The sequence below is a fragment of the Nomascus leucogenys genome, chromosome X (genome assembly GCF_006542625.1).
Source record: "Nomascus leucogenys isolate Asia chromosome X, Asia_NLE_v1, whole genome shotgun sequence".
Classification (NCBI taxonomy): Eukaryota; Metazoa; Chordata; class Mammalia; order Primates; family Hylobatidae; genus Nomascus; species Nomascus leucogenys.
Window position 1 is genome coordinate 39,775,789 of NC_044406.1, and position 144,179 is coordinate 39,919,967.

General features: G+C 39.0%; 1 protein-coding gene and 1 non-coding gene across 3 annotated transcripts; one reads left to right on the forward strand and one right to left on the reverse strand.

The window, feature by feature from the left end:
• Positions 1-14,644: 14,644 nt before the first annotated feature.
• Positions 14,645-114,111, reverse strand: MAGED1 (MAGE family member D1). Of its 2 annotated transcripts, none has more exons than XM_030807664.1 (13): positions 114,001-114,111; positions 22,629-22,709; positions 21,220-21,927; positions 19,903-20,571; positions 19,711-19,774; positions 19,406-19,485; positions 19,146-19,237; positions 18,839-18,918; positions 18,705-18,747; positions 18,389-18,451; positions 16,727-16,841; positions 15,061-15,446; positions 14,645-14,853 (listed from the first exon to the last, which is right to left on the reverse strand). In XM_030807664.1, the coding sequence occupies exons 2-12, from the start codon at positions 22,671-22,673 to the stop codon at positions 15,069-15,071; spliced, it is 2,337 nt and encodes a 778-aa protein (XP_030663524.1). In that variant the 5' UTR covers positions 22,674-22,709; positions 114,001-114,111; the 3' UTR covers positions 14,645-14,853; positions 15,061-15,068. The 2 variants fall into 2 exon arrangements, with proteins under 2 accessions (XP_030663524.1, XP_030663523.1); XM_030807663.1 differs by lacking the exon at positions 114,001-114,111 and adding an exon at positions 23,222-23,410.
• LOC115833419 lies at positions 46,051-46,156 on the forward strand. Its single transcript, XR_004028851.1, has one exon. It is a non-coding gene; the product is annotated as a U6 spliceosomal RNA (small nuclear RNA).
• Positions 114,112-144,179: the final 30,068 nt, after the last annotated feature.

The window sequence follows — 144,179 nt, forward strand, 5'->3', positions numbered from 1 at the left end:
GGAAAATATAAAGGCAAAAGCAATACGTTATACCAAATTGAAACACCAAGATTAAGCAGTGTTAACACAGGATCAAAAACACATCAAAAGTAATGTTTCTACACTTCACTCTGAGTGGAATCCTAACAAATGTTCATATAACCTATAGGGAGCAGAGAGAGAGGAGAGAGAGACAGAGACAAAGAGAAACAAAAAACAGAGGGATGCACAGAAAACAAAATGGCATACTTAACCCTTAAAATAGGGACAGTTATTGTAAACATAAATGGTGTAAATATACCAATTAAAAAGAGATTAGACCACCAAGAAATGATAGATGTTTAAGGTGATGGATCTGTGAATTACCCAAACATGTATACATGTATACCCAATGTATACATGTTTCAATACATGTTACCATTATACAATGTATACATGTATTGAAACATCACAGTGTACCCCATTAACATGTATAATTATTATGTGCCAATTATAAATAAAATTTTTTAAATACTTGGCAAAAAAAGAGATTGGCAGTATGAATTTTCAAAAAATCCAATGTATACTATCTACAAGAAATTTACATCATAGTACTTCCTGTACTATATTGAATAGAAGTGGAGAGAGTGGGAATCTTTACCTTGTACTGGATCTTAGAGGAAAAGTTTTTCATTTTTCCCCATTGATTGTGATATTAATTGTGGGTTTTTCATAAATGACCTTTATTTTGCTGAGAAACTTTCCTTTTATACTTAAACTGTTCAGCATTTTTATCAAGGAAGGATGTTGAACTTCGTCAAATGCTTTTTCTGTGTAAATTGAGATGATTTTTGTGTGCTTTTTATCTTTCATTCTGTTAATGTATCACATTGATTCATATGCGTACTTTAAAACAGGCTTGCGTGCGAAGGATAAATTCCACTTGGCCATTGTCTTAGTCTTTTCTGTTGCTTATAACAGAATATCCAAGAGGGTACTTTATTTTAAAAAGGAATTTATTCTTACAGTTATGGATGCTGAGAAGTCCAAGGTCAAGGGACTACATATGGTAAGAACCCTCTTGCTGCTGGGGACTCTGCAGAGTCCTGAGGCGGCTCAGGACATTACATGGTGAGGTGGCAGAGCATGCTCATGTCTCTTTCTCTTCTTATAAAGCCACCAGTTCCATTCCCATGATAACCCATTAGTCCATTAACTCATTAATCCATTAATCTATAAATGGATTAATCCATTCATGAAGGCAGAGACCTCATTACCTATTCACCTCTTAAAGGCTCTACTTCTCAATACTGTCACACTGGGGATTGAGTTTCAACATGAGTTTTGGAGGAGACATTCAAATCATAGCAGTCATCATGTATAATCTTTTTGATATGCTGTTGAACTTGGGTTTGCTAATATTTTATAGAAAATTTTTGTATCAATGTTTATCAGAGATATTGGCCTGAAGTTTTCTTTTTTTATGGTGTCTTTGTCTGGCTTAGGTATCATGGTGATGCCGGCCTCATAAAATATGTTTGGAAATAGTCCCTCTAGCTCTAGTTTTTGGAAGAGTTGAAGAAGTATTTGTATTAATTCTTCTTTGAATGTTTTGCAGAATTCAGAGATAAAGTCATCTGTTCCTGGGCTTTTTTTGTTGGGAGCTTTTAAATTATTATACCACTTCAAACTATTTGTTATTGTTCTGTTCAGACTTTCTATTTCTTCCTGATTCAACCTTGGTAGGTTGTATTTTTTCAGGAATTTGTCCATTTTATCTAAATTATCCAGTCTGCTAGTGTATTGTTCATAATAGCCCCTTATGACCCCTTTCATTTCTGATTTTATTGATTTGACTCTTCTGCTTTTCTTCTTAGTTAGTCTAGCTTTTTCTGAAAAAAATCACTCAGTTTTATCGATTTCTTCTTATTGTTTTTCTATTCTCTATTTGATTTACTTCTGTTCTAATTGTTATTACTTACTTCTGCTAAAAAAGAAATAAAAGGTATCCAAGTTGGAAAGAAGAAAAGTAAAATTACCTCCATTTGCAGATGACATAATCCTATATATAGAAAACCTCAAAGATTCCACACAAAAAAACTGTTAGAACTAATAAATCAATTCAGGAAAGTTGCAGGATACAAAACAATCCCATTTATGGTAGCATTAAAAAACATTTAAGAGTAAATTTAACCAAGGAGATGAAAGACCTGCACATGGAAAGCTATAAAACATTGAGGAGAGTAGATACAAATAAATGGAATGATAGTCCATTCTCATGAAATGGAAGAACTATTAGGTTGGTGCAAAAGTAATTGTAGGTTTTGCCATTTCTTTTGGTTACAGTAAAAACCACAAATAGTTTTGCACTAACCTGATAATATTGTTAAAATGCCCATGCTACCTAAAGCAATATACAAATTCAATACACTATCAAAATTGCCATGGCATTCCTCCCAGCAATAGGAAAAATAATCCTAAAATTTGTATGGAATCACAAAGACACTGAATAGCCAAAGGAATTCTGAGGAAGAAAAATAAAGTTGGAGGGATCACACTTCCTTATTTAAAATTATATTACAAAGCTATAGTAATCAAAACGGTATGGTAGTGTCATAAAGAAACACATAGAAAACAGTGGAACAAAATAGAGAGCCCAAAATAAATCCACACATATACGGTCAACTAATTGTAGATAAGAGCACCAAGAAAACACAATGGGGGAAAAGACAGCCTCTTCAACAGATGGTGCTGGGAAAACTGGGTTTCCACAAGGAAAAAATGAAATTGGACTGTTATCTTACACCATACACAAAACTCAACTCAAAATGGATAAAAAGACCTAAATGACAAAGGAACCAAAATACACATTACAGAAAGGACAGGCACTTCAATAATTGATGCTGGGAAAACTTGATATGTCTATGTATAAGAACAAAATTAGACTCCTATCTCTCACCGTATACACAAACCAACTCAAAATGGATTAAATACTTAAATCTAAGACCTAAAACTATAAAACTACTAAAAGAAAACATTGGGGGAACATTTTAGACTGTTGGTCTAGTCAAAGATTTTTTTAAGACCTCAAAAGCATAGGCAGCAAAAGTAAAAATAGACAAATAAGATTACATCAAGATAAAAACCTTTTGCACAACAAAGGAAACCATCAACAAAGTGAAGATACAACCTGAGTAATGGAAGAAATATTTGGAAACTATTCATCTGACAAGGGATTAATAACCAGAATATATAGGTGATATGGTTTGGCTGTGTCCCCACCCAAATCTCAACTTGAATTGCATCTCCCAGAATTCCCACGTGTTATGGGAGGGACCCAGGGAGAGGTGATTGAATCATGGGAGCTGGTCTCTCCAGTGCTATTCTCGTGATAGTGAATAAGTCTCACGAGATCTGATGGGTTTATCAAAGGTTGCTTCTTCCTCATTTTCTCTTGTTGCCAACATATAAGAAGTGCCTTTCACTTCCCACCATGATTCTGAGGCTTCCCCAGCCATGTGGAACTGTAAATCCAATTAATCCTCTTTTTGTTCCCAGTTTCGGTTATGTCTTTATCAGTAGCATGAAAACGAACTAATACAATGGGTAACTCAAACAACTCATAGCAAAAAAAACCAAATAATCCAATTTTAAAATGGGTAAAAGATCTGAATAGACATTTCTCAAAAGAAGACAAACAAATGACCAATGGATATAGAGAAAATACCCAATCACTAGGAAAATGCAAATCAAAATTACAATGAGATATCATCTCACTCCAGTTAAAATGGCTATTATAAAAAAGACAAAAATAACAAATGCTGGTAAGAATGCAGAGTAAGGGGAATACTGGTACAGTGTTACTGGGAAGGTAAATTTGTACAGCCACTATAGAAAAGTTCCTCAAAAAACTAAAAATAGAACTTCCATATGACTCAGGAATTCCACTGCAGGGTATATATCCAAGAGAAAGGAAATAAGTATACTTAAGAGATATCTGCACTCCTAGGTTTATCGTGGTACAATTCACAATAACCAAGACATGGAATCAACTTCAGTGTCCATCAATGGATAAATGGATAAAGAAAATGTGGTACATGTATACAATGAAATATTATTCAGCCATAAAAATGTATTAAATCTTATCATTTGTAGCAACATAGATGGAACTGGAGGTCATTACCTCAAGTGAAATAAGCCAGGCACAGAAAGACAAGTGCTGCATGTTCTCATTCATTTAAGAGAGAATACTGCATGTTCCCATGCCCATTTAATGGGAGCTTAAAAAGTGAATCGCGTGGAAGCAGAGAGTAGAACCGTAATTACCAGAGGCCAGAAAAGGTAGGGGGGCAATGAAGCGAAATTGTTTTAAGGGTACAAAAATACAGTTAGATAGAAGGAATAAGTTACAGTATTCAATAGTACAGTAGAGAAACTGTAGTTAACAATAATTTATTGTATATTTCAAAATAGCTGGAAGAATCGCAGTGCTCCCAACATAAAGACAACATAATGTTTGGTGACAGATATCCCAGTTACCCTGATTTAATTATTACACATTGTATACAGGTATCAAAATATCACATGTACCCCCAAAATATGTACAACTATTATTTATCAATTTAAAAAGAAATAAAAATACAAAGACACAGTAGGATGAAAGTGAAGGATGGAAAGTGATGTATAATGCAAACATTAATGAAATGAAAGCAGGGGCTGGGCGCAATGGCTCACGCCTGTAATCCCAACACTTTGGGAGGCCAAGGCGAATGGATCACTTGAGATCAGGAGCTCAAGAGCAGCCTGGCCAACATGGAGAAACCCCTTTTCTACTAAAATTAAAAAAAAAATTAGCCAGGCGTCGTGGTAATCCCAGCTACTTGGGAGGCTGAGGCCGGAGAATCGCTTGAACCTGGGAGGTGGAGGTTGCAGTGAGCCACTGCACTCCAGCATGGACGACAGAATAAGACTCCGTCTTAAAACAAAAATGAAAGCAGGAGTATTGATGTTAATATCAAATAAAGTAGAATTGAGAGCAAAGGAAATTACTGGAGACAGAGAGACACTACGTAATGATAAAAGGTCAATCACAGAGATTTACAACGATTTACAAGAAACTACAATCCTAAATGTGTATGCATCAAACAAAAGAGTCTCAAAATATATGAAGGAAAAGCTGATAGAGCAGAAAGGTGAAATAGACACATTTAAATTTATACTAGGGGACATCAACAGTGCACTCCCAGCAACTGATAAAGCTAATAAACAGTATATCTGGAAAGATATAAAAGAAATGAGCAATGCAATCAACCAATATGATGTAATTGATACACATATATAGAAAGAGCACTCCAACTAACAACAGCAGAAAACACATTTTTTCAAGCACCAGTGGAACATTCAATAGGATACACTATGGGGAAAACTTCAACAACATTAAAACAATTGACATCATACAGAGTATGTTCTCTATCCATAAAGAAATGAAATTAGTAATCAATAACAGAAAAACAACAGAAAATCTACAGATGCTTGTGAATTAAACAACATATTTCTACATAATTCATGAATCAAAGAAGTTTCTAAGAAAATTTTAAAAATTTAAAAATTTTAAAAATTTTAAAAATAGAACAGAATGAGAATAAAAACAAAAAATATCAACATGTGTGTAATACTATAAAGCAAAGATGAAATGGAAATTTAGAGTACTATATGCTTACATTAGAAAGAGGAAAGATCAGCCGGGCGCGGTGGCTCACGCTTGTAATCCCAGCACTTTGGGGGGCCGAGGCAGGAGGATCACGAGGTCAGGAGATCGAGACCACGGTGAAACCCCGTCTCTACTAAAAATACAAAAAATATTAGCCGGGCGTGGTGGCGGGCGCCTGTAGTCCCAGCTACTCGGAGAGGCTGAGGCAGGAGAATGGCGTGAACCCCGGGGGCGGAGCTTGCAGTGAGCCGAGATTGCACCACTGCACTCCAGCCTGGGCGACAGAGCGAGACTCCATCTCAAAAAAAAAAAAAAGAAAGAAAAGAAAGAGGAAAGATCTAAAATCAATGATCTAATTTTCTATTCCAAGAAACTAGAAAAAGAAGATCAAAGTGAACCTAAAACATGCAGAAGGAAAGAAATAATAAAGACGAGAATAGAAAACGATAATATTGAAAACAGGAAAATTATACAGAACATCAATGCAACAAAAGCTGGTTCTTTGAAAATGTCAATAAAATTGATCAAACTTCAGTAAAGCTGACAAAAATAAAAACAGAAAACATATAAATGACCAATAGCAAGAATGAAATAAGACTATTACTACAGACCCTTCAAGCATTAAAAGGATAATAAGGAACATGACAAATAACTCAATGCTTATAAAAGCTACAACTTAGAAGAAATGAACCAATTCCTTAAATACTACAAGATACCAAAATTCAACTGAGATGAAAGAAGTATATAACTATTAAATAAAATAATTTGTAATTTCAATGCTCCATAAAAAGAAACCTACAGGTCCAGGCGGCTTCACATGAGAATACAACCAAGTATTTAAACAATTAGTATTGATTTCACACAATATAAGATACAGATAATATAAGAATAGAAAACACTTCCAACTAATTTAATGAGCCAAGTATTTTCCTTTAAGTTAAGGAATAAGACAAGGATGACCACTGCAGCCATTTCTATTCAACATAGTATTAAAGTCCTATCCAGAGCAATCAGGAAAAGGAAAAGGAAAAGAAAAAGTAAAAAGCATCCATACTGGAAATAAAGAAGTAAAATTATCTCTGTTTACAGATGACATGATCTTTCTTATATGCTGAAAACTCTAAAGATTCCACACACAAAAACTGTTAGCACTAATAAACAAATCTAGGAAACTTGTAGGATACTAAAATCAACACACAAAAATAAATTGTATTTTATACAGTAACAATGAACAATTCAAAAAGAAAATTAAGAAAACAATTCCATTTTCAATACAATGAAAAAGAATACAATACTTAGGAATAAACCCAACCAAGGTAGCAAAAAGACTTATACACTGAAAACCATTGTATATATATACAATATATTATATATAATATAATATATATAGAATATATATATAATATACAATATATTATATATAATATAATATATATAATATATATATAATATACAATATATTATATATAATATAATATATATATAATATATATAATATATTGTATATTATATATAATATATTGTATATATATTATATATTATAATGTTTATTTTATATATATGGTACTGGCATAAAGATAGACATATAGACCAATGAAATAGAATAGTGAGTCAAGAAATGAACCCTCATATATGTAGTTAAATGATCTTTGACAAGGGTGCCAAGATTACTCAATGGGGAAATGACAGTCTTCAACACATGGTGCTAGCAAAACTGGACATCCATCTGCAAAAAAGTAAAATAGACCTTTTACACGATAAAAATTAATAAAATAATTTGGAGATTTAAATGTAAGACCTAAAATTTAAAAACTCCTAGAAGTATAGATAGGAGAAAATCTTCATAACACTGGATTTGGCAAATAATTTCTGGTTATGACACCAAAAGCAAAAAATAGACAAATGGGACTACATCAAACAAATACGTTTGTGTATCAAAGGACAAAGTCAACACAGTGAAAAGGCAGCATACAGAATGGGAGAAGATATTTGCAAAGTATACACCCAATAAGGGATTAACAAGCAGAATATATAAGAAAATACTGCTCCACAACAAAAAATTAAATAACTGGCTTGGCACGGTGGTTCATGCCTGTTATCCTAGCTCAGCAGAGGCGGGAGGATCGCTTGAGGCGAGGAGTTCAAGACCAGCCTGGGCAAAATAGTGAGAACCTGTTTCTAAAAAAAAAAAAAAAAAAAAAAAAATCAATCAGCCAGACATGGTGGCATTCACCTGTAGTCCTCACTGTTCAGGAGGCTGAGGTGGGAGTATCACTGGAGCCCAGGAGGTTGAGGCTGCAGTGAGCTACGATTGCACTACTGCACTCCAGCCTCAGTGACAGAGCAAGACCCTATTTCTTAAAAGAAAAACACAAGTAGCCCAATTGTAAAATGGACAAAAGACAGACATTTCCCCAAAGATTATATGCAAATGGCCAGCAAGCACATTGAAAGATGCTAAACATTGCTGATCATCAGACAAATGCAAATCAAAACCACAATTAGATATTACCTCACACCGATTAGGATGGCTGCTATCAAAAGAGAGAAAATAAGTGTCACTGGGGATGCAGAGAAATTGGAACCCTTGTGCACTGCTGACGGGATTGTAAAATTGCGCAACTACTATGGAAAATAGTATGGCTGTTCCTCAAAAACTTAAAAATAGAACTACCATATGTTTCAGTATTTCCACTTCTGGGTATATATGCAAAAGAATTGAAATGGGGTCTCAAAGACATGTTTGCACACTCATGTTCATAGCAATACTATTTAAAATAGCTAACAGGTGGGAGAATTCAAAATATCTATTGACAGATGAATGGATAAACAAAATGTTTTATTATTCAGATTTGAAAAATAATGGACTTTTATTAGCCACATGCTACAACATGAATGAACCTTGAAGACATTATGCTAAGTAAAATAAACAAGTTACAGAAAGACAAATACTGTATAATTCTGTTGATGAGGTATATCATGTAATTCTGTTTATATGAGGTATATCACTTGAGCTTGGGAGGTTGAGGCTGCAATGAGCTGTGATAGTGCCAATGTACTCCTGCCTGGGTGACAGAGCGAAACACTATCTCAAAAACAAAACAAAACATCATGTTGTACTCTGTATATATATATATATATATATATATATATATATATATACAATTTTTGTCAACTGTACCTCAATAAAGCTGAAAAAGAAAGAATGATGGGAATAGAAAGTTATTTTTGCACAATAAATATGGTAATAATTAAAAAAGGGAAGAACAATTAATGGATACTAAAACCAGTCGATGAAAAAAATTGACGTTATGTACGTGTCTAATGCCCCAGGAGAAAGTGTAACCTGCCCAAGCTTGTCTTTAAGGCTTTTCTTCAATCTGGCCTCAGCCTACACTTGTTATCTTGATCCCCTCTGGGACCTCTAGTCCAGTCTGTCTACATCATTCACCTGCCCCTCTCCACATCAAATCAAACTTACTAAAATCAACTCCCACATGTGAGCCCTTTTGCAGCTTACTGCTCTGTCAGAGACAGGAAAGGTTGATGCCAGGCTCCAGATTCAGAGGCCATCCCAGTCCTTCCCCTATCATCCTACTGCACCAGTCTCGCCTCCGCCAGGATATCCAACCAACCATTCAGGGTACCTACCCCAGGACTCTGCTGGGCACACATTATTTTGAAGATATTTGGGCTTTTAGGTGTCTTATCCTGGAAGTGCAGATATCACTTCTGTACACTGGCCAGAAATAGTCATATGACCCCAACACAACAAGAAAGTTGGCTGGGAAATGTAGGGGAGTGTATGAAAATTCAGTTTTTGCCAAATGGTGTATTTCCTTACCTACTTTCATAGATGAGTAAACTAAGACTCAGAGAGGCGAAGATACTTGCTCAAAGTCACACCACTGAAGAAACGTGGGATTAGAATCTAGGATTCTCTGATGGTGAAATCCAAGTTCTTTCCACAATACCCTGCTGCCTTTGCCCTCCTAGAGCTCAGTGTCCAGCCCCTTTGTAATCCATACGTATTCCATTACTTAAGATTTTGTTTGCAAGCAATGATGTGCTGGTAAATGGTTAATAACTGGTTCTCTAATTTTAAAAATTCCCAATTGGTAGTCTGCCATTTTTCACAAAGTAAATAATCCCACCATGGCCAATTTCACTGAAGGCAAAGGTGGGACGAGGTACATACAATACACCGTCTCAAGCTGGTACAAACTGGCTTCACCACATGATTGGTCGCAATCAATAAGAATTTTTTCTTGCCAATGTAAATAAAATGGATTTTGTTAGACAGATGTCAGAGGCTCACAGAACTGGAGGCAGACTGGAGAAAGTAACTTGAGAACTGGATAGGAGCATGAAACACAGGAATGGTCTGATAAGGGTGCTGCTCTGGGGATAAAAATCACATAAGCTTTTTTTTTCACTCTTGTGTCAATCACTTAAGTTTCAAAGTCCAAGGAGAGGGTATGTAATTGACTAAGAATAGGTTGCATGCCTGTCCCTTGGCAATATTGGAACCAGAGAGGAATAATCTGATTTACTCCTTGTCAATAGGGGGAGGAAAACATCTAGACATGTCATTCCACGAAGACTACATATTGGTTTTCTATTAATGCATAGCAAACAGCCACAGACTGAGTGGCTAAAACAACATCCATTTATTATCTCCAAGTTATTATAGGACAGAAGATGTGGCATGCCTTGGCTAGGTTCTCTGTTCAAGCAAGATGGAAATCAAGGTGTCAGCAGGGCTGCCTTTCTTTCTGATGCCTTCCAGTCTCATTCAGATTATTGGCAGAACTCTTGTACTTGCAGCTATAGTTCTGAGGTCCTCATTTCTTTACTGGCTATCAGCTGGAGGCCTCATTAAGCCCATAGAGGCCACTCATATTATTTGCCATGTAGCATCTCCATCTTCAAATCTAGGAATGGAGAATTTCCATGCATAAATCCCTCTCAATCTTCAAATCTCTCTTCCCAAGATGAGTGCAGTACCCTCTGAAGTCTTACTTGAGTAGGTCAGGCCCACCTGATTTTAAGGTCAACTGATTTTGGATGTTAATTACATGCACAAAATCCTTTCACAACAGCATCTAGATTAGTGTTTTACTGAATAACTGCCAAAAAGTCTACGTACACCAGAGGGTGGGGATCTTGTGGGCCATCCTAAAATCCCATTTACTACAATTGGAAACTGTATTATCCTAAAAGGAAAATGGGTGCAATCAGGATACCAACAAGATAAATATTCACCACAGTTCATTTGGCTAACATATACACATATTTTTTTGTCATCCCACACTGAAATTTCACAACAGTGAATGAGGCATTCTGTGGGATCACAGGTGGTGATAAGACAGAAATATTGTGTGTAGGGAAGGCAAATCCACACCTAGAATATTCACTTATTGCCAACAAATCATAAAGCCAACAAACCCCTCCATGATGTAATGGGCCCAATGTAATTAATTTACTGCCAGGTACTGGGCTGGTCCTCTTTGGATTGGTACATATCAGAAACTCAGGATAGTTTTGGAAATTTGCACACTCAGCAGTAGGGGTAGTCATATCAGCCGTTGTGAGAGCCTTTTATTGAGGCCATACCTAGCCTCTGTTCATGCCAGCATAACACTTTGTATAGGTGCCCATCGAGCAAGCACAGGAATAGCTGAGAAGAGTCTTCCTGACCTCCAGTGAGTAGGTAATACTGCTCACCTGATTACTAAGAGCTTATTGGTGAGAATTCACATTTAACACTAAGTCTCATGCTTTGGATCAATCCCAAGAAGTCCACATACCACTTCCCTAGACCTCTTTTTTGGATATTTTCCCACATGTCCTTATTCAAAATCCCTGCTAAATTAGGATGAACAATTATCCCTGGATTTGAATCTGCACGCAACAGCTTATGAGACTTTTGGTTTTCTTGATTTGGAAAGGAGTGAATGCACTTTTGTTTGTATGAAGAATAACTGCATCACGTTGCACAGTGACCTTTTCCCAAAGGATGCAATGTCAAGAAGTGTGTGTAGTACCGTGGAATACTATGCAGCCATAAAAAAGGATGAGTTCATGTCCTTTGCAGGGACATGGATGAAGCTGGAAACCATCATTCTCAGCAAACTATCACACGGACAGAAAACCAAACACTGCGGCCTGTCAGGGGGTGGGGGGCTGAGGGAGTGAGAGCATAAGGATAAATACCTAACATAAATGACGAGTTGATGGGTGCAGCAAACCAACATGGCATATGTATACCTATGTAAGAAACCTGGACATTGTGTACATGTACCCTAGAACTTAAAGTATAATTTTTAAAAATTCCTATAGAAATTAATTAAAAATAATAATAATAATTAAAAGGAAGTGAGCATTTGGTGATAAAAAAAAGAAGTGTGTGTAGTACATGCTAGTCAGATGAACTTCAGTGAATATTTGAAAAAATAAAAGTACTTTTTAAATTTAAATTTTTACTCTGATATAATTGAAGACTTACAAAAAAAGTTGCAAAACTAGTTAAAAAAACTTCCTGTCTACACTTAACCTAGATTCTTCAGTGTTAACATTTTATCACATTTGTTTTATCCTCCCTGTCTTTTGTCTCTCCTTCTCTCTCTCTATGTATGTGCACACGCACACACACTTTCAAAAATATTTGGAGACTAAATTACAAAGACACTCTCTTACAGAAAAAAATAGTATAATCGAAATAAGGCCACTAACATTAATATAATATTTTTGCCTAATCTAAATCTAAAGATTTGTTCTGATTTTGCCAATTGTGCAAATTACACAAGAATTTCATGAGCAGGGAAGGGACAGAATCAAACCTATTCTGGGGTGTGGACAGAGCAGAATGGCCTACTGAAGCCTGGAGTAAGGTGCAGTCCACAGAGCTTCCACAGTCATTAGGCCTCCTCTGTCAGCCCCAAACCCCAAAGATGCACCCTCCTCCTTCTTCAGGTTCCCAAAAACTCCCACGTGATCTTCCACACTCCTGGTGTTGCCACAACCACATTGTCCTCCAGATAAACTTTGCCTGGCACTGATCACCCAAGGCAGTGGCCCCAGGGCTCTTCCACCTCTTCAGCACCTAACATGGCTTGGAGGATCCACAGAGCTACATCAATATTACGTAGATGCGACTGATGTCCTTCGGACCTCAAGAGCTGTGGGCAGCCGTAGAGTTCATCTCTCATCTCCATCCCCATTTACAAATGAGCAACTGAAGCTCAGAGAACTAAGACTGTTAGGGGCAGAGGTAACAGGATGCCCTGTTGGCTGCCTCTTAGGCCTGGTGTCTTCCCCACACATCATTCAGCTGTCTAAATTCCCCAGGCAAGTCATGATCTGTACACAGTATGAAGCTGGGAGTGTGGCTGGTGATGGGGGGAGGTGATACCTCATGGAAGACCTGTGCCTACCTTAGGGACTTATGGAAAGATGGATTGTTCTTTTCCAAGGCTGCAAGGTGGAGTCCATCCACCTGAATGTGGAGGCCGTGAACACACACCGGGAGAAGCCTGAGGTAGGTGGGGGACTCCGTGGCCAAAGCTGGCTGTGGACACAGCACACGGTGGAAGCACCTTCTCCACAGAAAGGCTGCCCCAACCCCACTGAGCCTGGGTGTTTTTCACCAAAAGGTGGAAAAAACAGCACCCAGAAATGCAGGAACTACAGCCCAGACCTGAGGCACCATGGAGATGCAGGGCTGGTGCAATCCCTACCAAAAAGGCCTCAGGCTGAGGTTTCCCCCAGGCCTACCTGAGGGTCAGGATCCAGGCCTGGCTGAAAGAGGGGAGCCTGGCAATGAGGACAACAGGCAGGGGAGGCATTGGGGCCCGGCACTGCTGTCTCCTTCCTATTAATCCTGGGCTCTCTCCTCAGAATGTGGACATCACTCAGGAACCTAAGGAAGCAGTGGACACCATCCCTACCCACTACCAAACCCTTCCTAGGAGGCCAAATTGCCTTTGCTCTTTTTTCTGCCCCAGGAGCTCCTGTCTCTGCCCTTGTCCACATGTGCAGATACCACCAAGCACCCAAGAAAGTTATGGCCTAGGCCTAAGGCCTAATTTTGTCCTCAGTGGGAGAGCCTTGCTTCCAGCATAGAACTCGGCAGCTCAAGCCAAGTTCCTGCTCACAGTCACAGTCAAAGGCTGTGCATGGAGCTTTGTCTTACTTTGTCATTCTTGTTCTTGAGGTAACAAAGTCTTCTCTTTCTCCCTGCAGGAGAGAAGAGGCCATTGTGAGGCCTCCTTCACTGTCCATAAGATCCTGTCTCGATGAGGCAGCCCCAGTCCTGTGCAAGTGGGAAGATTGTGAGGGCCTCCTAGAGGCACAGGATCCTGGGCAGCATTTCCAGAGACGGGGAGGAGTGCCTGTGAGCCCATCCCTTTATGAGCAATGTGACTAGGGGTGTATATTCCTTCTCACCGAGGAGAATCTGGCATCTAACTCACAGTGTTCTCTACTCCTACTCCTGTTGCCCTCCTGGAGTTATTTCACTTTCCACATGGGTTGTATAACCAACACCCTAGAATCAGAGGCCATGGACCCCTTATCTCCAGAATAGTCACCTTCTGTCCCCTTCAACTACCTACTCTCTGGACCTTATCATCACCTGGAGTTCCACCTCCTTTGTGTTCTTAAGTGCAACTGTCTGAGCACCAATACCCTCTCACTATGCGACTTCTTGCAATGTCACTCCAGGACACCTAGCAGCATATCTATCACATGAGAGTCACTTAAGTGATATTTATTGAATAAACTATACTAGTTCTTGGGTCCCGTGTTCATTGATCCTGCCTTTGTATCCCAATCCAGTAGCTGGATCTTCCCACATTTCCACCTGCTGAAAGCTGATCTACCCTTCAAACTAGAGCCGAGGTCCTGTCTCTCCCACATAAACATGATGCTCACTCCCCAAATATAGGGGAAAAAAGAAGCAGACAGCACATCTAATTCACTGTGCAATTTCAATGTTTATTTCTGATACCAAAACTTGACAGCACACAAGGGGAAAAAAAGCAGTAGACAAGGAACAGCAAATAAATTTATCTTGCATGCCACTTTCAGTCAACAGGATGTGGCTCTCTAGATAGCTGTGTTTAGAAGGAATCTGAGGCTTCAGCCTCACACAGGGGAAAGACTACTGCGATTGATAGCAATATCTGTGAACATAAGAAAGAAGAAGTAAAAAAATCAATGATATATATCAAATAATAAGGAATATACATACCAAAGAGTGCTGCCCCATACTTTCCTCATCTCCCTACAATGAGTTTCCTAATACTCCTAGCTCATGCACATAAATATAACCCCATGGACCCTATATCCCCCAGAGACCCTAACTGCCCAATCCAAAGTGATGTACCTACCCAACATCTCACTCAACCCAGAAGAAACCAATGGCACCGAAGTTGGCAGCGAAGTTGGCACTAGCTGTACCACCAGGACCAATAATGGGACCAGCAAAGGTCTGAGGGAATCTGGAGCGGGCATTCTGGTGGTATCTGGCCCAGAAGGTAAATGGAATTCTGGACCAAGGATCTCCAAAATCTCCTTCCTCATCCCAGGTCAGCAGCTCAAACTCAATGTCATCCCAGCTCCAGGGCCCAGACACAGCCTCATCTCCAATTCCCATGCGGGTTCTTGCTTCAGCCCGGGCTTCAGCCTCAGCTGCAGCAGCATCCAGAGCATCCAAGGCCTCATCTGCAGCCTCCATGAACTGTGCAGTCCAGTCACGAGGGTCTCTTTTCTGAACCTGAGATGAGGAATAGAAAACAAAACAAAATCCATTTACAATAGCCAAGATATGGAATCAACCTACGTGTCCATCAATGGATGAATGGATAAGGAAAATGTGATACACACACACACAATGGAATACTATTCAGCCTTTAAAAAGAAGGAAATTCTGCCATTTGCAACAACATGGATGATGCTGGATGACATTATGCTAAGTGAAATAAGCCAGACACAGAAGACAAGTACTGCATGACCTCACTTATACATGGAATCTAAAAACGTCTAACTCATAGAAGCAGAGAGTAGAATGGTAGTTTCCAGGGCCAGGGGTCAGGAGGGATGGGGAGATATTGGTTAAAAGGTACAAAATTGCAGTTAGATAGGAAGAATATGTTCTGGAGATCGACCGTATAGCATGATGACTATAGTTAATAATGTGTTGCTTATTTTAAATTGCTAAAAGAGTACATTTTAAATGTTCTCATCACAAAAAAAAATGTCAGTATATGAGGCTATGGAGAGTTAACTAGCTTGATGTAATCATTCTGCAATGTACACGTGTTATCAAAACATCATACTGTACCCCATAAATATATATACTTTTTATTAGTCAGTTAAAAATAAATGAATGGGCCGGGTACGGTGGCTCACGCCTGTAATCCCAACACTTCGGGAGGCTCAGGCAGGCAGATCACTTGAGGTCAGGAGTTCAAGACCAGCCTGGCTAACATGGCGAAACCCTGCCTCTAATAGAAAAATAAAAATTTAGCCAGGCATGATGGTGGCACATGCCTGTAATCCCAGATACTTGGGAGGCTGAGGCACAAGAATCGCTTGAACCTGGGAGGCAGAGGTTGAGGTGAGCCCAGATTGCGCCACTGCACTCTAGCCTGGGCAACACAGCAAAACTCAATCTTGGGAGAAAATAAATAAATAAATAAATAAATAAATAAATAAATAAGTAAAACAAAACAAAATACTTAAAAATTACATTGTACACTATAAATATATACAATTTTTGTCAATCACAATTTAGTAAAGTTGGGAAAAAATAAAAATACTTTAAAAACCTAAAAAAAAAAAACCTAAAACAAACTCATAATTGTATTAGCTAATATATTAACATATGTTAGCACCTAATACATGTTAAGTTTACCTAACAGCAACAACAAATACCACCAGCAATGCGGCACCTACCACGTGCCATACCTAGGATCTCAATCCTACCCTGGGCCTTTCCCAGTCAGCGATACTTCATCCCTTGACCTATCAATGCTGGAACAGTTCCTCCATTACCTCTGCAATGAATCTCAGCACTTTCATCTTGCTAGTCTCATGGTAGGAACGGAGGCCCCAGAGGAACTCATACTCCGGGGGGTTGCTGTTGGGCACTCGTCTGTAATCCAGGTATCTGAAAGAGCAAAACAGTCTTTGTGTCTACCTACCCAGGCAGAATGGTAGTCCACTAATGAAAAATAATCTTACATTTTTTAACAACAGATTTCAGATAGCAACTCCCCCTCGGGCTCATTCCTGAACACCATCAGGGTATGTACCCCTTAATCATCAAGCCTTGAATTCCTGCACTAGAACACTAAGCACTCACTTAGAGATGAAGGCGAGGCTTGTGTAGGGTCACAGAAAGGACAACATTTCCTTTCACTCCTTCTGCCTCAGCCCTAGCTCCAGATTCTTGTAATCTTGTCAGTGAGCCACAGAGGTCCATTGAAATGATTACAATGCAGTGCAAAAGTGTCAGCCTGGCCCAGCCTTGGGAATGTCTTCTGTGGGGATGGTGGATGGGCTTCACTTGCAAGACAACTACTTAGAAAAGTAGAAAAATTAGAAAAATTCTGGCCGGGTGTGGTGGCTCACACCTGTAATCCCAGCACTTTGGGAGGCAGAGGTGGGTGGATTGCTTGAGGTCAGGAGTTTGAGACCAGCCTGGCCAACGTGGTGAAGCCCCATCTCTACTAAAAATACAAAAACAGCCGGGCATGGTGGCACGCACCTGAAGTCCCAGTTACTCTGGAGGCTGAGGCACGAGAATTGCTTGAACCTGGGAGGTGGAAGTTCAAGCGAGCCAAGATTGTACCACTGCACTCCAACATGGGCAATAGAGTGAGACTCAGTCTCGAAAAAAACAAACAAAAGAATTCACCCGGTACGGTGGCTCACGCCTGTAATCCCAGCACTTCTGGAGGCCAAGGCAGGCGATCACCTGAAGTCGGGAGTTTGAGACCAGCCTAACATGGAGAAACACCGTCTCTACTAAGAAGACAAAATTAGCTGGGCGTGGGGGCACATGCCTGTAATCCCAGCTACTCAAGAGGCAGAGGCAGGAGAATCACTTGAACCCAGGAGGCAGAGGTTGCGGTGAGCCGAGATCACGCTATTGCACTCCAGCCTGGGCAACAAGAGCAAAACTCCATCTCAAAAAATAAAAAAATAAAAACTAAATAAAAAATAATTTAACCATGAGGACTATATGCAATAAATACTCCTGAGGACATAAGTGTTTCTGTATGCACAGAAACACATATGCACAGGTATAGTGTAAGAAACGAGCTTGAGAAGGGCTTTCTTTTATTTTTTTTGAGACAGGGTCTCTCTCTGTTGCCCAGGTTGGAGTGCAGTGGCATGATCACAGCTCACTGCAGCCTCGACTTCCTGGGCTCAGATGATTCTCCCCTACCTCAGCCTCCCAAGTAGCTGGGACTACAGGTGCATGTCACCACACCTGGCTAATTTTTGTATTTTTTGTAGAGATGGGGTTTCGTTATGTTGCCTAGGCTGGTCTTGAACTCCTAGGCTCAAGCGATCTGCCCACCTGAGCCTCCCAAAGTGCTGGGATTACAGGCGTGAGCCATTGCATCCAGCCAGGAAGGGCTTTCTAAAGCTGACCAGCACACAGGCAGAATCATAAGCAGCAGGAAAAGCCCCTTAGGCATCACTTACTTCTGCTTTACAAACTCGTAGGTGAGAAGTTTCCTTAGATCTCCAAGGAGGGGATGTCTCACCCTGAAGGTAAAAAAAGGAAACCCACAATCAGAGGCTATTACCACGCCCAAAGAGCTTTCCAGAACAGAGGTCAGAGATGAGAAAAGAGGCAGAGAGTTCAGAACTGTTTCCCCATCCACCCAGGTCACATCTTTGGGCTCTGAACGTCCCCAAACCAAACCCTCCAGAACCCCAGGTTAATGCAATCCTGGGACCATCCACTGCTGCCAAAGGATGGTACAAACAGGCAAGAGATGAGAGAGCCCAATCATACCCAGGACGCAGTCCCATCTTGCGTAGTGCCTCCCAGAGGACAGCTGCAATGGGAGGCAAGGGGAGACAAGGGACGGAAAATAAGCATGGAAATCAGGCTGTGGCCAACCCCCAGCTGCAGGTCCAGCCACTCACCCTCACTGGCACGGTTGCCATTCATGAAGATGACACCCAGAATCACCAAGAGGAGACCGAGCTTGGGTGTGTCTTTGGTCCTAAGGGAATATAGAAAGAATATATTTTCAGCAGCCATTTGCATGAGAGACCCCAACCAGCTTGCCCATCTAGCCTCCCCAATATTCCTTAGCTAGGGGAGAATTATACCCCAGCTCTGCCCATGACCTGCTATGTGACCCTGAACCCTGGACCCTGATCTACGTGAAACTCCTAGAAAAAAAGCACCACTGACAAAGACCATGTTCCACCTTCTTTCCCATCTTACGTTCCCAGTATGCCAGCCAGGGACTCGGGGGTACTGATGAGAATATACAGGTGTTCTTCTTTGTCAATTTCTTTCAGCTGAATCCCAAATTTCTACAGGGGCAAGAAAACAGACTATGAAATTACAACATCTAGCATAAGCTACCCATAGGCAGACACTCATCTCCCTGAGACTTGCCCTAAACTCCCAGTAGGAACCCCATGAATCTTTGAAATCAAGACTTTCCCCATTATTCCTGTACCCCAGGGCTGCCTTCTCACCTTCTCTAGGACAAAGCATGCACGTTCAATGATTTCTGGATAAACATCAGTGTATTCACGGATGATATCTCTCAGCATTTCTGTAGGAGAGAGGAGGGAGCCATCTGAGCCAAGCAGGGGCCACAGAGCAGCAGTCCCTTTGCCAGCCCTGCTGGGGGTAGCACAGTCAAGGTCCTCAAGGGTGGAAAGAGCCAACCATGGAAAGGAGGGGATAGAAGGGGAAAGGTCATACAAGCAGAAGAATGACGACAGAGCATGGAGTGAAGGGAAGGGCAGAGCTGGGGGAGGGGACACTGGATGCCTACCTGAGCGCTTGATGGGCACCTTTGTGTAGTCCTTAAGCATCAAGTACTTGACCAACTTATTTGCCTGGGAGGGAAAAAGGAAATTAAATTTTTAAGACATTTACAAAAAAAACTTAGTTGAATTATAGACGAGAGGGTGACAAAGAAAAGAGCAAGAGAGGGGAAAAGTGACTGGGGAGTTACAGCTCTTACTCTTTCCTGAAGAAGGGCCACATCTCGGGGCTGTGCAGCACCCGGGTTCTGTGAGGCACGCGAGTTGGGGGAAGGGCGCAGGTTAGGCGAGGGGCGCAGGTTCTGCCAGTCAGGTGGAATTGGCCAATCAGCGGGGATCCAGTCAGGTGGTAGTGGCCAGTCAGTGGGAAGTGGCCAATCGGGTGGCAGTGGCCAGTCGGGTGGTAGTGGCCAGTCAGGAGGACCTTGCCAGTCTGGAGGACCCTGCCAGCCCGGTGGGGTCTGCCATCCAGGTGGGGTCTGCCATCCAGGTGGATTCTGCCAGGCCAGTGGATTCGGCCAGACAACAGGGCCGGGCCAGACAATGGGGTTTGGCCAGATCACTGGGTTCTGCCAGATTACTGGGTTTGGCCAAATCACTGGGTTCTGCCAAGCGACTGGGTTCTGCCAGGCTGGTGGGGTCTGCCTAGCTGGAGGGCTCTGACGTGCTGGTGGGGTCTGCCTGGCTGTCTGGTTTTGCCAGCCCGAGGGGTTCTGCCAAGCCAATGGCGTCTGCCAGAGCACATTGGGGGGTGCGCCAGGTGGGTTCTGAGTCGTCACTGGAACTGGTGCAGACCTCCAGGTTCCTGCAGCCAGTGGGGCCCGCCTCTGATCCCCACTGCTGTTCTCTTCAACATTCAAGTTATTAATCTGCATCATCAGAGAAAAGAAAAGTTCAGAATCACCAGTGGGTTCTGTGTCCTCACCTTATCTATTCCAGGAATGCCCTCTAAACCCTCACCTGTAGTGACAGCCTGACCCACTAGCCATTGGTCACCCTGAGTCCTGGGTTTGTCTTTCACTGTCTTCCAGGCAGGAGTTTCATCTCTGAGCCAGGCCAGGAGCAACCCAAAGATGGGGCCTGAGGCTTCTCCTCTTCCTATGTCCACCACTGGTTCTGCCTGTACCACCCTGAACAAATCACTCAAGTCACTTCACCTCTGTGGCACTTAATTTCCTTCTCTGTAAAATTGGGACTATGATCCCTACCTGGTAGGAGGCGCCTTTAAGATTTGATGAAACAACCTGTGTGAATGTGCCTAGCTCAAGGCTTAACACATGGTGGTTACTAACAAAATGTAAACTGAATTACATACAGGTAGTATATATTATTTGTGTCCTTGTATTATCTCCCCATCAGTTTATGAACATCCGGAGGACAGGAATAAACATTCTCTTCAAATGCCCTATAGCCTAGCTGAATACAGTTACATACATTGTTTTGTTTAGAACAAATGAACACCCTCAGAGAAGAACGGAGAGAGCCCCAAAGCAAAATGAAGTTAGCAGGGATCTCACCTTGCGGGTCCTCTTGCCCCGAATTATTGTCCGGGACTCCAGATTCTGAGCCTGGGAACCATCTGCTGATGTCTGTGCAGTTGCACCGTCAGGTTCAGAGATACCTGGGTCGGTCTCTATGTCAGCCTGGGAAGTGGCCATTTTGGCCTGATTTACATTCTGGGTCTGGGTATCAGCTGCTGGGGCCTTAGTGGTATCATTCCAAGCCTTGAAGGGGGTCTTAGGCCTGCTGTTGGCCAGGTCATTGGCATTGAGAGACTGAGAGAAATTGTAGGTGGCATTTGGGCCCACTTTAGTAGTGGCATTCTGGGCCTTGAAGGCCATCTCAGACTTGTTAGCAGCTAACTCACCAGTGGTTGCTGCCTGGGAAAAATCATAGGCAGCATTTGGACCCTTTGGGGTAGCATTTTGGGACTTAAAGGCTGCCTTGGGCTGCGTGTTGGGCACATCCTTGGCATTATGAGCCTGAGAGAAATCATAGACACCATTTGGGCCTTTTGTGGTGGCATTCTGGACTTTAAAGGCTGACTTAGGCCTAGCGGCAGCTGCTGAAACCTGAATGTCAGCCATCTCATTGGCAGTTGGGGGCTGTGAACTCTGGGGACTGGCAGCTGCGGTGGCCTGGTTAGTAGGTGGAGCCTCTGAGATCTGGATGGCCTCCATCAAGGTCTGCATAAGCAAGGCGCTGTCTTCTACGGAGGCCTCAGCCTGCAAACACAGGGGGGAAAAAATTAAATCTCTGGGCCTCTGAGGCAGGAGGTGGGGTGGGAATAGGGAGCCCGGGTGGCAGCGCAGCAGGGGAGCTGCAGGCGGGCGGTGGGTGCAAAAAACAGGGGGGCTGAGGCAGAGATCTACGGGGCCCGCGAGGGGCGATGGGGGGCGGGGCGGGTACTAAACATGTGGCAGGGGTGAAGTAGGGCAGGGGCAAAATGAGGGGTGGGGCGGTATGCGGAAAGTGGGCACGAACAGGAGCCGGGGACGCTCCAAGAGGCGTGCAGTAGCAGCTCAGGACGGCAGGGGGATCGCGGAGTTGAGAATAAGGGGGGTCGCACAGAGTGGGGAATGCAGAGAGAGGGAGGGTGGAGGCAGGAGGCTGGGGGAGGGGGTGACAGACTGCTCTACAAGCGTCAGGACTCTGGAAAAAAAAAATGGTTCCTTACCCACCCCGCATTCTCTGGGCAGATTGCCCTGACTACTAACAGGGTCTCCCCTCTCTCTGAGCAGGGACTGATGGCTGAAAAGAGACGCCCCTCCCCCGCTTCGATAAACGATGGGAATTCAAAAAGCCCACGGAGTCTAGTCACTAAATAGGGCCAAACCGGATCCCGGCGTTTGGGAGACCAAAGAGGCCCGCGGGGAGGGGTGACTGTCGGCTGGGGAAATGGTGGGGTGGGGAGTGGAGATCTCACCTGGAAGCCGAGGAGGCCCGCACCACAGTCCATTTTCTGAGCCATGGCTCCGGTCCCTCTGGCAAGAGCGGAGCCTGGGGGCTGTGGGAGAGGGGCAGGGCGTTATACTACAGAGGACAAATACGAAGGACCGAATTGGGAGGGGGGTGACTTTGGTCTGACTGTGCGGGCGGATAAGGTGAATGTGAGGAGGAACGGATCGGAGCGGGAAAAGTGAATGGGCGTCCAGATGGAGGTTCTGAACCCCGAGAAGCTACTGACAGGGTGAAGCATCAAATGGGGTTCGGGAAGCAGATGAGTTCTGAATTCGGAGGGGGGTGCGGTTGGGTTGGGATTCGCATTTGGGAAGTTGCATGGAGGTTTTGAGTCAGGAGGAATCATCTAACAGTACAGATCGAGGTCAAGGAATCTGAGGATTTCGAACGATGGGAGGGATCGGACAGGGGTTTTGAATCAGGAAGGATCGGGAGGGGCATGTGAATTGGGGTTTGGGGGGTGGAAGGGGATTCAGAATCCAGGGTGAAGGGATCGGGATAAAAAAAATGGGGGCCCGCACCAGGGGGCAGATGCCCAGTCTGGGGGCTAAGTCTCACCTTGCCTCAGGCCCCAACCCCAACCCCCACGCTGCCTCCCTTCTTCACGACTCAGAGGATCGGGATTGCTGGGCTCGGCTCTCAGCAGCCGCACTCTCTCCTTGTCCAGGAGAAAATGCCAGCGCGGCAGCTTGGGCGACCCCGCCTCTTCGCCTAATATACCACCCACCGCCTCAGGACGTTACGCGCATGCGCAAACACTGAACAGCCAAAGTCAGTCCCGCCTGCTTTCCCAACAAAAGCTTCGTCCTGGAGACCATGATGCGCATGTGCCCTGGAAGGCGGTCCCGCCCCCTTTGCCAACACACCACCCCACCACCAACCAGGTCGACACTATACAACAGCACCTCCTCTTCCTCTACGCCCCCTCCCCCAACAGATGCGCTGTGCCTCTTGGTCCCACCCCTTGCCCCACACACCGGCCCCCTACCTTTTCCGCAATGCGTCTCTATTCCGTCCCTCCCCTATTCAAGGCCCCTCCTGTCAGGTCGGCTTGCACCTCCACCCCCTTGCCCAGCATGCTTAGGTCTCTGTGTGGGGTCTCTAACTGCAACAAGTGTTAGACCTCTGCTGAGGAAACGGAATGGCCTGAGAGGATACACTATTGGAGCTAACAAAGTAGTAGTAGTAAGTCTGTGGTTGCCACGTGACTCCATCATTTCTCCCCCACCCCCTGCCCGCCCCCACAAGCTCCCAGACGCAGAAAGAACGTTAGTTTCTTCCCTGTTCTTTCTGCAGCTCCGGTGATGGACTCATTTTGTGTGTGTTGGGGGAGGAAAGGAGGGAAGGGCACAGCTTGTACATCACAGCAGGATTTGTGCTGGGGCTTGTCTTCCTGTCACAGTAGCCCTGGGAGGTGGATGTCAGCATCCCCATTTTGCAGATCAAGAAGCTGAGGCACAGACACATTGCATGAACTAGACAAGGCCACAGAGCCAGGAAACAAAATGCAAAATTTGGGTCTGGGTCTTCCTGACTCCAAAGCCCACGTTCTGCTCATGCTGGCCTGGGGACTAAGGGTACCCCTCCCTCCTCCATTTGAGCAACAGACCACAGCACCCCATTTGTACCAAACAAGCAAAGTTTGTGTTCTAGGAGGCCCAAGCTCATGCTCTGCATGCAGGAGGACACAAGCAGAGGCCCCCACCTCCCCCTGGACATCTAGGTGTGGGAATTGCTCCTTGGGGTCCACTCTGTGCTCAGAACGTCAGGCCTCTTCCCTATCAGGGATACAATCACACTGTCCCTGAGGCCTTCCTGGTGCCCACTGGAGCAGCCAGGACAATCAGACTTGTGTGTCTGAGCCATGGCAAGCCCTGGTTCCTTTCAGGGCTGGGGCCTGGGGCAGCTGTGGTTTTATGGAGAGAAACTGGGCTGGGCTTCAGAATTCCAGGGATGGAGTGCCCAGCCTGTCTGTCTCGAGCTGTGTGAGCCTGCTCAGGTCACTGAATTCTCTGGGCCTGGTTTCTCAACGTGCAAAGTGGAATGCACAGCAAGTGGGTCCTACCCAAGGACACACATGTTGCTATGCTTCCAGGATAACTGGAGAAACTCAAAAACGCAGAAAATTAAATACAGATGTGAGGTGACTCAAATTAAACTGGAACATTTCCAAAATTCAAGACAGATCTTTGTGCAGTTCACATTTGTTCTGGCATCAACTCATGCCAGACGCCTGCACATGAAAGGAAGCTAATGCTAGGAAGGACTGCAGCATTTGGTCCCCAAGGGCCAACATCAGTTCTGCCTGGCTGGATGACTTTCCTCATCTGTTGCATAGCAACCTCCTCTGTCAGCTGCCTGTTTTTCCTCAGCACTTCCTCTGTAAAGTGTCTGCAGTGAGACGTGATCAGACTCAGGAAAGGAGGTCGGAAACACCATTTTCTATGCTATCTGTTTCCATATCTGTATCTTCGGTCATGACTTGGCCTATGAATTCTAGATCCATAGTAACTACCTACCTCACTTCTCCAAATGGATATCTCTCAGTATTCTCTAAATTAACAGGTCCCAAACCGATTCCTTCATACGCCTCCTCCTTCCCACCAACACAGTGTTTCTCCTCTAGTTATGCCTTTCTTTCCCATTTAGAGTGTAAACCTCTTAGGGAGACAGATTTTTGTTTTATTCATTGTTGTTTCTCCAGCGCCTAGAACCATGCCTGGCACATTTTTATATCCTCAATAAATATTTGTTAAATGAATGAATCACACTCTCCATCCCATTGCTAAAGCAAGAAACCTGAGAGGCAATTTTTCCTGTGATCAATTCACTTATTTTTCCTCATTACACAAATAATGCACACTCATCATTATACATTCAAACACTGCCTAAATATTTTAGAAATCAAATGAACATCAGTCTAAATCTCATAACCTTGGACAATTGCTTAGATTTGGTGCTACCTTTTCATACTTTACGCACATATATGTTGTTACATAAATGATGTGTTATATATGCCAGACCTTAAATTGCATTCTTTTCCTTACTGCTTCCCACTTCCTTTCAATTCTACCTTCACCTGCCAAACACTTGTTTTTAACACCATTTGATATCCTTCCATACTCAAAAGTTGTTTCTTATTTTTACAAATTTAAGATTACATGAACTTTTATGTGTCTGAATTATCTTATTTGACAACAGTCTACCTCTGATTCATTCTTTTAAACGACTGCATAATATTCCATGGTAAGAATGTACCACAATGTATTTAACCATTCCCCCATGGATGGAATCCATTTTAGTTTCAGGATTTTTGTGGGGAGCATGGCACATACAACAATATTGCAATAAAAATACTTGTACATATATTCTTATACTTTAATAATTAGTGTTTGTCTTTATTTCCGTGACACCAGAAGCCCAGGAGTAAGACTGATATACTCTACAAGACTTTTCCAATTTTTTTTTTTGCCAATCTTATGTGTATTTATTGGTATCTCCTTATGGTTTTAATTTATATTTCTGATAAGCAATGTGGTAGAACACATTTTTATACATTAATGAACATATTAGATTTATTTTGTAATATGCTTGTATCTTTTACCTGTTTTTCATTTGGGTTGTCTGTCTTACTGACTTTTAGGAGTTCTTTATATAGCTTTATAGATCCTTACTGAAAACCCTTGAGGCCAGATGTATTTCGATTTTTAACATTTTAGTAAGGTCATATATATTCTTACTTAACAGTTCCAACTGCAAAAGCCGCAAAGGCCAGATATTCACTTCTTCACATGCCCTTGGCAGCTAAGAGAATGTGATCTAGGATTTACCAGTGTGGCAAGCTCCTGAAGACCATCCTCAGATTCAATGATTTGCTAGAAGGACTCAGAGAACTCAGAAAAAGTGTTATGGCTATTGTTTATTACAGTGAAAGGATACAGATTAAAATCAGCAAAAGTAAAATGTGCACAGGGAAAAATTCAGGAGAGACCAGGCACGACTTTTCAGTTGTACTCTCCCAATGGAGTTGTATGGCCGGTGCTTAATTCCCAACAATGATGTGTGAAAATATGTATGAAATACTGTCAACCAGGGAAGTTCACCCAAGCCTTGGTGCCCAGAGTTGTTTTTGGGGTTCAGTCAGACAGGCATGGAGCACCTGTGTGGTTGACCTTAGTTATTCAGTCTCTAGCCCATGCACAGATTAAACTAGTATCTCTCAGCCCAAGGCTCACACCGCAAATCACACTGTTAGCATAAACTATCCAGTGTGGGCCAAGGCCACAGTAAACAAAGACACTCTGATCAGGCAGGATACTCCAAGGGCTTACAGATTATCTCCCAAGAGCTGGTCAAGAGCCAAAGCATTCTTTGCAAAAGACCTTTTTTCGGAAAGCACAGGGTTTGAACATTGCAGACCTGCTGAGTACAACCCTTTCACTGCAGTTACAACTTAGACCTAACACTTTGTCTCAAAGGAGTGATTCAAATATGCAGTGATGGAATTCATCGCCATAGTTGTGGTGGTGGGAGCAGCAGCCACAAGAAAATCCAGTTTCTAGGGGCAGCATTAGCAGCAAGGCTAACATCCAGTGTCTATTGTTCAGTAGCGGCAGCAATGGTATCCAACCAGCTAATACATATGGCATGATTTTTTTTTTTTTTTTTTTTTTTGAGACAGAGTCTCACTCTTTCACTCAGGCTGGAGTGCAATGGCATGATCTCAGCTCACTACAACCTCCACCACCCAGGTTCAAGTGATTCTCCTGCTAGAGCTTCCCGAGTAACTGGGATTACAGGCACCCACCATCACGCCCGGATAATTTTTCTATTTTTAGTAGAGATGGGGTTTCACCATGTTGGCCAGGCTGGTGTAGAACTCCTGACCTCAGGTGATCCACCCACCTCAGCCTCCCAAAGTGTCAGGATTACAGGCGTGAGCCACCATGCCAGGCCCTATGGCATGATTTTTGAAATATAACTGATGCCCTACTGCTTTTAATTAATATTTTATTAATTCTGCTTTTAAAAAACTTTTTAAACTTTTTATTTTGAAATAATTACAGACACACAGGGAATTGCGAGGATAGTACAGTGAGGTTCTATGTACCCTTTATCTGCTTCCCCAATGGTTACATCTGTGTAACTGCAGCACAAAATCAAAACCAAGACACTGACATTGGTACAATATGTGTATATAGTTCTATATCACCCTATCACATGTGGAAGTCTCTACAAACACCACAGCAATCAAGACACAGAACTATTTCATCACCACAAAGATTCCCCTCATACTACCCCATTATAGTCACAATCAACCCTCCTTCACCGCCCCCGTCCCTAACCCCTGGCAGCCACTAATGTGTTCTCCATCTCTATAATTTTATCATTTCAAGGGGTCATGAAAATGTAATCATACAATATATCACATTTTGAGATTGGCTTTTTTCACACTCAGCATAATGCCTGTGAGATGCATCCCAGTTGTCTTGTGTATCAGAGTTTCTTGTTTTATTGTTGAGTACTATTACATGGTATAGAGGTGCTTCAACAGTTGGTTTAACCATTCACCCACTGAAAGACATCTGGGTCATTTCCAGTTTGGGGCTACTGTGAATGAAGCTGCTATACACATTTGTGTACAAGTATCTGTGTGAACCTAAGTTCCCATTTCTCTGGGATAAGTACCCAAGAGTGCAATTGTTGGAGTATATAGTAAGTGCATATTAGTTTTACAAGAAATTACCAAACTTTCCTAGAGTGATCATACCATTTGACATTCCCACCAACAATGTGTGAAGGATACAGTTTCTCCAAATCCTTGCTAGCATCTGCTGGTGTCAGTATATTTTGGCCATAGGTGTGTAGTAATATCTTACTGTGGTTTTAATTTGCATTTCCCTAATGGCTAATGATGTTGAACATCTTTATATGTGCTTATTTGCCATCCATATATCCTCTTTGATTAAATGCTTCTTCATGCCTTTTACCTATTTTTTAATTAAAAAAATTTTGTGGGTACATAGTAGGTATATATATTCATGGGGTACATGAGACGTTTTGATACAGGAATGCAATGTAAAATAAGCACATCATTGAGAATCCATCCCCTCAAGCATTTATCCTTTGAGTTACAAACAACCCAATTACACTATGTTACTTTAAAATGTACAATTAACTATAGTCACCCTATTGTGCTATCAAGTAGTAGGTCTTATCCATTCTTTCTAAGTATTTTGTACCCATTAACCATCCCCAACTCCTTCCCAGCCCCCCATTACCCTTAATTACATTGTTTTCTTTCTTTTCTCTTTTACTGTTGAATATTGAGAGTTCGTGTATTTTATGTACGAGTCTTTTGTCAGATATATGGTTTGCAAATACTTTCTCCCAGTTTGCAGAGACTTTTGCAGGGGAAATTTTGAAGAAATTCAATTTATTGGTTTTTTTTTCCTTTTATGGATTGTGGGTTTTATGTCATTTCTAAGAACTCTTCAACAAGCCCTAGTACCTCACGATTTTCTCCTACGATATCTTCTAAAAGTTTTATGGTTTTAATTTTTACATTGATGTCTGTCATCCATTTGGGTTTAAGTTTTAATGAGGTGTGAGGTTTAAGCTGAAGTTCATTTGGCAGCGGGGAGGGGGCGGGGGGGGGCAGGTGTCAGAGCTATGGATATCCAGTCAGGCCAGTACAGGGTGATTAAAGGGTGATTAAAGGGTGATCCTTCTTCCTTTGAATTGTTCTTGCACCTTTGTCGAAAATCAGCTGGCATATTTGTGAGGCAATTTCTGAGTTCTCTGTTCTATTCTATTGTTCTGTGTCTGTTCATCTACCAAATCCTACAGTCTTGATTATAATAGTCAGTAGTCTTAAATTTGAATAGAATGATTTCTCCCACTTTATCTTTCTTTTTCAAAATTATTTTATGTATTATTCTGGTTCTTTTGTCTTTCCATATATTTCGGGATAATCTTATTTATATCTACAAAACATCTTGCAGGGATTTTGATAGGAACTGCACTTAAACTGTGTATCAATTTAGGGAAAATTAATAATCATTTTTTACGTTGATTCTTACAATCCATGAATGTGACGATATGTGCTTCTCCATTTATTTTGCTCTTCTTTAATTTCTTCACTAACACGTTGTAGTTTTTAGTATAGAAATATTGTATACGTTTTGTTAATTTACACGTATTTCACCTTTTCTTTTTTTGAGTCATTGTATTCTCTTTTTTTTCTTCTTTGTTTTGAGACAGGGCCTTGTTCTGTTGTCGAGGCTGGAGTGCAATGGTGCGATCATGGCTCACTGCAGCCTTCAACTCTTGGGCTCAAGTGATCCTCCCACTTCAGCCTCCCAAGTAGCTGGGACCACAGGTGCGTGACACCATGCCCAGTTAATTATTTGAATTTTTGTAGAGATGTGGTCTCCCTATGTTGCCTAGGCTGGTTTCGAACTCCTGAGCTGAAGTGATTGCTCCCACCTCAGCCTCCCAAAGTGCTGGGATTACAAGTGTGAGCCACTGTGCCCAGCCCAGTATTCTATTTTTAATTTCCAGATGCTCATTGCTAGGATATAGAAATAAAATTGATATTGGTAAGTTGATGTTGTACCATGTGACCTGCTAAACTCACTTATTAGTTCTAGGGGATTTTATTTTTTTGTAGATTTTTGGGAATTTCTACATACACTATCATGACGGAAATAGTGAGTTTTATTTCTTCCTTTCTGATCTGTATTGCTTTTCTTTCTTTACTGAGCTGGCTAGAATTTCCATTATTATTTTGCTTTTTGTTGTGTTTTGTTTTTTAAGAAGCATGCTTAGATTTACCTTTAATTTTTAATTTTTATGGATACATATTTGTTGTATATATTCATGAGTTACATGTGATACTTTGATACATGTATATGATGTATAATGATCTCATCAGGGTATGATCTTGTATAATGATCTCATCAGGGTAACTGAGATATCCATCACCTCAAACATTTATCATTTCTTTGTATTAGGAACGTTCCAAATCCACTCCCCTAGTTATTTTGAAATATACAATAAATGATTGTTAACTATAGTTGCTGTATTGTGCTACTGACTACTAGGTCTTATTCCTACTATCTAACTGTATTTTTGTACCCCTTAAACAACCCTTCTTTAGGCTCCCCACCCCCCACCCTTCTCAGCCTCTGATAATCATCACTCTACTACTTCCATGAAATCAAATTTTCTTTAGCTCCTGCATATAAGTGAGAATACGTAATATTTGTCGTTCTGTGTCTAGCTTATTTCACTTAATATAATGTCCTCCAGTTCCATCCATGTTGCTGCAAATGACAGGATCTCCTTATTTTTATGGCTGAATAATATTTCATTGTGCATATATGCCATATTTTCTTTATCCATTCATCCACTGATGGACACTTAGGTTGATTCCCTATCTCAGCATTGTGAATAGAGCTACAATAAACACAAGAATCCAGCTATCTCTTTGATATACTGATTTTTCTTTCTTTTGGACCTATCTCTCACCATATATAAAAATCAAATCAGAATGGGTTAAAGACTTAAATATAAGACCTATAACTTTTAAAGTACTGGAAGAAAACATTAGGGAAGTGCCCCAGGATTGGTTTGGGCAAAGATTTTTTTAGAAAGACCTCAAAAGCACCTCAAACAAAGAAAAAATGAACAAATGGGATCACATCAAGCTAAAAAGCTTCTGCACAGCAAAGGAAACAATCAACAAAGTGAAGAGAAAACCTACAGAATGGGAGAAAATATTTGCAAACTATTCAACTGACAAGAAATTTAATAACCAGAATATATAAGGAACTCCAATAACTCAATAGAAACACACACACGCACAAACACACCCCAAATACTCCAATTTAAAAATGGGCAAATGACCTGAATAGATAATTCTCAAAAGGCATACAAATGACCAAGGGAATATATTTTTTAAATGCTCAGCATCACTAGTCATTAGAGAAATACAAATCAAAACCACAAAGAGATATAATCTCACTCCAGTTAATAATGGCTATTACCAAAAAGACAAAAAATAATGGATGTTGGCAAGGATGTGGAGAAAGAGGAACACTCATACAGTTTTTGGGGAATGCAAATTAATACAGCCACTTTAGAAACAATATAGAGGTTCCTCAAAAACTAAAAACAGAACTTTCATATGATCCAGCAACCCAATACTATTTTGATAGCAGTGGTGAGTGCAGATACACTTACCTTGTTCCTGATGGCAAGGAGAAATTCAGTCTCTCACCATTAAGTCTGATGCCAGGTGAAGGTTTAGTGCATATCTTAAAAAATCAAATTGAGGAAGTTACTCTCTATTAGTGGGTTGCTGACCGTTTTTAGCAAAAATGAACTGTTGGATTTTCTAAAATGCTTTTTCTTTGTCAATCAATATGATATGGCTGTTATTCTTTAGCCTGTTGATATAGTGGATTACATTGCTGGATTTATGGATGCTGAACCATACATGGAATAAATTCCACTTGGTCATGGTGTATAACGTTTTCTACAACACTGGATTTGATTTACTAATATTCTGTTGAAGACTTTTGCATCTATGTTCGTGAGACATATTAATGTGTAAGTTACTTTCGTGTACTTTGGTTTCGGGATGAGGGTAAGACTGACTTCATAGAATTAATGGAAGTTGTTTCCTCTTATTTTCTGGATGCGATTGTGTAGAAATGCTGTTCATCCTTCTTTGAACAATTGTTAGAATTCTTAATTTCTTTTATAAGAACTTCCTTTGGCCATTATTTTAGGATAGGTAGGCTAGAAACAAATTCTTAGTTTTCCTTCTTCTGGAAATGTCTTGATTTACTCTTCATTACTAAAGGGTGTTTTATTTTCACTGGGTATTTAATTCCAGGTTGATGAGTCTTTTCTTGCAGCACTTGAAAAATATTGTGGCCTCTATGGTATCTAATGAGAGAGCTTCTGTCTGTCATTGCTTTGGTATTCTCTATAGGTAAGGTGTCATTTTGCTCTGGTGGGTTTCAAAATTTTTTGTTCTGTCTTAAGCTTTCAGAAGTTTGAAAATGGTTTCTTTGACTGTATCTTCTTGGGGGGTTGCTCAGCTTCTTGAATCACTGAATCTGTGGGATTGTCTCCTCCACCCCCAAATTGGGGGCTTTTTCAGCCATTGTATCTCTCAACACTTTTTCAGTCCCTCTTCTCTTTCTCCTGTGATTACAATGACACATATTTAAATCTTTTGTAATAGTCCAACAAGTGCCTAAGGCTCTGTTGTTATTGTTGTTTTGTTTTTCAGTATATTTTTCTCTATCATTCAGACTGAATAATTTCTATTGTTCTATCTTCAAGTTCCCTGATTAATTCTTATTTTTATTTTGCTGTTGAGTTCATCTACTGAGGTTTGTTTTTTAAAGTCCATGTATTAAAATTTTCAGTTTTAAAATTTCCTATTAATTTTTTTTATATCTCTGATTTCTTTTAGAGATTTCCAATTTCTTTGCTAAGACATCCTTTTTTTCATTTGTTCTAAGCATGTTCACAATTGCTCACTGAAACATTTTTAGGATGGCTGTTTAAAAATCTTTGTCAGATGATTCTAATAACTGTGCCATCTTGATGTTGATGTGTGTTGACCGTCTTTTGTCACTCAAGTTGTGATTATTACAGTTCTCACTATGACAAGTGATTTTCAGTTGAATCCTGGATATTTTTGCATATTATGTTATGAAGATCTGGGTCTTATTTATATCTTCTGTTTTACCACATGTAGGTGGAAGTCCAGGTTCCACACTCAGATTCCACTGATACCTGGGGTTGAGGAGCTTCCTGTCACCATGGGCTAAGTGACAGTTCCAGCTTTTACCAGTACCACTCTGCTTGGGAGAGACTGGGTGCCCAATTACTTCTCTCCAAATGGCCTCCATTGAGACCACTGATAGACAGGTATCATTGTTACTGTTGGGTGGTGATAAAAACCTGACTCTTCATTAGGCTTCCTCTTGATACCACACCATTTGTTAGGGGAGAGGCACCTCATTATCACTTATTAGGGGTGGAAATCTAGGCTCCCCACATGGTCTCTACTAACTGAGGGGACTAGGATGTTCCCACTCCCCGTTCATCTTACCACTCTATAAGGGAACTAGAGGTCTTATTACAGGCTGGCAAGGGTGGAAGTCTCTCTAGTTGGCCTTTGCTAGTAGGGGTAGAGGTATAGCCTCCTCTGGTATTTAGCTACAGTACAGCGGTCACTGTTTAAAAAATTTTGTCAGCCAGGCACGGTGGCTCACACCTGTAATCCCAGCACTTTGGGAGGCTGAGGCGGGCAGATCACCTGAGGTCACGAGTTCGAGACCAGCCTGGACAACATGGCAAAGCCCCGTCTCTACTAAAAATACAAAAATTAGCCGGGCATGGTGGCGCACGCAATTTCAGCTACTCAGGAGGCTGAGGCAGGAGAATCGCTTGAACCCAGGAGGCAGAGGTTGCAGTGAGCCAAGATCGTGCCACTGCACTCCAGCCTGGACAATAAGAGTGAGACTCTGTCTCAAAAAAATAAATAAAAAAAAAATAATTGCCTTGCTAAGCTGTCTGTTCTTTAGATGAAGAAAGAGTGGATTTACATTGAGGCTTTTTTTTTGTCTGTGCCTTTTGGTGTTTCCAGTTTGCCAGTTTCTCTAGCATCTGGTCTAGGATGTATGCAGCAAAAAGAAAACACAGGGAACTTACCTCCATGTTGATTCCTTGGTTCCAAGTTCCCTAGAGAATATATCATCTTCTTTTCAACTTTCTGGGTCTTCTTATGTTTTGTTTATATATTTTTTCCAGAGATGAATAGGGAAAATACATCTACCCTGTTTACTACTTCTTTCTGGAAGTCCTCAATTCTAGTATTTTATTTTTTAAAAAATCTATTGTGATTTCTTAATGTACAATCACACTATAAGAAAAAGAAATAATTTGATCACTTCTTTTACAATATGAATAGCACTTATTTGGTGGTCTTCTCTTACGTGAGTTGCTAAAACATCAAGAGCAATATTGAGTAATAATCTAAGTAAGTAATATCCCTTTCTTTTTCCTGAAGTGACTTTACCATTTTGCCTATCAGAATAATTATGGCTTTTTGATAAGTAGTTTTAAAAAATCATATTTAATAGCTTCTTTCTCTCCCTATTTTACTTTGGGTTATTCATAATGCCTCTCTCTGCCTTATTCCCCAGTCAAACCCATCACCTATTCCTGTTACCATTTTAAGTACATTTTTATTCCATTCTATTACCTTTTTCACTCTTTTCCACCATCTTGTTAGATGGGAGCATGAAGAGTGGGAGAAATTAGAAAGAAGGTCAAGTAGGAAAGAAAGGAATTGAGGAGGAAGAGAGGGAAGAAGAAAAGAAGAAAGAATATAACAGGAATAAGAAAAGATGAATGAAAATAGCAGCTGGAAGTAAATGGAATTAGGAAGATAAGGAAAAATAAGATAATGCAGAAAGAACGGATACTAAGTTGAAGTAGAAAAAACAAGAGGAGACAAGGTGCAGTGGTTCATGCCTGTAATCCCAGCACTTTGGGAGGCTGAGGCAGGTAGATCACCTGAGGTCAGGAGTTCGAGACCAGCCTGGCCAACATGGTGAAACCCCGTCTCTACTGAAAATACAAAAAATTAGCTGGGCGTGGTGGCAAGTGCCTGTAATCCCAGCTACTCAGGAGGCTGAGGCAGGAAAATCGCTTCTACCCAGGAGGCAGAGGTTGCAGTGAGCCAAGGTCTCACCATTGCACTCCAGCCTGGGCAACGAGAGCGAAATTCCATCTCAAAAAAAAAAAAAAAAAAAAAAGGAAAGAAAAAGAAAAAGCAAGAGGAAAGAGAAGAGGACGTAAGGTAGAAGAGCGTGAGAGGGAAGCAGGAGTAGATAGAGTGGTGGTATGGACAAAATGTTTGTGGCCCCACCAAATTCAGATGTTGAAACCTAAATCCTCAGTGTGACTGTATTGGAGATGGGGATTTTGGGAGGTAATTAGGTCATATGGGTAGAGCCCTCATAATGAGATTAATGACCTTATAAGAAGAGAAGGGAGAAAGCTTGCTTCCTCGGTCTGCTCTCCACCTTGTGAGGACACAACAAGAAGATGGCTATCTGCAAACCAGGAAAAAGAGGGCCCTCAACAGACAGCAGATCTGCCAGTGCCTTTGTCTTGGACTTCCCAGCCTCCAGAATGGTGAGAAGTATATTTCTATTGTTTAAGCCATTCAGTCTATGGTAGTCAGTTACAGCAGCCTGAACTGACTAAGACAAGAGGTTAAGGAGTCGATAAGGAGGGATGAAAAATAAACAAGGAGAGGGGTGAAAAAGAGGAAGGAAGGAGTAGAGGAAATAACCAGGGAGAAAAGAGAAGTGTTTGAAGTAAGAGGGACAGGGACAGGAAGATGAAGAAATGAAGTAGAATCACACCTCACCAACGACAGTGTTTTCATTCTGCAGAGAAGTTGTCCTTTGTTCTCCTCAGATTCTCAGTTCCCTTTATGCTGGTACCCACCAAAATGCCAGAGGTCATTTCTCACATCTCACTCTGGCCTTCAGGTAGGACCACCGTGGTTTTCTACTATAAGAGCCACATATCCCATGTTTTGAGTAGATAAATTTGTTTGAGATACTCAGTGTTTATCACCCACTTTCTGTTGATGATTGTTCTGCAGGTATGGGTATTATCTGACAAACTCCGGTATGCAGGAAATGTAAGTTATTTTCTCTGCAACTCAACATAAATTCTATGTCAAGTTCCCATTCTACCGAGTGGTGGAAACTTAATCTCTAGCAGTATGGAGTCCCCCTCTCACTCTCTGCTTTGGGGTTGTATTTAAGTTCTAGGGATGTTAAATGTGTCAAAACATCAGGATGGGTAACATATGTTGGGTATCATGTATCCATGCTGGCATACATGTCATATTTGTTCACTAATGTCTGTCCAAGCAGGTAGTTGTTGAGTGAGCTTCCTTCTTTACTGTGAAGCTGCTTTGGGTCCAACTCTCTCTTTGGGTATCATATATCACTCATATACATGGAAAACATTCTGCTCTTCCTATGATATGCTGAAGTCTATTAATTTCTGTGAGGCTGTCTTTGTCTCACATATACTCCCGTAATACCCTGAGCTGAGGGAAACCACACGAAGAGGCTCCAAATAATTATAGACACCACACAGACAATTCTATTTTGTAGTCTTGTCCTCTCTGGCCTTAGCCAGAAGGTGAGACACAAGAACACATTGCTTAAGGATCTTACAAACAAACCTACTTGGCGTTTCTTCTCATCCCTAGAATATGGGGCTTATGGTTCCTCCTTTTTAAGGAACCCACAATATCTACTGACTCTTTGCTTCCCCATGCCTTTCTTCCACCACAGAATCAATGTGAGGCTGGAGGCACCAACAACCAGAAAAAAAACCTGGACAAACTAAAAATCAATTACTTTTTTGGACCTGTCAGAGAAATGAAATTTCAGGGCAAATCATCACCCTAAAATCTTGATGGATAGGCAAATCTGGAGTCACATATGCATAATTGGAACATCAGATGGAGAAGAGAAAGAGAATAGAGCAGAAGAAATATCAAGTAATAATGGCTAAGAATTTTCCAAAATTAATGACAGACACCAAATTACAGATCCAGGAAGCTCAGAGAACACCAAATATCTTACTTATAATAGAACAAGAATAATAATTATAGCAGCTTTAATCAGAAACCATGCAAGCAACAAGAGTAAAGTGAAATATTTAAAGTGTTAAAAGAAAAATGACTACCACCCTAGATTTCTACATATAGAAAAAGATCTTTCAAAAGTAAAGGAGAAGAAAAAAAGTAAAGGAGAAATAAAGACATTCTCAGATGAACAAAAATAGAATGAATTGATCACCAACAGACCTGCCCTGCAAGAAATATTAGAAGATTTTCTTCAGGCAGAAAGAAAATGATATAGGGCAGAAACTTGGAAGTACATAAAGAAAGGGAGAGCACTGGAGAGGGAATAAATGAAGCTTTCCTTCAAAGAGCAAATCAAATCTCCAATTACAGAATATTTGAGGATGCTGTAATTAAAGGAAATTTATGTATCTTCCCATTATAAAGGCAGCTACATGCAATTAACAAGAGAAGTATCTTAAACAAAGATACAGCAAAGATGAAAATAAAAGGATGGAATAAGTTATGACATGCAAATAATAAAAAGATGATGTATTAATATCAGACATAGTACTTTAAAGCAAAACATAATAACAACAAAATCATAGCATGAGATTTTAACACCCTTAAGTAAAGGATAGAAAACCATATGAAATAATGGGTCCTTCTTGAAGCCTCTACATTGATAATATACACTGAGGCCCAAACATAAAGCAATGTGGTGCCTCAGAATAAACACTTTAGAATTTTTAAATCCCTCATCCATGTTTTCTAGACTTGAGTCAACTTGATTTTATCTTCTTTATTTATATATGTATAAGAATTTTAAAATAGTTTAAAACTATACCAAGTAAAGTGTTACACATTGTGATAAGTGCTGGAGAAATAATGATGGCAAAAATACATGTATTACCTGTTTTCAAGGATTAATGGATCTGAGTCCAGTCAGATTTCCACAATTTTAATAAAGTTGGCTGGATTTCTGGTGCCAGTTTGCATCATAAGAGCAGACAAAGTGACATCTTAGGATTATATCAAATGCATTCCTATGGCTTCAGTATGTATTTAACAATAATGAATGACATCCAAACTCTGCTTGAACGACCATCCATGATTACTACATTCATAGAGTTCATCACTGCTAACGAATTTTGATGTTAATAGGATCTGAAGCTTGGCTAAAGGCTCTTCAATGCTCTTCACACATTTTCTCACCATCGCAGCTTTCTTGGTGACTTGTAATCTCTTATAGACTTAAATAGATTACACCTTCCTTCATATTGCACAATTCCCTTCCAGTTAATTCCTCACCCCCATCACCACAGCAACTCACATTCCATTAATAAGCAGAAGGTTATCAGAAGAGACAAGGGGAGGAAGCCTGCAAGTAGAACCTCAATGCACAGTTTGGGGATGTTTGTTTGATACCGCATCAGATGACCTTACCATGTAAGCTTCTGGTATCTTGTGACATAGAGTCCCTCTTTGATTTGCACTGGAAAATTTCAAGACATATCTGAATGCTCTCGACACCTGGGGTATGATTTAGTGCCATATGTGTCCTCAATGTTCAGCATCAATATAAATCTCATAAACCACTTAATTTGGCAATCATGGAACATTAACAACAATTAAAACAGATATGTAGCTGGACTCAGAAAAGTCATATGAGTTCAACTGCATAGGATGACATTTCCTGATTTCATTTTATAAAAGAAAAATCATCTGAAAAACATTGGGAATATGGTCCATACCAAGTCTAACATCACGCACATACATGCACAGTTGTAATTAATATACTACATCTGAGATTCTTTTTGTATGTAATGTTTTATCACAATTATCTTGGCATAACATTTTCTATGACATTAAAAAGTCTTTGCAAAATTCTTTATGATAACGTGTAATATCCCATCATATGAACTTACCTACTTGACTAAATAACAAAAATCTTGTTTCCATTTATCTTTGTTCACTAGATTATCATTGTGGTGATTTTCCCCCAACAAACCTCTGTGCATATCTCCAATTATTTCCTTATGGTATATTATTAGAAATGGAATTACTAGTTCAAAGGGGTATGAACTATTTTAAGGCCGTTATTCAATAATACCAAAATGCTTTCCAGAAAGGTTTTTGTCAACACTAGCAATGCAAAAGACTTCTCACATACCCTTAATAGTGCTGAACATTTGCTTTAAAAATATCTTTGCCATTTTTATAGACAAAATACATTTAATTGATTCAAACTGTATTTATTATTATTATTAACGATGGGAAGATACTCTCGGTGTTTCTTAATCATTTGTATTTTGCTGTGAGAGTTCTTTGTACATTAAGGTTATTAACCTTGTATCTGTCACACTTGTTGCAAATGCTTTTTTTGGTTGGTGTCTTGCCTCTTAGTCTTATTTATGAATTCTTGATCTAGGAAAAAATGCAATCTATGACCTTCTTTTCCACCATCATTTTCTCCATTAAAAAAAAATGTTGAGGATGTCCTTTGCTATTGAAAAGCCAAACAAATATTCCTTTTACTAGAAAACGATTCAGAAACGTATATTTAGAGCCTAAAAAACATCTATACTTTCTTAGTAATCTACCTTTGAAGACTATGCTTTAAATTTGGAGTGATAAAAAATCCGATTTAGATGTTTTTAATGGCAGAAGCATGCATCTATTGTAATATTAAATGAGAAAAGGTAATATAAATTTAGCAGGTTATTGAATGGAACTTTCACACTTTCCTCAGAATTTTGGTTAAAGCCATATAGCCTTTAAAAAAAAAAAAAAAGAAAAAGGTACCCAGTGCCTCCACATTCGAAAAAGAACATCCCAGGAGATCTGAACACAATCCTACAGGCCTTACATGGGGAGAGCATACTAGTCATGCTACTGGTATTCATTCCATTCCTTTTCAGCCCATATGTTCATAGAAAGCTAGAAAGAATTCGATAAGAATTTACAGTGTTGTGAGTCCTTGGCTTGGGGAAGAGTGTTTTCCTTTTTCTTGAGGAAAGAGAGGGGCATGCAACTCCCTCACCAAAGCCATGTGAGGAGGGATCCAAAGGAATCACTTACACAGATTGGGGGAGTCTGCATGGGATAAGAACAGAGTGGAGTATCACATTTTGTATATTCAACAGTTTCTCTCCAGGTTGAAATTTCTCACGATTACTCAGGTTTGATTTGTTCCTGAAGGCTTTTTTCCACTGACTGCATTTCTATGGCTTCAGTATGTATTTAACAATAATGAATGACATTTGAACTCTGGTTGAAAGACCATCCACAAAGTCAAGTGAATGTGAAAAGAAAAAAAAAAAAGAAAGAAAGACCATCCATGATCACTACATTCACAGAGTTTCTCTCTGCTAATGAATTATCTGATGTTAATAAGATCTGAAGCTTGGCCAAAGGCTCTTCAATGGTCTTCACACGTTTTCTCACCATCATGGACTTTTCTTGATGATTTATAGTCTCTGAAATTGGTCTGAAGCTATGGTCATGTGACCCACACTATGGGTGTGGGTGTGGGCTTGTCCTGTGTATGGTTTCATCCTCCTGTAGAATGTCTGAGATTAGAGCACAATTACTCTAACACTTACTATAGTCTTGGAAGCCCCCTGGCTGGGAACCAATCCTGTGAATATCTACCCCAAGCCTTAAACATCTATCCTTTGAAAGAAGGTTAATCTCCTTTTCTAACTTGTCTTTATGCTCAGAAGTTCCTTGTGGTTAGAGTCATGAGGAGTTATCCTTGTAATATATGGCCACATTCCCCTGTGACCCAAATTGTTCCTCAAATCCCTGATTTTGAATACATTTCTTATTCTCAGGCTCTTCTCATTTGATAAAAAAAATTATAACTGTCACTCATTCGTGATACTTGGCAGTAGTGAGAAGGTCAAACAACTGTAAAAGAAAAGAAAATAATTATCTAACAGGTCTCCACCATATAACTTCCTAAGAGCCAAGCTGGAGACAGGATTTTGCCCTCCAACCTGACAAAAAACACTTAAAAATTGACAGAAAATATGAAATAATGGTTTTTCAAGACACTGAACATTAGGCAATGAAGAACAGTAATCCCTGAGAGATGAGGAAAAAAGAAGTGAGCACTTACTGCTTGAGAGGTTCCAGTTTGTGGAGCAACAAGGGAGAATGTAGTCAGAATCCAGGGGATTCCCTGAATTGGAGTGGCAGAGATGAGAGACCAGAAAGACCAAGGTAGCTAGAGTTCACAGAGCAGAGTACCCAAAAAGAGAGAGTTACACAGGGAGAACACTGGAGATCTTTGAAGGATTGCCATTAAGTATTCGGCAGAGTACTGATCAGTGAATTCATAAAAGGAAATTGCCTGAGGCTGGGGAAAGAATCACCTGAAAAGATTAAAGGGAACAAGTGCCAGAAGCTCCAACAGGTCTGGGGACCATGCTGTTCTCACCAGCTAAAGTGGAAAACTTCCTAATTCATGTGGCATGGGATACTCAGATGGGTCTTGCCTCATCCGTCAGGGATAATTAGCTTTATGCAAAAAACTGCTGTGGTCCTGCCTAACAAATCATAAAAGCAAGACTCAAAAAGATCTAACTGTTTCCAAAGAAGTGCATTTCAGAACAAAGCTCAGGTAGCTTTGTAGGAATATAAAAATATCTAGCACCAAAACAAAAAATTTCACCAAAATTTAGCGAAAGGTAAAATTCACATTGCCTGGCATCGAATTAAAAAAAACCAGGCATACCAAGAAGCAGAAAAATAGGACCCATCTGGAGGAGAAAAATCAATCAATCCAAACTTACCCAGAAGTTACATATTTAATAGATGTTATAATTAGCAGATAAGCACATTAAAAGCCATTATAACTATTTCCATGTGTCCAAAAACTTAGAGGAAAGAATGGTCATGTTAAGTAAAAACATAAGATCTATTTAATAAGGTCCAAGTCATACATTTAGATATAAAAACTATAATATTTGAGAAGAAAAAAATGCTAGATGATGTTAATTACTAAAGATTAGTGAACTTGAAGACATAATAGAAAAGATTCTAAATGAAATAAAATACATTTTAAAAGACAACAGAGCATAAGTCCCTTTGTTCATGCTGTTTCCTCTTCTGGAAACACTTTTACCCCATCCCATCCACAGAGCCTTCAACCAATCAATTCTGAATCTGTCTTCTGGTTTCATCGCCATCATTACTTCCTCCCTGCTTTTACTTCCCTGATTAGGTAAAGCCCTCTTTTAACCTATTCACGGAACCATGTACTTCCCCTCCATAGCACCTACCAGAGTGACAACTTCACAAATATTTGACTCTGCGATTACTGTCTTCTTCACAAGACAGTAGTTTCATGAGGGCAGAGACAATATGTCTATTTTTGCTTACCATGATATCCTTCAGCATCTCAAACTCTGCCAGTCATATCCCATCTGTATCTAGCACCTTTGTGATTTTCATCTATTAATTATACTCCCTCTCCCAAATCTTCAACCTCTCCTTCTCTACTGGTGATACCCTACCAACATCCCCTTTTCCTTACTAAGAAACTGTTTTTTCTTACATGTTCTCTCAGCTACAGATAGTGGTGGCTATGTGTCACAGTTCTTTCCCATGGGATGTATTTGGCAGTCACTGGATAGGATTTTTGGGAAAGCTCTGTATAAGGAGACTAATTCCACTGACAAGGTATTTTTGCCCTCTCCTCTTCCTCATTCTTTCTACCTGAAACATAGAAATGATGGCCAGAGTTGCAGCAGGCATCCTTCAACCAGAAGGCACCTGGAAGATGAGAGCTATATACCAAGGACCATGGAACAAAAAAATATATAAGGGGACTGAGACACTGATAAAATTGTGGAGGTCCTGGGCTTGTTTCAGGTAAGGAAAAGATATCCCCTAATTATTTTAAGCAACTCATTTTTAGGTCTTTGTTACTCATATCCAAATGACATTCCAAATACCCATCCTAAAACATGACATGCCCCTACCCCAACTTCTCTCTCTCTCTCTCTCTCTCTCTCACACACACACACACACACACAGTCTAACACACTATCTCATTCACACGACTCTCTCTGACTCATGATCATGACTATGACTTATATAGTATGATCTCCACATATTGTCCCAGTTCTCCAAACTATCATATTCACACTTTGCTCAATCCTGCTGATATGGTTTGGCTCTGTGTCCCCACCCAAATCCCATCTCGAATTGTAATCCTCATAATCCCCACATGTCAAGGGAGGGACCGGGTGGGAGGTGATTGGATCATGGAGTCATTTTCCCTTATCCTGCTCTCATGATAGTGAGTGAGTTCTCATGAGATCTGATGGTTTTATAAGGCAGTTTTCCCTACTCTTGCTCACTCTCTCTCACCTGCTGCCATGCAAGATGTGCCTCTTCTGCGTCCACCATGACTGTAAATTTCCTGAGCCCTCCCAAGCCATGCAGAACTGTGAGTCAATTAAACCCTCTTTCTTTTTATTTTTATTTTATTATTTTTTTGACAATGAAAGAAAGCAAGTTTATTTGAGCAACAGTGTACAGCCAAGTGACTGCTCCACACCCCAGAGGCAGACTGGTCCAGAGTAGCACTTGTGGATTGCTGGCTACCTATATTCATACCCATTCTTAATTATTTGCTAAATAAGGGGTGAGTTATTAGCAAACTTTATGGAAAAAGGGAAGAGAGTTCCCAGAATTATATAACGTAATTTCCAGGTCATTGCCGTGGCATTTGTAAACTGTCATGGTAGTGGTAGAAGTGTCTTATGCAAGTGCAGTATAATTGCTGGTCCTACCTGGCTTTGGCCAGTTTCTTTGCTACATACCATTTAGATAGACAGGGTCCTGACCAGTGCTCATAAAACAAGTCCTGCTGATCGCCTACCTCAAAGCAAACCAAAACATTAATTGTGAGAATATTCTAGAAAGACAAGTTGGTAAGAAAGAAGATACTGTAAAGACTCAAACAGAAATGTAACGTAACATATAAAGAATGAAATAAGAAAGGAAATATAGCAAAGATGCTAAATCGGTGTAAGTTAAGAGTTAAATGAACCCAGAGAACAAATGATAAAGTCCTTTAAAAAGCACTATGATGGAAAGAATGGGGTGTTCCTAGTGGAAAGCCTGGCATAGGTAATGTTTTGTTGGCTTTCCAGAAAGATTAAAAGATTATGCCCAACAAGGACTTCATATCTAAAACACCAAAAGCAATGGCAACAAAAGGCAAAATTGACAAATGGGATCTAATTAAACTAAAGAGCCTCTGCACAGCAAAAGAAACTACCATCAGAGAGAACAGGCAACCTACAAAATGGGAGAAAATTTTTGCAATCTAGTCATCTGACAAAGGGCTAATATCCAGAATCTACAAAAAACTCAAACAAACTTACAAGAAAAAAACAAACAACCCCATCAACAAGTGGGCGAAGAACATGAATAGACACTTCTCAAAAGAAGACATCTATGCAGCCAAAAGACACATGAAAAAATGCTCATCATCACTGGCCATCAGAGAAACGCAAATCAAAACCACAATGAGATACCATCTCACACCAATTAGAATGGCGATCATTAAAAAGTCAGGAAACAACAGGTGCTGGAGAGGATGTGGAGAAATAGGAACACTTTTACACTGTTGGTGGGACTGGAAACTAGTTCAACAATTGTGGAAGTCAGTGTGGCAATTCCTCAGGGATCTAGAACTGGAAATACCATTTGACCCAGCAATCCCATTACTGGGTATATACTCAAAGGATTATAAATCATGCTGCTATGAAGACACATGCACACATGTTTATTGTGGCACTATTCACAATAGCAAAGACTTGGAACCAACCCAAATGTCCATCAATGATAGACTGGATTAAGAAAATGTGGCACATATACACCATAGAATACTATGCAGCCATAAAAAATGATGAGTTCATGTCCTTTGTAGGGACATGGATGAAGCTGGAAACCATCATTCTCAGCAAACTATCGCAAGGACAAAAAACCAAATACCGCATGTTCTCACTCACAGGTGGGAATTGAACAATGAGAACACATGGACACAGGAAGGGGAACATCACACACCGGGGCCTGTTGTGGGGTGGGGGAAGGGGGGAGGGATAGCATTAGGAGATATACCTAATGTAAATGACGAGTTAATGGGTGCAGCACACCAACATGGCACATGTATAAATATGTAACAAACCTGCACGTTGTGCACATGTACCCTAGAACTTAAAGTATAATTAAAAAAAAAAAAAGATTATGCCAAATATTCCTTGAGAAGTGCAGGTGTAGAGGACTCTGAATCAGTAAGTAATGCAGCTTCGAAAAATAATTTTTAAAAGGTGTCTCTTCTTGAGGAGAAATGGAGATCCAAACAGATGTTCGAGCACATCAGAGGCCCTACTGTTCTGCATCTGCAGAGGCAGAATCTTATGCAGTCTGGCTCTTTGTCACCGAGCCATTAGCCATCTCTGACCTGCTGGGGCCACACCAGCCTGACCCTCTCCGGAGTGTGCCAAGCACTGGAGAGGAATTTAGTTTGTTTTATTCTTATCATGATCATGTTTTATTAATTTATATCTTTCATTCCTCTATAACATGAGGTCCATTTGTCATCCATGCAATACCTTAAGCCAGATCTATACTGTTTTCACATACCATATAATATTTGATATGATTAAGAAAAGCCGTGCTTGCTTTGGCAGCACAAACACCAGAATTGGAACTGTGCAGAGATTAGCACATGGCCCCTGTACAAAGATGACACACAAATTCATGAAGCATAAAAAAGAAAGAAAAGAAAAGCAGTAAACTGGTGAGTTAACAGTTAACTGGAAAAGGTATCACTTTGAAGGCAATCCAATGTATGACCTTTCTACATATCAACCTTACCACCTGATTCTAAATTTAAATACTTGCTGTTTACCAACAGGAAATTACAACTCCATTTACATGTGTCTCTGCGGAAAGAGCATGCAAAGAATGACCACATCTTTATATATGCAAGGCAAATATCTGGAACAAAACAAAACAATTCTGGAATCCCGCATGACATTAATATTTTAGGAGTAGAGCACAAGATCCCCAAAGAACAACAACAAAAAGAACTTCACATTATAGAAAAAGAAATCACATACACATCAATTTTGAGTAAGATAGAGCAATATATCTCAAACTACTTGTGCAAAACCAGTTGGTTTTTTGTTCACTTTAATTCGTTTCAACCAATAATTTTGTGAAATAAGAATCTGTTTGTAGAAAAAATGATATTACAGTAAATTACAGAATACAAAATACAAGCCTCACTTTTTAAATTATTGATTCGGCATAAATAAAATCTCTAAAATTGCAGTAAAATTTCCCAAACACTTAGGCTCAGTTCTGTATTTAGTTCATGGCAGACCAGATCACCAACCCACACTTGTCCAAGAACCATATTTTGAATACACTGAGATAAAGTATCTAAAAATGGAGATCTTAGCTCAGCACGGTGGCTCACCCTCCTAGTCTCAGTTACTCAGGAGGCTAAGGTAGGAGGATCCCTTGACCCCAGTAGTTTAGGCTGCAGCGAGCTATCTATAATAGTGCCACTGCACCCCAGCCTGAGCGCCAGAGCAAGACTCCGTCTCTTTTTGTTTTGTTTTGTTTTGTTTTGAGACAGGGTCTCACTCTGTCACCCAGGCTGGAGTTCAGTGGCAGGATCCCGGCTCACTGCAAACTCCGCCTCCTGGGTTCAAGGGATTCTCCCGCCTCAGCCTCCCAAGCACTGGGACCACAGGTACCCGCCACCACACCAGTCTAATTTTTGTATTATTTTTGTAGAGACAGGGTTTCACCATGTTGCCCAGGCTGATCTCGAACTCCTGAGCTCAAGCGATCCGCCCGCCTCGGCCTCCCAAACTGCTGGAATCACAGGCATAAGCCACCGCGCCCAGCAGATACCCTGTCTCTTAAAAAAAAATTAAAAATGAAAAAAATCATAAAAATGGAGATGTTCCAGGCCAAGCGCAGTGGCTCACGCCTGCAATCCCAGCACCCTAAACCCTCTTTGTTTTTAATAAATTGTCCAGTCTCAGGTATCTCTTTATAGCAGTGTGAAAATGGATTAATATGCCCACTAACATGCACACTGTCTCTATCACTCCCATTTCCACACATACTCTGTCCTATCCTGTACTATCATAAATAAAATGTCTTTAGACCAGAACAGATATGGTACCCACGACACCCACTGTCAAATACAACTAACTTAAATCAATCCCCATTATCATACACACCATCCCCATCATTCACATAGTCACACCCCAATTACTCAATCCCTACACTACACCATTACACAGTGTCTAGCCACACCCACTATCGTACACACAGTCCATGTCTCCATTATCAAATTTGTATCATCCTCCAAATCTCCTTCCACACATTCTCATACCACCTCCATTTCGTACATACTAACAACCAATAACCACATCAACTTTGCTCTCACACACATATATTCCCCATTCCTCACTGACACTCAGAAACTCTTTGCATTTTCCCACCACATACTTTATTCAACAACCCTATTCAGACACTCATGATTTCCCCACTCCAAATTATCACATTTTCATTGACTGTGATTACCCATGCTCACGGTATCCATCTGTCCTCACAAAGAGACACACTTCTCATTTTCCCCAGCACACATAGACACACAGACACACACCAACCTTCTCACCTCCATCATGTACCTATCTTCCATAATGACATTACACTTGCCCCATTCCATCCTCCCTCTACATCAACATGTCCCATCCACATTTTCACACACACAATGATCCCAGTGTCCCATTATCCTGTCCCCTCCCTCCCCACTTTCTCACACAACCATATGCACACACATGCACAATTCTTGTCTTTCACATACACTGTGACCATAACTACCACTGTCACATACATTCTGATCTCTTCCTGTTACTGTCACTCACATTGCCTCTGTCTTCATGATCACAGTGATTTCATACCATCCTTACACTGTCCCCATTGACACCATTATCACAGATACCTTGGCCACATACCTCCACTACCCCACTACCACACAATACTCTCCCTATCTCTCCATCAAACACATGACCCACATCACTTAGGATTTTACACTTGTGGTGCCCATTCCCTGCTATCTCATTTTCCTTCTCTCTTTTCTTTCCTCTCCTCTCCTTTCTTCTCCCCCACTCCTATCTTATTCTCTCATACACACACACACAAACACACACACAAAAACACACACACACAAACACACACACACACAACTTACTTTCCTGATATGTGGATCTTACATCAACCCAGATATAATAGAGAAGTTTCTCACTTGAAGCCTCATTGCAGAGTTCTAGTAGGTGTTAAGTGGAGAAACATATCATGCTCTGAAGGTACAATGTTTGGTGTTCCCATTGGTAGAGAGTGGTGAATGGATTCCTTTTGGTACATCTGCCTTTAAGAAGCATTTCTTCATGTTTTGTTATAGCATTTAGACGGGGTTTTAAATACTCTATTGGTATGTCATTAATATGATATTCTGTAATTGAGCTATTTGTACTACAGTCTTCCTAAAATATCCTAATACCTTTCGTGTCATAGCAAAACTATGATATTTTTGGTCCTGAAGAGATGGACAAGTTCAAGCACATGGCAATACTGAATATATCACTGAGCTATGTTAGAGGGAACACTTAATCTTTAATTCTCATGTTTCTAAGTGGAAGAACTTCAAATAGACTAACACTCCTGCTTTTCTGTCCACAGAAGAAGGAATGAGTTATATGACTAGTATGTTTGGAAGAAACATCTGAGTATGCTTGTGTGATGGTTAATACTGAGTATCAACTTGATTGAATTGAAGGATACAAAGTATTGATTGTGGGTGTGTCTGTGAGGGTGTTGCCAAAAGAGATTAACATTTGAGTCAGTGGGCTGGGGAAGGCAGATATACCCTTCATCTGGTGGGCACAATCTAATCAGCTGCCAGCAAATATAAAGCAGGCAGAAAAACGCGAGAAGGAGAGACTGGCCTAGCCTCCCAGCCTACATCTTTCTCTCGTGCTGGATGCTTCCTGCCCTTGAACATCGGACTCCAAGTTCTTCAGTTTTGGGACTCGGATTGGCTCTTCTTGCTCCTCAGCTTGCAGACAGCCTATTGTGAGACCTTGTGATCGTGTAAGTTAATACTTAATAAGCTCCCCTTTATTTTTATGTATATATATAGTTCTGTCCCTCTAGAGAACCCTGACTAATACAGCTTGGTTTAGGCTCTTGCTCTCTACCCTTCATCTACATTCTTATAGAAAACATATCATGCATCAAGTGGCCCACTTTTGGCCCAGAGTCTTGTGGTTTTTCATCATTGCTTATGGTGGTCTAGGTAAATCTGCTTAATTCTGGAGTCCAATATTAGGAAGTCCACATTAAAGCCATATTCTCTGAAGTGTTATCAGTAATAAAGATGATGTTTTGAGTTCCATTTATCTGATTCCTACATCTTTCAATTTCAATTGGTTCTGAACCTAGTCAGGAAAAATGAATGTTATTTATTGATCCCTCACAACTCCCACACAATGGATCAATGAAATCATATAAATTCTCTTTACTGGTGTTATCCATGTTTTACCACAAACAGGTTTCTAGGTGGAGTTTGTTTTTGATTAGCATTACCAGCAAACACTGATACAAATTAACATCAAGTCTAAACAAGGATATTGCGTTGCCACTACCCCAGATTCCTCGTTTCCCTGAACTAGGAATTCAAATTCTGAATGGGTAGAGTTACCATGGTACAGTAGGTGAAAATTAATCAGGAGTAGAAAAACACCCTTTGATGAAAAAATTTAGAATTTAGTCTTATAGAATGCTCTTGTTAAAAACAGGTTATGTAGAATTACATCTAACAGTCATTTTAGCTCTTTCTTTTTTCTTTTTGCTAGCTAGCTTTGTGTTAGCTTTTGAGCCCTTGCATATAAACTTAAATACTGTGCTTGTCTGCTCTCAGTGAAAGAACAATATTTCAGAGTGCAATTTGTGTCCAAGGTGACTAGGCCTAAATATTGGAATTTTCAGTTTTATCCGGGGACAATCAGTGTTCTAAAGAAACGGCAACTTTTCGCTGGAAATAAGGCAGTGTGAAGATCAGAATTCACATGTGACCTCGTTTCCATAGTAACACCATTCCTATCTGCACATAGTTGATATTCTAACAGTACTGACTCAAATACATTCCAATCTACATCAAGGCCCACAAAGTGATCATTAATAAAAACAAACACTAAAAAGTTTCAGCAGTCAGAGAGAAATAAAACAAAGCTATTAGACAAGATATGTAAAAACCGATTAAAAAGTAATAAGAACACCTGAGGAAAATGCAGCATATACACACAAAAACTTAGAGCTCAAAGCTTTAAAAACAAATTCTATATTAGTCCGTTCTCACACCGCTATAAAGAAATTCCTGAGACTGCATAATTTATAAAGAAAAAAGGTTTAATTAGTTCATGGTTCCACAGGCTGTATAGGAAGCTTGGCTGGGGAGGCCTCAGGAAACTCACAATCATGGCAGAAGGTGAAAGTGAAGCAGGCACATCTTACATGGCCAGAGCAGGAGGAAGAGAGAGAAGGGTGGAGGTGCTACACACTTTTAAACAACCAGATCTCGTGAGAACTCACTATCATGAAAACAGCAAGGGGGAAATCTGCCCTCTTGATCCAATCACCTCCCACCAGGCCTCTCTTCCAAATTAGGGATCACAATTCAACATGAGATTTGGGTAGGGACACAAATCCAAACCGTATCAAATTCCAATTAAACAATAAAATGAAAAATGATGTCAATGATGAGCCCTGAATTACTTGACTAGAAAATTAAGTGCAAGATTTATATCAGGGCACTGAGCAAAAAAACCCATAAAGCAATAGATACAATGAGATACAAGACAAGGTATCTAGAGGATAGTGTCAATGAACCTAAAATGTGAATATGGGAGATGGATGGGGAGTTAAAGGAGAAAAGAAATAGAAGGAAGAAAGGCAATACTTAACTAAATGATAGGAGAAAATTTCCCCGAGGTAAAGAAAGGACTACCTGAATTCCAGACAAGATTGAGTACCTGTTCATCCATCCATTCATTAATTTATGCATTCATACATTAATTTAATCAACTCATCTAATGAGGACTTATTACATAGCCAGCACTATTCTAGGCACTTGGGTTATATCAGTGAACAAAACAGACGAAAATCCCTCTCTTTGTGGAGCTTACATTCTAAGATATACTCAGGATACCCTGATTAAATTCTTGAATTCAAGGAAACAAGAAAAAAAAATTACAATCTTAAAGAGAAACAAAATTCAGAAATCTTCAATGATAAAAACTCTCAACAAATTAGGTATAAGAGGAATGTACCCAAAAGCAGTAAAGGCCGTATATCACAAGTCCATGGCTAACAACATACTCAATGGTGAAAAGTTGTAAGCTTTTCCTCTAAGATCATGAACAAGACAAGGATGCCCACTCTCACCATTTCTATTCATCATATTACTGGAGGCCCTACCCAGAGCAATTAGTCAAGAAAAGGAAATAAAATGCATCCAAATTGGAAAGGAAGAAGTGAAATTATATGTTTGCAGATGACATAATCGTATATACAGAAAAACCTAAGGACTCCATAAAACAAACTATTAGAACTAATAAATGGATTAAGTTACATAATATACTATCAGCATAGAAAAATCAATAGTATTTCTATGTACTAACAATAAATAATCCAAAAGGGAAATTAAGAAAATAATCCCATTTATAATAACATCAAAACCAATAAAATACTTAGGAATAAATTTAACCAAGGAGGTAAAAGATCTGTACACTGAAAACTACAAAACAATAATAGAAGAAATTGAAAAAGACACAAATAAATTGAAAAGTATTCTGTGTTCATGGATTGGAAGAATCAATATTGTCAAAATGTCTGTACTAACTAAAGCAATCTGCAGATTCAATAAAACCCCTATTAATAACTAAAAGCAATCTTGAATTAGAAGAACAAAGTCAGAGGCATCATACTTCGTGATTTCAAATTATGTTACAAAGCTATAGTAATCAAAACAACATGGTACTGGCATAAAAACAGACACATAGACAAATAAATAAAATAGCCCAGAAACAAATCCATGCATATACAGTCAACTAATCTTTGACAAAGGTATCAAGAATACATAATGGGGAAAGGATAGTTTCTTCAACAAATGGTGTTGGAAAAACTGAATGTCCATTGCAGAAAAAAATGAAATTGGATCATTATGTTACACACACACACACACACACAAACACACACACTCTCACACCCCTCAACTCTAATTGGAAATTGGATTAGAGATTTAAATGTAAGTCCTAAAACATACAACTTCTAGAAGAAAACATTGGAAAAGGTCCTTCACATTGAACATGACAATGATTTTTTTGTTATTACACCAAAAAGGCAGGTAACAAAAGCAAACATAAACAAGTGGGACTACATCAAACTACAAAGTTTCTGCACAGCAAGGGAAACAATCAACAAAATGAAAAGGCAATCCACAGATTAGGAGAAAATATACACAAACCATATATCTGATAAGGGGTTAATATACAAAATATATAAGGAACTCATATAGTTAACTCAGTAGTTAAAAAAACACACACACACACAAATAACCCAATTTAAAAATGGGCAAAGGACCTGAATAGACATTTTTTCCAAGGAAGACATACAAATGCCCAACAGGTATATGGAAAGTGTTAAACATTTCTAATCTTCAAGGAAATGCAAATTAAAACCACAATGAGATATCATCTCACACTTGTTATGATAGTTATTATCAAAAAGTCAAATGATAACAAGTGTTGGCAAAAAGTGGCAAAAAGTGAACCTTTATACATTGTTGGTGAGAGTGTAAAGTGGTACAGTCACTAGCAGAAACAGTATGGAGGTTCCCCCCAAAATTAAGAATTGAACTACCATATAATCCAGCAATTCCACTTCTGGGTGTATATCCAAAGGAGATAAAATCACTATCTTAAAGAAGCATCTGAACTCCCCTGTTCATTGCTGCATTTTTAGCAATAGTTACAATATGAAAACAATCTAAGTGTCTGCAACAGATGCATTAAGAAATTGTGTGTATACACACACACACACATACACACACACAAGGGAATATTGTTCACCCTTGATAAAGGAAATCCTGCCATTTGCAACAACACAGATGAACCTGGAGGACACTATGCTAAGTGATATAAGCCAAACACAGAAAGACAAATACTGCATGATCTCACTTATATGCTGAATCTTTAAAAAGTTGAACTCATAGAAACAGAGAGTGGATGGGTGGTTACCCAAGGTCAGCCAGTGTGTAGGGGAAGTGGAGAGATGGTCAAAGGATACAAACTTGTGGTTGTAAGATGAGTAAGTTCTGGAGATCTAATGTACAGCATGGTGAACATAGTTAGTAATAATGTATTACATACTTGAAATTCATTGAGAGAGTAGATCTTAAGTATTCCCACAAAAAAGGTAACTGTGAGTTGATGGATGTGTTAATTAGCTTGACTGTAGAAATCATTTCCCAGTGTATATTTATATCAAAATATCACTTTGAATATGTATACACCTTGAATATGTATAATTTTTGTCAACTATTAACTCTAATAGAGCTGAAAAGAGAGAAAATGTCACCTGCAATAGAAAAATTAAATTAGACAGACAGGACTTTCATCAGTAACAGTAAATTTCATGACCTCATTCACTAATTATCCCCGAAATGGCTTTACAGTTCTCAGAGAAGCTAAAGTCAGTTTTTGACTCAGAACCTCTGTTTTCCTGGGAGACTATCTAACAGGGGCAACAGTACCCTTTTCTCATACAACTAGGTTTGTGTTCGCTTTTCCATTTTTTCAAAACTAAACAATATGTTGTTTAAAAACATATATACAAGTGATAAAAATATATGAAAACCAAAGAAATTGTTAATACAAAAATCAGGGTAGTATTATCTCTAGGTGGAGGCGGACAGGAAGGTGTGATTGGAAAGGGCACTAAAGTACTGATAATGTTCTATTTCTTGTCCTGGTTGGTGGGTCCAGAGGCATTATTTCATTTTTATTATTTTAAATGTAAATATTAATCCATTCAACAAATAAATGTCTATCATGTATCAGGCACTATTCTAGGCACTGGAAAAACAGAAATAAATAAAGTAGATAAAAATGTGTCCTTATGGAGCTCACAAAGTATCCAAGAAATAATAAAACTTTCCAGAGTCCAAGTACAAAAACATACAAACTGAAAGAGTCTACCTACCAGGTATCTAGGACAACAGATATACAAATATCCACACATCATCATGAAATTTTAGAATATCAGGGATAAAGTGGAAATCCCAAAAGCTTTCAGGATTGAAAACAGCCCAGACTGGATCAAGAGAGAAGGCTCTACAAAGGAGATTTCTAGAAAATAAATATTCTGAATATTCTGACGTTTTTTAGCAGTTACACAAAAATAGGCATATGATAGAGCTAACAGAAAAAATAAGGATATTTTGGGAGGCCAAGGCGAGCGGATCACTTGAGGTCAGGAGTTCGAAACCAGCCTGGCCAACATGGTGAACCCCCATCTCTACTAAAAATACAAGAAAATTAGCTGGGTATAGTGGGCGCCAGTAATCCCAGCTACCTGGAGGCTGAGGCAGGAGAAATGCTTGAACCCGGGAGGCAGAGGTTGCAGTGAGCCAAGATTGCGCTATTGCACTATAGCCTGGGCGACAGGGCAAGACTATGCCTCAAATACAAATATATAAAAATACACAGATAAAAGGGAATTATAACTCTAGACATGATACAAATGTGTTCAAAACAGAAATGTAGACACAATTCACTACCTGTCTCTTTAGTGAACAATGTTTGCACAATCACAATAGTATAAACATCATTAACCAAAAAGCATGCTATAGCTGTATTAAAAGAATAGAGAAGGGAATTGAGGGAGAAAAAGTGAGTTAAATCTTCATCTACCATAATGGGAAGTCAATAGCTAATATCCGAAATAAGTAACTCATGAAATAATGGTATTTAGATAAAAACCAAAAGAAGTAGATTTCAGAGTTGGCTAATTTGCATTCTAGTCTTCAAGCGTTCAAGTCTGGTGGTGAAAAAAAGTGAAGCTAATACTGCTATTTTGTGTTATTTCTTTTTTAAGCCATACATAGGTCTTGCTATAATATACAGTATATTTACTATAATAAAAAAATTCAAAAAAAATGTATTTTAATTATAAAGTGAGCGAAGGGATATGATGAGAGCTGAGATGTACTAAAATTAATGAGGCCAATAGAATAGATCAAAAGATGGTGGAGCATATAAATGTGGAAACTGAAGCCCCGCCCCACTGTTTGCTTTTTATTCTTTTGCAACATGAGGGTGGGGTCCAAATTGCTCTTGAATTGTAGAAATAATCGAAGAGGAGCTTTACATTTGAGAAATGACCATGAGAAGACCTGGCAGCTCCATTCTCCCAGGTAGGGTGGGAATGGAATTATGAGTCAGAGACCTGGAAGACTGAAGACAAGAGAGGGAAAATTTATGCTGGGACACGCTCAGCTTGCCACAAGAGGGCAGAACAAGAATGCTGTATCTCCTCTGGTCCCCCTCCTACCTTTCTTCTGCTGATTCTCAGCTTTGTCTTCCCTTAAAATGCCTAGGTTTCTGAGATTCTGCCTTGGGTCTTTTTTTTTTTCCCCCTCACTCCACACCACCCTCTCCCGGGGCAATCTCATTGATACTTCAATTAATACCACCACTTCTATATTTGATGACTACCAAATTTCTATCTGATTTCTATCTGTAACCCTACTTGCTTCACAGCAGCAGAATGAATTCTGGACTACCTACTGAATAATTCCTCTTGGACACTGCAAAGGTCATTCTTTCCCCACAAACCTGCTCCTTATTCTGAGTTCTCCATGAATGGTTTTTACATCTTGTTAACCATCCAAGGCAGAAAGAAAACTGGGCATCATCCTTGATTCCTTCTTCTCCATCAGTCCCCCTATATCTAGTCACTGACCAAGTTCCAAATTTCTTGCATATATATATTCTCATTTCATTCCCACTGCCTTAACCCAGATTTCAGTATCTACTTTATAAATAGCCTCCTAACTGGTCTCCCTGCACCCAGTTCTCTTTTCCAATCTATCCATCACACTCCTTTTTTTCTTTTCTTTTTGAGACGGAGTCTCACTCTGTCGCTCAGGCTGGAGTGCAGTGGCGTGATCTCAGCTCACTGCAACCTCTCCCTCCCAGGTTCAAGCGATTCTCCTGCCTCAGCCTCCCAAGTAGCTGGGACTACAGATGCGCACCACCATGCCTAGCTAATTTTTGTATTTGTAGTGGAGACAGGGTTTCACAGTGTTGGCCAGGATGGTCTGGAACTCCTGACCTCAAATGATCTGCCCACCTCGGCCTTCCAAAGTGCTGGGATTACAGACGTGAGCCAATGCACCCGGCTATCCATCACACTGCTACCCACAGGGTCTTTCCTTCTTTATTTCTTTTCTGAGACAGCATCTCACTCTGTTGCCCAGGTTAGAGTGCAGTGGCATGATCTCAGCTCACTGGAACCTCTGCCTCCCAGGCAGTTCTTTGTTCATGGCTGCTTTCTCCAAATTCAAAGCCAGCAGCATAGCATCTTTTTTCCTCTCTGACCTCTCCTTTAGTCTTCACATTCTCTCTCTATAAGTCTGGCCCTCCTGCCTCTCTCTTATAAGGATCCTTGTGATTACACTGGGCCCACCCTAATAGTCCAGTATTATCCCTGCATCTCAAAATCCTTAATTGGATCACATCTGCAGAAGTCCCTTTTACCATTTCAGGTAACGTATATTCACAGGTTCTGGAGATTAAAATGCAGACAGTTTTGGGGGGCCATTATTCAGCCTACCAACTGCAGGTTTTGCAAATTGTGGACCGCATGATTCTGCAGAATACCATTCACATTATGACCATCAAAGATATCTGTGTTTATTATGACAATTTTCTAGCAAGTGGTAAGAAAGTCTTTTGAGGAAGAGGTATTATTTTACAATTCACACAAAGGTACCATATGAGCCAGCAGAAGCCCCATAATCTAAAGTGATTAATACTATCACAACACAAGTGTAACACATTCATTCCCCAACTGGGGTAGGAGACGTCTATTATAGAGTGTTAAGATCCTTGCAGAACCAACAATAATATATTTCAATAACATATTTGTTAGGTATGTACTACATGCCAGGCGCCGTATTAGACACTTTATACCCTTTATCTAGAATCCTTACAACTTGGTACAGTATTATATCCTGACCTAAAAAAAATGAGCAAGGTGAGACTCAAAGAGATTTATTAATATAACTAAAGTCACACAGCTAGAAGGTGGTTAAGCTGGCAAATAAACCCAGTTATACCTGAAGGTAGATCCTGAATACTTTCTGGTGTAGCACACTGCCTCCTTGAAGTGAGAAGGTAGAAAATCAATTTATTAATATTTCTTATACCTTGAGTTTCTGAAAGTCACACTTATTTTTGACTCAGTGCTAGAGTACTGCATATTCCTGAAGCAATTTCAAATTCAAGTTCCTCTGAATACTGGGTGATACACAAGCAACCTATAGCTAAATCCATCTGGGGAGAAAATCATGCCACATACCCTAGCTTCTCCACTTCCTTATAGGCTGAATTCTACTTTATTTTGGCTTGTTTGGTTATAATTCCTAGAATGACCTGGCTCTGTTCCTGAAGCTCTCACTACATCTGTCCTCTCCATTCCTACTCAATCTTTTTAGGAATTGGGTAACTCTACCTTGTTGCCGATGGTGAAGCTATCCTGGCCAATCCCAGAGCGTGTGCTTTCCATCCCACTCCACGTTGTCTACACCACAGAAAGTGGTTAGGGTGAGCATTTGAGAATAGAATTTTGTTGTTAATGAAATCTTTCAAGATTGGAAGTAATCCCTATTCAAAGGGATAATATAAATATGATAAAGTCTTTATAGTCCTTATTAAATTTGATAGAACCCAATGTAGAGTCTCTAATTCCAAAACAGACTGAAGGCTCCCAATACTCACTGAAGAGTGAATCCTGATTTCTGAAGGAATTTCTTAATGATGAATAAAGACTAACATATCCTTGAAGATTTACATATTGCCACTATCAACCCAGAACAATTAAACTCTCTAGGACTCAAATCCTGGCTCTTCCAGTGACAAGTATGTGATCTTGGGGAAATTTTTCCACCTCATTTCTTTGGTTTCTTCATGTGTGTGTAAAACAACAATGAGGATTTCTACATTGTATGATTACTGTAAAAAAATGATTAAACAAACTATGTAAAGTTCTTGTAGTGCTTGGCACACTGGTAGGCGTGTAATTATGTGGTAACTATTTTAACTAACTTTTACAAAGAATCTTTTTTCATTTTTACCAAGACCTGATTTTCTCATAAAGACTTTCCCACATACATTACATTAATAAGATTCCTGCCACTCTGTATATTCTGATGCTGAGTAAGATTAAACTTCAGATTGAAGGCCTTTCCACATTCACTGCATTTAAGCGACTCACTATGGACTGGCTGATATCAAATAAGGCTGATATCCTGCTGAAAGCATACCCATAATTTTTTACATACATAGAAGGTGATGCCTTTATGAATCCTCTGATGATGAACAAGACTTAGCCTCTAATTGAAGGCTTATTCATTACAGGTACAGAGCGTCTGTCCACTATGAATCTGCAGGTGATGAACAAGGATTGATTTCTGTTTGGAGGTTTTTGTATATTCATTGTAAAAGATTCTCTTTGATGACAAATAAAATTTGAGCTCTAGATTAAAAACATTTCCATATTCATTACACTGAAAGGATCTCTTTCCATCTCCGCTATAAATTTTCTAATGTTTTTGAAGGTCTGTTATCTCCAGATACCCTTTCCCACATTCATCATTGCATAAGGTTACTTTCCACTATTAATTCTCTCATGTTTAGTAAAGTCTGAGCTGGATTTGAAAGCCTTTCCACATGCATTATGAGCACAGGGTTGTTCTCCACTATGAATTCTCTCATGTTAAAAAAAAAAGTCTGAGTTTGTCCTGAAGTCTTTCCCACAGTCAGTACACTCATAGGGTTTCTGTCCAGTATAAACTTTTGCATGATTCAAAAAGCTTCATCACCCACTGCAATTTGTCCAGCATTGGGAAAGTTTTTCTACCCTGTGAAATTTCTGTTGTTGAAAGAGAATCACGTCCTGCCTGAAGACCTTTCCACATTCTTAGGGCCATAACAAATCAATGAATTCTCAAGTGTGAGTCCTCAGATGGCAAGTAAGACTGGCATCATGATTAAAAATTTCTTTATATTCAATACATTCACAGCATTCATAGGGTTTCTCTTTACCATGAGTACTCTGAGGTACCTCCCTTGAACACTGACAAAGGGCTTTTTGACATTCATCACATACATAAGACTTTTCCCCATCAGAACCTCCCCAGAGTCTCACAAATTCTAAAACCTTTGCAAGAGTTACGGTCATGTGAATCATATCTCTGTGCTTTTTTTCCTAGAAGATTCCCATATATAATACACATCTAGCTTGCCTTTCCTCAGTTAATTCACTCACAGCCTTTCTCTTCAGTAGGATTATTCTTAAAAGTGGCAGTACTGTGCCTGTAACAAATTTCCCTGCATAAGGAATACGTTCAACTTTCCCTGACAAGCTTTCCTGCAGCCATTCCTTTACCTATATGTCATCACATGCCAAGTCTTCTCCATAGAAGAGACTCAGACCAATAGTCCTTGGATTCTGGATCCATAACATTCTTTGGAATTTGACTTTTTCTGAAATTTCCCTCTTTGGAGTAGAACTCACTCTAAATCATAATCTTATCATCTAAAATGATAGACTCACATACATAAATGGGCAAAGAACATGAGTAACAGTTCACAAAAAAGGAAATGCAAACAGATTAATACATGAAATATTCCATTTTGTTAGTCATCAATTAATGTAAAGTGAAACAACCATGAGAATTTATTTTTCCTTTCTCATTCCCACCAGCAGCTTATATGAATGCCTGACTGACTATTCTCCTTCCTGGTATGAATGCAAATTAGTACAACTCTCTGGAAAACAATTTTGCAGTATGTAATTAAAAACCAGAGAATAGTCATACCTTTTGACCCAATAATCACTCTTCAAGCAATCTATTCCAAGAAAATAGTCAGATATCCAAACAACCGTGTACAAAACTACTTATGGAAGCATTTATATTAGTGAAAAAATGAAAACACCCAAAAGGTCCAAGAATATGAAATTGATTAAGTAAATTGTGGTATATTTTAATGATGGGATATTATGTAGTCATCAGAACTATTGTCAAAGAATTGTTATCGACAAGTGGGAATTCTTAAAAGATAACTTTTAGAGAAGAAAGCAGGTGTTATGGGCTGAATTGTGTCCCCTCAAAATTCATACGGTGAAGTCCCAACCCCTAGTACCTCAGAACATGACTACATTGGAGACGAGATCTTTAAAAAGGTAGTTAAATTAAAAATGACATCATTAGCATCTAGTTAGGTAGTTAAATTAAAATGACATCATTAGAGTTCTAATCCAACATTCCTGGTGTCCTTATAAGAAGAGGAGATAAGCCCAGTGCAGTGGCTCATGCCTGTAATCCCAGCACTTTGGGAGGCCAAGGCGGGCAGATCATTTGAGGTCAGGAGTTCAAGACCAGCCTGGCCAACATGGTGAAAACCCGTCTCTACTAAAAACACAAAAATTAGCCGGGCATGGTGGTGGGCACCTGTAATCCCAGCTACTCAGGAGACTGAGGCAGGAGAATCGCAAAAATAAAATAAAAAGAAGAGGAGATAAAGACAGAGACACACAGAGAAGGAAAACCATGTGAGGACACAGGAAGGAGAAGACGGCCATCTACATGCCAAGGAGAGAGGCCTGAGAAGAAACCAACCCTGCCAGCACCTTGATCTCAGACGTCTAGCCTCCAGAATTGTGAAAAAATAAATTTCTATTGTTTAAGCCACCCAGACTGTGGTACACAGTCCTAGCAAATGATACAAAACTGTATATACTGAAAAGAAATATATCAATTACTGAATAGTATTTATCTCTAGTTAATAAAACTGTGCGTCACTTTTATTTCCTTCCTAATAGTTTTGTTTTTCTCTAAAATCTTCAAAACGAGCAAGTCTCTACTTTTATAATGTAAAATACGTAAAAAAAAGGAAGATATCCATAAGCAAACAGCTTAAAAAATAATACACAGAAAAACATAACTTTTACTTGATGAAAAGAAGCTGACAAAATAAGACAGAGAATCAGTTGAGAAATTAAGGCCTGCTGAGACCCAGTGACATGTCTCACTTTGGGGTGGCCTCCCAAATCAGGGAGAGAGGGACATGAAGAAACAAAGTGATATGAGGATGACTGGTTTATCTGGAGGGCAATGCAGAGGCAATGAAAAGAGATTAAATTGAGTAGGGAAATGGGAAGATTATCTGAACAAAGGAGGTGTTGACTGTGTAGAACTAGGAGAGGAAAGCAAGGATTGGGAAGAATGTAGAGGGTAAGAGATCTTCAGGAGACTGAAGAAGGTGATGTAATAGAGGAGAGAGGAGTAACTGGGCATACACACAAATGAAAAACGAACTCTCTCCTGCCTGGTCGTAGGGCACCCACCAGATGAAAAGTTTGAGGGGGATGACAATAATAATAACTACCACAACCATTTAGTTAGCATGCACCAAACACAAACACTTCACTGAAATACATTATTGGTATTTCACATGGAAACCTTGAAAGTTTGCTATTATTATTCCAAGTCTGTAGATGAAGAAACTGATGGTCAAGAGAGGGAAGCTGACTTGCCCAACATTTTAGAGTTAATATGTAGGTGAATTGATATTCAGCTGAAGTGGGTCTGGCTCCAAAGCTCCTGTATTTGTCACCATGACAAGGTGCCTTGTGGGCATTCACCAATCCAAAATCTTCAACTATCCCACCACTATACAACTAAACTGTAAGTTCTCTAACCCCTACTTGTATCATTCTCCCTCCTCCTTTCATCTAAAAGGATTGCTTCCTGGGTCCCTTTGTCCTTAGCTCTTTCCAAATTCAGCAGGGAATTCATCTAGGTCTTTTGAGGAAAATACTGCAGTTGAAAAGGAAATCAAACTTTATGGTTACAGTTGGATACTGAATGTCCCTGAATTCAGTTCTGAAAGGTACAGGGTGGGTGGTAGAAAGGGATACTTATTTATCAGGATGTCTTAGAAACAGGACAAGGACCTTGTGAAAAAAGCATAGAACTGTGTGTGCTTCCAAGAGACAGGGAGATAGATGGTCTTGACCTTGAGAGATAAAACTCAAGGAAGAAAATCATGAGTCATTTACCTGCTTCCTAAAAGAAAGAAGTCCCAGAACTCAGGAACAAAAACTGACACAGTGTAGGTTTCAGGGTTGGACAGAGCTGGGTTCAAAGCCCAATATTACCACTTACTTGCTATGTGACCTTGAGCAAGTATTTGCACTTTTCTGAGCATCAGATGTGTCCTCTATAAAACAGAAGAAACAAAACCCAGAAGATAATGAAGTTCTGAACCTAAATCTAATCTTAAAGAAAATGTAGCAAGGAGTTCTAAGAAATGTTTCTAGTTCTGATGATTGCCTGCCACATTATTTGGACCAATCCTCAGGTTGAAAACAAATTTTAAAAATCTTGATGAAAGAAAAGTAGTAACACCTACTTAAAAACAATAAAATGGCAGTATGGAAACACAAGGGCAACATTCCTGGGAAATGGGGAACCTCGAGGTAAATAGAGCAGTGAAGCAACTTCTGTCCTAAGGTCATTTGTCTATTCCAAAAATTTCAGCTTTCATCTTGGCTGCTTTTCCGACAAGAGATTAAAATGCAGAGCTACACTAAGTGGGAAAACTAAGAGGAGACATTCCGAACAATAAGCTGGGACCTCAAAGGGCTACCCCCTAAAGGGGAGGGTGAATGGAAGCAGGCCAGTTTTGCAACTCAGATTTGGATCACATAACTTGCCCTGGGAACCTTGAGCCTTGAATTAGATAAAGAAGCGAATCAGCAGGATCAGCTGACAACAGAAATGTTCACAAAAAGACTTTAAACAATAGGATTATCAAACACAAACTCTAAGACAACTATGTTTACTATGCATAAAGAGATAAATAATAAACCTGAAGATCTTACCAAGCAACAGGAAGCCATAACAAATGGCAGACCATAATTGAACCTAATCAAACATTTAGAAAAAAATACAGTACTCAAATTTAAAAACCCAAGGGATAGCTTTAATCAGCAGATTAAGTAGAGAATTTAAATTTAAAGACAGGTAAGACGAAATTACCTGAGCTCAGCAGGAAGATACAAAAGGGTGGAAAGTACAAAAAAGAAGGTAAGAGACTCAAACTGCTCTCATTCATCAAGCAGTAGTCAGGGCTTGTAAGTGGTCACATTAAATCTTCACAACTACTTTACAAGGCACAAAATATAGAATTTCATTGGTAATAAAATCCTTTCAGCTTTTTCTCCATTTCTGCCAGCATAACTAGGCCCCAGACATGCTTTTTATTTAAAACTAGCTAAGAAATTCCAGAGCCTAGCTTTACAAATGCAAATCTTCAGAATTAACAAAAGGAAACTCAGAAAAATATGAAGGCTCTGTGCCCGCTCCCCTGCTGCTGTGGAGGCGTGGAAACCATTTTGCTGCACAATAATTTCAAATAATCTGAATTTAAAAAGGCGTTAAATCGACAACTTTAACAAGAATGTAAATCTTGTTCCCCTTTGCAATATGGTGATTTGAGAATATTTGTAACTGTTACCAACTAGTTCTATTCTCTGTTAATACAAATCTTTCCTTTGAAGTATTGTCTAAATAAAGCCATTTTATAAGACTCCTACAACTTTAGAAATTAATGCCTGTTTCAGTGAAAATAACCTACAAAAGAGATGTGTAATTCTAATTAGGTATTTTACTTGGTAATTTATTAACCTGGTGTGGTAGGCAGAATAATGGTCCTCCCAAGATGTTCAAATCCCAACCCTTGTGAAGATGTTACCTTACTTGGCAAAAGGGCTTTGCAGACGTTAGTGAGTTAAGACTCTGAGATGAAGAGATTATCCTGGATTATCGTGGTGAGCCCAGTGCAATTACTGGGATCCTTATAAGGAGGCAGGAGGATCAGAGTCAGAGGAGAGATGGCAACGTGAGCAGGTCAGAGTCAGAGAGCTGAAGATGCTTTGCTGTTATATCTGAAGATGGAGAAAGGGAGCAGGAGCCAAGGAAGGTAGGTGGCCTTTAGAAACTGGAAAAAGCAAGAAGACAGATTCTTTTCTAGGGATACCCAGGGGAAGGATAGCCCTGCCAATACCTTGATTTTAGGACCACTAACCTGTAGAATTGTAACATTAAAAGTGTGTGGTTTAAACTACTATGCTTGTCATAATTTACTACAGCAGTAATAGGAAACTAATACATCTGGTGGTAAAAGTTGTAGTTGCCATCTCTATACAGCAGTACCCCCTTATCCGTGGCTTCACTTTCTGCAGTTTCAGTTACCTGCACTAAACTACAGTCCAAAAATATTAAGTGGAAAATTCCAGAAATAAACAATTCATACATTTTAAATTGCACACTGTCCTGAATAGCATGATGAAATCTCTGGCTGTACCACCTGGGCCATGAATCCTCCCTTTGTCTAGCGTATCTGTGCTATAGATGATCCCTGCCTATGAGTCATCTAGTAGCTGCCTAGGTTATCATCTCTCATCATCACAAGAAGGTGAGTATGGTGCAATAAGATATTTTGAGAGAAAAGAGAGAAAGAGACCACATTACCATAACTGTTATTACAGTCTGTTGTTATAATCTTTCTATTTCATTATTAGTTATTGTTGTTAACTGTGCCTAATTTACAGGTACATTATGTATAGGAAAAAAACAGTGTGTGTATAGGGTTCAGTACTGTCAACAGTTTCAGGCATCCACTGAAGGTCTTGGAATGTATCCCTGGAGGATAAGCGGGGACTACTTGTACTTGGAAACAGACTGGTACTATGATTTATTCCGGCAAATTAGGCATAATCATTGACTGGCACTTTCTTCTTTACTCACAGGCCTGGATAAGCAAATGCAAGCCTGTGATTCTGCTGGATTTCCTCTATAATAATTACTTTGAGATGCTGTATTTCTTTTAAATTAACAATGTCATGATTTCTATTTCACCAGTGAGAAAATGGAAACACTGAGAAGTGCAGTAACTTGCCTAAGGTCCATCCACAAAGAGCTAGGATTCAAATCTCTGTCAATCAGTTATCAAACCCAGTACTTTTCCACTGCATCTTGCTGCCTCTCAAACTGCTTGGGGTGTGATAAAGAGAAGGCAGAGTAACTGAATATATTCCTTAATACAAAGGATTCCACGTTTTCAACATTCCTTACTTTCCTTTGCTTTAGTGCTAGGTCACAGTAAACAGAATTTTGCTTTCTCTTTTTTTTGTTGTTTTTGAGATGGAGTTTCAGTCTTGTCACCCAGGCTGGAGTGCAATGGCACCATATCAGCTCACTGCAACCTCCACCTCCCGGGTTCAAGCAACTCTCCTACCTCAGCCTCCCGAGTAGCTGGGATTACAGGCACCTGCCACCATGCCTGGCTAATTTTTTGCATTTTTAGTAGAGACAGGGTTTCACCATGTTGGCTAGGCTGGTCTCAAACTCCTGACCTCAGGTGATGCGCCTGCCTTGGCCTCCCAAAGTGCTGGTATTAAAGGTGTGAGCCACTGCGCCCAGCCAACATTTTGTTTTCTTAGTTTGACTTCCCATGTACCTCAATACTGAAACTGACATGCCCTGGATACAAGGCCTGAGTGTGTTGACCAGTGGAAATAATACATTAGTATGATGTGTGTGTTTCTCTCTCTGTACCTGTATCTATGTTAGTCTCGGTAAATTAATTTGTTTACCACCAAGTCTTGTTTCAACATTTCACAAATGCTCAGAACCAAATCCTGGACTGTGGTCAACTAACTGAAATCACCACTCTGTAGGCCCTTTTGTTAAGTTCTGTTGGAATTTCCAAATAGTGGTAATTTCCTTTCTTTGATAAGTTGAAAAGCATTGACACATCCAACACAGCTCACTAGAGCATGAGCCTCCTCAGGTGCTTAAATAAAATTGTTTCAGGCCGGGCGCAGTGCCTCACTTCTGTAATCCCAGCACTTTGGTAGGTTGAGGTGGGCGGATCACTTGAGGCCAGGAGTTTGAGACCAGCCTGGCCAATATGGCAAAACCCCATCTCTACTAAAAATACAAAAAATTAAACAGGCGTGGTGTTGCGCGCCTGTAGTCCCAGCTAGGCAGGGGAATTGCTTGAACCTGAGAGGCAGAGGTTGCAGTGAGCCGAGATCGCGCCACTGCACTCCAGCCTGGGCAACAGAGCAAGACTCTGTCTAAAAAAAAACGATTATTTCAGAAAAGAAATTCTATTTTATTTTACATAGAAAGACATCAAATTCTGGAGGTATAAGGAAAAGGGAAAAAAATTATTCACAAATTACATAAATAAACCAAAATCCCTCCCTCCCTCCCTCCCTTCCTTCCTTTCTTTCTTTCTTTCTTTTTTTCTCCACCACCGCTGCCTGCTTTTTCTCCTTTGGCTGGAGGCGCGGTTTCGCCATGTTGGCCAGGCTGGTCTGCAGCTCTTGACCCCGAGTGCTCTGCCCGCCTCGGCCTCCCGAGGTGCTGGGACTGCAGACGGAGTCTCGCTCACTCGGTGCTCGGTGTTGCCCGGGCTGGAGTGCGGTGGCGTGGTCTTGGCTCGCTGCAGCCTCCGCCTCCCAGCCGCCTGCCTTGGCCTCCCAGGGTGCTGAGATTGCAGCCCCTGCCCAGCCGCCGCCCCGTCTGGGAGGTGGGGAGCGTCTCTGCCCGGCCGCCCCATCTGGGAAGAAGTGAGGAGCGCCTCTGCCCGGCCACCCCGTCTGGGAAGAAGTGAGGAGCGCCTCTGCCCGGCCGCCCCGTCTGGGAAGTGAGGAGCGCCTCTGCCCGGCCGCCCCGTCTGGGAAGTGAGGAGCGCCTCTGCCCGGCCACCCATCGTCTGGGAAGTGAGGAGCGCCTCTGCCCGGCCACCCATCGTCTGGGAAGTGAGGAGCGCCTCTGCCTGGCCCCCATCGTCTGGGAAGTGAGGAGCGCCTCTGCCCGGCCGCCCCGTCTGGGAAGTGAGGAGCGCCTCTGCCCGGCCGCCCCGTCTGGGAAGAAGTGAGGAGCGCCTCTGCCCGGGAGCCCGTCTGGGAAGAAGTGAGGAGCGCCTCTGCCCGGCCACCCCATCTGGGAAGAAGTGAGGAGCGCCTCTGCCCGCCGCCCCGTCTGGGAAGTGAGGAGCGCCTCCGCCCGGCTGCCCCGTCTGGGAAGTGAGGAGCGCCTCTGCTCGGCCGCCCCGTCTGGGATGTGGGGAGCGCCTCTGCCCGACCACCCCGTCTGGGAGGTCTACCACGGAGGCCAGAAGCAATGTGGGGCTGGACGTGGTGGCTCACACCTGTAGTCCCGGCGCTCTGGGAGGCCGAGGCGGGTTGATCACTTCAGGCTAGGAGTTTGAGACCAGCCTGGCCAACATGGCAAAACATATGAAAAATACAACAGACAAACCAACCAACCAACCCAGCGACAACAAAACAGGTCTACCCTGGAGTCATACTCTAATTTTTTCTATTTTCCTCCCTTTCTGATCCCTTATCCCACTTTCTTTTTCTTCCTCTTCCTTCTCCTTCTTCTTTGTCAAATAGAGGATTGAGTTATTATCATTGATCCATACAAAGTCCCTCTCTCATTCATTTTCTTTAATTCCCACTCCCCATTTCTATTCCCCGTCTTCCCATGTGCAACCTTCCTAATATGTTTGATACGCATCTTTTTGTTTGTATGTATTTTTATAAAATGTTTATTGTTTTGTGTGCAAAAAAAATTTAAAAAAAAATAAAAATAAACCAAAAACACTTCGTGACATTTCATTTAGCTCTATAGTTATGGTTCATGTACTTTTAAGTATTTTTTATACAATATTTATATAAAACCCTAGCAAAATATATAAACAAATAATTGGACCTAGAGAGAGAGGTCAGCAAGGTGGATGGATTTAACAACACACCAGAATCAAGCATTCCTATACACCTGGCACAACCAATAACAAAATATAATTTAGAAATATTCATGAGAGCAATAGGCACACAAAAATACATCTAGCAAACTATGAATTCGATACTTATTAAAAAACTTATAAAACTTTCTCAAAATAATGAAAAATACCTATATAAAGGGAGAGATGAACCACCTTCATTTTTGTAAAGATGCCAGTTCTGTCTCTAATCTATAAATAAAATGCAGCTCTAATCAAATCTCAATGTTTCTTACAGACCTTAAGATTTAAAGTAAGCTGGCCTTAAACTCATATGAAAAGAACATATTTTTTGGATGCAGCACACCAACATGGCACATGTATACATGTGTAACAAACCTGCACATTGCGCATATGTACCCTAAAACTTAAAGTATAATAATAATAAAATTAAAAAAAAAGAAAAGAACATATTTTGAGGGAGAGGAATGAGAAAGAGGCCTTTCCCTACTAAATATTAAGATGCATTATAAAGCTACAGAAATAGACAAATGAACCAATGGAACAGAATAGAAAGCCTAGAAGCAGACACACATATATATAGGAAATTGGTATATGACTGAGATAACATTATAAATCTGTGGAGAAAGAATAGAATAATTAATAGTCCTGGAACCACTCATTAATCATTCAGAAAAAAATTAAGTAAGATCCTTACATCCCTACATTCTTCTAATAGAATTTCTTTTCTACAAAAAGAAATTCCAAGTGGACCACAGAGCTAAATTGTGAAAACGAAACTATAAAATTTTACATGAGAATTTATAGTAGAATATCTTTATGACATCAAGGTAAGGAAGAATTCCTTAGATGAGATGAAAAAAACAGAAAAGATCTTAATCCCACTGGAAGAAAGAAAAAAAAAGAGAAAAAAAGAAATAAAAACAGAAAAAGTACAACATGAAGGAAAAGGAAGATAAATGTGTGGGAGATGAGTTCTCAGCCACTGGCATATTCTGCTTCACGTTGTTTTCATATGCCTGAGGCCTTGGGCCATACAGTACCATTATGATCAGATGGTTTGTGCAAATGCTGTGATTTGTGGTAAGTGCCTGTTTTTGTGCTTTATGGGTGAGGGGGAGGCTGTAGTCTCAGTAACTAAGGTTAGTCATGCAAGTGCTGCATTCTTATGTGACTGATTCCCAATTTTAAAAGCCCGGGACACCAAGGTTCAGGTATGCTTCCCTGGCTGACAACACTTCACATGCACATCCTAATAAATTGTAACCATGAGTCTAACAGCTTTTGTAAGTTCTGTGAATCCTTCTAGCAAATCATCAAGCCTGAGGGTGGTCTTGGTTAAAATACACAATAAGCAGATGGAAAAGACAGGCCACAGACTAGAAGATATTATAAACTGTAAAATCAACATAAATATCCATTGTATATAAATACATAACAACAAGTCTTGCAGGTATATAAAAAAGACCAAACACAACAATAGGAAGAGGATGTAAAGTGGCAAATCATAGAAGAGGAAAAAAGAATGGCCAGTCAATATATGAAAAGATATCAAATCCCCCTAGTTTATCTGAGACATTAAAGTTAGATACAATTTCACATCCATAATACTGACAAAGATTTAAAAGTCCAACAATACAAAGTGCTGAAAATATAGGGAGACAAATTGAAATTAAAGTGTCACAGCCACAATTTTTCAACATCTAGCTAACTGAAGATGTACATAACTTACTATACAGTCCTCTTCTAGATATCTATTCTACAGAAAATCTTGCACATGTACACAGGAAATTTGTACAAGAATGCTCATTTCAGCATTGTAATATTGAAAAAAACTGGCAACAAGTAAATGTCCATATTTGGTATATGACATATCAGGAATGGAAAGATAAACACCACAAAATGTAATACTGATATATGCATGAGAAAGAGATAGGAGGAGGGTCCCCCGGAGAATCTCCGACTAGTTTGCCCACTGGGAGAATGGGGTGGAGCCATGGGAAGTTCACTCTTTGCAGTGGGGAGGAGCCTGGCCTCTTCATCTTCGGTTCCTGTGTGGTGGCCTAGCATTCAATCTGTGAGATGGGAGCCTGCTGCTGGCAGGATCCCCTTGCTGATTTTTTTTTTTCCTTTTCACCCAATAAATTCCATTCCCCTCACCCTTCAATGTATCCATGTTCCTAATCCTTCCTGGTCTTGTGACAAGAACCCAGTTCTAGGTGAACTAAGGAGCAAAATTCTGCAACAATACTATATAGCAGTTAAAAATGAACTCAATAAATCTAAAAACATGTTGATGAATAAGGAGTTAAATAATAGGTACAGTATGATAGCATTTATACAATATTTTAGAATGTAGAAAACAATACTATATGTATTTTAGGGGTATATGTCCAAAAACGTGACCCAAAAGGATACATACCAATCTCAGAATAATGGTTACTTTTACAGAGGAAACAAAGGAAATGGGATGAGAGTGAGCTGAAGCTGTATTTGCACACTTTATTTCTTTTTAACAAGACATTGAAATAAAGTGTGGCAAAATGTTAACTTTATTTTAATCTGGATAGTGAATCCCTGACTGTTATTTTCTGATTCTTTTCTATAGGTTTGATGTATTTGATAATTAACATTTTAAACAGATACATATTTGTTTGTTTTAAGAAGTTGTAATCATCCTGTTGCTGCTATAACAAATTATGACAAACTTAGTTGCTTAAAACAATACAAATGTATTTTCTTATAGTTGTGAAGGTCACTGATACGGTTTGGATCTCTGTTCCCACCCAAATCTCACGTTCAATTATAATCCCCAATGTTGGAGGTGGGGCCTGATGGGAGGTGGTTGTATAATAGAGTGGAGTTCTCATGAATGGTTTAGCACCATCCACTTGGTACTGTTCTTGTGATAATGAGTGAATGAGTTATCACAAGATCTGGCTGTTTTAAAAGTGTATAGTACCTTCCCCCTCTCTCTCTTCCACCTGCTCCGGCCATGTAAGACATGCCTTTTGCCATGATTGTAAGTTTTCTGAGGCCTCCCCAGAAGCAGAAGCTGCTATGTTTCCTATACAGCCTGCAGAACTGTGAGCCAATTAAACCTCTTTTCTTTGTAAATTACCCAGTCTCAGGCATTTCTCTACACCAGTGCGAGAATGAACTAATATAGTCAGAAATGCAAAATCTGTTTCACTGGCTGAAATTAAGGTGTCAATATAGATCATTACTTCTGAAGGCTTTTGGGGAAAATCCACTTCCCTGCAGTTTCTAGCTTCTACAGTCTACCTACATTCATTCCTTGGCTCATGGCTCCATCTTCCATCTTCAAAGCAGGCACTGCAGCATCTTCTCTTCTCTCTGATCTCTACTTCCAACCTTGTATCTTCCCTTTCTGACTCCAAATCTCCTGCCTCCCTTATAAGGAACTTTGTGACTACATTGGGTAATACAGGATAATCTCCACACCTTAATATCTATCCTTAACTTAATCATATCTGCAAAGTCTCTTTTCATCATGTAAGGTCATATATTCACAAGTTTCAGGGATTAGAATGTGGACATCTTTGGAGGCCATTATTCAGCCTGTGATAGTCCACTCTCTGGCCCCCAAAGATTCACATCGGGCCGGTCACGGTGGCTCATGCCTGTAATCTCAGCACTTTGGGAGGCTGAGGTGTGTGGATCACTTGAGCTCAGGAATTCAAGACCAGCCTGGGCAACATGACAAAAACCCATCTCTACAAAAAGTACAAAAATTACCCGGGCGTGGTGGTATGCACCTGTAGTCCCAGCTACTTGGGAGGCTGAGATGGGAAGATCACCTGAACTTGGGGGATATAGGCTGCAGTGAGCCATGGTCATGCCACTGCACTCCAGCCTGGGTGACAGAGTGAGATCCTGTCTCCAAAACAAAACAAAACATTCACATCAGATCCACATAGAAAATACATCCATTTCATACCAAGATCTCAACCCATTACAGGATCAAGTCCAAAATCTCGTGTAAGTCTCAACAGCCCAAAAGTCTCAAATCTCATCATATAAGTCATCTCATTTAGGTATGGGTGAGGCTCTAGATATAAAGGATCCTGAGGCAAAATTCATCTCCATCAGTGGACCTGTTAAACTGCAAAATGAATTATCTGCTCCCAAAATACAAAGGTGAAACAGGCATAGTTTGATAGTTACAGGCATTCCCATCCAAAATGGGAGAAAAACGAAAGAGAAAAAAAGAGCTACCAGTCCCAAGCAATTTTAAAATCTAACCAGTCATACTCCATTAGGCTAAAGGCCTGAAAATATCCTCTGTGTCTCAAGGGTCTACCCTCTGGACCCAGGCTCATTCCACCTTCGGAGTCATTCTTTTTCATAAAAGGTAGCATGTATTTACAGCTAAATTTTTTGTTTGTTTTGTTTTGTTTTGTTGTTTGTTTTTGAGACAGAGTCTCACTCTGTCGCCAGGCTGGAGTGCAGTGGCGTGATCTTGGCTCACTGCAACCTCCGCCTCCTGGGTTCAAGTGATTCTCCTGCGTTCAAGCGATCTCCTGCCTCAGCCTCCTGAGTAGCTGGGACTACAGGCACGCGTCACCATGCCCAACTAATTTTTGTATTTTTGATAGAGATGGGGTTTCACTGTGTTGGCCAGAATGGTCTCGATCTCTTGACCTCGTGATCCTCTCGCCTCAACCTCCCAAAGCGCTGGGATTACAGGCATGTGCCACTGCGCCCAGCCTACTGCTAAATATTTTTATCAGCCTGTCTTCTGCCTGTAAAATTTTAGAAGTCCAACAGCCTTCTTTCATTTCCATTCTCTCTCTGTCCCTTTCAGTCCAAGCTGGTAGTGTTTCTGCTGCTATAACCTTCTAAAATGCCTTGTGGGTCTCTTGTGTATGTCTCAGTATTCACTCCATTAGACGAGGACTTCCTCCAGATATCTATCCTGGATAATCCCATCTCTATTCCTGGCTTAGAGGATTTATGAGATGCATGCCTAATCTCTTCACAAAGCCCTCTTCCAAGGCAGTAGCAAAAGGCTGTCCAGTCACACCTTTGTGTGTGACTGAGATCAGAGAGAAGAGAAGATGCTGCAGAGATCAGAGAGAAGAGAAGATACCGCACTGCCTGCTTTGGCTTTCTCTCCATAGTAAGCTTTCCCGACTGTGAATCTCCAAATTTTAAGATCATTTGCAGTCTGGATAGGCTGAGAATTTCCCAAACTATGAAGTCCTAGTTCATTTTTGCTTAACAGTTCTTCCTTCAATTTCTCTCATTCTTGTCACATTTTAACGAGCATCGAGAAGAAACTAGCCATACTTTTAACACTTTGCTTGGAAATCTCAGTTAAATATCCAAGCTTATTGCTTACAATGTCTGCTTACTACAAAACTGTAAGCCACATTCAGCTAAGCTTTCTGCCACTACATAGTAAGGATTTTCTTTTCTCCAGTTCTGGGGATCAGAATGTGAACATCTTTAGGGGGCCATTATTCAACTTACCACAGAAACAATTTGGGAACCTGGAAAGGGGCAGAGGGAGAAGTCACATGCTGGCTCACATCCAAGAGAAGAGCAATAAAATGTTCCTCATTTCCTTCTGTGCTGTCACCAGCAATACCTTTAAAGTCTACATATCTGCCTTCACATGAAGCTTTTTTAATATTTGTATTTTTAACAAGCTGATACAGATTTTCTTTAGGATAATATAGGTTTTCTCTGATATGTGCCTCACTTCCTTCTGGGCCTTCACTATTAGAATGTTTAACATCTATGTTTCTAATAATGATTCAAAGAATTCAAAGAAATATAGGCTTTTTCTATCACACTTCTCAAAATTCTCCATCCTCAATCATTGTCAAAATTTTTCCACGTATTCTCAAAATTTTTCCATTCTTAACCATTACCCAATTCCAAAGCCACTTCCACATTTTTAGGTGCTTGGTACAGCAGCACTCTACTTCCAGGTACCAAAATCTGTATTGGTTTCTTACTGCTGCTATAAAAAAATTACCACAAACTTAGTAGCTAAAACAATATGAATTTATTATCTTATAATTCTGGAGGTAAAAAGTCTAAAAATTTACTTCCCTGGTTTAAAATTAAGGTGTTAGTAAGGTTCGTTTCTTCTGGAGGCTCTAGGTGAGATGCTATTTACTGGTCCTTTCCATTTTCTAGAGGCTGTTTACATTCCTGGGATCACAGTCCCTTCCTCCATCTTCAAAGCCATCAAGATAGCATCTTCTCTCCTCTCTGACCACTTGTCAGTCTCACATCTTCTCTCTATAACTCTAATTCCCCTGTCTCTATCTTATAAGGACCCTTGTATCACATTGGGCCCATCCTAATAATCCAGGATAATCCCCTCATTTCAAAGTCTCAATCATATCTGCAAGTCCCTTGTAACATGTAAATTAACATACTGACAAGTTCTGGGGTTCAAAATGTGAACATCTTTAGGGGACCATTATTGAGCTTACCACAGAAACGATTTGGGAACCTGGAAAGGGGCAGAATGAGAAGTCACACCCTGGCTCATGTCTAAGAGAGGAGAAGCAACAGTTAATGTGTTCAACTGACAACAAACATTGGCAACAAAGCCTTCTCCAAGAAAATAAAGCCCTCAAAAGGAGACTTATAAAAACTCTTTATAAGGCCAGAAGTTATTACTTCAAGCATGTTTAATAATGTGACACCCAGCTGGGTGTAGTGGCTCATGCCTATAATCCCAGCACTCTGGGAGGCTGAGGTGGGTGGATCACTTGAACTCAGGAGTTAGAGACCAGCCTGGGCAACATGGTGAAACCCCATTTTTACCAAACATAAAAAAAAAAAAAGTTAGCCAGCCATGGTGGTGCGCACCTGTGGTCCCAGCTACTCAGGGAGTTGAGGTGGGAGGATAGCTTGAGCCTCGGAGGCGGAGGATGCAGTGAGCCAAGACCACTCCACTGCACTCCAGCCAGGGTGTCAGAGTGAGACCCCATCTTATAAATAATTAATTAATAAAGTGGTATCTAATATTGTTGGCACATTAAAAGAACGTCAAATCATACTCAAAATATAAAATCCACTAAGAATAAAGAGAAGTGATGTCTTTAAAGTGTCTACAGCTGTATGAGCTTCTGATAGCCTGACCTCATCTCATAGGAACACCATTAACATTTTGGGGCCTCTGCTCATTGCCTTTTCTCCCTTGGCCCACCTAACTTAGCAGGACTCATGATTATATCATTTTACATAAAGAAGATATGCAATTGGAACTTAAAGCTATAGCAAGTATACTACATATAGAAGGTGAGAAAGAAGACATGAGAAAGTGGAGCAAACCAAAGCATTCAAACAACAAAGTCCCCAATTCACAATGTTGAAAATAAAGCTTTTCCTACTACTAAAAACTGACTATCTCACCAACAAACCAGAAACTCTTCTATTAATGTCTCACATAGTACAGTGTTAAACTAAATAAACAAAGGCTCTTCAAATATATTACAAAACTAACAAGCTTGTAAGTTTTTATTTGCTCCTCCATGAATGAGGCAGAGAAGAAAACACCAAAAGTATCTGCACTGTTTGAGAATACATGTAAGTTCATTACAACATTATTACTAGGGTAACAAATCATCAATTAAGACAACCAATGAGAACTATAGGTTTTTCTTCTGAAGCTTTTTTCAGAGGACATGGCAACAGTTTCTAAAGTCTTTGGAATCTTGAGCAGCGGTTCTCAAACTTTTTGTTTTCCAGAGCCTTTTATACTCCAAAAAATTTTTTTGAGGACCCCAAAAGGCTTTGGTTTATGTGGGTTCTATCTATCCATATTTAGTGTATTAGAAATTTCAATATTTATTCACTTATTTTTAAATAATAACATAACTCATTACATGTTAATATAAATAACCTATCTTATGAAGAATAACTGTATTTTCCAAAATAAAACAAATAGTGGGAAGAGTGGCACTGACTTACAATTCTGCAAATCTCTTTAATGTTTGACTTAATAGCTGACAACTGAATTCTCATATCTGATTCCTCACCCAATCTGTTATGATATCTCACATCATACAGTCTCGTTTTAAAATCCACTGTATCACTGCAAGATAACGAAATTTAGAAAGCAAATATCTTAGCACTACTGAAAATAGTTTCAATCTTGAAAAGGCCTTGAAAGGGTCACATGGACACCCAGGGCTCCCTGGACCACATTTTGAGAACCATCGTCTTACAGGACTCCATTTGTTGACATGAAAAATTTGAAGGACAGATTTCTATTAACCAAGAAGACCACAGGTTGGTAACAGTTCTGTATATTCACACAAATCTCCATGCAGCAAAAGAAAACCAGATAAAAATATTTGCAGACATATTGATTTCTATATCAAATAAGATTCTTTGAATTGGTTTTATAATACAAGATGGCATGTATCCCTTTGCAGCTATAGGCGTGAAGACTCATTTTGTCAATTATGAGCCTTGAATATTTAAGGCTAAGTTCTAAAATTTTATTAAGTAAGATTATAGAAAAAAATGCAAGCTTAAAGAACATATTTTTTTCTGGCAGAAATGGAGGAAGGCTGAATTTTATATAATAATGGAGACAGAAGCATACATATTTTCTTATAAAACAGTTTTCTCTTACAACAAAAGAGCAGGTATGGAACAGGAAGGGAAGGACTTGTCATGGATCTGAAGCTGCTCATGCAGTTGACTACTCAAAGGTTTCTGCCTGGATCCATTTCTGTACACATGGGACAGGAGGATATTGCTTTTTAGTACACAGAAGACACATCTTCCTGGATACAAGGAATCCTGCTAATGTGGACACACTAGTAACTTTAAATATGTGGAGAATAAAAAGAAAAGGAGAAGCAGTGAGACTTGATAGATTGAGATAAATTTAAGTGTTCAGAGTATAAATATTTGGGATAAATGTTCGAATAGTAGTGTATCTGACTGGAATAAAATTAAGAAACACTCTGCTCTCCTAGAGAGCTCTGGCAGAGGAAAGGCCATAAGAAACCTTCACATAAACAATCTCCAAAGTGGAAGAGGTTTGATTTTTTTAATTTTAAAATATCCACATTTAGGTTCTTAAGCCACTTACACTCTACAGAAATAGATCTCTCCCTGAGTGTCACTCTGTGATACTATTTGTCTTTTAAAATTTATATCTAGTGTATTGTTGTGCAGACTTTTGCTGAAACATGCTAAACACTATTCCACAATCAGAAAAAAAAGCAATTTGAAAGTGGTTTTACTTTGAAGTGATTTCTCCAAGCGTTTGCAAGCCAATTTCCTCCACTTCGTCAGCTTTATCATCTGTGTGAGTTTTGTATCCTGACCATTGAGGTCAATGTATGCCACTGAGAAACCTCACCCAGATCTTAGGAAGAAATTCCTATTTTCATAAAGACGTGATTTTTAGTTTACATTCTTCTCATCGGTCCTAAGTCTGCTTCAGCTCTTTATTAGTAAAGCAGAAAGTTATGTTCATAAATCCTTTTAAGAAAGCAGCTACTAATAAATTAAGAGATTTATTATTGTGCAGGATCTGGATTTCATGAAAAAATTTTAAAAAACAAAACAAGAGATGTATTAATTTGCCCAAACATTCCCTGGTACCTGAGTTAGATAAATCAGAAATACTTTATTCCTATAATCTGCCAATAGGAAAGAAAATAAATTTTTGTGATGGAATCACTGCATTCTTGGTGTAGATGCCTAAAGATTCTAATGCAGCAACTACATTTATTTAAATATCAGCTTCACAAATGGCTATTGAATGGCTTGGGCCTGTTTCTTAAACTTCTCCAGAAAAAAAGTTAATTACTGACACTAAGAGTACATGGGGTTTCCTAGGCAACAATTTGTATTTTATTGATTCTTAACTATACAGAACCTCTGCATCTTTCTGGAACAAATATATGGAGTTAATTAGAGCCATTAGGCCAGGGTATTACAGCACTGAGACAGCAGAAAGTAGTTAACAGCCAATCCCTGGCCTGCAGCCAATAAAACTCATGGGATAGCAGGAATCACATAACTTGAATCTAGTAAGTTAAATTCCTCAAAACCAACCTGCTAAGAGGGCTACAATTTTACTCCCATCTTTTCCTATAGTGAAATATCTACCGTTTGTAACTTTTGTTGATAGTGGTTACTTGGCTGGTATAAATAATTGAAAAGTGAACACTAAGTGCTGGAAATGTCTTCTTAGTGGTCATTTAAATGAACCAATTGACAATTGCATTTAATACTCTCATATTAGTTAAGAGCAGAGAAGTACAGTGCAGAAGAAGCCTGGGCTCTAGTGCCAGGTTTCTTAGACTCGAATCACAGCTTCACCATTTATTATGTGCAACCTTAGGAAATGTATTTAACCTCACCGTCTCTCATATGTAAAGTGGGGATAATAACAGTACCTAACTCTTATGTTTGTTTTGGGCCTCTCAGGTGTTAATATAGGTAAGTACTTTGAAAGATGGCATACAATAAATGTTGTTTGACAGTTAACTTAAGCACTAAACTGTTACTCAATAACTTAAGGGCTTACAGGAAATTCTTGTCAAACAGCACTTGTAAACTGATGTGAAAGAAGAGCACAAAGGCTTCATTGTAAAAAACAAATAATGACATTAGAAATGTGTTCCCCCTTTAATAATGGGAGTCAGGAATCACTGCTATCATCCCTTTCATTCATTATACTGAAGGCCCTATCCAGAGGTGTGGGAGGAAGTAAGAGGAAGGAGGAAAAGGAGAAAGCAGAAGAGAGTAAGGATCAGAAATGAATAAAGAAAATAGTTAATATTTAGAGTTGATAAGATTCCCTACATAAAAAACTTATGAAAATCTTAACACTTTTTAAACTCTCAGCTGAACTTGCACTTCTGGGCAAGATGGAATAACAGGGATCATTTACCCAACTTGTTGAAAAATTAAAAAGTAAATTATTTTCAGAACAATAGATATCAGGTAACGAGGGCCAATAATCCTTGAGAAATGGTAAAGAAACAAGGTGACCCTATAAATGCCCCAGCGTACTTCCCTGAGAGAATTTCCAGATCATGCCACAGGCAAGGGTAATAACTGAGAGAGAACCTGGTAGATCCCCTGAGGTAAGGAGACAAAGCTCAGAGTCCAGTGAGAAGAAGGCAGCTAAAATCTGCAGGTAATAGTTAGCAGAACAGGGAAACAGTACAGAAAAAGAACTCCTGAGATTTGCAAAGGGTCCATTGAGTATTCAACAGAGTATACATTGCTGGGCACGGTGGCTCACGCCTGTAATCCCAGCACTTTGGGAGGCCAAGGCAGGCGGATCACAAGGTCAGGAGTTCGAGACCATCCTGACTAACACTGTGAAACCCCATCTCTACTAAAAATACAAAAAAAAATTAGCCAGGGGTAGGTGGTGCATGCCTGTAGTCCCAGCTACTTGGGAGGCTGAGGCAGGAGAATGGCATAAAACCCAGGAGGCGGAGGTTGCAGTGAGCCGAGATCGCGCCATAGCACTCCAGCCTGGGAGACAGAGGGAGACTCCGTCTCAAAAAAAAAACAGAGTATACATTAGGTATATAGAGGCAACTACCCAAGGCAGGGGAAAGAACCATTTGAAATCACTAGAAAGAACAGTTTTCATCACTTACACTGAGACAGGAACAGCACCTGTTACCAACAGCCAGCAAGGAATAATTTTTCATAGACTGAGCACCACCCTGGTTCCACCTAATCAATCTTAAAAGCAAGACATAAAAGGATCAAACTGTTTCCATGTAGTTTTATCACATTCCAGAATAAAGCTCAAGAAATTTTTAGTTGTATAAAAATATCTAGCATCCAACAAGGTAAAATCCACAAGGCTTGAATGTAAACAAACATCACCAGCAATGCAAAGAAGCTTGAAATCACAAAATAAAAAAAAATCAATAAATTGAAACCAACCAAGAATTGATGCAGATGTTAGAGTTACCAGACAAGGACATTTAAAAAGTTATGACATAATCTATTCATTTACAAAGTTAAGTAGAGGCATGGAAAACTGTAACAAACACACCCAAATTAAAATTTTAGAGATGTAAATAATAATAATATCTGAGCTTAAAAATACGCCAAATTGGATAAATGACATATTAAACTATGGAAAAGGAAAGATTAAAGAATTTGAAAAAAATAGAAATAAAAATCATCCAAAATGAAACAGAAAAGAATTTTTTTGAAGTATGAAGAATATCAGTGGACTGTTGAACAATGGCAAGCAACTTAATACACAGGTAATTAAAGTCCCCAAAGAAGATGAGAGAAGTATTAATACTTTTCAACTGGCAGATTCCCTGAGGTAAGGAGATGAAGCTCAGAGTCCCGGGAGAGGAAGGCAGCTAAAATTCTTAGGCACTGCTTCTTCAAATGTTACTATTAATTGTGGGTTTTGCCATTATTTTAGCGATAATTTTAACCTCCAAATCAAAAAATATCAACAAATTTGGTGCAAAAGAAACATGAAGGAAACTACAAGGCTCATCACAATCAATCTGATTAAGAGATTTTTTTTAAAACTCTGGAAACAATCCAGGAAAAAAAAAAAGACACATTCATAACAAAGGAACAAAGAAACTAAATCAGTAGTACAGACAATTCCCAAATTATGATGGTTCAACTTATGATTTTTCAACTTTACGATGGCGCAAAAGCAATATACATTCCATAAAAAATATACTTTGAGTACCAATACAACCATTCTGCTTTTCACTTTCAGCACAGTATTCAATAAATTACATGAGATATTCAACACTTTATTGTAAAAGAAGCTCCGTGTTAGATGATTTTGCCGAACTGTAGGCTAATATTAAGTGTTCTAAGCATGTTTAAGGTAGGCTAAGCTAAGCTACAATGTTTGCTAGGATAAGTGTATTAAATGTACTTTCAACTTACAGTATTTTCAACTTAAACAGCTTTATCAGGATTTAATCCCATTGTAAATCAAGGAGCATCCGTAAAACCCTCCCGCAAGGAAATTTTAAAGAGTCAGACGACTTCACTAGCAAATTCGACCAACATTTAAAAAAGAAATAATACCAGTTCTACACAAACTTTTCCAGAAAATTCAAGAATAGCAAATACTTCCTAACTCACTCTATGAGGCCAGCATGATCCTGATACGAAAACCAGACAGACATTACAAGAAAAGAAATAATTTACACAACAAAAAATAAATAGATCAAAGTCCTAAATGGGAAAAATCAACTTTAAAGGTTTTAGAACATTTAGAAGAGCATTTTTATAGTCTCCAAATCAGAGAAATATTTCTTAAAGATACAAAGATCAATCATAAATAAAAAGACTGGTAGATTTGATCAAAATTTATATCAAAATTCATCACCTCTCTACTACAAAAGAAACCATTAAGGTAAAAAGACTAACTACGGACTGAGAGCAGATATTTGCAACACTAACAAGGAATCCATATCCAGAATATAAATGTAGCTTCTACAAATCAATAAGAAAAAACAAAAAGTATCCATAGAACCATTGTTTTCAACTATAAAAAAGGAAACAACCTAATATCCATTAACAAAAGAACACTGAAATAATTTTTTGAATACTCCACAAGGACAGGATGGACTCCAGTTCAAAATTTGGTTTGAATGTCAACAGCAATGATACCAAACAAACACACACCAACATTCATAAAAAAGCTGATTACTCACATAATGAGGCTTTCTGCAGAGAGCAGGGGTGGCTCTCAGACACATCCAAAAATGGCTTGATAGAGCAAGGACAGAAGATTGGCTTGGGTTTTTATGGTGGTTGGGGGTGGGGCTGGGATGAGGATTCTCACCTCTGGTTTGAACTTTACACTGGTGGTAAAGAACACAGCATCATGGCTTTCTTATCCTGCCCAGATGTGGGACAGAGGGAGAAGAGGGAGAGATAAGACTTCAAAGCTGTCAGCAGTCAAACATTAAAAAATGGAGTGAGACTTTTAATTATGATTTTATACGGGATTATAAATAGATGCATGAGTTTTACATTCATTAATGAGTCTTACAAATACCATGATGAACAATAAAAAAGCAAGTTTGTAGAAGAATGCATACATTTCTACCACATAAATGATGTTCAAAAAGGCAAAATAATTTCATATTTCAACTGATATTTATATAAGTAGGAAAATCAAAAGAAATGCAGAGGAATGATAAATACTGAATTGAAGATAATGGCAACATGTAGAGGAAAAGGAGTAGGATGTGATTAGGGGTTCATACAGGGGGCTTCAATTGCATTGCGATTTTCTAAATGTATTGAGTTAGGCAATAAATGCAAAAGTGTTCATTGTTTTATTATTTACACTTTTCTGCATATTTTAATATTTTGTAATTTTATAAAGTGGAAGTCAGCTTTTAACACATATAGTGCCCCTAGTTAAATATCTTTAAACATCCTGACGATGGTAATGTCTGAAATCAAATAAATCTTAAATTACTTGGTGTTCTCCAGCTTCTGACAACCACAGAGAAAAAGTAGACACTTTACTAATATGAGTAACACTAACAAATGAAATGTAATAAAACAAGTTTTCTCCTATATAGATTAAGAATCTTCAAACATAATTTAGTTACAAGTATTGAATTATTCAGATAAAAGTTACAAAGTGGTTAGCACAAAAAGTAATGACAGATGAAACCCTGTAGTACTTAATGTAAAAAAAATTGATTCAGCAACAGCACACTTACTAAGATTTTTTAAGAAATTAAAGGTACCTCACATTTGAGAAATATAGAAAAAAGCTAAATGTATGTGTGTGGGGTGGGAGAGACTGGTTGACTGATTTAGGGTATCAGAGCACAATTCCACTATCTTATTCTTGTAGAAAAAAAAAACTAAATAAAGTAATTTCTACCACTTTTTACCTCCTGAAATCTAACCACAATATAACGCTTTAGTTTAATAAACATTTCAAAGGATTCACATATGGGATTTGTCAACTCAAACTTTTATTCTTCTTCTACTTTCTTACTAACTTTCATGAATTAAATGTAGCCCCAAACTGCCATTTATAAGAAAATTGCATTACAAAACAGTTTTCCATTTAAAAAAAGAAAATGCCATAAATGGTAGTTAGGTACTTACATTGGACTACGTAAGATTGCTTGACCTATGTTGGTGCTGAAATTTTCCAATACTGTTATAGATAAAGACCACTAATAAAACAATGTGCTTTTATGAGAAATTAATAAAAGGGGGCTAACACTGAGATGCTAAGAACCTATCTTCCAGTGCTATATCCCTGGTAGTACTGCTGATTCTCCTACCTATCTCCTTGATATCCCATTTGGCTCCCAGTATGAGTAGAACTTCCTAGTAATTCCTGAAGAGTGAAGGTGGGGAGGTATGCAGAAGTAGGGCTGCAGAGGTTTTGGCAGGTGAGGAAAAGAAGAGGTAAGAAGACACACTAAGGCTCCTGAGTAGCAGGGTCAAGACCAAGTTTCCAATCTTTCTTGTCTACCTTTTCCCTTCTCTCTCCCCTCCATGGAGCTTGGATGGGAAAAAAGAAGTAGAGTCAAAAAGATAAATATCACATGTTTTCACTCATATGTGGAAGCTAAAAAAAAAAAAAAACTGAACTCATGGAGAGAGTAGAATGATGGTTACCAGAGGCTAAGAGTAGCAGAGAGGGAGAGATAAAGTGGGAGTGGTTAATGGATACAAAAATACAGTCAGATAGAATGAATAAGATCTAGTATTCAGTAGCACAATAGGGTGACTATAGTTAACAATAATTTATCGCATATTTAAAAATAACTAAAGGAGATCCAGCGCAGTGGCTGGCTCACACCTGTAATCCCAGGACTTTGGGAGGCCAAGGTGGGTGGATCCCTTGAGCATAGGAGTTGGAGACCAGCCTGGGCAACACGGTGAAACCCCATCCTTACTAAAAGTACAAAAATTAGCCAGGTGTGGTGGTGTGCGCCTATAGTCCCAGCTACTCAGGAGGCTGAGGTGGGAGGAACCTGAGCCCGGAAGGCAGAGCTGCAGTGAACCGAGATCACACCACTGCACTCCAGCCTGGGTGACAGAGTGAGATCTTCTTTCAAAAAATTAAGAATAATAAAATAAAAATAAAATAACTAACAGAGTGGAATTGGAATGTTCCTAACACAAATGATAAACACTAACTTCATCATTACATATTATATGCTTGTATCAAAACATCCCATGTATGCCTTAAATATACACAACTATTATATGGCCATAATAATTAGAAATAAAAATAATTCTTTAAAAAGGAAAGAGTGCCTGTTTAGCCTGCAAAGTGGGAGAAGATGAAAAGGAAGTTACCCATAGAGCACAGTGAGGATGTCCATTTATCTTTTGGAAACTCTGTATTGGGAAAATTTAAAGATTCATAATACATTGCTTCCAATGCCCAAACAAAATTGGGAACTCACTAATTCCTGAAATTTTCTTAATCATTAAAATTATTATTTATTTATTTATTTATAATTTAATTTAATTTTTGAGGCAGCAACTCACTCTTTTGCCCAGGCTGGAGTCCAGTGGTGAGATCACAGCTCACTGCAGCCTTGACTTCCTCGGCTCAAGTGATCCTCCCACCTCAGCCTCCTGACTAGCTAGGACCACAGGTGCACACCACCATGCCTGGCTAATTCTTTTATTTTTTTTGTAGAGATGGGGTCTCCCTGTGTTGCCCAGGCTGGTCTTGAACTCCTGGGCTCAGGTAATCCACCTGCCTTGGCCTCCCCAAGTGCTGGGATTATAGGCTTAAGCCACTGCCTCCAGCCTAAAATGTTTATGTTTAAATACATTTATTGCCAGTATTTTTTGCAAGAGCTATGTCAGAAAACACTGTACTTGCATCTCAGTGTAACTTTGTTAGGAATATTTTGTTACTTTTTTAAGTCAAGACTGGGAATAACAGTTGCTTGATATGTAGTTATCATATATAAAACACAAAGAAGGCCGGGTGCAGTGGCTCATGCCTGTAATCCCAGCACTTTGGGAGGCCAAGGCAGGTGGATCATAAGCTCAAGAGATCAAGACCCTGGCCAACATGGTGAAACCTCCTCTCTACTAAAAATACAAAAATTAGCTGGGTGTGGTGGCGGGCGCCTGTAGTCCCAGCTACTTGGGAAGCTGAGGCAGGAGAATCGCTTGAACCAGGGAAGCAGAGGTTGTAGTGAGCCGAGATCGTGCCACTGCACTCCAGCCTGGTGACAGAGTGAGACTCTGTCTCAATAAATCAATAAATAAATAAAACACAAAGGAGACAGCATATAAAACATTATTACAAATAGCTGTATCAGTTAAGAAATACATTTTTTGCCTTAGGTGACGGATATAGATCAGTGGGGGAAAATGGCTGTGCTTCACTCCTCACAAGCTGGGTCCTGGTACTTTAATCATCTCTCCTCACACCTGCACTTTGAACCACTCCCTCTCCCTAGGCTCCTTCCCACCAGTAGTTAAATCTGTTTGAGTTTTTACCACCTTGAAAGTAATTTCTTCTCCAGATTTCTGCATCTTTCTCCAGGTACTACCTTTTTTTTTTTTTTTCCTCTTTCCTCATCTCCTATAAACTTTAATTGGTATTGGTGTTATTTTGGAAATATCTCAAAAATATAGAATAATATAGAATATCCACCCAGAATTAACAATTGCTAACATTTTTAAAAATGTAGTCACACTTGCTTTATCTATTTTATGAAATAAACTAATCATTCTAGATAAAGATGAAGTACTCTTTAAACCCACCCCTAGCCATTATCCTTTCCTCTCCCCAGAGGCAACCAAATTTGATATGGTGTGCATCATTTCAATTCCTTCTTTATACATACATTTTCAAACACATCTGTATCTATGAGCAATATATAGTATTTTTGTATGTTTTAAATTTATATAAATGGTATCATATTATGTGATTGTTCTGTAACTCACTTTTCTCAATCAGCATTATGTTTTTAAGATGACACTGATACATACTGATGTGATTTCTTCATTTTCACTGCCATATTAAATTGCACTGTATGAATAGATGATGACTGATGAGTTATTGATCACTCCCCTATTAATTTGGAACAGTTGGAGAATTTAGTTTATTTCCAGTTTTTCACAATATCACGTAATACCGCAATGTTTTCTTCCATGTCTCCTAGAATTGGAAATGTTGCGACAGAGGGAAATGCCCATCTACAATTTTACTAGATCCTTCACAATTAATTTCATTCGAATGTGATTGTATTTCTTTCCACCCACATCAGCCATATATGAAGACTACTGTTTCCCTACAACCATGCCCGTACCAGGTATTGTCAAACAATAAAATTTTTACCTGATATGTTAAAAGTGACATTTCATTATTTTGATTTTCAGTCCCTTGTTATTAGTGCAACTGACCACATTTTAATGTATTTATTGGACTTCTGTATTTCCTTTTTTATAAATTACCTGTTCATAACTTTGCCCATTTTTCAGATTGGATGGCTTATCATTGATTTATAGGCATTCTTTATACATTCTGTTTCAACAACCCTTCCCTTCCCTGAGATAATAAAAATAGTCCCCTAATTTTTTTATTAAAAAAATTAAAGTTTTGCTTTTCATAAATGGGTTTATAATCTATAAAAAATTAATGTTTTGTTTTTGGTGTTGGTATTTTATTTTATTTTTTTCTATATGGATAATCAATTGTCCCATCACCATTTATTGAATGATATATTCTGCTCTATTAATTTATGTTGACACCTCTTTCATTTACTAATTTCACACACACACACACACACACACACACACACTGGTCTATTTCTGTTTTCTCTATTCTTTTCCATTTGTCAATTCCCATATCTAGCCCATATCTACCTGAGCTCCTCACCACATTTGACACTATTTGAATACTTATTTTTCCTTGAAACGTATTCTTCCCTTTGTTTCAGTTATACTTTTGCTGTCTTCAATTTTTCTCTGACTTTTCTTTCTCTGTCTTTGGGCCTCTCTTCCTCTGCTTAATACCTAACTGTTTGTATCCCCAAAATTTCATCCTCAACTCTCCTTCCTTCTCTTTCTACATATTCTCTTTGGACCTGTGCTGCCCAATGCAATAGCCACAAACCACACTGGGTTACTGATCACGTGAAATGCAATAGTTCCAAGTGAGATGTGATACAAGTAGAAAAAATCCATATGATATTTAGAAGAGTTTTTTTTTAACGTAGAATAGCTCTTAAGTATTTTTATACAGATTACATGTTAAAATGTTATTTTTGATGTTTGGGTTTAATAAAATACTTTATTAAAATTAATTTCACCTGTTTTCTTTTTACTGTTTTGGTAACAGATCTACAAGAAAAATTTAAAAATACATACGTGAGCACCTCTAATTGTAGCTCCAAATTGTAAAGAACTGGGAAGATGTCACTCCTGCCCTTACAAGACAGAAAAGCTAGACAAAATGAAAATCAATAACTTTTTAAAAATCATCAGAGAACTGAGGCCACATGAGAAATCACCACTTGAACATTTGGAGAGACAGGAAGTTCTAGCACTTATGATTTGTTTACATGGTAGAGAAACTGCTGGATACCATAAGCTGACATGTCCTGCAAGAAATGTCAAAAGAAGTTCCCCAGGCACACAAAAAAAAAAATGTTAGAAACTTGAATCTTAATAAAGTCAGAGAAAAATAAATATAAGTAATATAAAACTTTTTATTTTTCTTAATCAATCTAGGAGGTAATTGTGTATAAAGTAAAAACACTACAATGTATGAAATGACTGTAGCATAGAAGTAAGTGAAAGGGGTGACAGCAATGTCAAAAAGAAAGCAAGGGAGAAACGGGGGATAACTCTTATAAGGTACCTACACTACACAGGAAGTAATACAATAGTATTTGAAAGACTTAGATTAAAAATGTGTACTGTGAAAACTAGGGTAGCTACTAAAAAGTTAAGAAAAACAAGTATAAATGATATGCAAAGAGAGGTGATAAAATGCTCAATTAAAGCCATATAAACACAATTCCAATCAAAATTTTAGCAAGCATTTTGTAGACATAGCCAAACTGAATCTAAAAAATATACATGAAAAGGCAAATGACCTAACAGCTATCACAACTCTGAAAAAGGAAAACCAAGTTAGAGAACTCATGTTATCTGATTTCAAGACGCAGCATAAGTCTATAGTAATCAAGGTGCCATAGTATTAGCAAAAGAATTGACACATAGATCAACAGAACAGAATAGGAAGGCCATAAATAGATCCATACAAATACAATCACAGATTTTTTTTGATACTGCAAAACCATTTATTATTGCCTGAGGATTGGGGCAAGGTGTGGGAGAGAGAAGCATTTTTTTTTCAGTTGACTTTTAAAAAATTGACTTTATTTTTTAAATAAGCTTTAGGTTCACATAAAAACTGAGTCCAAGGTAGAGATTGTTCACATACTGTCTGCCCCCATATATGCACAACCACCCTCACTATGAAAATCTCCCACCAGAAGGGTATGTATATTTGTTATAATTGATGAACCTATATTGACATATCATTCTCACCTACAGTTCATAGTTTACATTGGGGTTTACTCTCGGTGTTGCACATTCTATAGGTTTTCACAAATGTATAAACACATGTATCCACTGTTATAGTACCATACAGAGTAGATTCACTGCCCTAAAGATCCCATGTGCTCCGTCTATTCATCCGTTCCCAACCCCCAAACCCTGGAAGCCACTGATCTTTTTTTACTGTCTCCATAGTTTTGCATTTTCCAGAATGTCAAATACTTGGAATCATACAGTATGTAGCCTTTTCTTTCTTTTTTTTTTTTTCTTTGTTTTTTTGAGACAGGGACTCGCTGTTGTCCAGGCTGGGGTGCTGTGCAATCTCAGCTCACTGCAACCTCTGCCTCCCAGGCTACAGCCATCCTCCCACCTCAGCCTCCGAGTAGCTGGGATATGCAGCCTTTTCAGATTGGCTTATTTTAAAACTCAGTAATATGCACATATGATTCCATCATATCTTTTCATGGCTTGAAAAGGCTTTTCATAGCCCTTTTTTGGCACTAAACTCCATCGTCTGGACGCACTACAATTTATCCATTCACCTACTAAAGGACATCTTGATTGTTTCTAAATTTTGGCAATTAGGAATAAAGCTACTATAAACATTTATGTGCAGAGCTTTGTGTAGACATAAGTTTTCAACCCATTTGAGTAAATACCAAGGAACGCAATTGCTGGATCATATGGTAAGAGTACATTTAGTTTTGTAAGAAACTGTCTAACTGTTTTCCAAAGTGGCTATACCATTTTGTATTCCCACCAAGAAAGAATGAGAGCTCCTGTTGCTTCATCTTTCCACCAGTATTTGATGTTGTTAGTGTTTTGGATTTGGAACATTCTAATAAATGTGTAGTGGTATCTTTTTTAACTTACAATTTCCTAATAACATATGCTGTTGAGCATCTTTGCACATGCTTATATATCATCTTTATATTTTCTTTGGTGAGGTGTCTTTGTTCAGGTCTTTTGCCTATTTTTTAATCAGGTTATTTCATTTAGTCAACTGATTTTTTTTACATAAGCATAAAGGTAATTCAATGGAGAAGGACAATTTTTGCCAAAAAAAAATGGTGCTGAAACAACTGGAATTCATGTGCAAAATAAAATTATGACACAAACCTCACACTTCACATGAAAATTAATTCAAAATGGATCACAAATCTAAATATAAAACAGAAAATTATAAAACTTCTAGAAGAAAACAGAAAACTTGCATGACCTTAGGCTTTAGCAATGAGGTTTTAGATACAACATCAAAAGTATGGGAATTCTAGAATGGCTATGTGAGGGGCTCAGTGAAATCTCCTCCCCAAAGAGACATCTAATAAAACTGGTCAAAACAAGCAAAGCCAATCACCTAAAGTCTCTGGGGATTGATCAACGGCAACAAAATCTACAGAACTAAGTAAGAACAAGGAGAGTCTGTGGCATTTCAGCTGGGGGCTGCTCATTTCTCCCTACGTTTCTGTGTTGTCAAAGAACTACATTAGCTGGCTCAGCTGTTGAGCACTGGCATCAACTCCCAAAGCTTCAGTTCTAAAGAACTGTCATTATTTGTCCTGTTTGTTGGTTCCCCGGAAGACGCTACTGAAAAAGGTTATGTTTGATTCAGTGCAAAACCCATACTAAATGCCCCTCCACAAATGATAACACTTGGAGCAAACAATAAACTAAATAAAAAGAATGAAAGGAAAAGCTGAGGAATAAGCTATCAATAGGGGATTTGAAGAGTTCTGATATTTTCTAGGGAATATAGAAGACCATCTGCATGTATAGGGCTGTGTGCATGCTCAGGAAACACCTGAGAAGGCCGTAAACTCTCACTTCTAATTGACTTTTCCGCGCTTTGCAATCGGGAAGTGAAGGCTAATGTACGGTTGTAAACTGCCTGGCTAAGTGTTGCATGCCCCAAGATGTATACAGATCCCTTTGTTAAAGATGATGCAATTTATTGGTCCCAGGCATTTAAGGAAATCTTTATCCAATGATGGCTAAGCTACTGAGTAGATACTTGAGTGGTTACACATACAATAAATACACTTTGTTCTTGGCTTCTTCAGCCCTTCTCCTCTAGGAAGTCAACCTCTTTTGCTCTCAGCTCATTTGAAAAAGTATTCTATTTTGTGGAATAGTGTTGCCTGATTCTAGAATCACAAATATGGCCAAGTGAGATCTTTAAACTAAATTTGTTGTAATTTTGTCTTTTGACACACTGTTGCCCTTTAGAGCTCTCTCTGACCCAGAGACTCCCCACTGTGCTGCTGAGTAGCCATCACTTAAACATGTAAGTCAAGTCCCCTCTACAATCTCCCTCTCTGGAAATTCCATGGTCTCTTCCCCTTCAGAGTAGCAACTCCCAAGCCATGGCCTCTGGACAGGCTCCTACTGTGAGAGACTTCCCCAACATGCAAGCCTGTCAACACATCTCCCAATAAAGCTTGCGTGTGATACTGCCACCTCATAGTCATATGTCTTTCTTTGATAAGCCCCTAAATCCCTCAAGCCCCCTACAAATATAAAGTAACAGACATGAAAAATTCATTAGAGGGGCTCAAGAGCGGATTTACACTGATAGAAAAATATAATCAGCAAGGTTGAAGATAGTCCAATTCGGATTATCCAGTCTGAGGAACAGAAATTTTACACACACACACACACACACAGAGGTTTCTGAGACTGTGTGTGTGTATATATATATATACACACATATACATATATACACATATATATACATATATATATACATATACATACAGACACACACACACAGAGAGACAATATAAACACAGCCTCAGAAACTTGTAAGAAATCATCCAGCAACCAAAATACATATAATGGGAATCAGAGAAGAAAACAGAAAAGAGGAAGAAGATATTTGAACAAATTACAGCTGAAAGCATTACAAATTTGATGAAAAAATGTTTACATACACATTCTAAAAAGCAAACAAACACCAAGTAGGAAAAATGAGAAGTATACACACATAGGCACATCATAATAAAAATATCGAAAGCCAAAAACAAGGAGAAAATCCCAAAGAGCAACATGAGAAAAACAACTCTTCACAAACAAGAAAACAGAAGTTTAACAGTTGGCTTCTCCTCAGAAGCCATGGCCAAAAAGCAGTGGGAAGACATACTCAAGTTACAGAAAGAAAAAAAACTGCAATCAAGAATTCTATATCTAATAAAGGAAGTAAAACTATCCTTCAAAAGTGAAGGAGAAAATGGGACATTATCAGATAAACAAAACTGAAAGAGATACCAAGTAGCTGGCAGATGCCCTATGAGCAATGCTAAAGGAAGTCCTTCAGTCTGAAAGGAAAGGACACTAGATAGTAACGTGAAATCACAAGGTGAAATAATGTACACTGGTAAAGGTAACTACATAGGTAAATATTAAAAACAGTATAAATATAGTTGTTGCATTTTTAAAATTTGCAATTCCTGTGTTTTCCAGTCTGACTTAGAACATGACTACCACAATAATTATAAATCTATGTTGATGGACACACAGTGCAAAAAGACATAATTTGTGACACTAACAACATAAAGAAGGTTATAGTGCTATTAAAGAAGCAAAACTTTTGTATTCTACGACAGTAAGTTCATATAAATCTGACCTAGATTCTCATCAGTTAAGATGTTAATGGTAATCTCCAAAGAATGAACTAAAAAAAAAATACCAAAACGTATAGCAAAAGAAACAACAAGGGAATTGAAATGGCACAGTGGAAAATATTTAATACAAATGAAAGCAGTAATGTAAGAACAGAAAAACAAAAGTGACATAAGACATAGGGAGGACAGATAACAAAACACACATGTGAATTCTACCTGAAGAGTAACTGCACTGAATGTGAATGGATTGAACTCTCCAATAAAGACAGAGACTAGTTAAATCGACAAAAAAGGTATGGCCCAACTATACGTTACCTTCAAGAGAATGATTTTAGATTCAAAGTCCACAAATAAGTTTAAAGTAAAGGAATGGAAAAAGATATACCATATAAATATTACCCAAAAAAGAGTAGGAGTGGCTATACTAATAGCAGACAAAATAGACTTTAAAACAAACATTGGTAAAACAGACAAAGAATAATATTTTGCAATCTTTAAGCTGCCAATCCATCACAAAAATATAACTATGATAAACTTACATTCATCTACCAACAGATTCCAAAAACTGACAGAACTGAAGAAAGAAATGAACAATTCAATAACATATTCTGGCTGCCTCAATATCTCACTTTCAATAATAGATAAAAACAGACAGGAGATCAACAAGGAAAAAGAAGACTGCACCTAATAGACACTATAGAACACTCAACCCAGTAACAGATGAATACACATTCTTCTCAAGTGCATATTAAATATTCTCATGGAAGATAGACCATATGTTAGATCATAAAACAAGTCTCCATAAAACGGACTGAAATAATAAAAAGTATCTTCACCAACCACAATGGAATTAAATTAGAAATCAGTAACAGAAAGATATTTTGTAAAGTAATTCAAAAGTAGAAATTAAACAATACACCTCTAAATAAGCCAAAGGTCAAATAAGAAACTACACAGGAAATGACAGAGTTCTTTGAGATTAATGAAAACTTAAACACAACCTACCAAAACATATGAGGTGCAGTGAAAGCAGTAATCTTTATTGATGAAAATTTATAGTTGTAATAACCATATTACAATATCCCTTATGAATATAAACACAATAATCCTCAACAAAATACTAGCAAACCAAATTCAGACACGTATAAAAAGAACTCCACACCATGACTGAGATCTATTCTAGAAATAAAAAGCGGATAAATATATGAAAAACAAGAAAGATCTAAAACAATGACCCTAGCTTTTCATCTTTATTAACTATAAAAAGAAAACTAAACCCAAAGCAAACAGAAGGAAGGAAGGAAATAATACAAAGACTAAGGAGTAAATAAATGACATAGAGAATCGAAAAATGATAGAGAGCCATCAATGAAAATAAAAGTTGGTACTTCCAAAAGATCAACAAAATTGACAAACCCTTAACCAGAATGACCAAGAAAAAGGATAGAAGACAAATTACTAGAATAAGAAATGAAAGAGGGAATATTACTTCCAATCTTATAAAAAAATGCTATAAATAAGTGTATGGCAAAAAATCAGATTAACTTAAATAAAACAAACTCCTAGAAAAACAAAAACTACTGAATCTGACTTAGGAAGAAATAGATAAGATAAAGAGACCTACAGCAAGTGAAGAGATTGAATTAATAATCAAAACACTACCCATAAACAAAAGCCAAGGCCAAGATGACTTCACTGCTAAATTCTACACAAACTCCTTGAAAGGAGGGAAGACAAGGGAACACTTCCTAACTTATTCTGTGAGGCCAGTATTATTCTGATAGCAAAACCAGACAGAGGCATTACAAGAAAAGAAACCTACAGACCAATATCCCTTATGAATATAAACACAATAATCCTCAACAAAATACTAGCAAACCAAATTCTGACATGTATAAAAAGAACTCCACACCATGACTGAGATCTATTCCAGAAATAAAAAGCTGGATAAATATATGAAAAGCAGTGTAATACACTATACTAACAGTAAAAAATGAAAACCATATGACCATCTCAATGGATGTAGAAAAAGCCTTTGATTAAGCCCAATAACGTTTCATAAAAAAACCCTTAAACTAGGAACAGAAGGAAATTTCTTCAACCTGATAATGGCATCTAGGAAAAACTCACAGAAACACCATATTTAATAATTAAAGATCAGGCCCAGGCACAGTGGCTCATGCCTGTAATCCTAGCACTTTGGAAGGCCAAGGCGGGCGGGCTGCTTGAGTCCAGGTGTTTAAGACCAGCCTGGGCAACATGGAGAAACCCAGTCTCTACAAAAAATACAAAAACTATCCGGCAAGGTGGCATGTGCCTGTAGTCTCAGCTACTTGGGTGCTGAGGCAGGAGGATCACTTGAACGCGGGAGGTCGAGGCTGCAGTGAGCAGAGATTGCGCCACTGTACTCCAGCCTGGGTAACAGAGGGAGACCCTGTCTCTAACAATAATAATAATATCAATAAATAATTAATGATCAAAAGCTTTCCCCCTAAAATCAGGAAAAAGACAAGGATATCTACTCTCTCCACTTCAACAATGTGCTGAAGATTCTAACAAGGGCAATTTTAAAAGAAAACACAATGAAAGGCACTGAAGTTATAAAGGAAGAAGTAAAACTATCTCTACTTGTGGATGGCATGATCTTGAATGTAAAAATTCTAAGGAATCCACTAAAAACTACTAGAACTTATAAATGAGTTCAGCACAGTTGCAGGTTACAAGATCATAAACAAAAATCAATTGTAGTTCTACCTTGCAATGAAAAATCCAAAAATAAAATTAAGAAAACAAGTCTAAGTGAAATAAGCCAGGCACAAAAAGACAAATAGCACATGATCTCACTCATTTGTGGAATCTTAAAAAAGCTGATCTCATAGAAGTACAGATTAGAACAGTGGTTACCAGAGGCTGAGGAGAGTAGAGGGAAAAAGTAGGGTGGAAGAGCGGCAGAAAGACTAGTTAAAGGGTACAAAATTACAGTTAAATAGGAGCAATAAGTTCTGTTGTTCTATTGAACAGTAGAATGACTATAACTATAATTAACAATATTGTGTCATACATTTCAAAATAACTAGATGAAGGATTTTGAGTGTTCTTACCACAAGGAAATGATAAATGTTTGGGTGATAATATGCTAAATACCCTGATTTGATCACTGCACAATGTATACATCTATTGAAACATCACACTGTACCCCATAAATAAATAGAATTATTGTGTGTCAGTTAAACCTAAAATAAAACTTAAAAAAGAAAACAAGTCCATTTACAGTAGCATAAAAGAAAAATTCAACACTTAAGAATAAATTTAGCCAAGGAGGTGAAAGACTTGTCAACCATATTGGGTATGGGGACCTTAATGTGTGGGACCACAACTTGTACACTGAAAACTACAAAACATTGCTGAAAGAAATTTAAGACCTTTAAAAATGGGAAAACACTTGGTTTCATTAATTGTAAGATTTAATACTGTTAAGATGGCAGTACTCTCCAAACTGATCTATAGATTCAGTGAAATTTCTATTAAAATTCTAAATACCTTCTGTGCAGAAACAGACAAGCTGACCCTAAAATTAATACTAAAATGGAAGTAACTCAAAATGGTCAAAACAATTTTGAAAACGTGGAACAAAGTTGGAGGAGTCATACTTCCCAATATCAAAACTTACTACAAGGCTTCAGTTACTAAGATTCTATGGTGCTAGAATAATTGTAGACATATAGACTGATGAACAGAATTGAGAGTGTAGATATAAACCTTTATGTTTATGGTCAATTGACTTTTGGCAAGGGTGCCAAGTATAGTCTCTTAAAACAATGGTGCCAGGACAACTGGATATCTATATGCAAATGAAACTGGACCCCTATCTCACACCACATACAAAAATAAACTCAAAAGAGATCAAAGACTTACATGTAGAAGCTAAAATTATGAAACTCACAGAAGAAAGCATAGGTGTAAATCACTGTGAACTTGATTAGGTAACAATTTTTATATAAGACACAAAAGCACAAGCTATAAAAGAAAAACTAGACAGCTTGGACTTCATTAAAATGAAAAACTTCTGTACTCAAGACACTATCAAGAAAGTGAAAAGACAACCCATAAAATGGAAGACAACAATTGAAAATCATATATCTGTTAGGGACCTAATACCCACAATACATAAAAAGTCATATAACTAAGCAATTAAAAATATAATGTAATTTAAAAAGAAGAAGGGACTTGAATAGATATTTCTCTAAAGAAGATATACAAATGGCCAATAAGGATATGGAAATACGTTCAACATCATTAGTCATTAGGGAAATGCAAATAAGAACCTCAATCAGGTACTACTTGACACTGTGAAGAGGAAGAAGGGACCCCCATCCCAAACTTAGGTTAGACGTTGAGACTGGTTACACACACCAAGAGGGTACAAGAAAGTTTAATACTTACCTAAATGAAGATTTTCTTGGTGGAGAAGGTCAGGCTTCCCAAGCAGGGAAGAAACGGCTTGACAGAACAAGGAAAGGAGACAAGCTTGGGTTTTCATTGTGGTTAAGGCCCAGTGTAAGGCTTCCTATACACATGAAGGAGCTTCCATGGTTTGAATCTTTTCCTGACCCCCAAGGAGGGAGCAACCAGAGCTTCTTATCAATTTGCCCCGATGTGGGGCAGAGGGGAAGAAGGTGAAACTTAAAAAAATGTCAGCAAACTTGAAAAAATAGAGTCAGAATCTTACAATTCACCCCTGATGCTTGTCTAATGACTGAAATGTGCCATGTTCATTTAATCAAATATACATTTGTTTAATGAAGACAGTATGGTGCTCTGTAAGTCCTGCAGAATGAAGTCTGTAAGGAAAGTAAATGTTTTGTTGAATTCCTTCATTAAGCCCAGCACTGTATATTCTAAGAACTGAAATGAGTGCCTTCGTCACTATCAATGATGCCTCAAATTCTGAAGGAAAATAAGGAGTCTCTTGGTGAGACCTTATGTTTGACCTTTATTATGTGAAGATAAATGTGTCAACTTGATTTACATTTTGGCTATCTGTGAGGTTAGAGATTCTCAGAGTTCTTTCCCCAAATGGGCAGTGGCTCAAGAGCCTGTAAAAATGTGCGGATGGGGCCAATTGTTGGCTAGGGCATACAGTGCTAAGGTGAATGCCTGAAGTTTGGCCAACTGTACTGAAACCTGTGTTCCTGTCCTTATCAGAAGCATCATGGTTAAAGGATGAAAAGCATAAGCTCTCCAGCAAACTCCATTGTATACAATGCTTGTGGTGTCATCCATAAATTGTACAAACCATTGTTTTTCACTCCATTTGATCTCAAGGGGCTCTGCAGGTAGCCACAGGGTCTGGGAGGGGGGTGATGGGTCCCCCAACACCATGGTATTTAGCAAGGAACTAAAGACGGGAGGCTACCCCTTCCTCCAAGTGGTATATGACAGAAGACCCAGGTTTTTCTCCATCTTGTAGCAAAGAGGCCTCAGTAGCCATGCCCAGCTTGTAGTGCCATGGCTTCCATGACCCAAGGCACAGTAGGCAGCTGGATATGGAGGGTCACAGGCTGAGGGATTGTGATAGCCTCTATTTCTAAGACAGTCCACTATGCAGCTAGCAATTGTCACTCTAATGGTGTATAAAACAGGTCCAAGGATGACAGTTTCTTGCATCGGAAACCCTTGGCAACTTATGGCAGTGATGGATGGTCCAGAGGGAGAAATGAGGAAGTTGCTAAAACCTCTATGGTGAAGCGCATCTGGGGTCACTAACGATATTGTTGTTAGTGACTAATTGTCGTTAGTGTCATATTGCAATTTTGACAGATTCTAGAGCCTCTTGTTGGAGGGGATCCCCATTCAAGATGAACTGATTTGTAAGAAATAGCGTAAATGGGCTTCAATAAAATTTATAAAAGAGGAATGTTTTGTCTCCAGAACACAAATGAGCCTAAAAGAAGTTGTGGGTGCTGACAGGGTCAATAGCTGCTTTTCTGACAGTGTCAGAGACAGAACGGTATTCAGTTTAGCAAATAATGTGTATGTATTGAAAAGTGGCACAACGGCCATCCCATTTTATGAGCAATTTTGTGAGTATCTGTATTTCCTGAATGAGTGTGTCAAATGAATCTCCTCAGGGAAGGATGTCATCAATGTAATGTCACACCTGTACATCTAGAAAAAGCTCGGTACAGTTAAGATCTTGCCGGCAAAGATAGTGTACAATGGCAAAGCTGTGGAGGTATCCCATGAGTAGCCAGGTACATGTTTACTGTGTCCCTTCAGAGGTGAAGGCAAACTGACGCTGAAAGGCTGTTGAAATACGCAATGAATAGAATATATTAGCCAAATCTATAATAGCAAAATATTTACCAGTCACAGACTGGATGGAGTCAGTAATGTCAACAATATTAGGTATGGGGACCTTAATGTGTGGGACCACAACATTAGCGTTATGGTAATCCACCATTAGGTGCCATTCATTTGAAGTTTAAGAACAGGCCAAATTGGATTGTTAATGGAGAAGACATGGGGATAATCACCCTTTCACCAAATAGGCCTTGTATCATGGGTTTCCGTATTTGTAGACTTATTCTAATTTACAGCGGGCTGTATTAACCTATTTTAACTGGGGGTGTAGTCCTTGGGATCTCACGTTGTCAAACGGATTCACATGTGCCAAATACTTAATGTTATCACTCATTGGATCAGAGTGCTCATACCCACTATGGGATATTTTAAGGCAATGAATGGCACAAATGTGAGGAATTCAGGCAAGGCAATAGTTCTGACAGTTAATGTGAGGTATACTTGTTTATCTCTTTCCTGTTCAGGAACTCCCCTTAGATTACAGGAGGCACCTTGATTAAATATAGTGGGATCCTGACATAATAACCAATTTGAGCCCCAGTATTAATTAAGGTCATGAAGTTTTGCCACCCACTGCATTTCAACACTAATCAGCACCCTTTTATCTTTTTGCTCTTTTAGTAAAATTTTTCCATAAATTCTGGATTCTAATTGGGTCAAATTGTGGATCTCCGTTTCTGTTTGTTTCCTCGTCCTCTCATATCTGTTTTATTTTTCTTTCTTTTACAATCTTGTGTCACTTAGCAATGGAGATACATTCTGAGAAATGCCATGTCCCATTAGGTGATTTCATCACTGTTGTGTGAATATCACAGAGTGTACTTACACAAACCTAGATGGTATACACTACTACACACCTGTGTTATATGGTATGGACTATTGCTCCTAGACAACACACCAGTACAGCAGGTTACTGTACCGAATACTGTAGGCAATTTTAACACAATTTGTGTATCTGTGTATTTTTGTATCTGTGTATCTAAACCTACCTAAACATAGAAAAGGTACAGCAAAAATACGGTATAAAAGACAAAAATACGGCCAGGCGCGGTGGCTCACACTTGTAATCCCAGCACTCTGGGAGGCCCAGGCGGGCAGATCACTTGAGGCCAAGAGTTTGAGACCAGCCTGGCCAACATGGCGAAACCTCATCTCTATTAAAAATACAAAAATTAGCCGGGCATGGTAGCAGGCATCTGTAATCCCAGCTACTCGGGAGGGCGAGGCAGGAGAAATCACTTGAACCCAGGAGGAGGAGGTTGCAGTGAGCAGAGATCGCACCATTGCATTCCAGCCTGGGCTACAAGAGTGAAACTCCATCTCAAAAAAAAAAAAAAGACAAAATATGGTACGCTTGTATTGGACACTTACCATGAATAAAGCCTGAAGGACTGGAAGTTGTTCTGGGTGGGTCAGTGAATGAGTGGTGAGTGAATGCGAAGGCCTAGGACATTACTGTACACTAATGTGCACTTCAGTACACTTAGGCTACACTAAAATCATTTTTTAAACATTTCTTTCAACAATAAATTAAGCTTAGCTTTCTATAACTTTTTACTTATAAACTTTTTTAAATTTTGTAAAGCTTTTTGACTCTTTTGTAATGATGCTTAGCTTTTAAAACACAAACACATGGCCAGGCACAGTGGCTCACAACTGTAATCCCAGCACTTTGGGAGGCTGAGATGCGCGGATCACCTCAGGTCAGGAATTCGACACCAGCCTGACCAACATGGAGAAACCCCGTCTCTACTAAAAATACAAAATTAGCCGGGCGTGGTGGCACATGCCTATAATCCCAGAACTCCAGAGGCTAAGGCAGGAGAATCGCTTGAACCCAGGAGGCGGAGGTTACAGTGAGCCGAGATTGCACCATTGCACTCCAACCTGGGCAACAAAAGCGAACCTCTGTCTAAAAAAAAAAAAAAAAAAAAAAATTATACAGCTATATAGAAATACTTTCTTTCTTTATATTATTATTCTATAAGCTTATTTGTTTAAAATTTTTTATTTCTTAAACTTTTTCTTAAAAACTAAGATACACACAAATTAGCCTAACCCTACACAGAGCCAGGATCACCAATATCACTGTCTTCCACCTTCACATCTTGTCCCAACAGAAGTTCTTCAGGAGCAATAACACACATGGAGCTGTCATCTCCTATAACAATGCCTTCTTCTGGAATACCTCCTGAAGGACCTGCCTGTGGCTCTTTTATAGTTAACTTTTTTTTTAATAGGTAGAAACACTACATTCTAAAATACTGATAAAAATTATGGTATAGTAAATACATAAACATGGTTGTTTTTCATCTTTTTTTTTGAGACAGGGTCTCGCTCTGTCACCCAGGCTGGAATGCAGTGGCACAGTCTTGGCTCACTGCAAGCTCTGCCCCCCAGGTTCAAGCGATTCTCATGCCTCAGCCTCCAGAGTACCTGGGACTACAGGTGTGCGTCACCACGCCCAGCTAATTTTTTATTTTTTATTTTTTTTCAAGAGAGAGGTTTTCACCCTGTTGGCCAGACTGGTCTCAAACTCCTGACCTCAAGTGATCTGCCCGCCTCGGCCTCCCAAAGTGCTGGGATTACAGGCGTGAGCCACCACGCCTAGCTGTTTCTTTATCCTTATCAAGTATTATGTACCATATATAATGGTACTTGTTCTAGTTTTATATGACTGGTACTACAGGCTTCTTTACACCAACATCACCATAAATACGTGAGTAACGCGTTGCACTACAATGTTACAACAGCTATGACATCACTAGATGACAGGAATTTTTCGGCTCCATTATAGTCTTATGAGACCACCATCCTCATATGTGATCTGTTGTTGACCAAAACATCATAATGCTATACATGACTGTACTTCCATTTTTGTTGCTGTTGTTACTGGACATATTTCTGGGGGGTCCCTACCCTGCTCATATTTATAAATGTCTTCCTGCAGAAAGTCTCAAATCAGCACTGTCATTGTAAGGGGCCTCCCCAAAGGCAATGGTAGTCATATAAGATTAAAGGATTAGGAGCTTTATGGGTTTGAATTACCCCTTTCTCCATGCTACAGGGGTGCCACTGATGTTTTTCCCTATACTCCTGAAGATCAGGATCTTTGCTGCAACAGAAGCACAGGCCGTGGTGGCGGCAGTGGCAGCGGCGGCAGTGGCAGCGGCGGCAGCGGCGGTAGCAGCAGTGGCAGCAGCAGCAGCAGCAGCAACAGCAATAACAATGGAGGTATTTAAGGGTCCTAGTGAGTCATTTGTGCTTCGGAGTCCAGACCCCAGCAAGCCACATAATAGCTGTTTCTTTTCTCTTTTCTCTTTCTTTTTTTCACACCCTGATGACTGCTCTCAAGAGCGACCACCCAATGGGCAGTCAGCTGTCAGGGTCAGAGCCTAATTGAGACACAAAACCAACCAGTCATAGACATGGTTTTCCTCCTGAGCCTAGCATCAGTCACGGCTTTACGTTAAGACACACAAATAGGTCTGGGCTGAGACACATGATCCAGGGCTACTTTAAGGATCCCATGTTACTGTTCCTAAATGTCCATTAAATTACCTAAACTTCCAAGTTAGCTAAATCTATAAGAGAGGTTCTACAGGAGTCAACAATACAACACAGCACAGCACAACTAAAAAACTAGCTACCCTTGCAGGCTCAGTGTTTATGCTTGCCATCAGAACCAATTCGTGAGCCAAAGCAGTTAAGGAAAGATACTCCCTTCCCCCCATGATGACTGTCATTATCTGAGCACCAAGCTGACTGTGCCAATTGTTCTTGCCATCCTGCAGAAGAAGGAGGGACCCCACCCAAATTTTGATTCCAATGTTCAGATTGGTAATACCTCACACACAAAGAGGGTATGAAAGTGTTTACTACTTACTTACATAAATGATGCATTTCTGGGGACAGCAAGGCAAGTCTCCTAAGCAGGTTAGAAAAAGCAAGGAAAGGAAACTAAATCGACTTTTTACTGTGGTTAAAGGATGAGACAGGAGTGAGAGTTCTTACATTCAGGAAGACACTTGTATGATTTGAATCTCTTGCTAGCTCCAAAGGAGGAAGCACTCATGCTTTCTAGTCAACTTGCCCAGTTGTGGAGCAGAAAATGAAGAGGGAGAGGTGAGGCTTAAAAGATGTCAGCAGTTAGCAGAACATGGTGGCTCACACCTCTAATCCCAGCACTTCGGGAGGCAGAGGTGGGTGGATCACCTGAGGTCAGAAGTTCGAGACCAGCCTGACCAACATGGAGAAACCCCGTCTCTATTAAAAATATTAAAATTAGCCAGGCATGGTGGCACATGCCTGTAATCCCAGCTACTCAGGAGGCTAAGGCAGGAGAATCACTTGAACCCGGGAGGTGGAGGCTGCAGTGAGCTGAGACGGCACCATTGCACTCCAGCCTGGGCAACAAGAGTGAAAGTCTGCCTCAAAAAAAAAAAAAAGATGTCAGCAGTTAAATATTATATTTTAAAAATTAAGTGAGATTCTTTATTATATATACTCACTAAGATGGTTGTAATTTAAAAAAAAAAAAGGAAAACAACAAGTGTTAGCAAGGATGTGGAGAAACTGGAACCCTTATACATTCTTGGTGGGAATTTTAGTGGTAGAGCCATTTTGGAAAAGAGTTTGGCAGTTCTTCAAAGAGTTAAATATAGAGTTACTATCAATTTCACTCCTAGGCATATACCCCAGAGAAATGAGAACACATGTTTGCACAAAAACGTATACCAAAAGTTCACAGCAGCATTATTCATAATAGCCAAAAAGTAGAAACAACTCATCTGTCCATCTACAATCTGATGAATGAATACGTAAAAGGTGGTATACTCATACAATGGAATATCTTTCAGCCATAAAAAGGAATGGAAATACTGAGACATGCTATAGTATGGATAAACTTTGAAAACACTGTGCTAAGTGGAAGAAGTGAGACACAAAAGGCCACATATTGCAAGACTCTAATTATAGGAAATGTCCAGAATAGGGAAATTCAGAGAGACAGAGAGTATATTAGTGGTTGCCATGGGCTGGGAGAATGGGGACAACATTTATAAAACTATTCCTTTCCATTTGCCCCTTTTCCTTAGCTTTACTATACCACAGAGTAACCTCTAAATTGCCCATTACTTTAGGTACTTTCAAGCTCAGGGCTAAATGGCATACCCAGTCAGCTACTTTACATCGTCTAAATGACCAATGACCACTTGCTCTCTGGTCCCACTCACAGCTTTTTCTTTGTCAAAATTCCGTTCTTAACATGGTCTCTTCTAGGAAGCCTTCTCTGAGCCCTTAAGATAGGTTAGAGGACCTTCCTCTACGTCTCTACTGCCAGCACCACACCTTGTCTCTCCTCTAGCATAGCACCGCTGTTGCAATGTCTATGTCTACCTCACTCAGTTGAAAACATGTTTAAGTCAATTACATGTTCTCATTATCCAGCTAGTCATCAGTATGTTTTTAATTAATTGACTGATTAATTAATTAATGATCTGTCTTTTCTAAGACTTATCAATCCATCCTAAGGCTTGCAATCTATCTTCCCCTCACTGCTCTCCCATCACATCTGACGTTCTCAGACAGTGTGTGTTTTCCTTTCTCACCTTCTCTGACTCCCCGCTTGTTCACTCATACTTCTTGCCTTTCAGGACTCTGGGAACATATTATATTCTTATAATAAAGAAGACAAATAGAGAGAATGAAAAGAAGTAATCTACTCCCACTTCCCCTTTAATCTACCGTTTCACTGCTCTCCTTCCCACCTGGAATCTTTTCTTTGTGACCTCTAGAATCCCCTTCTTAAAAATTAAGCTTCCCCACATTCTTCAATGATTTATAGAACACCCCTTCACCTCCTGGCCACATATGAGATGTGGTTCCCTCCTAAGCCTAGTGATTCTCCCACACTCACGGTCCCAAAATTCCCAACTGGTAAACCATAGCACTCCGGTAAACCACAAACCTGTGTTTAACATACTATTCATGCAGTATCTGTCAGATGGATAGCTTCAGGTGCAACATGCTGTAAAATTTAACAGGTATAGTATAATCTCCAATTGGTAATAAAGGGAGATGACATGATTTCTGGAACAACTTTGCATTGTGAGTATGTAAGGGGCTGTAATTATGGTATTAAACAGGTTGACACAAATAGCAGCCAAAGGATGAAGGGAGATGAAGAGCCACAATAAATATGCCACTATTTTTAATGTCATATCTTGAAAATTCAGATTCTTAACACGTATAAAGCAAAATAATAGTAAAAAATAAAGAAGCAGTGAACTAAAATATGAAATAGACATCTCCTAACTGTAACTATGCTTTAATATTAATGAAATAACTAAAAAATATGGTCAGGTCCAAGAAGTACATTAAATACTAATTTTAATTAGAATTTGGATTATTTCATTATTAGATTTAAAATAAAAATCAACAACACATACATACAACATTTTACATCTTCATGTCTGTGGTAAGTAGACTATTTTGTCAATCTTCTGAAAACTGAAAAACGTACACAATTATGTTCCCATCATAACCAACTACATATATGCCTTTCCTTGACTATATCAAGATTCCCCCCTACTTCTTCCAGTTTGCTGACTGCAACACTCTTCATTACTCTTCTACCTTCATACCTCATTTACTCATCCAGTATCAAGCATCATCTTCCCTTTCCAAAGCATTTTGGGATGTCCCCTGTAACTATTATTAAAGCATAGTTACAGTTAGGAGATGTCTATTTCATGTTTTAGTTCACTGCTTCTTTATTTTTTACTATTATTTTGCTTTATACGTGTTAAGAATCTGAATTTTCAAGATATGACATTAAAAATAGTGGCATATTTATTGTGGCTCTTCATCTCCCTTCATCCTTTGGCTGCTATTTGTGTCAACCTGTTTAATACCATAATTACAGCCTGTCACCCCATTTGCTTATGCCCAGAGTATGCTCAATGTCTAAAGAGTATGAACACAGTACTGTTCACTGCTCTTTAGACACTGCCTATTTGCTCATATCCACACTAGAATGAGTCTTCTCCAAGGACAGGAGACCAGTCAGGTTTACCCTCATATTCCCTGTGCCCAGCATAAGACCAGATACATGATAGTAGGCATTCTATAAATTTTTGCTGGATGAATGACTACATAAACAAATGAAAGCCATGTTTAGCGAGTTTTCAATAAAATGCTGCAAGAGTCATTCCAATGTATTCACAATAGCAGGGAAAAGAGCACAACAAAAGATCAGGCAGCATGACTTTTAAAATAATAATCCCCTGAGTATTCCCATCTTAGTTTCTAAATACCAAGGTTCACTAAAAAATTACATAGTTCCTGGTAAAATGGTTAATTCCAAGGGTGGGGCAGGGAGTGTACATGATGAGCCTAAAACAGCTTACGCCAAAAAGCAAGGATGCCAACAAGGACTAATGAGATAATGTGAAAAAAAACATAGAAGTTAAACAGAAGGGGCTCCTAATTTATAAGATGACACTGTTTAAGCATTAAAAAATGACCACAATGGGTTGATACACTTAAAATACATAAAAATCCATGAATTCCTAATGATATTAAAGAAAACAGTGGCGGTTGCTAAGAAACCAACTCATTACTATGAACACTGATAAATGAAAAAAAGCAGCAGCGGCAGCATCATTTATCTTGATTATTATGAAATATACTTCAGGACAAAAAATAGCTGATAAGAAAAAAGTCTTCTTTATAAAGTAATTCCAGTTAATAATGCAGAAAGATTGAAAGAATTAAATATCACCATTTTTCAACCTCTACAGAAATAATGAATCTAGGCAATTATCATCAATGGCTGCTAAAACCAATAGAAGAAAGGTTGGTGGGAAAAGCTACAATGGAGAGATCAGCCTGACAACACCCTGAAATGACAAATCAATCCCAGCATCAATTAAAAAAAAGATAAAATTAGACATGATACAATACAATAGAAAGTAAACAGCACTGCCTAAAATGAGTCTTTCTCTTAAAAAATAATCAAAATTGAATCTAATCAAGCCTCTAGCTCTAAATGTCAGTAAATAGGAAACACGAGGATGAGAAAACAAAATAAATGCCACCTCAAGGAAGCAATCATCTAAATCCAGATGAGACAGTCTATAGAACTAATGATGTAGTTTCTTGAATTAATCAACGATCTTTCAAAAAGGAGACTAAGGGGCCGAGCGCGGTGGCTCACGCCTGTAATTAATCCCAGCACTTTGGGAGGCCGAGGCGGGTGGATCACAAGGTCAGGAGGTCGAGACCATCCTGGCTAACACAGTGAAACCCCGTCTCTACTAAAAATACAAAAAATTAGCCGGGCGCGGTGGCAAGCGCCTGTAGTCCCAGCTACTCGGGAGCCTGAGGCAGGAGAATGGCGTGAACCCGGCAGGCAGAGCTTGCAGTGAGCAGAGATCGCACCACTGCACTCTAGCCTGGGCGACAGAGCGAGACTGCGTCTCAAAAAAAATAAAATAAAATAAATAAAATAAAATAAAATAAAATAAAATAAAATAAAATAAAATAATAAAATAAAAAGGGGACTATGCAAGGGCTTTATAAGACTTAAGAGAAAAACATCCATTGGCAATAAATGGTCCTTGTTTGGATACTGACTTAACAAAGCTACTGTATAACTATAACTTTAAGACAATTCACCAGGCACAGAGCAAGACTCCGTCTCAAAAAAAATAAAAAAGAAAGAAATTATTATTTATCTTACTAAGTATAATAATGACGTGGTGGTTACTTAATGCACCTATGAATTAGAGATACATACTGAGTTATTTACCTGTGTAATGACATATCTGGGATGTGGAAAAAAATGGGTGAGGAGAATAGATAAAACAAAACTTGCCAGTTTTGGCAAAATGTTGTTAATTATTGAAGCTGGGGAATGGATACATGCATGTTTATTTTACTATTTTTTTTTCTAAGGCAGGGTCTCACTCTGTCACCCAGGCTGGAGTGCACTGGTGCAATCACAGCTGTCTTCAGCCTCAAACTCCCTGGCTCAAGCGATCCTCCCCCCTCAGCCTCCCAAGTAGCTGGGACTACAGGCACGTGCCACCATGTCCAGCTAATTTTTAAATTTTTTGTGGAGATGGGGTCTCACTTTGTTGCCCAGGCTGGTCTAAAACTCCTGGGCTCAAGTGGTCCTCCCACCTCGGCCTCCCAAAGTGCTGGGATTACAGGGGTGAGTCACTGTGCACAGCCTATTTTACTATTTTCTACTTTGAATATATTTGAAAATGTATGTAACAAAAGAGAAAAGACACAGAAGCCAATGTGAATGTGAATGGGCTCCCACTTGCCATGATTGGACAGTTGAAACAACAGAAGAAATAATGACTGCAATGGATTGAAAAGTACTAAATATGTAAATATTCACAAGTTCAACAAAGGAGAGAAAACACCAATAAAATCCCCAAAAACTTGACAATACATTAATCTAGGTTGGATGATAGTTTTAAATACCAGCTTACAAAGGCTTACTGAGGAAAATAAATTTGAAAAGATTAGGTATTCGTTGATATTAGGGAATCATTAATTTTCCTTAGTGAGATAATGGTAATTAATTACTACAAAGTAATGCTAATATTAGGAGATGAATGCTGAGATATTTGAGGGTGATGTGCCATGATATCTGCTCCCTAAACTGATCTGTTACATGGTATCTCAATCAGAATGCCAAGAAGAATGTTTGTGGAAATTGACTAGCTCTAAAACGTATATGGAAAAAGACCAGGAATAACCAAGGCATTATTGAAGAAAAAGAACGAAAGTGTAAGACTCACATAACCATACATAAGGTATGCTGTAAAGTTACATTAATTAAGACAGTGGTATTCATACAAGGATAGACAAACCAAACTGAACAGAATTCAGAACTAAATCAAATTATTGATTTATATATTTGAGTTAATGAAAAGGATGGCACTACAAAAGGGAAAGAATGATCTTTTCAATAAGTGGTTTGGGGTTGACTGAATGTCCACTTCAATAACAAAAAAAGGGCCTTTACACATACCCATACTGACAATATACACAAAAATCAATTACAGATTATAAATATAAATATGAAAGGTTAAACAATAACACAGCCTAGGAAAGTATCTTTATGACCTTGGGAAATATAAAAGTTTCCTAATCAGTACAAAGGAGCACTAACCATAAATGAAAAAAAAATGAACGGAATGATATTAGAATTCAGATATTCAGTTCATCAAAAGACACCATGAAGAGACTGAAGATACAAGCCACTGAGATTTGTAATACATATATCTGACAAAGCATTCACATCCTTAATATAGAAAGAGCTCCTATAATCAATAAAAAAAAGTTAGCCCAGGAGAAAAAGTATTCAAAAGATTTGAGCAGGCACCTCATAAAAAATATCCAAAAAACTAACAAACTTATGGAAAGGTCCATCATCAGAGAAATGTGAAATAAAACCACAGTGAGATACCATTCACAACCATTAGAATAGCTACCAAGACAAAGGCAAGTGTTGGCAATATTCTAGAGCAACTTCCACTCTGAAAAATTTCTGGCCAGGTGCAGTGGCTCAGGCCTGTAATCCCAGCACTTTGGGAGGTGGAGGCTGGAGAATCACAAGGTCAGGAGTTCGAGACCAGCCTGGCCAACATGGTAAAACCCCATCTCTACTAAAAATACAAAAAATTAGCTGGGTGTAGTGGCGGTCACCTGTAATCCCAGCTACTCGGGAGGCTGAGGCAGGAGAATCACTTGATCCCGGGAGGCGGAGGTTGCAGTGAGCTGAGATCACGCCACTGCACTCCAACCTGGGCGACAGAGCAAGACTTTGTCTCAAAAAAAAAAAAAAAAAATTATGTTAGGAATGTTCTCGTACAATCACCTTGGAAAGCTGGCTGGCAGTATTTACTAAAATTAATCATATACATAACCTGTGATTCAGCAATTCTACTCTTAGGTATACGTCCAACAGAAATGTGTGAATGTATCACCAAAAGACGTGTACTAGAATGCTCACAATACTATTTGCAAGCTGAAAATGGAAACAACAAAAATGTCATCTACAATAAAAGGGTAACTACATTGTGGTACATTCATACAATGGAATAGCAATGAAAATAGAGGAATTACTACTACACTCAATAACATGGATGAATCTCAAAAACAAATCCTCAAGCCAAAAAATTAACACAAACTGTTACTTTTTAAAGTTTAAAAACAGACAAAATTATTATTATACAATGACAGAGACCAGGATTGTGATTAATTTGGAATAGTAACAAATAAGGGATACATTTAGGGTCTTTCAAAATTTCCCAATCTTGATGCTGGTTACACAGCTGAGTTCACTTTGTGAAAATTCTTTGAGCTGGCTGGGCGCGGTGGCTCACGCCTGTAATCCCAGCACTTTGGGAGGCCGAGGCAGGTGGATCATGAGGTCAGGAGTTCGAGACCAGCTTGGCCAACATGGTGAAACCCCGTCTCTACTAAAAGTAAAAAAGTTAGCCGGGGGTGGCATGTGCCTGTAATCCCAGCTACTCGGGAGCCTGAGGCAGGAGAATCGTTGGAACCCAGGAGGCGGAGGTTGCAGTGAGCCAAGATTTCACCACTGCACTCCAGCCTGGGGGACAGAGCAAGACTCCGTCAAAAAAAAAAAAAAAAGAAAAGAAAATCCTTTGAGCTGTACACTTAGGATAATGTGCACTTTTCTGCATGTATTTACATTTACTTAAAATAACGCCTGCAAGTGTCAAATGGTTCAGCCAAAACAGATCAAAAAATAGATGGATGGATGGATAAATGGACGGATGGACAGATGGATGGATGGATGGATGCATGGAGAAAGAGTGAGTAATAGAGAGAGTGAGCTAATATGGCAAAGGTTAACAGTTGTTCAATCTAGGTCCAGAATATAAGTTTTCATTGTACTCTTCTTTCAACTTCTGCTTGTTTAATTTTTTATTAAAAAATAATCTGGTAGGGCTGGGCGCGGTGGCTCACGCCTGTAATCCCAGCACTTTGGGAGGCCGAGGCGGGCGGATCACGAGGTCAGGAGATCAAGACCATCCTGGCTAACACGGTGAAACCCCGTCTCTACTAAAAATACAAAAATTAGCCGGGCGTGGTGGTGGGCGCCTGTAGTCCCAACTACTCAGGAGGCTGAGGCAGGAGAATGGAGTGAACCCGGGAGGCGGAGCTTGCAGTGAGCCGAGATCGTGCCACTGCACTCCAGCCTGGGTGACAGCGAGACTCCGTCTCAAAAAAAAAAAAAAAAAAAAAATCTGGTAAAAAGAGGCATTATTCATGCCTCTCAGAGCTTAATATTTATAATTAGGGAGTAATTCAAGCACCTGATATGATCTAAGTTGTGAAAGAAGCACAAAAAATAAAATTTCTATACCCAGATTGTCTTATAAAATAATAAAATATTCTGTATATTTTCTATTTCTCATTAAGAAACAGAGACAGAGAGAACCAGACCAGGACTGAGTGTCTGAAAAACCTTAACTCCATAAACTGTACCACAGTTTAGCAAGTTACTACATACCTCCTAGTCTTGGTTTTAGCATCAGTAAAATGACAATGATAATACGGACCTTAGAGAATGGTTTTGAACATTAGGGGGAAAACCATATTTAAAAGTTTTATCTTTTATAAACAAGCACTGAATTCATTTCACTTTACCATACCAAATATTTATGAACAATATATTATGAACACACAGTGATAAGAGCAGCGAGAGAGATAATCAAATATCCTGTAGGATAGCACACAATGCATCAGCAATCAACAAACTGAGGATGAGGTGGATATGGAGATAGTGATATGTCTTCCTAGAGAGGCTGACAAGTCGCCTAAATGGTAGCAAGAAGCTAGCCAGGAGGAAGAGAGTATGAGAAATTAATGTGAACGGATCAGGTTATTTGAGTATGCAGAGCGTTGAATTAATGTTATGCAGAAAAGTGACCACTAGGGGAATGGGAAGGTGGGGGCGGGTTAGGAAACAGAGTGAACAAATGCAAAGACTATGACATAAATCCTGTTTTCCCATTAATATCTGCATAGTGTGTGCCCTCACTTCCTTCAGGTTCCTGCTCAAATATCACCTTACCAGTGAAGACTTCCTGCCCATCCTATCTAAAATAGTAGAGCCCCTCCACATTACAACCTATTACATATTTATTTCTTTTTTTGTTTTTTTATTTCTTCATGTTTTTTTTAATTTTGTTCATTTACTTTAACACCAGTGCCACTTGCCAATATATATTGATTATATATTAAGTTATTGTCTGTCTCCCAGCTATAGTTTAAAAGACTTTGTTTTTGTTATCGACTGTTGTATCCCCAGTGCTGAGAACACTGTCTGGCAAATAAAAATTATTCAATAAAAAATTATTGAATGAATGGATGGATGCACAGTGGGTTGAAACAAGTGTGATAATATTTAAATGCTGTGTAATAATGATTTGAATAGAGTATAAAGAGACATCAGCAATACTCTTTGGAAAAGTTCCTAAGTGTTTTGGTGTTACAAAAGCTCTGCCTCATTGTTTTTTCTTAAATAAAAACTATACATGGCCTAGAAAAGATAATCACCCCTTATTTTGGCAAGCATAACACACAGGAAGGAGTCAACTGCTTGTTCAAAGAGAACTTTGGTTAAATTCCTCGTTAGATCCTGATAGAGCCTGGAAAACTCTGATTCTCAGCATAAATTTAATGATCATTTTGGTATTGTGATTATTATTTAATAACTAATGTTCTCACAAGATAAATCTGACATGGTAACAAATGTAATAGAAAAGTACATTTCACATTGCAACAAATAGATTATGTAATACTTGCAAAGCTCTGAGAAAAAGTCTTTGTCTGAAAAATGTCAGCTTGCTGTTTAATGTTGCTATCAGAGACCAGAAAAGAAATTGCATAATAAACTCAACTCATATAAAGTAACAAATTTGTGATTGGATGCCATTCCTGTCAACCATTTCACCGCTAAGAGAAGTTTTACAGGGGATGGGAAAGCTTACGCTGAAGCTGAAACCAGGTTATAGGTATAATCCACTATGTTTGCCCCCCAAAATTTGAGGATTCAATTCTATGGCAACATAAAAAAATAAATGCAATGTGTAGAAGACTGAAATCTGTGCAATAGTATCTAAATGATGTGTAATTTTGTTTACAGTTAAAAAAAATAAAAGAACATAATTTGGACAAGTGCCTATGTCTCTCAGGGCTCTAAGGTTTCTGCTTCTTTGCCTATACTTTAAAAGAACCAAAAAAAAAAAAAAAAAAGCCTTGACCTTGAAGTCACACCTACTGTTGCAAAGAACGTAATTTACTGGTCTCTGCGGGAGGGGAACAGGAAAGACCAAAGGCCAGCAGGGGGAGTAAAACAGAGTGTAGGAAGGGGCTCGCAAAGAGTCGCAGATTAAAAGGATGGGGGGCAGAAGGCGGAGGTGAGAGGTAGGAGGTAGGAGTGACCTGTGGTAGAGGGAATGACCCTGGCTCAGACCAGAGAAGAGGATCCGGGATAAAGAGGAGAGGTGAAGCATGATCGGGAGTCAAGCGGTTAAAGGAACCACCAGAGTTAGGAGGTGAGGCAGGAACGGGCCCCCCATCTCCGGAGGGGAAGGGAGGAGATAGTGAGGCGATCAGAACCACAGGCGTCAGAAGCATCCTTCATACAACGTACGCGGGGATGAATTCTCCTTTCCACCCCACGTTGAGGCACAAAAGGAGGTTTCCCTGGAGTGTATGGGGATTTATTTGTGAGAATTACCAAGTCCCCTTCTTTACACTCACCTTGACGAAGAAGGCAGCAACGATGGCGTGACCGGAAGTGCTGTCCTCTTTTGTTTGGCGGAAGCTTTAGCTTCTGCAGCCGCCACCCCCTCCTTCACTTCAGGCAACTTCCTGTGCCTCTCTAGCAAGCTCTGCAATGCTCTATCTCATTGACTCCCTCCTTAGGTCAACACCTACATTGTGATGTAAACCGGCAGGGAGAGAGAATCACTAACTTTTTACAAATCCTAATTCTAGTCGTGCCAGGAGCTGCAGTATCTCTGCCAAATCCCTCACGTACAATTCGCCACCTCTCCTTGTTGATTCGCCTTAGAAATATCTCCCTTCATCTTAGTCCCTTAACTCAGGCCTCATTTTCTCTGTCTTGGATGTCTACAGTTACGTATTTACCAAACTGATTTACTGTTTTCTGGCACACCACTTTTAAAAAGTTCATTTGTATTAGCAGTATACTTCAATTTCAAGCTTTTTAAAAAAATCTTAAATCTAAATGATTTTTACTTTGAAATCGTATCCAGAGTTACATACCACATTCAAATGTCCAAAGAATAAAGGTGGACTCATTTAGAAAGCATTCTTGCATTATTTTACATACTCCCCAAGAAAAGGAAGAAAATGAAAACTGAAAAAAAGTCTCAATAACAAAAATCCGTACTCTAGTTAAATACCTTCAGAACAAGTTTAGAATTGAATTATTTATTATCACTACCTCCAGAAAGTTCTCCTGGCCCCCAAATCTGCGCCACAATTCTCACCACAGGGGAGGATCTCTTGTGGTTATTTTTAGTCAGTCCACAAGTATATACTGAGTACCTACCATGTCCCAAATACTATGCTACACCCAGAGACACTACACTAGGATCCCACAGCCTAGAGCTAAAGATGACATTTAAACACTTAAGAGCCTAGCATAAAATATGTGTTTATCAATGTTTGTTAAATGAATAAATGACCAAAATGTGGTCAGAGCAAAGAAGGAAACTAGCAATAAGGTCCTTAGTTTTGCTGGTACTTTTACAATTTATTTCAACAATTTGACTCACGTTTCCCACTAAGCACTGCTTTAGCTACATCCTACCAATCTTTATATTTTGTATTTTGATATTTTTGTATATTGATTCTAATTTAGTGCAAAATGGTCTCTAATTTACCTTTGTAGTTCCTCTTTTTTTTTTTTTTTTTTTTTTTTGAGACAGGGTTTCACTCTGTTGTCCAGGCTGGAGTGCAGTGGCATGATAATAGTTCACTATAACCTCAAACTCCTAAGCTCAAGTGATCCTCCTGCTTCAGTCTCCTGAGTAGCTAGACTACAGAAGCACACCACCATGTCCAGCTAATCTTTTTTTATTTTTTGTAGAGACGCAGTCTTGCTTTGTTACCTAGGCTGGTCTTGAACTCTTGGGCTCAAGCAATTCTCCTGCCTCAGCCTCCGAAAGTGCCGGGATTACAGGCATGAGCCACTGTCTCCAGCGTGTACTTCCCCTTTGACCCATGGATTCTTTAGAAATGCATGTTTAATTTCCAAGTATTTGGAGATTTTCCTGTTATTTTCCACTATTGTTTTTTTAATTCCGTTATGATGAGCAAACTTACAATATATTATTTCAGTTCTTTTACATTTGTTAAATTTTGTCTTATGACTGAAGATATGGCCAATTTGGTGAATGTTCCATGTACACTTGAAAAGAATGTGAATATGCGTTCTCCTGTTGTTGAGTGAAATGCTCTGTAAATATCAGCTAGAGATAATTGATAATATTCAGTTATTCTGTATCCTTGGTTATTTACTATGTAAAATATTATATTAATTATTGACAGAGGAGTGTTGATGTCCCTAATTATGTTTCTGAATTTGTCTATTTCTTCTTTCAGCCTCTGAGATTTTGCTTTATATATGAGGAGTCTTCAAACTGTTCATGGAAATACATATTATAAAAAAAACTATGCCTGGATTTCAAAAATTTTTTGCACCAAAATAAACGCTAACATGTCTGAACAGGATCTAGCTTGAAGCGCTAAGAAGGATAGGACATCAGTTTCAAAAGAGCGCCTGTGAGAGCAACATGAATTCTGCTACAACTGAAACAAGAAAAACATCATATTTATGGTGAAGCTGTGTGGATGCATGGTGAAACCATTGATGTGTTATGAAAAGTTTACAGAGACAATGCCCAAAGAAATCAGCAGTTCATATATTTTTTTGTAGTTTTAGTAGAGATGGGGTTTCACCATATTGGCCAGGCTGCTCTCAAACTCCAAGCTTCAAGTGATCTTCCTGACTTGGCTTCCCAAAGTGCTGGGATTACAGGTGCACACATGTATTCCCAGCTACTCAGGAGGCTGAGGCACAAGAATCACTTGAACCCAGGAGGCAGAGGGTGCAGTGAGCCAAGATTGTGCCACTGCACTCCAGCCTGAGCAACAGAGAAAGACTCTCAACAAAAAAAAAAAAGAAAGAAAAAAGAAAAGAAAATTTTAAAAAGAAATCAGCAGTTTACAAATGGATAACCTGTTTTAAGAAGGGATGAAGGCCGGGTGTGGTGGCTCACATGTATAATCCCAGCACTTTGATAGGCCAAGGAGGGAAGATTGCTTGAGCCTAGAAGATTGCTTGAGCCTACCATGCATCCACACAGCAACATAGCGAGATGCCATCTCTACAAAAAAATTTTATAACTAGCCAGGTGTGTTGGTGTGCACCTCTAATCCCAGCTACACAGGAGGCTGAGGTGGGAGGATCACTTGAGCCAGGGAGGTCGAGGCTGCAGTGAGACATAATCACAAAAACTGCACTCCACCCTGTGCAGTGCCAGGGTATCAAAAAAAAAAAAAGAAGGAATGAGACAATGTTGAAGATGAAGCTCACAGCAGCAGACTATCCACATACATTTGTGAGGAAGAGATTCAACTTGTTTGTGCCCTAATAGAAGAGAACTGATGATTAGCAGCAGAAACAATAGCCAACACCATACACATCTCAACTGGTTCAGTTTACTCAATTCTGACTGAAAAAATAAAGTTGAGCTAACTATCCACCCAATGGGTGCCAAAACCATTGTGCCCAGATCAGCAGCAGATAAAGAGGAGAGCTTTCAATGGAAATTTTAAACAAGTGGGATCAAGATCCTGAAGCCTTTCTTTGAAGAATTATAACAGAAAATGAAACTTGGCTTTACCAGTAAGATCCTGAAAACAAAGCACAATCACAGTAATGGCTACAAAGAGGTGGCAGTGGTCTAGTCAAAGGAAAAGTAGACTGGTCAAGAGCAAAGGTCAAGGAAACAGTTTTTTGGTATGCTTGAGGCGTTTTGCTTGTTGACTTTCTGGAGGGCTAAAGAAAAATAACATCTGTTTATTATGAGAGTGTTTTGAGGAAGTTAGCCAAAGCTTAAGCAGAAAAACACCCAGAAAAGCTTCACGTAAACAGTGCTCCTATTCAGTCCTCTAATCAAACAAAAGCAATTTTGAGAGGGTTTTGATGGGAAATCATTAGGCATCCACCATGAAGTCCCGATTTGGCTCTTTCAGTCTTCTTTTTGTTTCCTAATCTTAAAAAAATCTTTAAAAGGTGCTTGTTTTCCTTCGATTAATAATGTAAAAAAAAAAAAAAAAAAACTGCATTAACATGGTTGAATTTCCAGGCCCTTCAGTTCTTTAGATATGGACTAAATGGCTGGAATCATTGCTTACAAAAGTGTTTGGAACTTGATGGAGCTAATGTTGAGAAATAAAGTTTATAGTTTTTATTTTTATCTTTTAATTATATTTTCCCACAAACTTTTTGAAGTCCCCTAGTATTTTGAAACTCTTTTGTTAGTGTATGCACATATAGGAAGGTTATGTCTTCTTGGTGAATGGAACCTTTTTATTATTATATAATGCCCTTTTTTATTCCTGGGAATTACCTTTGCTCTGGAGTATAATTTGTCTGATATTAATATAACCTCTCCAGCTTTCTTTTCTTTTCTTTTTTTTTTTTTTTTTTCTGAAGACAGGGTCTTACCTTGTTGCCCAGACTGGAGTGCAGTGTTGCAATCACAGCTCACTGCAGCCTCAAACTCCCAGGCTCAAGTGATCCTCTCGCCTCAGCTTCCTGAGTAGCTGGGACCACAGGTGTGCGCCACAATGCCTAGCTAATTTGTGTATTTTTTGTAGAGACAGGGGTTTGGCATGTTGCCAGGCTGGTCTCAAACTCCTGGGCTCAAGCTATTGGCCCTCCTCAGCCTCCTAAAGTGCTGGGATTGCAGACATGAGCCACTGCACCTGGCCCTCTATCTTTCTTTTGATTAGTGCTTTCACGGTATACCTTTCCATCTTTTTACTTTTAGGCTACTGATGTGAATTTCTTGTAAGCATACTTAGAAAGCCTTTTTCTCCTCCAAGATTATGAACAGCTCTCCTGTTACTTCTAATGTATCAATGTTTGAATTTAAATATTTGATCCATTAGGAATTTATTCTAGATGAGGTATGAGGGAAAATCCCATTTTCTATTTTTTTCTTCCAGGTGGTTTACTTTCTTTTTCCAAAAACATATTTTGACTGAATCTATTTTTTCCCTACTGATATGAGCAGCTAATGCAAATAACCTATATTTATTTGTTCTGCAGCTTTTTGTTTTGCCCTCCCTTTTACTGATTTCTTACTGAGTTTCACTCTACTTAATTTGAAGATATCCATTAATCTCAGCTTTTGTATGGATAAAAACACAGACTTCCAGAAAGGAAGTACCAGGTGTTCTACAGACCATCCGCACAGGGAAACAACCATAACTGCTAAAAATTATTTTTAAAATAACCATATAAAGTCTCAGAAAATTTCTCTAAAGGCATAGAACAAATGAAGAAACATTTATTCAAAAAATATAAATGTCAGTAAGAAAAGTGAAAGTCTGTGGCACTTGAGCCATGACCTACTCAATCCTTCCCCCATCAAAATCAGCGTGATTAAAGCTATCATTTAGGTGGGTATGGCCAATAAAATATAGCCTCCTCTTCCCCAATCTCCTGGTTAAGGGCTATTATTTCTCCCTGGAGTGAGCAGGCCACCAGTATTAGTATTTTTCATCCCCTCCAGCTTTATGTTGCAGAGTCTAAATTCAAAGCGAGTGCAGCTGAGAGGCCCAGGGTGCCCTTCCTCTACCTAGCCACCATTTATAGGGTGGAAACTCTATGTCAGGCATGGCAGGCCAAAAATACTGGGGTTTTAATATCCCTTGTTCAAGTTTGCTCATAGAGCGCAGGTTCCACAGTGGCAGAGACAAACCAAGAAGACCAGAGGGTGCTGCCTCTACCCAGTGCTCAACTCATAAAATAGGGCTTTCACTCTGAGAGAAGCAGTCCACTGTTCCCACTCCACGCCCCAGAGCAGTGGTGCAGTGATTTTGCTCAGGAGGGAGACTGGCCATAAGAAGAGAGCTTCAAAGCTCTCTGCAATAAAACTGAATTTATTTGGAACAGAATGTGGTAAGTTCAAGCACAAGCACAATCTCAAAAACAATGAAGTTTTTAGTGTTAAGCGTTGAGAACAGTCTGGTAGATCCATGAGAGAAGCAAAATAAACCAGAAGCCAGCTAGTTTTCCAGGGAGGATCAGAGAAAGAGACAGTTAACAAGAGTCCTCCTAGAGTCAGAAGGAACTTCAGTTTGGCTTCAAAAACTATTCCTGCAAAGGGGTCAAATTTAATGGATCAGACTGCTGAGTAATTTATGCCCAAGGGTGTTATCCAAAACAATAGAGCAAATCAGCCAGCAATTAGTGGAGCCTAATAGCAGGGAATGATACTAACAGAGGCAGACAGCCTAACAGATCATGAAAAAAGACAATATGTTATACAAAAAAATGATGAGACATGCAAACAAACAGAAGTGCCTGACCCATGCACAGGAATTAGAAGGAGGCAACAGAAATTGCCAATGAGATGGCCTAGATGTCAGATTTAACAGAAAAAATGTTTAATCAGCCTTTATGCATACATACAAAGAACCATGGGAAACCACGCTTAAAGAAGGAAAGGAGGTATGTTGACAAATAGAGAATATTAGTAAAGATATAGAAATTATAAAACAGAAAAACTAAAATTTTGGAGTTGAAAAGTGTAAGTGAAAAATTCATGGGAGGAGCTCAATAACAGACCTGAGCAGGCAGAAGGAAGAATCAACAAACTTGAAGATAAATCAATTAAGATTCACCAGTCTGAGGCACAGAGAGAAGAATAAATGAAGAAAAATGAACAGAGCCCCAGAAAAAGGCAGCACACCATTAAGCCCACAAATATACACATAACAGATGTACAATAAGGAGAGAGGAGAGAAAAGGGAGCAGGAAAAAAGTATTCAAAGAAATAATGACTGATAAAATTACAAAATGTGATTTTAAAAATTAATCTATATATCCAATAAGTTCAGTAAACTTCAAGTATGATAAACGCAAGAACCATACACAGAAAAACGCTGAAAGCCAAAGACAGAGACAATACTGAAAGGAAGAAGAGAAAAACAACTCATCACCTACAATGGAGCCCCACTAATATTACCAACTGACTTCTCTGTAGAAATAATGGAGGCCACAAGATAGTGGGATGACGTATTCAAAGTGCTGAAAGGAAAAAATGTTAGCATGGAATCTTACATTCAGCAAAACTATCTTTTAAAACGAAGACAGCTGTCCACTGTGGTTCATGATTGTAATCCTAACATTTTGGGAGGCCAAGGCAGGAGGACTGCTTAAGCCCAGGAGTTTGAGACCAGCCTGGGCAACATAGGGAGACCCCATGTCTATGAAAAACTTAAAAATTAGCCAGTGGCTAATTTAGTGGCACATGCCTGTGGTCCCAGTTACTCAGGATGCTGAGGCAGGAGGATTGTTTGAGCCGGGGAGGTGAAGGCTGCAGTGAGCTGTGATTGCACCACTGCACTACGGCCTGGATGACAGAGTGAGACCCTGTCTCAAAAAAATAATGATTAAAAAATAAAAAAGTTACATGAAGGCAAAATAAATACATTCACAGATTTAAAAATTGTAAACTCTTATTGCTGGTAGATAAATCTAACAATAAATGTAATAAAGAAACTTCTTCAGCCTAAAAGCACAGAGCACACAGAATCCACACACACAAAGTAAATACTGGTAAAGGAAACTATATAATAATAAAAATGGCCATGTAAATCTATATTTTTTATCTGTTCTCTTAACTCATTTAACAATAATTATATAAAAATGCATACAATTTTATTGTTGGGACTATAACATTCATAAATACAATATAATTTCCAATAACATCACATGGGAGGTGGGTGGGAGCAAAGCTTATTGGAGTAAAGACACAGATGGCAATTCAAATTCACATTAACAAATAGGAATCAGAAATGATAAATTAAAAGGTTAATATGACAAACACCATAAATATATAGTTGCTCACCTTTCATCTCTCAGCTTCTTTATAAGGCCCAAGAGTATGTGCAGTAATAATCATAATAAAGTATTATCGGGTTTGTAATATATATGGATATGATATGTATACAAATAATACTACAAAAATCAGGAAGGGGGAACAGAGCTATATAGGAGTAATAATTCGATCAGAAATTCAGGAAGAAATGGCGCTGATTTTAAAATAAAGTTTTTGATTTCTTGTCTAGGCAGGAAAGAGGGAAAAGAGGAAGTAAGCCATTACTTTTTCCACAGCACCATGCTGCTTTTCATGATCTGAGTCACAATCGTAATTCTGTTAGCATCACTTATTTTCTGTAGCATCTATTGGTATTCTATGTGAATAATAAACTGGTAACAGTGAGATCAGGGTGGGTTTCAATGTTAAACTGGGAACATCTAAATACTTAGGCCCAATATTCTTGGACAAAAATACTCACTCTGTAATGACCATCTGTTGGGAAAAAAAAATGAATCTCTGAAATGGGACTACTTCTGGAAGATGGAGATTGATAGTAGGGGTGGCAGCGGTAAAATTACTCAGATTTATCCTGATTCTAGCATAAGTTTCCTCAAGGTCAAAACAAAAGAATAAGATAGCTTTCAATAAGACAGAGTAGTGAGGTAGCCTGCTAGGGGTGCTTGAAACTGTTAATATCTTGATCCAGATGGTGATCGCACAGATACAGAAATAATTGAGCTATACACACATGAGTAGTACATATTATTGCATATAAGATACCTCAATTAAAAAATTATTTATTGTTCTGTTATGGACAACATGGAATAAGAACTATCAGATTTACCCTTATAACTGAAATAACCAAAATATGTTTCAGCTATAGGAAACAGTTTCCAAGACACTGGAGATCCAGAAATCCAGAAATGAAGGATAGTGAGCCCTGAGTGATGGGGGTGGGGGAAATGAGGTAAGCCCAAAGACAGTCCCAATTTTTGCCTTGAAATATTTTCTGGGGTATGGTACATCAAGAAGATGGAGCTGAGCATCCAGGAAGACTGAGGTGAATTGACTTTGCAGGAGAAAGGATCAGAGAGGAGAGAGCTGTAGATAGCTAGATATCTACAGAGATTTTCCTCCAACATTCAACTGAGGACTGATCAGAGCATGCATGTGAGGAAAGTACCCAAGACCAGATAGAGAATCACCCAAAAAGATTAGACCTAACAGTGTCTGTGGTGAATGAAGGGGCAAAAATAATGGTGTTCTCACCAGCTACACTAGATAACCTCAAAATTCATGGACCACTGGGTGGAGTACACAGAAGGATAGCTTTAGTAGTGGAGAATAATTAGGCCTAAAATGAACACCATTTCAGTCCTGTAACAAAATTTAAAAGTATGAACCAAAAGGGTCAAACTAAGTACCTTAACTATGTTTCAGAACTATGTTAAGAATATTTATGTAAAAAACAGTCAGCACCAAACAAGGTACACTCTACAATGTCTAGCTAGTATCCAATTAAAAATTATGAACAATGAAAAAAAGCATAGAAATACAAGCTATATTGAGGAGAAAAAACAAACAATTGAAATTGAGTCACTGCTAATAGAGACATTAGAATTGCAGACAAGGACATTTTAGTAGACATTATAACCATGTTCCATATGTTCAAAAAGTTACATAGAGACATGGAAGATATGAAAAAGACCAAAATAGATATTCTGGAAGTGAAAACTAAAATTTTTAAGACGAAAAACATGATGATGGAAATTAATGGCAGATTAGATATGCAGAAGAACATTGTAGTGTACGTGATGGCATAGCAATGTAAACTATCCGAAATAAAACACAGGGACAAAATGAATTCTAAGAAATTAAAAGACCATCAGTGAAAAGTGGGACAACTTCAACTGACTAATAGATGGGTCATTGGAGTCTCTAAAAGAGAGAGTGGGAGGAGATAGAAAAAAATTAAAACAATAATGACTGAAAATTTCCAAATTTGATGAAAACTATAAATCTGCAGAACTAAAAAGATAAATGAATCCCAAGAACAAGAAAAATGAAGAAAGCTACACCAATGCACATTATAATCATATTGCTTAAAATCAGTGAAAAAGAGAAAATCTTAGAGGCAGCTAGAGATAAGAAGCATGTTATATACTGAGGAATATAGATAACAATGACATTGAATTTCTCTCTTCTTTCTTTTTTTTTTTTTTTTTGAGACAGAGTCTCTCTCTGTCACCCAGGCTGGAGTGCAGTGGCATGATCTCTGCTCACTTCAACCTCCGCCTCCCAGGTTCAAGCGATTCTCCTGCCTCAGCTTCCCAAGTACGGGATTACAGGTGCCCACCACCACGCCCAGCTAACCTTTGTATTTTTAATAGAGACGGGATTTCATCATGTTGACCAGGCTGGTCCCGAACTCCTGACCTGAGGGGATCCACCCTCCTTGGCCTCCCAAAGTGCTGGGATTACAGACATGAGCCACCGCGCCCAGCCGACATTGGATTTCTAGTTGGAAATAATACAAGCAAGAAGACAGTGGAGAAACACCTTTAATATACTGAAAGAAAAAAATGTCAAAGTAAAATTCTGTAGAGCCTCTTTCAAAATGAAGGTAAAATAAAGACATTTCCCAGACATAGAAAAGTTGAAATCATCCGTTACTAGCAGACCTGTACTACAAGAAATGTTGAAGTCTTTCATGCAGAAGGAAAATGATACTAGGTGGAAATATGTATCTACAGAAAGGAATTAAGAGGGCCAGAAATGGTAGTGAAAAGGATAAATATATTTTTTTAAAATCCTCATTATTTAAAGCCTTTAAAATGAAATTTGACTAACCACTGCAATAACAAAACAAAAAGTTACAAGTAATGAACTGACAAAGGAGATAAAATAGAATCAGAAAAATGCTTGACTAGGCCGGGTGCAGTGGCTCATGCTTGTAATCCCAGCACTTTGGGAGGCCGAGGCAGATGGATCACGAGGTCAGGAGTTCGAGACCAGCCTGACCAAAATGGTGAAACCCCGTCTTTACTAAAAAATACAGAAATTAGCCATGTGTGGTGGCATATGTCTGTGATCCAAGCTACTTCGGAGGCTGAGGCAGGAGAATTGCTTGAACCTGGGAGCAGAGGTTGCGGTGAGCCGAGATGGTGCCGTTGCACTCCAGGCTGGGCAACAAGAGCTAAACTCTGTCTCAAAAAAAAAAAAAAAAGAAGAAAATGCTTGACTAATCAAAAGAAGGCAGAAAACAGGGAAAAGGGAACAAAGAGCAGGTGGGACAAATAAAAAAATACTGGACTCGAACCAAATCATAATAATAATGACATTAAATGTAACAGGTCTGAACACCCCAATTTAAAGTCAGAGATTGGCAGACTGAATAAAAATGTAAGACACAACTACATGCTATCCATTTAAAAATGCACGTTAGTTTTAAAGGCACAAATACAATAAAACTAAAAGATGTGACAAAGATATGCCACTTTAACTTCAGTGGAAAGAAAGCTAGAGAGGCTAAATTTGGAAGAGACAAAGTAGATTTTAGAGCCAAGAATATTACCATGGATAAAGAAGGATATTGAATAGTTATAACTGGCCGGGCACAGTGGCTCACACCTGTAATCCCAGCACTTTGGGAGGCCGAGGTGGGTGGCCTGAGGTCAGGAGTTCGAGACCAACCGGGCCAACATGGTGAAACCCCATCTCTACTAAAAATACAAAAATTAACTGGGCATGGTGGCGGGCAGCTGTAATCCCAGCTACTCGGGAGGCTGAGGCAGGAGAATCGCTTGAACCCGGGAGGCAGAAGTTGCAGTGAGCTGAGATCGCTCCATTGCACTCCAGCCTGGGGGACAAGAGCGAGACTTTGTCTCAAAAAAAAAGAAGTTATAACTTAGTCAATTACATAAGCAGACATAATAATCATACATGCTTATGTACTTAATAAAAGAAATACATGGAGCAAACCCTGATAGAACTGCAAAGAGAAATATTCAAATCCACAAATACAGTAAGGGATTTTAATATTCTTCTCTCAGTGTAAGCAGAAAAGTCAAAATGATATAAAGCAGATTTGAACAACACAATCAACCAACTAGACTTTATTGACATTTATAGAACACTCTAATCAACAATAGAATGTACATTCTTCTCAAATACATATGGAACATTTACCAATATAGACCATACTCTGTGGAATAAAACATCTCCCTGTAAATTTTAAAGGATTCAAGCCATACAAAGTATATTTTTAGATAACAATGGAATTAACTAAGAAATCAATAATGCATAAACTCTGGAAAATCCCTAAACATTTGGAAACTAAATAACAAACTTATAAATAACTCATGTATCATAAGATTAAATGAAAAGGGAAATTAAAAAGTATTTTTAAGCTGGGCACGGTGGTTCACGCCTGTAATCCCAGCACTTTGGGAGGCCAAGGCAGGCGGATCACGAGGTCAGGAGATCAAGACCATCCTGGCCAAAATGGTGAAACCTCGTCTCTACTAAAATACAAAAAATTAGCTGGGCATGGTGGCACGCGCCTGTAGTCCCAGCTACTCGGGAGGCTGAGGCAGGGGAATCGCTTGAACCAGGGAGGCATAGGTTGCAGTGAGCCAAGATCGTGCCACTGCACTCCATCCTGGCGACAGAGCAAGACTCTGGTCTGAAAAAAAAAAAAAGTATTTTTAGCCTAATGGAAGATGAAAATGCACTATATTAGAATTTGTGGGATGCTGTTAAAGAAGTACTTAGGAGGAAAGTAATAGCAATGAATATCTACATTAGAAAAGAAGAAAGATTTCAAATCAATGACCTCATGTTCATCCTTAGAAACTAGAAAAAGTGAGAATCCCAAAGTAAGCAGGAAAAAAAGGGAATAATAAGAATCAAAGTGGAAACTAATCTAAGAGAAATGATAAAAACAACAGAGAAAAATCAATGAAACTAAAAGCTGGTTCTACAAGATCAGTAAAATTGATTAACCTCTAATGAGAGCGAGAAAAAAAAAAAAGAAAGAAAGAAAGAAAAAAAACACAGGCCAGGCACTGTGGCTCACACCTGTAATCCCAGCACTTTGGGAGGCCAAGTTGGGTGGATCACCAGGTCAGGAGATCGAGACCATCCTGGCTAACATGATGAAACCCCGTCTGTACTAAAAAATACAAAAAATTAGCCGGGCATGGTGGCACGCGCTTGTAGTCCCAGCTACTCAGGAGGCTGAGGCAAGAGAATCACTTGAACCTGGGAAGCGGAGGTTGCAGTGAGCCGAGATCATGCCACTGCACTCCAGCCTGGGCAACAAAGCAAGACTCCATCACAAAAAAATAAAAATAAAAAAACCCACAAAATTGACTATTTCCATCTAAATGGTGCAGCAGCTAGCAGCTACTACTCAGTTTTGATTGATTGGTACCTCTAAGGAATGCGAATAACAAGTTACCAAATCTTCTGATTTTCAAGAGAAGTTTGAAGTTCCTAATTTTACATGAAATCTACTGAGTTTTATCCATAAAATGTTGGCAATTGATGCAAAACTTTCAGCACTGTGATAACCAAACTCAACCTGTCTATGGTCCTCCAGTTAACAAACTATACTGAGTACTAGGTAGTTGTTGAATAAACATTGTAAACAGAAGTTGAATTTGAAATATTTCATTTCTTAAAAAAGACTGCTAGAATTAATTCTAGCTGTAATATTGAATTTTATGTAATTATTCAAGTTAACACACCTGTACCCTGTCTTATCTTGTCGTCACTCAGTGGTTCTCAATCTTGGCAGCACAAGTCATCTGGGGAGCTTTTAAAAATACTGGTGACTAGGTCACATCCCCAGAGATTCTGATTTGGCCTGGAGTGCAGCCAGGTTATTGGGATATGTTTTAAATTACTCAGGTGTTTCTAACTTGCAGCCACGGATAAGAAGCTTTGACACAGACTGAGATAATAATGAGTGATCAATAAGGTAAATTACCAATTTAATCTCAGGAAAAGGAGGGCATGATTTACTCAAAGGAAACTCAATTTTAAATACTTCTTTTTAACCCCAATATAAACTCTTTTAGGGTGGTATTTTCAACTTGTTCTCAAATATATTGTTTACACTCACTTGTTTGATGATCACCACACATTCCCTAATTCATTCATCCATGTATTCAATGCTTTGTACTCTGTATTAGATGCTAGGATTCCAAGAAGATGAGGTATGATTCCCTGACTTTCAGGTACCACAATCTAGTAGTGGGAGTCAACATGTACACAAATCCTCTTCCTTGTTATACTATGCCATGTTGTTGGTCATTGCTTCTCAGCATGTAGCTGGTTCTTATTTCCCCCTGCAATTTCTGCCATTATCATAAATAACCTCAAGATTTATTTGGATTATCCATCCAAATTTAGTCTCAAAGTTCCTTGATGCCCACAACCCCAACAATTCCTATGCCCTTTACTATAGATTCAATTTAATATAACTTGTTTCTCAAAATTCACCAGCGATGACTTTCTTTAAAATTTGATACCATTCTATCTCTTTTATTTCTGCTATTTGGCACTCTCAGCCTATGTCCCCTTCTTCTTCATGTCCTCCCAGGAGTGTCATACTTTAGGTACGTACTCTATTTCAAGGACAACTCCAATTGATTAGTTATTATTCCCTAAATTAATATGTTGAGAAAAAAAATTGAGGTCATATCTGAGATCAAAAAGTAGTGTCTGCCCATGGATATAGGAGGGGTATGGCAATATACTTGCTTTCCTAGTTTTAATGCTACATCTCGGCCAGGCGCAGTGGCTCATGCCTGTAATCCCAGCACTTTGGGAGGCCAAGTCAGTCGGATCACCCGAGGTTGGGAGTTCAAGACCAGCCATGACCAACATGGGGAAACCCCGTCTCTACTAAAAATACAAAATTAGCCGGTGTGGTCGTGCATGCCTGTAGTCCCAGCTACTCAGGAGGCTGAGGCAGGAGAATTGCTTAAACCCGGGAGGCAGAAATTGTGATGAGCCAAGATCACACCATTGCACTCCAGCCTGGGCAACAAGAGCAAAAAAACTCCATCTCAAAAAAAAAAAAAAAAAAAAAAAAAAAGCTACATCTCCAGATCTCAGCATGTTCCAAACCTTTGAACTCTCACAGCATTTTGATAATGGAATTTATGTTATTATACATCTTATAGTAGCTATTTGTATACCTACTTTATCCTTCTTACTTTTTGACAAACTCCTTGAAGACAAGAATAATGGCTTACTTTTGTTTCTCCTGCAATACTTAGGATGACACAAAATGACAATAAAAACTGCATTTATTGGGTGCCAGGCACTGTGATAAGGTACCTTAACAAAATTATCTCATTTAACATCACAACTACCTTGTGAAACAGGCACTATCCCTACTCTTTTACAGATGAGGAAACATAGTTTCTAAGAAGTTAAATGACTTGCTTAAGGTCAATTAACTAATAAATAATAAACTTTGGACTAGAACCTAGATCTGACATCAACCCCTACAGTCTTTACTTTGTCCTCAAAATTTGCAGAGCCATAATAATGTTTCAAAGAATACAAAAACAAACATTAATATAGTTTAACACAGTTTAATTTCTTAAGCTGGATGGTGAGTACACGGGACTGCATTGCACCATTCTTTATACCTTTTTATGTCTTTAGTGTGCTACAATGTTTTTAATATTACTGATCACAAGAATGTTAGATAACTGAATCCCATCTCTTGTTAAAAGTATCAAGTCACTTTATAACACCCATAACGTATGTTAACTTCACTTTAACAGTTTTATCAAGGATTGTTCAGATACCAAATGCTCTTGTGTGGCATACCATTGGCTACCATGTACACGATACATGCAAATTTGTGTCTGAGGCAATTTAACAATATCGAGGTCTATATGAATGACAAGAATGAAACATCAAAAGGGTAGGATAGAATCCAAGAAATTTGAAACCTAATGAACTACATTGGGCACAGACTGAAGAAAAACTAGTAAACAAAGGAGCAATGGGCTGTTATTATAGACCCCAGAAAAATGGTGCATGAAAATAAAAATTGAACATTAAATTCCTTTCAGTAGCAGTGATAAGCATGTTAGGCTCCTTGACATAACTAGTAAGAATCACTTGGCTATGACTCTTACTTGCTCACCAAGGAAGCTTCTTAATAAAATTTGTTTTCCTATGCAGACAGGAAGAGAACATGTGAATGCAAAGACGCAAATCGTTAGCCCATTTGCAAACTAAAATTCTCATTTAGAATTGCCAGTCAGGCTTTGGTTCTAGAACAAAATGGAGAAGATGCACTTCTCCCTATTCTTCCCACTAAATATAGCTAAAAACCCTTACATAGTATATAAAACCTATATAAGAAGGTTTTGAAAGGTAGAGAGAAGAAACCTGACCAGCTAGGAACTTCAGAACATGAGGTGCAACACAGAAGTGAGACTGTTCATTTTCCTTTTGCCTTACATATCCAAGTCTGGGTACTGCAGAATCTAGAAACCCAGAAATGCTAAGGGCACAGAAAAAAAAAAGCCCAAGAAAAGCCTTGTCTTTCTAGCCAAAGGACCAGGAAAGGATCAGCATAACAATATAGAAAACTCTAGAAAATAACCACCCTACTCCAGCCAAATTTCGTAGCAAAGAATGTGGCCTTAGTCCACCTCTGGATTAACAAAGACCAAGTGGGGAGCTTAGACTTGCATTCTCACCTGGCTATAACAAGGCACTACTTCTCCCTCATCGGGGTGGTTTCAGAGGAGGATGAATGGGAGGCTGTGACATTCATCCCCACCTGGTAATAAGGAGGCATTCCCCCATGGTTTCAGTAGAGGCCGTAGTGTAAACAGTAATGAGGTACCCCCTACAACACTGAGACAGAGTAATTCAGTGTTGGCCTGGTGGGGATTCCTACCCTTTTCCCAGTAGTAATGAGGAACCCCTCCTTCTCTGGGTATCAAGGGAGGCCGAGTGGGGAATCTGGACTTCCACACTCACCTAGCAGTTATAGGGAAACTCTCCTCCTTTCCCCACTGATATGGTATCAGAGAAGGTCTGCTGAAACAAAAGATTTAAATAATATCCAGAGTCTCATAGCGTAAAAAACACTGAGGCTTGCCGGGCGCGGTGGCTCACGCTTGTAATCCCAGCACTTTGGGAGGCCGAGGCGGGCGGATCAGGAGGTCAGGAGATCAAGACCACGGTGAAACCCTGTCTCTACTAAAAATACAAAAAAAAATTAGCCGGGCGTGGTGGCAGGCGCCTGTAGTCCCAGCTACTCGGAGAGGCTGAGGCAGGAGAATGGTGTGAACCCCGGGAGGCGGAGCTTGCAGTGAGCTGAGATTGCGCCACTGCACTCCAGCCTGGGCGACAGAGCGAGACTCCGTCTCAAAAAAAAAAACAAAACACTGAGGCTCACGCCTGTAATCCCAGCACTTTGGGAGGCCGAGGCAGGCGGATCATGTGGTCAGGAGTTCGAGACCAGCCTGGCCAACATGGTGAAACCCTGCCTCTACTAAAGATACAAAAAATTCGCCGGACGTAGTGGCAGCCACCTGTAATCGCAGCTGCTCGCAAGGCTGAGGCAGGAGAATTGCTTGAACCCGGGAGGCGGAGGTTGCAGTGAGCCGAGATCACACCATTGCACTCCAGCCTGGGCAACAGGGTGAGGCTCCGTCCCAAAGAGAAAAAAACACTGAGATGACACAGATGTTGGCATTATCAGACAAGTATTTTAAAGCAGCCATCATATAAAGGTTTCAATGTGCATTTACAAACACTCTTGAAACAAATAAAAAATACAAAGCCTCAGCAAAGAAATAGAAGACATAAAGAAAACTCAAAGATACATTTTAGAACTAAAAATATGAAAAACAAAATTTTAAAAAATCACTGGAAGGACTCAAAAGCAGACTAGAGAAGACAGAAGATTGAATCAGTGAACTTGAAAAAGAATAATAAAAATTACCTAATATGAACAAACAGAGAACGTATACTGGGAAAAAAAAGAACAGAATCTCAGGTACTTGATGGACTATTATGAAAGACCTAATATTCCTGCCATCATTGCCACACAGGAAGCAAGAAAGAGAGTGGAACTGGAAGCATATTTGAAAAAATACTAGTAGAAAAATTTTCAAACTTGGGGGGGAAATTCCTGAAAGCAGCAAGGGAGAAGTGATGCATTATCTATAAAGAGGAAGCAATTAGGTTGACAGTGGATTTCTCATCAGAAACCATGATGTCTAGAAGGAAGTGACAAAGCCTTTTTCAAGTGCTACAAGAAATGAGCTATTAATCTGGAAATCTATATCCAGTGAAAACATCTTTCAGAAAAGAAGAGGAAACCAAGATAGTCTGAGATTTAAAGAAAACTAAGAGAATTTGTCACGAACAGACCTGCCCTGAATGAATGGTTAGAGAAAATAAACAGAAAAGAATGATAAAAGAAGAAATCTTGGAACATCAGGAAGGAAGAAAGAATAATGAAAAGAGCAAAATTAGGGGTAAATACAACCCACTTCTCTTTAGTTTTCCAAATTATGTTTGACAATTGAAGTACAAGTTATAGCATTGTCTTGTATGGTTCATAAAGTATTTAGAAAAATATTAATGTTTAAGATGATTGTATCATAAATAGGGGAGGCAAAGGGAATTAAAGCCTAGAAAGTTTTCTACGCTTCACTGGAACTGGTGAAATGAGGACACGGGTAAACTATAATAAGAAATGTATGTATAATGCAATAATATGTATAATACATAATGTAATATCTAAAGCAACAACTAAAAAACCTATACAAAGAAATACACCCCAAAATAATAGAGATAAATCAAAATGACAAAATGATAAAAATGCTATGAGTGAACATCCAGTCCATGGACTCACTTTTTTCCCTGCTCCTTACTGCTAAGTACAACTATATACTATGTAACAAATACAAGAAGCAATCAAAAAAGATCTCTGAAAGGTAGAAAGAAGAAAGCAAACTAGTAAGGGATCCCAGGACTGTGGGAGCAACCTGTAGGAGTAGGGTGTCTCATGACCCCCCCCCAACTCAACAGAATAAGGCAACCCAGACTCAACATTTCTCAGACACCAACCTAGCTACAACAGAAAGCCCAGGCAGGCTCATTTCTTCCCTAAATTGAACTTAAGTGCCATCATCAGTACCAGCAGAGCTAGATAGCAATGGCCAGGGGGATCCGCTGACAGTAAATGGCCAGGGAAAGTGCTTTCTTTTCTTCTCTGTTGGGCTATCCTTTATCACCAGAGATAGGCTGCAACAGTGTAGCGGGATCCAGCATATTCCCACCACAACAAGCAGCTCCACCCAGATGCCTATTCATTTCCAGGGCTGGGACACCCTAGACAAGGATTTTTAAAGGTGCCATCATAAAAATACTCCAACAAGAAATTTGAAATTCTCCTGAAACAAATGAAAAAATAGAAACTCTCAGAAATAATATAATATCTGAATTAAGAAAACACTTCCTGGATAAGCTCTAGTGGAGAAGACAGAGGATAGAATTGGTGAAGTGAGGACATATCAATAGAATTTATCTAATCTGAACATGGAAATAAGCCAAAAACAAATAAAACGGTCTCAGGAACTTTTGAGAAGATAGGCTACCGTTTACAAGAAACTCAATTCAAATTAAATGACATAGGTAGATTAAAGTGAAAGCATGGAAAAAGATATACACTGCAAACATCACCAAAAGGAAGTTCTATGACAAAAAAGCCAGTATAATTAATAAACCTCTTGATAGAAAAACAAAATAAAAAAGCACAAATCACCAATATCGGGAATGAAATGGGATACCACTGTAGAGCTTACATAATTAAAAAGATAATAAGTAATAGTATGGACAACTTTATGTTCATCCGTTTGATGGCATAGAAGAAAAAGACACATTCCTAAAAAAATCACAACTTACCAAAACCCAACCAAGATAAAATACATAATCTGACAATCCTGTAACCATGAAACACATTGAATTTTTAATTTAAAAGCTTCAGAAAAAGGAGTCTCCATGCGAAGATGGTTTAACTGGAGAAGTCTACCAAACGTTTAAAGAATAGTTAAAACCAATATACACAATCTTTTCTAGAAAATAAAAGAGGAGGCAACATTTCCTGATCATTTTATGATTTAAGTATTATCCTAATTCCAAAACCAAACAAAAGCAGTACAAAAGGGGAAAACTACAGGCTATTATTATTATTATTTGAGACAGGGTCTCACTCTGTCACCCAGGCTGGACTGCAGTGGCACAATCACGGCTCACTGCAGTTTCCACCTCCCAGGCTTGACAGATCTTCCTGCCTTAGCCTCTCAAGTAGCTGGAACCACAGGAGCACACCACCATGCCTGGCTAGTTTTTTGTATTTTTGGAGAGACAGGGTTTTGCTATGTTAACCAGGCTGGTCTGAAACTCCTGGGCTCAAGTAATCCTCCGGCTTCAGCCTCCCAGAGTGCTGAGATTACAGGTGTGAGCCACCGTGCCCAGCCATTATTATTATTTTGAATGAACCTAGATGTTTTTTAAAAACCCAACAAAATATTAAAAATAGAATCCAAAGAAGTATAAAAAGAATTAGAAACCATGATTAAGAGGGATTTTCTCACCACTCCAGCCCCAGCAGCAACACAAACTGTATAAATACTTGACACATTCGTCACATTAATTAATTAATTAATTTTTACTGGACCATTCTCTCCATCCAGCAGTCCCGAAGTCAGGTAAAACAACATGATTAAAATTTTTTTTTTTTTTTTTTTTTGAGACGGAGTCTTTCTCTGTCCCCCAGGCTGGAGTGCAGTGGCGTGATCTCTGCTCCCTGAAAGCTCCCCCTCCCGGGTTCACGCCATTCTCCTGCCTCAGCCTCCCGCGTAGCTGGGACTACAGGCGCCCGCCAACAAGCCCAGCTAATTTTTTGTATTTTTAGTAGAGACGGGGTTTCACCGTGTTAGCCAGGACGGTCTCGATCTCCTGACCTCGTGATCCGCCCGCTTCGGCCTCCCAAAGTGCTGGGATTACAGGCTTGAGCCACCGCGCCCGGCCATGACTAAAAATTGACTTACTGATTTATGTGTTCCTCTGCCTGTCTAGCACAGTGCCTAGAACATAGTCAATATGACTACAAATAATATTTATTGAAAGAATAAATGTATCAGTTAAAGACAGATTACCACTATCCAACCACGTAAGATAAAACTGAGAGGCTATAGCGACAAATGACATAGACTTTAGAGTCAAGTAGAGTTGCATTCAAATTCACCTCTTCCATTTACCAGATGTGTGAACATAAACAATGTTCTTAATGTCTCTGAATTCTCAATGAATTTTTCCTCACCACCCGACTGCTTAGTCAATGCCATTTAGGTTTTTATGGGTTTTGTCTCTGTAGCACTTCACTTCCAGCACCAACAACTATTTCAGTCAGGTTAAGCTAGATTAGGCTGTTGTAATAAAATATAACATTTTCTTGTTCAGTAGCTTAACAGACCAATGTCTGTTTCTTGTTCACTGTACTTGTTTATCATGAATCAGAAGGGGTATGTGATCCATTGAGCTCATTCACGGACTCATAATGATGGAGACTATACTCTCCGAACTTTACCAGTTATAGCAGTAGGGAGAAGAAAGCATGGAGAAACACTCAACAATTCTTAATTGCTCCCAAAAGGAAGTGACCATTTTTAAAATTTCATTCATATTTCGTTTACCAGAGAAAAGAACATTGCTATGTCTAACTTCAAGAGGACAAGAAAATGTGACATTCCCCTTTGTGCAGAATTTCCCAGATTCAAAATTGGTGAAGAGTGGTAATATCTATCACATATTTGTTTAAGAAACATTTAATAAATATTTGTCTTACATGGCATATCTGATTCATCAGCACATTCTGTCAGCTCTATCTTCAAATGTATCCTGAATCTGTACACTTCTCCTATCCTCTATTAACCTCTGTCACAGACTGGGTTCATTGGGATGCAGATAATGAGACAGAGTTAGGAGTGTCAAAATTTTATTTGGGACTGTATTAGACAGAGTTTTTCAGAGAAACTGAACCAATATGAGACATATAAAGAGATTTATTACAGATGCTCCTCAACTTACCATGGGTTTATGTCTAGATAAACTCAGTGTAATTTAAAAATATCATAAGTAAAAAATGCATATAATATACCTAACCTACTGAGCATCATAACTTAGCCCAGTCTACCCTAAGTGTACTCAGAACACTTACATTAGCCTAAAGTTGGCCAGAATAATCTAACATAATACATATTCTATAATAAGGTGGTGGATATTTCATATAAGTTTGTTGAATACAGTACACTGTATAGTATTATTTGTTTACCATTGGGATTACGTGGCTGGCTGGGAACTGTGGCTCACTGCCACTGCCCAGCAACATGGGAGAGTATCATACTGCATATCACTAGCCCAGGAAAAGATAAAAATTCAATTTTGAGACAAGGTTTCACTGTCACCCAGCTGGAGTACAGTGGCATGATCATGGCTCACTGCAGCCTCAAATTCTTGGCCCCAAGTGATCTTGCCATCTCAGCCTCCTGAGTAGCTAGGACCACAGGTTCATGACATCATGCCTGGCTAATTTAAACATTTTTCTTTGTAGAGACGAGTTCCTGCTATGTTGCCCAGGCTGGTCTTGAACTCCTAAACCAAGCTATCCTCCCATCTCTGCCTCCCAAAGTGTTAGAATTACAGGCATGAGACACTGCACACATCCAAAATTTCAAAATTTGAAGTATTTGAAGATCCTGAAATAGCTAACAAGTGGAAATTGTCAGCTAACCACACTTTTCTCAGTTGGATGGCAAGTCCCACTTTGAAGAAGGATTCCAGAGGTGCATCTCCATATGTGCCGCAGCAGCATGATCTAAGCCACCATCATTTCTCGTTTGAGTAATTGAGTAGCCTTTTACCTAATTTCCCTATCACTGTAGTCCCTCACCTTCCACTCTTGAGTCAGTACTCCTCACAACAGCCAGAGAAATCCTGTTCAAATGTAAGTTAATTTCCTACTTTGCTCAACAATCTCCAATGGCTCTCCACCTTGCTCAGATAAAAAACTTACTACAATGAACATCAAGGGCTCACATGATCAATGACGGCATTTTCTATTTTTCCACAGGTCATATATCAACTTTTCAGAGAGACCTTGACTATCACACCAAAAATGGCACCCACTCTAATTCTCTATCACCATACCATGTTTATTTTACACGAAATCTTATACTTTACACGAAACCTCATATAGATCTATTAATATATAAATATACACTAACATGAACATATGTAAAACAAAATGTAAAGTCTGAGAGAATACAAATTGTATCAGGTTTGTTCTCTGCCGCATCCCTACATTCCAGAACAATGTGCAGTATCTAGGAGTTGCTCAATAAATATTTGTTAAGGGACTTAGTCATTTCTTATGTTATCTTTTCTGACTAAAATGGAATCTCCATGAGGACGAGGACTTGGACAGTATTAACTTTGGATCCTAGATCAACTCAATAACTATTTGTAGAATAAAGAAATGATGAATACTGAGTGCCCACAATGTACTAGGTCTCCTAATAGATGCTGGGCTATAGCAATGAGCAAAGAAGACTGGTATCTACCCTTAAAGATATTAAATAAAGAGTAACACAAACGAATGTATATTATAAATTAGAAAAGTGTACATAATGGGAAAAACCTAACGCAGTATCAGAGAATACACCCAGATTTTGCCGAAGGAGTTGGGAAAACATCCTAAAGAAAGTGATATTTATGCTGAGAACTTCAAGATGGGGAGGGGCTAGCCAGGTCACGGAAGCGAAGAGAACAATGTTCTAGGCAGAAGGAATAGTATGTGCAAAGTGCCTGTGGCAGGAAAGAAAATGGAATGCTGATAAACTGAAAGAAGATCAGCATGTGTATATGCCAATGTCCTCCAGCCAAAGAGTGTCAGGAATGCACAAGTAGTTAAATAAGTTGGGTTTACTATTCATGGCAATAAAGGACAATGCATGTCAGGAAGAACAATGGTGTTTCAGAAAGATCATGATAGAAAGAATCTGTTATGGGATTTGGGATTTGATTGGGTGATTCTGGTATTTATGTCTATCTGGAGAACAACATGGTCTAGCCATCAGCAAGAGGCCATGCTACTAGCAACACGGAAGCTTACTTGTAAGTGTCATACCAGTGCCCAGATGTCAGGGACAAATTTTTCCCCATATGACTCAAAAGCAGAGAGATTTGAACACAATTGGCACAAGATCCTGGAGAGGTAGGCAGGGCCAGGCTATGCAGGGCTTGGGAGACCATGAAGACCGTATTAGTGGAGTTGACTTTGATGCAAATTGCAAAGGGAAGCAGAGAACTGGTGCACTCTGATGCGGTTTAGTACTGATAAGATTAAATCTATGTGTCAAGAATGGTAGAGGGCCTATGATTTTATCCTACTTGCAAGTTTACAAGTTAATTTGCCACAGATTGGCATTCTGGCAGAAGACAGAAACCCTCTGGGTCAGAGGCAAAGGACTTTATTCCTTTCAACAAAAGTAGTTGCCAGAGCCTCCTGTTTGCACTGGCTCTATATGCCCTCCAAGCCCCACGGGGGCGATGAAGGTGGACTTGCGTGGATGCTCACACTTGCTGAGAACTGTGTTACAAGAGAGGAACACTGAGCTTGGGAGATGTCTTTCTTGGGAGTGGGACCAATCATGCCCTCTGTGGGGGGTGTTACCTCATCCCTCAGGCATCCCTGTTTGTTGCTTACTAAAAGAGAACTCTGAGAAATCTCCCAGGTAAAGAGTGGGGGACTTTGAATTATTGGCACACTCAGCAAAAGCATAAAGGAATGCTCAGGGCTCCCAGCAGATTTCCTCTCCCAACACTGTGTCTTTAAAACATTAACATTTAGAGAACTGGCTCATTACCATGGAGAAAACTGACACTGAATCACTGGCCTACACCATATATGAATCATCCCTATCACTCCACAAACATGTTATGATCTCTCCCCTGTTAACCTCCACACCCCCTCTGGCTACCACCCCACCCACCACCCTATAAATGGAATGCGAGGAAGGGAACATACCCTGGAGTATCTCGGATGAGCAGAGCATGGACAGGGATGATGGCACTATGGTGAATGAAAAGAAGAGCTACCCAAACCCATAGGGAAGGCAGAGCAGGTGGAGGCAAAGAGGCTGGTGTTCTGGGCTGAGGACAGGAAAGAAGGCTAAACCTATGAACACTCCTGTCCCATGGAAGCATGAAAATGGCACACCAACAGGTGTTCTTAGTTTGAAGACAGGGTATGTTTCTGGTGCAAACTGGACAATACCCAGAAGATAGGCACCAACTCTTCCAACCAACTTCCAAGCCTGACCCTTAGGGAAAACCTCACCCTGCATTTCCTAAGGGAGACAGATCTCCCTGATATATTGGTTGCCTTGGGGACTCAGGTCCTTGACCCTGCTTCTCGGAACCACAGGTGCCTCACCGGGACCAACTTCTTCCCAGTTAGATTCATAACGGTCAGATACTTTGTTGTGAACTGACTGAGATGATCTGCAGGTGGGTGGCCTACTTGGACTTTATGGATGGATGAGACAATTCCTCTCCTACTAAAGAAAGAATAGCCCTGTTTAATCTGGTGTTCCATGATTCTGTCTCTTGTGATGTTGGCATGTGTTGATGATATCAACTTTACACTATTTCATAATGTACTTCATAGTTTATATTTCATATGTAGCATTCGCAAGTTGTTAATTGATCAAGTAATACCAATCATATTCTCATTAATAATTTAATAGTGTCAATGAAGAGAGTCAGACTCTGTAAAATATTTGGAGAGATTTATTCTGAGCCAAATATGAGTGACCATGGCCCGTGACACAGCCCTCAGGAGGTCCTAAGAACATGTGCCCAAGGTGGTCAGGATGCAGCTTGGTTTTATACATTTTAGGGAGACATGACACTTCAGTCAAATACATTTAAGAAATACATTGGTTCAGTCCAGAAAGGTGAGACAATTCGAAGTAGGGGGAGGGGGCTTCCAGGTTACAGGTAGATTTAAAAATTTTCTGGTTGACAATTGGTTGAGTTTAATCTAAAGACCTGGGATCAATAGAATGGAAATGTCTGGGTTAAGATAACAAACTGTGGACACCAAAGTTCTTATTGTGCAGAGGAAGGCTTCAGAGAGAAAAGATTGTAAATGTTTATCAGACTTAAGGTCTGTGTTGATGTGAATGCCAGAGAGGTACAATGAGGCATGTCTGAACCGCACTTCCCATCATGGCCTGAACCAGTCCCTCAGGTTAAATTTTAAGTGTGCCTTGGCCTAGGAGGAAGTCCTTTCAGATATTTGGGGGGTGGTGCTTAGAATTTTATTTTTGGTTTACATTCTCCTCCTTGACAAGATTTGCCAGAGGCAACATCAATAGCCAGTAAATTTTTATTTTCTCTCATAGCGTTGCTGGGGTGGCAGGGCTGCTCTCCCTGGGTCCATCCTGTCCCTCGGTGGGAGTCCCTATGGCCAAGGACCTTAAGAGTAAAAAGACTTACAGCCAATTAATTGTTATAGGCCAGATAGGATGAACGTGGACAGGTATTTATTATCTCTTAAAATTATTATTATTTTAGGTAACAAGCCAACAAACAAAAACCAAAGGCAAGGTTACAAAACTGACTGTAACTTTTATGCGTTGACCTACTATAAGTTTGGATTTAGTTATAGATTCATAGCAATTAGCTATACAAATCATAAGCATTGCTCTGAAAAAAATCGTTTTAATATATTTATCTTCTCAACTCATAACTGGGAGTATTATATCCAGGAAGCTTTATCACAAGGTATCTTTCTTCTGTCACAAATATTTTCTTTTAATTCTACAGGGAGCAAAAAATGCTTTGTGGTTGGGGTGGATGCAAAAGTGAAACATAATAGCTTAGAAGACAAAGTCCCTTGTTTTACCAGCTCTTTAGGCATCGTTGAATCTATCCTTGCTTTGGAGGGTCTGACCTTGACCTAATTTTATTCCTCAAAACCAGCCCTTACTATCTCTCACACCCACCGCTTCTGTGACAATCCCTGGGCCTGGGGGGATGGTGCTTGCATAGTTTTAGCAGCAGGGCATTTGCAGTGAAAAACAGATCAGACCCAGTGGGATGCCAAATGAGGGAGATTTGCATCTCTGGTCTTCAGAATACCATGATTTGGGTTTCCTTGGAAGTAAAACAAGGAGAGATAATAACATTAATGTTTTGACAATCAAAGAATTTTTGTGTGTTTGAATAGAAAAAGGAACCTGTTCCATTAGGGCGCCAACTAAAGATATGAAGAAAAATTATAATCTAGTACTCTGTAGAGGATTATTGTAGCCAAGAAATAATTCATGATTCAATCTGCACTTAAAAAAAGAAAATTTAGGGCTGAAATCTAGTATCAAGTGTTACGCTTTTCCTTGGAAACAATTTCTTTTACTCTAGCCCTCCTTTTCTATTAAAGAGAAATTATAGTAAGACCAATTTGTGTGCAAAATAAGTTTTAGGCTTATTATACTTGGCCTGATCATTTGCATAAAATGTAACAAGAATTGATTGGCCATATAAGCTCCTTTTAAGTTGGCTTTGCTGGAACTTTACCTAAAATATGCTATTTTAGTTAAAGTCTTGGTAAAATAACCAGTGTCTCCAATTGTTTTGTTTTAAAAGACTATTACTAAATTTATGCAAATAATTATATTGTCATGAAATCACAACCCGAATTCTGGAGAACTCAGATACAGAGAAAGATAAATTTGCTTACAAAAACATACTTCACCCAAATAACTCAAAAGAAAAAGTTTCGTTTTTTTTTTTTTATCCTTCTTTAACCAGAGCAGCAGCTTTCAAACAAGATGTTTGTTCACCTTGGAAATGGCCATTCGCAAGCCAAATAACTCATGGGAGCTGTCTACCAGGCAGTATAGAATCTTGCAGATCCTCACATAGTGAGAATTAGTCCTAGGGAAAAAAGAAGCTCTCTGCTTTTAAGTGTCTCCTCCTTGTATCCCCAGGTAGCAAGATTCTATGTAAACCATTTTTTATTTTACTCTTTGGGTCACCATTATTTTCATTCAGCATAGGGGTAGCTTCAGTTAACATTTCATAGCAAGGCAGTAAATGTTCCTCAAGTGGAAATTCTCTAGTCCAGTCTTTGTCATTGGAAAGTACAGCCTTTTTGCATTAAGCCCCAATAAATACTTCATAAAAGGCTATAAAGTGGAGGATTTGTCTCAACCAGCACTCCACCCTTTAGCCTATATTTTGCGGGCTCAGGGAACCTTCTCAGTTTTCATTTAGTGAGTCCAGGCAACAGTTCTCAAAGAGCAGATGTACATGTCTTCAGTTTTATAGTACTAGATAGGGGAAACATCCCCCAGTTAGATACAATACTTATTTTCATAAGACATTTAAGTAAAGGGGTTACAACTACTTTACATAAAGCCTGTTTAAATATCTTAAATTTCATAATTCTATTAACCTGTATGTTTTTGTGTTCTGATCCCAGGAACTTGTTTTACTATCCCCAGATCATTTTACTTTTTCTGGTGAAAAAGGATTTGTGTTCCCAGTAGGGAGTTGCATCTGTAAAACCCATGAGGGACAGTAAACTTGATAAGGCTTCTCAGACAGTCGTATGATTCTGCAGGAGGGGCACCCATGTAAAAGGGCTCCCCACTTAACCCCAAAATTTACCATGACCAGGGTAATAGGCACATTTGGTAGGAGGATATCCCAGTTATCATAAAGCCAGTCCCACATGGCTTGCATATGAAGCATACTAACTGCTTCATCTGGGGTTTTCCACTTGGTATTTTATAGGGAGAGCTGGGTAGTCCCTTCTCAGGGAAAACAGAATTTACGGTGTCATTTATCCAGTCCACTAGGCTGGTTGTTCTCTCCTCCTGTGCATTGAAATCACATATACTCATTAGTGATGGTTCAATAGTGAGCTGTGGGTTCTGGGTCAACCCAAACAAGCTTTTATATTCTGTAGCATTTAAAATTAAGGATTGTGTCCTTAAGATCGTTATTTTTACCATCTATTATAGTAAAGGTTTCTCAAGAAGCTGATGATACCAATCTACAAAATGGAACAATTCTTTACATTATACCCTCTGGTTTTACATTATACCCTTTAGTATAGTTACTTGGTTTTGCCCTTCCCCCACATTGACTATCATTTTGGTAATCAAAGGTCTCAGAATTAACTTTTGTTGCTCTGGCTTAATTTTTCCTTTTATCCATTTAGTTTTATCTGTATAATTTTTCATTTATTTTAAAGCAACTCTTAAATAGTTTCTTAACTAGAAAAAAACCCTACATTTTATTTATTTATTTTTATTTTTATTTTTTTGAGAGGGAGTCTCACTCTGTGCCAGGCTGGAGTGCAGTGGCGTGATCTCGGCTCACTGCAACCTCCACCTCCCAGGTTCAAGCGATTCTTCTGCCTCAGCCTCCCAAGTAGCCACCACGCCCAGCTAATTTTTGTATTCTTAGTAGAGACAGGGTTTCACCATGTTGGCCAGGATGGTCTCGATCTCTTGACCTCGTGATCTGCCCATCTCGGCCTCCCAAAGTGCTGGGATTACAGGTGTGAGCCACCGACCTACATTTTCTTTAGCAAAATCCATATCCTTGTGCTTTGTAAACTTCACCAAAAACATTTTTATGACTCTACAATTTTAACTTTTAGTAACCTAAACTCTCAGTTGAAAAAAAAAAAAAACCCTGAGATTACTTAATTTAACACGACATAACTTTAAGATTTTGAATTACTGGAGAAAGTTTTGAGATTAAATTTACCAAATTAATTTTACCAAAGATTATCAAAGTGATGTGAATTAAAAGGCATCTGAGCTAGCTTCTACCAGTCTAGTGAATACTTACTTTTTTTGTAAGTTACTTGATTAGAACTCTTTCATATAGTTTGGTAGTGAAGTGTCACTTTCACATGACACATATAAAGATAGAGATATAACAGGCATACAGAATTTAAAAAGGCAGATCCAAAATATATTTAATTTGCCTATTAAAAAAAACTCTCCTTTACTTTAGATTTTAAAAGTTATAAGTGCCAATAAAAGGTGAAAGAAAGTTATCATCCAAGTCCTTTTTGAAAGAAAGAGGTGAGCTTCTTAGATATCAATCTGAAAAATTTCAGACAGATTATAGAATTCAAAAATTAAAAATTTTGCTTTAAGGATAAGTCAACATTTTAAATAAAATCTTGTTTTAACCGATTATTTAGTTTTGTATTAGTGTATTTTTGATATCAAAGTTTAATTTTAGAAAAACTTTAATTTTCTTTCATTAAAGCCAATTAATCACATAATATTTTATAAATTCTCTTTTTTTAATGACTTTATTATGAATTAGACCATTCAAGACATGTTTGAACTTTTTGTTTTGTCCTAGATAAACCTCTTCATTGAAAAACTCAATCATTTTATTTTAGGACAAAATTTCACCATACAAGATTATTTCTCATATAAAATTATTTTCCTTTTTACCTTTCTTACCCAAAATACCTCTTTATAGCTATAATTTACAGTTCTAATTTACTGATGCCTTTTACCTTGTTTTATACTTCAGCTTTAAGTAACTTTGAATTAGGTAAAAAGATTCACCTTTTAATAAGAATACATTTTAAAAAAATTTTCTGATAATTTTTTAAATTGGAAATTA

Excerpts from the sequence above, each read along its gene's own strand:
- MAGED1 (XM_030807664.1), bottom strand. The coding sequence starts at position 22,673 with ATGGCTCAGAAAATGGACTGTGGTGCGGGCCTCCTCGGCTTCCAG. Across the intron at positions 21,928-22,628 it reads CGGGCCTCCTCGGCTTCCAG|GCTGAGGCCTCCGTAGAAGA; the intron begins GTGAGATCTCCA and ends CTGTGTTTGCAG. Across the intron at positions 19,486-19,710 it reads GGTGCCCATCAAGCGCTCAG|AAATGCTGAGAGATATCATC; the intron begins GTAGGCATCCAG and ends TCTCTCCTACAG.